The sequence below is a fragment of the Zootoca vivipara genome, chromosome 1 (assembly GCF_965207765.1).
Source record: "Zootoca vivipara chromosome 1, rZooViv2.hap1.1, whole genome shotgun sequence".
NCBI lineage: Eukaryota > Metazoa > Chordata > Lepidosauria > Squamata > Lacertidae > Zootoca > Zootoca vivipara.
In genome coordinates this window covers 96,924,582-97,068,760 of record NC_142582.1, presented here as the reverse complement: position 1 = coordinate 97,068,760, position 144,179 = coordinate 96,924,582, and positions in this window count along the sequence as shown.

Below are 144,179 nucleotides of genomic sequence, written 5' to 3'. Positions count from 1 at the left end.
ACAACCTGTATTATTCTCTCACAAGGGCATCACACTTATTGCTAATTCTTGTGACTATTGGGTCCTGTAGTGCCTAACTGGGGTGGGTGAGATGGAAGGCTCTGCTTTCTTCTAGGCATGTGGTGGAAGTGATATTAAATCTGATACATACACAGAAGATTCAACTCAGGCCAGAAGCTCCAAGATTCAGCTCCTGGTGTTTCCATTTAAAAAGATATCAGGTAGCAAGTGATGGGGAAAGCATCTGCAAAGCCACAGTAGCAATACTGGGCTAGACAAAGAACGAGGGTGGGCATCTGAACTTTCCCTCCCTCCCTCTTCCCTGTAGTCCTCTGTACCACCACCCCAGGAAGCCTCTTTAGAAGGTGGGGAGGACCTACTGAACATTGTGAGCAAAGTAGTGTGAAGTTACAGGGAATGAGTAGTCACCCAAATTAGGTGGAAGAATCGTGAGACAGTGGAGTGCAAAATGCCTCCATCTGATTTCAGGAGATTCCCCAACTCCTGCTGCAGCCTCCACAATGTTTGGTAGGTCTTCTCCACAACACTCCGAAATGTTTGGTAGGTCTTCTCAACGCTCTGGAGAAAAGGATTATGGGTGATACAGGAGGCTGTGGGGGAAAGGAAGGGAAGGGAAAGATCCATTGCATGGGATTGTTTCTACTTAAGCAATGTTGGATTTTACAGCCCTATATCATTTGACTGCATTAACTCATGTCTTCTACAATTTGTGTAATAGAACAATCTAATCCCATCACACCTATACTTTCAACAACAGTGGGCCCTATGTAGAGATTGGAAAGTTGTTTTTTTTAAAGGAACTAGTTCTAGTTCAATATGTCCAAAAAGGAACTAATTCCAGTTCATCTTTGTCTCTTACAAAATGAACTAGTTTGGGTTCACATCTAAAGAGTAAAAAAAAACACACGTAAGAAAATGAACTTAAAGATGAATTATAAATTCTTCTAAGTTCTACCCCAAAATAAACTTGTTTCAGGGTTCATTTCATGTGATGATTATGGGGACTCCTTTCAGGTAGAGTTCAGGTATTTTTGAACTAATTCAATGAATATTGTTAAACTGAACTACCGTAGTTCCTTCCAGCCATTGGCCCTCTCCAACTGAAACAAATGAAGCTCTGCCAGGAGAATACAATGGTCAGATCTAGTCCTGCATGTTTATCCTTTGATTTCTAAAGACTTATCACCCTTCTGTTTTCATAGTATATTTTTTTTCTTGACCTGAGCTTAACTGCTTTCTTTTTTAATGCTTAAACCCCAGTAATGCAACTCATGCTCTAAAGTAACAAGCATAATGGTCTAAATTCATTTTCCCTGTGATGGATTGATATACTTGAGAGTGAATATATGTGCAAATGCCTTTTTAGCCTTGCAAAATGTTTCAAATGTAGCCTACATCTGATTCTCATTGAATGGAGTCCCTCCGCATCTAACCCCTCTTGACATTGACCAAGAACAATAAAACCAGACCTCTTAACATTATACCGCCAAAACATAACTACTTAACCAGGTTGTGTGTGTCTATGTTATTACACTGGGTGGGTGGGTAGAAATATGTTTGCCCCCACTAGCAAAAGAAAACTTCATAATTGCTTTTGAGAATATAGAATATGAAGGTGAAATTATAGATGCAAAGGCGGGGTATTTCAACTTTGTTCATATAATAAAGCAGTCATTAATAATATGCTTGTAGACCATTAGTATACATGGTTTGCACAATATCTTTAAAATGATGCTTTGCAGGAAATGCATGAACTATGGTTAGATTTGCTAGGGACCTTGAAAGGTTGAAGGGCAGTGCTAAAGGTGCAGGAGCGTTTTATCTTTGTTTAATGGTGCACCTTGAAGAGCATCAGAATGAACTAGATATATTTGAAGATACAGGCTAGATTGGATGCAAAATGCAAAAGTGAGGTTTCTTTTTAAAAAGAGTCATCTTCAAACCTTTCAATATTTCAGACAGCAAAAGGCTTCTCCCTTGTTCCTTCCAACGTGCACACTACTGTCTCAGACTCGGGGGGGGGGGTCCTCCAGACAATCTGTATATTGGGCATTCATCCTGACTGCACAAAGCTTGTGCAGAGGTTCCAAATTGAGGGCTTTTATAGAACATTTTCACTCTGATTTGTTGTGGGGTCAGTATACAGCAACAGGGATTCATCCTGATTTGTTTGTGAGGTCTTCCTGTCAGTTGCTTATTATCTCACACTTTTAGTGCATTTTCCCATCACTTTCCTAACTGCAAAAATGTTTTTTTTCCCCAAGTGGATGTGATGCAACAAAACACTTTGACTCACTTTAATTGTACAAACTTCAGTTACCGGTAAGCAATTGAATTCGCCCTGGAAAAGAGTGACAGTCTAGTGGGACCCAGTATACAGTAATTCTGTTTCCACAGTGGCCAACTAGGTACCTATGGGAAGCCTAGAAGCAGAATCGCCCTCACCTATTAATATTCCTCTGCAGCTGGCATTCAGAGGCATCCTTCTCTGATGCTGGAGGTACTATATAGTAGCTACTGAATGCCTTATTGTACACGATTTTGTCTAATTCCAACAACAACAAATGTTTTTATATGCTCACAAGCCCAGTTTGGTCTAAATCCCTTTTGTAAGCCTGTCCAAGTTGTTAGCTATTACCACACCCTGTGGGAGCGGATTTCATGGTTTTAACCGTGTGCTGGATGAAGAAGTACCGGTACTTACTTTTGCATGTCTTATAGCTCCCAACATTCAGTTTCACTGGTGAGGGAGAAAACCTTTCTCCACACCATGAATAATTTTATATGCCTCTTTTCTTGCTAAAGCAAAAAAGCAGTACCACAAACCACTTTCACAGCAGAACTATAAGCCTATTAACCTCAAGAAAGTGCCTGGAAGCACCTGGAAGGGCACAGCGACCACACTCAGTCGCTTCCCCCTTCTCACCTCAGCCACTAGTTAGTACTGAGCCCAGGCATATTTGCTTGCATCACACCTAGCCTACTTCAAAAATTAGGCGGTTGGAGGATGGATGACGGCTAACAGATTGAGGTTGAATCCTGACAAGACAGAAGTACTGTTTGTGGGGGACAGGAGGCGGGCAGGTGTGGAGGACTCCTTGGTCCTGAATGGGGTAACTGTGCCCCTGAAGGACCAGGTGCGCAGCCTGGGAGTCATTCTGGACTCACAGCTGTCCATGGAGGCGCAGGTCAATTCTGTGTCCAGGGCAGCTGTCTACCAGCTCCATCTGGTACGCAGTCTGAGACCCTACCTGCCTGCAGACTGTCTCGCCAGAGTGGTGCATGCTCTGGTTATCTCCCGCTTGGACTACTGCAATGCGCTCTACATGGGGCTACCTTTGAAGGTGACCCGGAAACTACAACTAATCCAGAATGCGGCAGCTAGACTGGTGACTGAGAGCGGCCGCCGAGACCACATAACACCGGTCTTGAAAGATCTACATTGGCTCCCAGTACGTTTCTGAGCACAATTCAAAGTGTTGGTGCTGATCTTTAAAGCCCGAAATGGCCTCAGTCCAGTATACCTGAAGGAGCGTCTCCACCCCCATCATTCTGCCCAGACACTGAGGTCCAGCACCGAGGGCCTTCTGGCGGTTCCCTCGTTGCGAGAAGCCAAGTTTCAGGGAACCAGGCAGAGGGCCTTCTCGGTGGCGGCGCCCACCCTGTGGAACGCCCTCCCATCAGATGTCAAAGAGAAAAACAGCTACCAGATTTTTAGAAGACATCTGAAGGCAGCCCTGTTTAGGGAGGTTTTTAATGTTTAATAGATTATTTTATTTCATTTTTCTGTTGGAAGCCGCCCAAAGTGGCTGAGGCAACCTAGCCAGATGGGTGGGGTATGAATAATAAATGATTATTATTATTATTATTATTATTATTATTATTATTATTATTATTATTATTAAAAGGTCCACAGTTCCACCGTTCTCCAGTTTCTACCATTCCTTCGTACTTCACCACCTCAGCAGCGCTATCAGGGGGAAACAGCCTGCCATACTCTTGAGATAAATTTGTGGGGCAAATAATGCCTCCAAATGGTCTGATGTCATCTTCATCCAACTGACATTGTTGAAGCAAGAGACTACTCTGAGAAATCAGTTCTGGTACTTGCTAAGGAAAGAGTTTAGTTCCAGCTAGCCTCAAACAAATGGAGCCAAAGTTTTGTCCGCGAACGTTCTGCTTCTCATAACTGTCTTTCTGCTGTGTGAACTAACATTCACCTCAGCATTATGGAGTAGAACTCTTTTCCCCTCCAGCTGCAATGCCCAGTCTGTTTGTGGCCTCCCCGCCTGTGGAATTGTTTCAGCCTTTTCCCTTTAGAAGGCAAAACATAAACAAGAGGCACATTAAAATGGAAACAGGATCTTGGTCCTCTACTTCATAGTTTTATTTAGCAGTGACCTTTAACCCTCATTAAGGTGCTCTGGAAAAATTGGGGGCCCTTTTAAAAACATTCCTCTCTGGGAATATTTTGGTTTGGTTCTTGTTGTTTTCTTCCCAATATGTTTTAAATGGACCTTAAGCTTAATTTAGACTGAAATAGAGAAGGAAAAGAAATATATTTCAATCATACCACTGAGTTTGCTGTGTGACTGAGGTAACACATTTAAGATGTATCCTTGCTCAGAGACCCAACTATTGGAACCCAAAGTGCATTTCTGAATGTATGTGTCAGCTAACGTAAACAAGTTTTTAAACAGAATAAAATATTCTCTGAGATTGGGTACTCTCAGCCGAAGGCATAATATAGATAAATTAATGTTAATTTAAGACAATTAAGTTCTATTGATTTCAGCCAGCTTTTTATTAGCTCAAATCCAAGTTTTCTTGTTTAACTGGTTTGTATCTGAATTGCATTTAAACAGAAAATATTAATCAAAATATGTAGACTCCCAAGGGTAAGAAAATTATTTGCATGGTGTACTACTAATAAAGACTTGCATCACAGACCAATATCACTACAGGTTTAATTAATTCTGGAAACTATACTCTCACAATCACCAAAGTGAATTAATTCCCTACTTCAAATATTAGTATGCACTAAAAGGGTGGTAAAAGTCTATCCTCTTGCAACTCTGATTGTAACTACTACAACAGAGTGGTACAATGTTTTAAGGGGAAACTAATCTGTGTTAAGGGTCCTTGAGAGAGTATCTGATTAACAAGAAACATTGGCTTGGCTACAGAACCATGAAGTGCTCTTCACTTCTGCTTCTTGCCAAACAGGAACTGGTGCATTTCCTTCAGACATGGAAAACAGCTAGGTTTTGTGCGTTTGTGTGTTTTCGTTTTTTAAATGAGAGCAGCCATTGCTTCTTTATCCTCCAAGAATCAAAGCTTAAGCTATCCTGCCAGTGATCTCCATAATGGAATTGAGATGCAAGCTAATCCTATAGCTACAACATTAAGGTTGCCATATTTCAAAATGTAAAAACCAGGATGAAAGTTGTTGAGCTTATATATATATATATATATATATATATATATATATATATATATATATGGTGGCGCTGTGGGTTAAACCACAGAGTCTAGGGCTTGCTGATCAGAAGGTCAGTGGTTTGAATCCCTGCAACGGGGTGAGCTCCCGTTGCTCGGTCCCAGCTCCTGCCCACCTAGCAGTTCAAAAGCACATCAAAGTGCAAGTAGATAAATAGGGACCGCTCCAGCGAGAAGGTAAACGGAGTTTCCGTGTGCTGCTCTGGTTCGCCAGAAGCAGCTTTGTCATGCTGGCCACATGACCCGGAAGCTCTCTGCGGACAAACGTTGGCTCCCTCGGCCTATAGAGCGAGATGAGCGCCGCAACCCCAGAGTCGGACACGACTGGACCTGATGGTCAGGGGCCCCTTTACCTTATATATAACATGCAATTGACTTGCCTAACATCCAAGATGTCAATTCCACCTTTGAAATCCCAGTACCCAGTGGTTTCTGGGAAAATCAGGACGTATGGCAAACCTATACAACATCCAACCTAATTTTTGTAATTTTTATTTCCCCCACCCCCACCTTCCTCCCTGCTTGCTGAAGAGTTCTGGGGAACTCAAAAGCTTTCCATGATTTTGTGGCACTTGTGTTGTTGTTTTTGCATGCCTTTTTAAGAAACATGACTGGAATTCTCTTACTCAGCTCCCCAAAAGGCAACCAGCCTATGTCTGTACTGAAGTAAGAGTGGGAACATGGGTGTCGTGAAGCCAAAGAAGGCTGGGGAAAAGGCAGACCAAGCATAAATGACTCAGTGCCCAGCCCAGCTTCCTATTTTTGCTGGGTGTGTGTGTGTGTGTGTGTGTATGCATGAAGCCGGCTAAGATGGCTGTCCACCTCAGTTGCTTTGGGTGTGGCAAGAGCAAGAATGTGGCTTTCTTGAGTCTTCTTTCCTACTGCAGCTCTTTGCATATCTCCAAAAGCCATGCCTAGTGGTTTGAGGACTCTCTGGAATTCAATGAGGTATGAGGAGATATAACAATGAGGAGATATAACCATGTTTCTGTGGGACATGGGGATACATAGAAATTATAGACACTACCCTTCACCTTTGCACAAGTGGAAATGGTGCATGTGAGTGGAACAGCTTCACTGGAATGAGGATGTTGTGTGCAATTGTATCAAATTCATTTTTGAGAAGTAATGTTCCAACATAAACACATGAAAAAGGGGGAAGCTGAAAGTGATCGGGGTGCCTATAATTTACAAACTTTACCAGAGGCAGAGCTTTCCTATCAAACAGTTACAAAAATAGTAATGCCCTTTCTGGTTTAATGTGTAGAAGAAGGGATGCATGAAATGCTACTTACAAACGCCCACTCTCTCTTCCAGATATATAACTGATGAAGGAAAGGAAACAGGGGTTCATTTCAGGATAAACCTGTGCTCTTCAATCGATGTACTTGGTGTGTGGGTGCTGTAGACAATAATTTTGTGAAAAAGCAAAATATTCTATTGAAGATTTAGCATTCAGCACTACAAAATATACACTTCAGAAGACAATCATAATTCATGATCTTCTGCTGTATTTGGATAAACTGGCTGAGCCCTACACAATACTTTCCTATGTTGACATTGACTCTGTGTTGGGAAAAGCAAGTACGAAACACGTACTCTAATGGTAGTCTATAACCTGCCATTCCTTCAACCTCATTCACTATCCCTTTCAAAAAATTCCTTACCTTAAGACCAGCAGTAGTGCATCCCATTTCTTCTTTTTTATGATTTTTATTAAATTTGTGTTTTACATTTTAGAATATTCACTTAAACAGCCTTAAAATCAATGACTCCCCTTCCTCTCTTTCCATGGTTCATTTTATACCATTCAGTATACCATTCCATTATTACATCCATCAAAACTTATTTACACTGTTGAATTTATCTTAATACTGCCCACGTCTTCAAATAAACACAATTTTCCTCCATATATTCAATAAACATTTTCCAATCTTCTTTAAATGTATGTTCTTCTTGTTCTCTTATTCTATATATTAGGTCCACAAGCTGCACATATTCCATCAGTTTCAGCTGCCAATCTTCTTTAGTCGGGACTTCACTCGTTTTCCATTTTGGGGCTAACAAAAAAACGAGCCGCAGTATTGGCATACATAAATAACCTTTTCCCATTTCACAGCTTGAGGTGAAACAGGAAGGTGCCGCTTCCCTGCTACTGCCCAGCATTGTGTGGAAGTGCCTGCAAAGCACTGGCAGCAGTGCAAACTTCCAGTGAGATCTTGTGTGGTGTCACTGAAGTCTTGTGAGATCTCATGCGCTGTGTGAGATCTAGCAAGATTTCACCCTAAACCAGTGGTTCCTAAATGGTGGCCCATGGTCCCCAGGGGGTCCACGTAACCCTCCCACTATCCTAAACCACTGTCTCTTCTCCACTGGTAGCAGAGGTGACAGGTTGGGTGGCGGAAATGAGGCAGGCACTGTCTCTTGGGCTTCTCTATTAAACTGGGCAACTCTATGTCCATCCCAATAAACGTTACCAAAAAGAGCAAGAATATACACATATGTGTTTCTTACTGCTTTCTGCTAACATCTATCATCATGTGCACAGTTGCCTTGTTATGCGCACGCACACGCACACGCGCGCGCGCACACACACACACACACACACACACACACACACACGTAACATTTGGGAATGGGAAGATATTCTCTTACAACCTACATCTTATTCCAGGAGATGTTTCACTATGTGATTATAAATTCCAACACCATTGAGTGAGTTATCAATGTCCCTACACTTCAACATTTGTAATGGAAAATACTATTAAATAGCTGAGTAGATATACATACAATGGGATTTCTCCAGATTAGAATTCCTATCCTAACATACTTACTAGATGGTACTGTAGGTCTTCCTAAAAACAACACGATGCTTCTAAATAAACCTACTCAATTGCCCTGAATCAGTGGTTTTCAGCCAGTGTGCCGTGGCACCCTGGGGTGCCTTGAATGATGGGTCAGGAGTGCCATGGGCAACCCTGGCCTCTGTCCCTCTTTCCTTCCCTCCTTCCTCTGATGCCCTCTTGCATCTCTGCCTCCCAAGGTTTTATCACAGCTGTTTGTTGCAGCAGCCCTGGCTACAAGCTCCTCAGGCAAATGGTGCCTCTGGGGCTTGCCAGGGGGTGCTCCCCAGGCCCCTGTGGGGCAGTGTGAGGAGGCACCTCTCTTTGGGGTAGGGGGGAGCAGCTCAGAGACCAGGGGCAGCAGCTGCAGTTGCCCAGGGGACTCCCAGGGAGAAGGGAGAGGAGAGGAGGCTGATGGAACACTCCACAAGGGAGGTACTTTGAAAAAGCGTGAGAGGCTGCCGGCTCTGCAGGCAAGGGGTGACATAACTGAGTTCCTGAACCCCACAGGGGTGCTGCAGAAAGAATGTAGTTGGTCAAGGGAGCCGTGGCCTCAAAAAGGTTGAAAACCTCTGCCCTAAATGCTTAATGTTTAGGGAAGTTTTTAATTTGTGACATTTTAATGTATTTTTTATCTTTGTTAGAAGCCGCACAGAGTGGCTGGGGAGACCCAGCCAGATGGGTGGGGTACAAATAATAAATTATTATTATTGGTATTACCCAGGAAACTGAAGGAGCACCTCTCCCAATATGCCTTAAGATATGCGGGGCAGATCATTCTTGCTGTTCTGCAGCTAGGGGCAGCACATGGTTTGGGTTCATGGGACAGGCCTTTTCGTTGTATAATCCAATGGCATCTATTCACACACCTTGAGTAACATCATTATAATCAAGGATTTCAAGCACCAATGGTGAATTTGTGTTACATTTGAGCAAAGCTATTTTTCTAGAAAAAGAGCAGCTAGAACTCACCATTAATGTCTCCCTTGTTCTCTTATAATGGCAATGGTGCTCACCTGAGAGGTGCTGGAACTGAGTTTCAGTGAGTTCCAGCTGAAAAAAAGCCCTTGAAAAACTTTCATTTCCATTTGGCTGTATAATCTGTTCTATTAACATTCTTTCCAAAACACTGCTTTCTAGAATATATATTTTCTACCCATAATTTGATGTAGATTAAAGTCAGAATATTCCAGTTGCAATCATTATTTATATTTGATGACAGAGATATTATTCTTTATTGATAATTTTTATAGATCAGAGTTAATTCAGAAAGAATCAAAACTTCAGCACAAAGCTCCACTTGCAAAATTGACCTTGTCAAAGTGATGCACTTTGGCATCAATTAAATACAAAGGCTTTCAGTCCCATAGGTGATGTTAGCAATTACATGAATACTTTGCCAAAAAAGAAAAGGGAGTTTAAATGCTCACAGCCCTATTACGCTGTTCTAGGATAAAGAAAATATAATACCTTTACTTGGAAAGTTCCTCAGTTTGAGAGCTCTTTACTCAATCATTTCTAGAGTGCACTGTTATATTAAACATTAGGTCAATAACTTGGGCTAATTAAACTTTAGTAGGAGCAAGAGTCACCAAAAGGTTTTTCATTCAGCCTTCCCTGGCTACAACAGTGGTATAACATACTATTAATAGCCTCAGAATTGCTAATTATTTCAACATGAATAGTGGTATCAGTGCTGTCAGTTTAATATAATACACTTTTGAGAATTCTTGATGAATACATGATTTCTTTTTATTATATGCTGTCTTTAGAAACTAAAAATGGAAATTGAAACAGGAGGTAGAGAAGAAACACTATATTGCTTTATTACTGGTCTCCCAAAGTGAAGAAGTGCTTTGGGAGCAGGCTTCAGTTTTCTCTTTATCTTGTAGGATTCCCATGTGAAAAGGGCATGGCTGCGCTATCAAAACCTGAAAGGTGGAAGCACAAACTCACTTTTAACAACAGAACGCACACATGAAAGCTCACCTAAATGCATATGGCTCATCTCAAACTAACTGATGGGGTGGACCGGCCATTCTTCTCCCCTGTGCCTGGGACCTGTACCACATTTGGTCCCTGAAATGTCCCATCCAACCTGGCTATGGTGGAATTGACACAGACCAGCAACTGATGGCTCCCACACCACCACTTTGAGTAGCACTGTTGCAGGTCACTTGCACCTTCCTTTTTTTGGGGAAGAAGAACCATATGAAGTTTCTGCTTCATTTGATTTTTCTCAAGTTAAAATCTGCTGTTCCACTAACCACTAACCACTCATAACCCAAAAAGGTTTTCAAAATCAATTACATAGCGCTTTTACAGGTTGATGTGAAGCCATATACCGGTACCCCCCTTCCCCTGTCTCTTAACTCCTTTCCCCTGTCACTGCTCATATCCCTGCTCATGTTCCTTCCACCCAGTCTCAACCCTTCTTGCCCCATTTCATTTTCGTTGCTGCTACAGCTCATTTCTGGGTGTCCTTTTCTCCCTTTCTTAGGTGGATTGTTCATTGTGGATTTTTAAATCTTGAAAACCATGGCATTTACAATTCTTAGATTTTTCATCTTCTCCTGTATCTTGTGTTGCCCGAAATCAAGATGTTGTAGCATTGCAACACTGGGATATTGTACTAACATGCACCCATGCTTCATTGGTAGGTCGACCAAGTGACAGGGTGGTCCCAAGAACATGCCCATCTCCTTATGACCCTTTTATAGGGCAACCCTAGATGCATTCACCTGGAAGGAAGTCCCTTTGCTCTCCATATTCTATTACTTTTGAGCAGAAGTACCTGAGACAGAGCAATTAGTTGCATTAGTCAGTAAGGACTGCAGGCTGGATTTTCATTTATTCATTTGTGAGGTTACTAGTAGTTCAAGGTCACTAGGTTTAGTGTTTGCTTGTGGATCACCAAGGGGGGCTGCTGCTGTGAGGGACAGACAGAACCCCCCCTGCCACACCTTCAAACAATGCACACTCTAGTGCGCCAACCAACCCAAAGCCCTGTCATCTCTCCCTACAACTTGCAAAAGTTTTCCTTATTCTTTTACTCCTTTTCCTCCCCTCCAGTCAGTGTGGGGTAGTGAATGGGTGAGAGCTGACACTTAGGGGTGGGGGTGTCACCGTCATTTTTGCCGGCGGTTGAGGTGCCTATATGCAAGAGGCAAGGCAACAATGATGAGTGAGTGAGGGGTGCAGGCTGGGAGGATGGAGGCAAGCTAGCTGAGGTAGGGATCAGGCTGGAACCTGGCTCTCAAAACATTAAGGGGTCAATAACTCACTACATGTCCACAAGACTACACTCTTGTTTCCAGTTTCCAGAAATGGAGTGCTGGGATATATTTGTGGGAAGGATGGGGGTGGGGTGGGGAACAGCACATACACTGACTTCCATTTCCTTCCGCTAATACAAATGTACCTGAAAAGGTGAGGGTGGGTTCAGGGGTGGTCTATGGGAAGCCCATTGGCAGGCTAAGCAATATGAGGCAAATGAAACACAATGAATTATATAAAATAAAAAAATGTGTGGTCCTGTTAAAGTGATAAACACAGAGCTGTCAAAATCCAGCCCATAGCTGCCAAGTCGCCCATATTCCCTGGTAAACCCCCATTTTTCAAGCCGTTTCCTGCTGGCAACCCGGATTTTTAAAAAAATAAAACCATAAATCCCCCGGGTTCTTACTGGCCCGGGGAGGCTCCTTCTGCACATGTCTGGAGTCTCTGGACATGCGCAGAAGCAATTTCTGGCGCTGTGGCCATTTTGGAAATGGGCAGAGCATGCGTAAAAGCGACTTCAGGTGCTGCTCTGCCCATTTCCAAAATGGCTGCAGCGCGATGTCCGGTCCCAGATTTTTCAATCTGGGAGTTGGCACCTATGATCCAGCCTTATCTGCAACATGCACATTGTAAGCTGTTGGTATGGTACAGGCTGTTGTACTTCTATGTTTTATATAGCACAAAGAGTATCAATTCTACACCAACAAATGTTCAAGGGCCTTCTCGGTAGTGGCACCCACCCTGTGGAATGCCCTCCCACTAGAGGTCAAAAAGAACAACAATTACCAGACCTTTAGAAGGCATCTCAAGGCAGCCCTGTTTAGGGAAGCTTTTAATGTCTGATGGATTTCTGTATTTTAGTGTTTTGCTGGAAGCCGCCCAGAGTGGCTGAGGGAACCCGGCCAGATGGGCGGGGTATAAATAATAATAATAATAATAATAATAATAATAATAATAATAATAATTCCGAATATCACTTTTAATGTCATGTACACAATCTCTTACTACTAATTTGCAATCTCCTCTGCATCTAGCACCAAGCACCACACATTCAGCTTAAACCTCTCCCCTTCCTCAAGAGCAAATAGTATTCTTCACTGTGGAAGGAATGTGCACTCTGTAAGCTTTCAAGCCCCAATGTCGCTGTAATATTATTATTATTATTATTATTATTATTATTATTATTATTATTATTAAACAAATATTACTTACCTAGCCTGATTATCTGGCACCAAAGGACTCAGTAGCCTAGTTTAGACATAATGGCCTAACCACAATTTGGCCATTATGGAAAAGGCTTCAGGCTCTCGTTTATTTAGCTGCTCTCATTTCATTTGCTCTGCTTAAATCTGTTCTTTCTGTACTTCTGATAACATTGTTTGTGTTGCATTTTGATTTTATTGTAATATTATGTTTTATTGCTGTATGCTTAGCATGAAGAGGAGGGTTAAAAATGTAAACAACAAAACAAATAATAAAACTGTGGACTTTCTCTTGTTGAATGCAGACTGTCTTCACTTCTCTGACATTGCCTTCTACCACTTTCAGCTTTGGAAGAAGCCAGGTCGGACATTCGTTCATAATGTGCAGAGCACAGCAAGAAGACAGTTTACCACTTCCACAGCGATTTATCAACTGACCTAGGTTTGGCTATTGGAAATGTGTGTGTGGGGGGGGGGGTGAATCATCATGAATTGTTCAGTAGGAAAGAAGTTCAAAATCCTTCCACCCTTCTTCTGGAAGAAGCCATTTGACCATTCTCGAAAGACAGACACTTGCAAGTTAATTGTAGATCTCAACAACTCGCACAAAGGATTTGTGTTCAAAAGGTGCCGTTAACAGTGATGGATGGGACTTTAATTATAACCTGTGAGACAGCCTTCTTTTATTTACAGGACTGGGGCTATGGATGACTGCACACAAAGTTATCCACCACAGTCTTCCCACATGCCACCTTGTTACATTAGAGGCAGTGCTTCTGTCAGCGAAAGGTTTGATGGTTGCCATTCCGAGAAGACCAACAAGTATGTCATTGAGAGAGTCAACATACCTGTCAGCTAATATTGAAGTTGATTATTGTTTTCTGATAGAGATAACTGCTGTCTAGGTGGTAGGCACCATCCTGACTATTTTGTTCGCACTTGTCAGATTCTCAGGCCCAAGGGCAAGAGAGCCAGGCAGGGAGGCAACTGAAGGCTGATGACAGGCTGAATTCGGGCAGTGCAGCGGGAGGGTCTGGAGCCTGCAGGCAGCAATTCTTAAGAGTCTTTATACTGTATAAGTTGGTAGCACAGGATTTGCACTCTAGGCAAATCACCTGCATTTCTAGGCCAGGAGGGTTGTGGGCTGTGATGTCAATGCCCCAGCTGGAAATGTGTGCAGCTCCCTTCTCTCCTCTAGATCCCCAGTGGCACAAGATGCAGAGACTCAGGGCATGCACCCAAGCCTTCCTGGTTCAAACCCAGTATCAATTTGTTGATCTAATCTGGCCTTGCATGTTACCAAGCCAATGAGTCATGGGAGTACAACATAGCCAGTGATAAAAGACCACACACTCAAGGTTGCAACTGAAATTATTGTAACCGAAATAAATAATGCATACGTTGTTGACAGATTTCACTACAGTCAAATAATATTATCTTAGGAACAAAGCCGTACACTGAGTCAGACCATTGGCCCATCCAATCAGCAGTGTCTGCACTGACTGTCAGCTGCTCTCCAGGCAGATGCTCTGCTGCTGAGGTACAGCCTTTCCCTTCCTATAGAAGATAATATTTTGAGCTTTTAAGAAAGACTTGGCAACATAAAGGAAAGTGGAAAATAATTTGTATGAAGAATGATCCCCCCTGCCTGTCCTTCTGTCACTTCTGTACACTTTTTGAGATATTGTTGTCCAGTTTGGCATGACAAGTCCCGAGATGGAAAAGCCAGTTTTTGTCTATGCTTGCATACCATCCGACGCCATTTTGAATCAAGATGGTGTACCAATCCATTCTGAACTGCACTGATTTGTACACCTATGAAGGTGGTGCATCGACAAAGCTATCAGAGAAAATTGAATGAGAATCTTAAGATACTATTTCCTACTCCAACTAAAGATTTGGTCTCTTTCCAACTTCCTTTAGCCCACCTTGCTTAAAAAAAATTAAATAAAGCTAAGTTTCCTAACATGCCCCATCATTTTCCTAGCATAGCCTAACATCTTGAAATAAAGTTTATGTAACTACCCAGCCATAGGCCCAAATCATGTTGTTTTCAGCTGGGTTGGCGCTAATTGTGTACTTAAACCGAGGTACCATTGTATATTATATAACACTGAAATGTTTAAATGTTTCTTTGATTGTCCTTGAATCTTCCCACCACACTTGCCACCCTCTCCTGCCACGCCAGTGTGTTGAGCCACACCCTTTGAGAGAAACAACTCCAAGCTATTTGGAGTAAACTAGCTCATCTGGCAGGTTTTCATGTCAGTCAAGTCAAAAAAAACGGGAGGTGCAGTTTCCTTATCTCTAGCTATAAACCAACTGTTTGGGGTGAGTTCTATGGTTACTTCACTGTGTGGGTGAGCAATTAGTCTGGGCCCACATGTTCGCAAGCATATAACAAGTATCTACCTACGCTGTGATTATGAACGGACAAGCAATTTGTTAACTGATGCAGCTTCTGGCAAAGTGAAGTGGTGCCAAGATTGCAACAGCCTCAGAGGAAACATTTTCAATTTCAGTGCACATGCTGAGATGCAGCTGTGCCAAGGCGTGCATATTTATTGGAGCTGGCTAAGACGCAAATGTGGAACTAATTAAACTCTAGCAGTGTCAGCCAGAGTGGCTAGGATTTTGTTGCATTGGCTGGTGGCCTCAAAGGAGATGCGATTGTTTTCAGATACAGTTTTCTGACAATGAAGTGGACAAATGCATTGTGTCGGTATGCTTTGCATTTATAGAGTGCAAACTGCATATTATGTAGCACCACAGCATAGAGCAGCCAAGTCACCTACACCTCCCTGTTTGGATGCACTGGCTTCCTTGTACACATGATGCCATTCAACATTCCCTTTTACATTGTGCTTCTAAGGACTATATGTATCCTGAAGCCAATCTGGGTGATGGGGTGGGGAATGGAATACAATTAAAGCTCTTTGAGAATCTGAGTTTTGTGGCCTCAGGAGGTGGGGAGTGGGGAGGCCTCAGACAATTTTACTTGCTTTGTAAGAGGTTCCTGATTGGAAAAGTTTGGTTGTTGTTTTTTTTACTGAAATCAGAAGTGTTTTGTAAGGAGAAAGGGGAAATGGAAGTAGGGGCAAGAGAGCTAATTAGGGGCATCAAAATAGGACCTGGGAAAGCCTCTCCTCTTCCCCAAGGGGAGGTATTGTGAGCGGGAATAGCTTCTTGTGCTCATAGGGGGGCGTGGCCGGGCCCCTGCGTCACTGGAGTCCTGTGCCCGCATCACGCACCCTAGCCAGACAATGGCTGCCTTGTTGTTCCAGCTTCCTTGGATCACCCACTCGCCCTCCCACCCTCCCTCTAGGTTTTGCTTCTGCACCTGACCTTGCTATGGACCTTGGTTGGTCGCCTTGGTTGTCCAAGGGGCCAGGTAGGATTTTCCCCACTTGGCAGATTGGCACCAGCCGCTTGCTTTTTCACCTACCTCGTAGCAAATCATCACAACTTTGTAGAGTTTGGCGGTTAGGCATTGGAAAATACCTTGTGTGTTGGAGGGGAGATTGTGGCCACCACCTACCCCTCCCCTTGAAGGGTATTCCCTTAAAGGAATCCAGCGGTCCGATGCCCAGGTGGTGGCTAGGGCTATGACACAACCCTCCGGTGACTCTAGGGGACAGCTTCCAGTTGATTTGCATCAACAAGTTCCCCCTACAGGTTGTTAACCCTTGCGTGACTCCCTATAGAGTGGGCAGGAGTCAAGTATAGTCTGTTCGATCCAATGCCTAAGCCAATACCACTCACATTCTGTAACCAATAAAGTTGTGGCCTTTTTAGCCCATTAACCTAAAATGCTTGTGTCCATGTGTCTTATTTCATCACAAAGCGGGGAGCTGGGCCTCAACTCACAACTAAGAGAACTTACAGAGCTTTGCAGGTAATAGAAACTCTAGTGATCATGCTTGGGATGGTGGAATTGTTTAATTTGGATTGGTAAAAAAATTATAAACAAACTCTCAAGAAGCACAAAACTCTTTTACCTATAAGACTGAGTACTCTTTTCTTTCCTTCTGACTTGCCTGTTTTGAGATTCTTAGACACTTGCATCTTATACTCAGCATAATACACAGACTCAAACACAGAAAGGTCTTTTAAATAATAAGAAAAGTTGATTAATGAAGGAAATTCAAAGAGTGAGTACCAGTATCATTCCTTCCTGGCTGGTCCCAGTCTCCAAGCTTGTTTATTTAGTGTCACCCATAGTCTGTCATGGCTGACCTAAAACTATCAGAAACAGCCACAATTGCAGCCAAGCATAAACAAAAATCTGAACTGAAGGTGCAGAGGGACTGCCATTCTACAGATAAGATCTATTGCCGTAATAGCCCTTGATTATCAGGACCAAAGGAAAAAAACACCAAATATACAGACACATTTCTGTTTATTTACACAGGAAGGGAGGGAAGCAAATCATTTACAAAGAGGAAGACATACAGGGAATAAGGTTGCAGTATATGTCACTGTTTCTCAAGAGTTTATAAAACAAGATTTTGTTAAGGCTTGCTTTTGATTGCCGTTGGTCATCTTTTAACATTTTACAATGTGCTAAAATCACATATTATAAATAGAGATGGTGGGGTAGGGGAGAAAGTGGATATTAAAAGGGTCGTGTGTAGGTACCGGTAGATTTTGGAGCTGTGTATGTGTATATATAAAACCTACAATCACTTACAGAAGAGAAGTTTTTCATAATGTATATGGAGTTATGTTAAACCTCACATTATGCAGATATGTTGTTTCCCAGGTGTTTTTGAAGATGTGAATATAGCAATTTTGAAAATCTTAATAACAATAGTAGGTTGTTTGCATGGAAGGAGCAGTTTGCCTCAGAGCTGGTTTTGCCCCTAGTTTTCATAAAAAGCCGATCAAGACTGGTTTCATTTAGATCATACAATTTCACATGTATGGTGAAAATACTGTGGAAGCTTTGATAAAGAGATGAAAGCAAAGAAATAAAGCTGTACTAAAAACTAAGGGGGGGGAATAAAGTTTGCATGAAAAATATGAATTATAACTCCTCATAATTTGTACGCATTTCAATGGCCATAATACTTACCTACATTAAACTTGTAAAATGTTGCTCTTACTTTGAATGTTCAGGTATTGTGTGGAGTATGTTTGAATTGCATTGTAAGCTTCATAAGCTTCACAGGTTGAGAGCAAGTTAGCATAAAAACAAGTGGATTTGAAGTGGATTTTCATCATTTGGGGGTCAACATACCATGGTAAGGAATGGATTAGAAATTTTCACATAGGAATCAATAGAAATCGTCAGTTCATTATGCAGATGCTTGCCTAACACACAATTTCCTGAGAATGCATTGTGTTTGGATAGCAAGACCTGTGTGTATCAGCCTCAACCACCCATCAGCTTTGCCCATTGGCCACGCTGGCTGGGGCTGATGGTAGTTGACATCCAACTACTTCTGGAGGGCATTCTGTAGCCAATCAACAGTGGCAGGCAAACTCTTCTGGCTTGCCGCATCATTGAATTGGTCCCCCCTTGAATTTTCTTAGAGAATTCATGGGGAATTTCTTGCCTTATTGAGGCTTTCCCTTTTCCTGGAAAAGAAGCCTCAGATAGCTTGTCTCCAGCATTCACCTACTCCTGTTTCTCCATGCAACTTTATTGTACTTTATTGTACTCAGTGAGGGGAAAGACTTTAGCTTGGCGACGGACCACATTCTTTGCATGCAGAAAATCCTAGGTCAAAAAATCCAGATGTCAAAGAGAAAAAACAACTACCAGACTTTTAGAAGACATCTGAAGGCAGCCCCGTTTAGGGAAGCTTTTAATGTTTAATAAATTATTGTATTTTAATACTTCTGTTGGAAGCTGCCCAGAGTGGCTGGGGAAACCCAGCCAGATAGGCGGGGTATAAATAAATAAATAAATTAGTATTAGTATTAGTATTAGTATTAGGTTCAATCCATGGTATCTCCAGGTAGATTCCCTAAAACCCTGGAGAGCTGCTGCCAATCAGTTTAGACAATAATGAGGTAGATGGACCAATACATCATAGCAGGAAATTATATTCCTGAATAATATGCTCAGGAACATCTAAGCCTTAAGGATGAGACTTACAAGACTACTTACATCTGCAGCAACCCTCCACCCCCACTTGTATCTCCCCTTATATACAAGGGTATCTAATGTGGTGGTTGTGCTGGAGGAACAGACAAGTAAGATGGACTGGTGGCAAACTCAAAATGAGCTAGGCCCCAAGGTTGGAGCATTGGCGTGTGTGTGTAAGTCCCCGCATGTGAAATTTTTGAACATTATTACCTATCACAGCTTTAAGAAGGTGCCCACAAAGATAGTTATCTATGCACAGGGATGTTTCAGAATTGCATTGAACTGACAGCTTCAAACACAATATAGCTTACGCAGTTTTCAAAGTATAGGATTGTTTCTATCTGTTGTAAAAATTGCGAACAGAGTTTATAATTTAAATGCAGCATGGGGAAAATGCCTCAGGAACCAAGAAGAACATGTTATTTGAAACTGACACCATTATTTAGGGTAGATACCATCACCAAGACAAATTGTTGCTTGCAGTTCTCAGCAGGCATTTTAACATCACATTTCCCGGTGGATTCTTATGGCTAGTCAGAAAGCAGAGTTGAGAAGGAAAGGAACTGCCTACTCAGGAATAGCAGTGATGCAGATATTGGATGCGCTACTGCTCAGGTACATTATAAGGCTGGGGGCTTGGTAACCCCAGTTCCTAATCCTCAGGCCTGGGTCTCTATCTTGCCCTCAGGACTCTTCTCACATCATAGCCTCTCCTCAGCTGCACTCCCTATTCCCAGCCATGTCCTCACCAACCCAGCTTTGCACCCTCCTTGGGTGCTTTTGTCTAACTGGAATGTGTCCTTGAACTCCAGTAATGCCTCTTGCTTGCCTGGACTGAGGCTAGTAAGATGTGTATAGAAAGTAGCCAACAGTACAAATGGAAAACTTGCATTTGTTGCTCCATCCACTTTCACCTGCAGCCCCTGCCCTCTCAGAAGGTTACCCAGAACGGAATGCTGCTCTTGGGCCAAAAAAAAAAAAAAAAAAAAAGGTTCCCCACCCCTGTTTTAAAGGAACTGTCCACTTTCCTTCTCATATATACTTGGCACGATTTAGTCCCACTAGGTGTGATGGTTCTCATCAGCTTCATCTGTATATGTGTGGTGTGCTTGTGCCAGTGAAGGGAAGGTTGTATGTGGCTGTTGTGCCTCACTGCAGTAGTCATGTTTATAGAACTGTAGAGTTGAAAGGGACCCCAAGGACCAACTAGTCCAACCCACTGGATTGCAGGAATCACAACTAAAACAGCCCTTACAGATGGCCATCCAACTTCTGCTTGAAAACATCCACCACCTTCTGAGGGAGCATTATTCCACTACCCAATAGCTCTTATCCTTGGAAAGTTCTTCCTAATGTTTAGTTGGAATCTCCTTTCTGGTAATTTGTTTTCTTACTTTCCTCTGTTCCATGCTAAATATACCCAGCTCCCTCAACTGTTCCTAATAAGGCTTGGTTTCCAGACCCTTGATCATCTTGGTCGCCCTCCTCTGTACATGTTCCAGGTTGTCAATATCCTTCTTAAACTGTGGTGCCCAAAACTGGACCTATATCTGTGCGTCTGATTTTTCCCACCTAACTGTAGAACCATATATTTGCCCCCAGCTACAAATCCACCTAAGCGTAACATTGTCTAACCCACCTATTACCAGATCCGCTGCAATAATATTATAGGGGACTTTGACCAAAGTTTTACTGAAATCAAGACAGGATATGACCACAGCATTCTGCTGATCCACTAAGCTTGTACCTCTATCAAAAAAGAAATAAGATTAATATGGCATGACTTGTTTTTGAGAAACCCATGCTGGCTCTAAGTAACCACAACATCCTTTTTAAGGCATTGTTCAAAGTCAATAGAAAGCTGAACTTACTTGTCTCCACTGAATGCTGAGGTGAAGCAGAACCCATGAGGGAATGGAAGTTTGAGTATTCCACCCTTAGAACCCACAATAATTGAAAATATACTGCACAGAGGAGGTACTGCCTTTGCTCCTCCCCAATCAGGCAATTTAGTCTGTCTTGTGCAGGCACCCCCAAACTTCGGCCCTCCAGATGTTTTGGCCTGCAATTCCCATCATCCCTGACCACTGGTCCTCTTAGCTAGGGATCATGGGAGCTGTAGGCCAAAACATCTGGAGGCCCGCAGTTTGGGGATGCCTGGTCTTGTGGAACTAAATTGAGCCATAACTAATTTGCTCTCATCTGCATACCCCTTTCCATCTGTTGCAGTTCGATTTCTTATCTAAGTTAGTATGTGATAAAGAGACAGCTTTTTCGGAACTGGATGTCAAAGACATAAAAAATGTAGTCTGCTATTATATAATATGCTTCCTTATTTTGTTTACCTCACTCCAACCTTGTGAGGCAGGCAGACCATTGTTTGCCTTTTTTTCAGAGACTGACAATGAAAACTGATAGGTGAATTACACAAGTATCTTTGGGGATGAACAATTATTCGATAGACAACAGATATCTGAGGTCGAAATCCAGATCCATAGTTGAGATTCCTGCATAGGGCGTGGGGTAGAGTAGATGACCCTCAGAGTCCCTTCTAACTCTACAATTCTATGATTCTATGTTTGGGATTGAACCTGGGATATTTAACAACTCAAGTATGTGCTCAGTAGCCCAATGATTGCAGGTTGTTTATTAGAGTGATCAAGGCCACCTTTTCCAAATCCCAACTGGAAGCCCAATTGAAAGATATCCAGACAATTAAAATGGATAATTCACACAATGGTTTCATAGAATTGTAGAGTTGGAAGGGACCATGAGGGTCATCTAGTCCAACCCCTTGCAATGCAGGATATGTTGCCCAACATGGGGCTTGAACCCACAACCCTAAGATTAAGAGTCTCATGCTCTACCGACTGAGCTATTCAGGGATTGATGCATTAATAATAATTAAAAATCCTTACCTGATTAGCTTTCACTAGCCAATAATGACAAGGATGGAGCAGTAGACAGTAGAGTTGTGTGTCTATGCGTTTGTGTGCCAAGTACTTTGTTCATATCATTGGCTGAAACTCATCCAATAAGGCTGTGGATGCTCCTCTTATACCTTCTGTCCCCAAAGTGTAGCCAGGTCAGTGTGCTGAGGATCGAGGGGAAGAGCTGTGGCTCAGTGGAAGAGCATCTGCTTTGCACACAGAAGGTCCCAGGTTCAATTCCTGGCATTTCCAGGGAGGACTGAGAGACCCTCTTGTCTGATACCTTGGAGTCAGTGTAGATGATTCTGAGCAAGACAGAAGAATGGTCTGACTCAGTTATAAGGCAGATTCCTATGTTTCCTAGCTTTGTGTACAAATAAAAAACCATGCACTTTTTGGACACTTATTCTGTGCATTGGGCATTCTCCTGATGTCCTTTATATATTTTGGGGAAATGCTTGAGGGAAGGGAAGGGGGAAATGTATAACAGAATAATATTGCAGACAATTTAGGCAGACAGCCCTGCTGTCACTAGTCCATTGTAAGCTGTAGGAAGGGCTCTTCCAAGAAAGCCACCTCCAAGAGGGGGGTGGCCTGCCATTCAGAGTGGATTCTTGCTGCTTTGCTATTTAGCATGCTTAAAACAGTTGGCAACTTGTACTAGCTAATGGCACACACTGCTCCTTTTCATAGCAGCGCTGAAATGAAACCAGCAGCGATTCCTTCCAGTTCATCCCATGGAATCTTGCCCTGACCAGCACAGTTCCTGGAGCAAAACATACATCTTCCAGCTTCCCTGCTGCCCTTGGCAATTCTGACTCCAGCAGTATTTGGCTTTAGTGTTCCAGCATATTCAAAAGCTCAAGAGGAATTTAGCAGGCGAGGTATTTAACATCAATGCTTCCATTTTTTTTTTTGTGCACTGAGAATGCCGACGAGTACATAGAGATTTCAACAAATCACAGCCACACTATTAAGAATTTTCATTTGCTCCTCGAGTGTTAGAAACAGCAGGTTTAATTCAGTTAAGGCAAAATGCAATTAGAGGAAAGGATTGCCAGACCCTTCGGAGAAATGAATGGATGAACCCTTAAGTTGCTTTAGCTTCCAACTATGGCAAACATTTCCCCTTTGGACATGTGTGGAATGAACAGGGTCCAAGAAAACAAAACACACACACAAGTAAAAATGATAAATGGTGCCAAGACAAAAAAATATATATTTCTGCAAAGTGGTTTAGTGCGAGGCCCAGCTATTATTGTGCAGCCCTGGCAGTTTCAGCAAGGTCAGCTCACATCACCTCGGGGACATGTAGGTGATAGGCTTGCCTCCAGTCCCTGTTTTGAAACGGCCGTCTTTCAACTCAAGGGGCCGAGGTTGAATTAGTCAGAATGCATTAGGATCATAAGAAAATAGCCTTTCTAACAATCCAATTATTATGGAAGATCCTTTGAAGTCACTGTGATCTGGAATATTAGGGCCAAACTTGACATGAAGATAAATGAGTCACTTGCAACCACACCAGTGAAAAAATAATAAAAACAGCAGGTGAGGGAAGTTTTTTATTGAGAAAACAGTAGGAAGGGAAAGGGTTAAACTTCCCCTACACACACACACACACACTGTTAACTTCATCAAAATCAGTTGTTCCCCATGACTGCTGCATGTGTGTGTGTGTGTGTTTATTTGTGTGTTTTTATTTGTGTGTTTAGGGTTGTTTTTGCTAGTATAGTTAGGCTCTAAATCAACAAGTTACATGTCGGTGTTGCACCTTTGCATCATCTGTAAAGCTTATACTGTACAGAGGAAAGAGGAACCATGTTGCTTAGATGAAGTGTTTTATTCCCGTATCAGCATGGCCTGTGGCAATATTGGCTTGGACCATATGGAAGTAACCTCCATGGTTTCCCATATCTGCTTAACTTTGAACACACAGGTTGAAACAACTTAGGCAAATAAGAAAAGAAACGTATTTAGAGATCCAACTCAGCCCATCTCCTTCTCCCAGAGGCAGAGGAAGAAGGGGGGGACAATTGTCATAGGACTGAGAAAAGGAAGTAGGTTAGACTGGAAGAGGGAATGGTGGCTTATTCTTCCACTTAGGCTCTTACTGAATGCAAGTGAAGTCAAAGATACAAGCCCACAAACTTTGGGAAGGGAAAGTGGAAGCTCAAGGAAAGAAGGACTGGAGGGGAGAAGGGTGCAACTCAGGAGTGCCAAGAGGCCAAAGAGAGAATTGCTGGTATGTCCAAGCCATAGCTGTCAGGTTTTCCCTTTTCTCGCGAGGAAGCCTATTCAGCATAAAGGAATTTCCCTTTAAAAAAGGGAGAACTTGACAGCTATGGTCCAAGCAGTTGTAGACTTGAGGGGCTTACAAAAGAAGAAGGAGAGCCTGTGGATGGCACTTCCCAGGCTAAACTAAAAGAAACACCTTTGTCTTGGAGAGATGTTTAGGTGAGTCTATAAAGAAGTTCTCTTCTACTGTATTTAGGATGTTGGGTTCAGAAATGTATGCAATGCAAAGGGGTTGTGTGTACACCTTTTTGAGTGTGGGTCTTTGACCTTAATACATTCATGGTCCTGTTCTAGCTTCACTATGATTCCTGTATGGTTTCTTCAACCTCTGGGACAATACAACAGAGGTGCTGTGTGGCAATTTTTGCTGATAGGGATGGTTCAGCAATTCCCTCCAGTGCGTGTGTGTGGGGGGATTCAACACATTCCAGAGCCTGCTGGATGAAAGGTGGAAAGGTCTAAAAGAGAGAAGCCCGTGTATAGTTGCAATGCCTTCTGCCCCTGTTGATCAATCCTGGATTCAATCACATTCCCAAGTAGACTTCTTGCCACAAGTTGCCGAAGTAACACACAAAGTAGCAAGGAAACTTCATTGGCAACACCTGGCAGACTACACCGCGACTTATACAGCAAAGAAATACCTGTAGTTACACTTAAAGAGAAACCCCAGATCCAGACCTTGCGATTCTGTTTCAGCTCTCTCCTTCTCTCCCCCATTCCTGTTGGTCTCTTGATAGAAACTGAGGACATTCGTATATATTTAAAGAAGATGAATTAAATGAGCAAATTAAGTTAATTAGGATATGCAGGAGATGTTAAAAATAAATGTAAGGAACCGTGGAAAGAGGGAGAAGGAAGTCAAGTTTTGAAATGTCAAAATGATTGTGAAATCAGTGAAACGTATCAACCTGAAAAGTATAAATATTTTTTTAAAAAAACATAAAAGAAACTTAGGACATTCTTTCCCTGCTCGGGAGCACCTCCTTCCTCCTATAACTAGCGCTTCAGTATCTTTCAAAAATATAGCAAGCAGGAAGGGGACATAGCTTGTGGGGGGGGTTGCAATACAATCTCCATTTGTGGACTCAGCAGTATCCTTTTGATTCTGTTGCCTGGACTATTGCAGATCAGTGTGCGTGCATGCATGTGTGCGTGCATGCGCGTGCGTGCACACACACGCACTGGAGGGAATTGCTGAACCATCCCTATCAGCAAAAATCCTGCACAAGGATTTTCACCGGAGCAATGGGAATTTCCTCCCTACTCCCCCTGCATCTCCCTGGAATCGTCTCAGGGTGTGGGATTCAGGAAAACCCCCAGAACAGCGTATGGGGAGAGGAGAGTGGGGACCATTCCATCTGGCAAGCTGCAATGCTTGGACATATCTGAAGAGCTCAGCATAGAATTCTACCCCCTGTGTCATGCATTGGGTGTGTGGAATGGTCACGTTCAAGCCCTGGCAAAACCTCTATATACAGTACATATTTTCTGTTAAAGGTTGATCCAAATATGCCTCTGCCAGCTCAACTGAAGTGAAACAGAAGTGGAGGATCAAAGCTGTGGCTTTCTAATGCACTGAGTTAAGCAAGATGAGGAAGCACGTAAAGCAAGAAACATATATATGACTTATCCATCCTGGCCTATGTCTACATTATATTTCGATAATCTGAGAGCCAGCTTTAGCCTGAGGAAAACTAGCTCCCCTTCTAGTTCTCATTTTTGCACTGTTTGGCACATTTATAGTTGTAAACAAGATAAACATATGGTTACATTTCTCATATGTGGTTTGTGGTTCATCAGATCAAGCCGGGAGAAAATCATTTTTAAAAAAACACCAACAACAACCGAACAAAACTTGTGCTTTCCATTATAACCCTCTATTTGCAGGGGTTTATTACTCATCTGCAGGAGATGGGGGAAGATGGGAGAAGGCTTGAGGCTGAAACTCTGTAGACAAAGTCTCAGGCTAGGGGCAAACATTCTGTATGATATTTCAAACACATGGATAGCGTTGTCATAATCAAATGGTATCGTAAATCGTAATAGAACCCACTTAGATTGAAATTCCTTGTCACACTGACATATTACTGCAAGAGTGTAATATAGTGGGAAAGTAATAGCTTGATCCTCTGTCATGAATGGGGAATTGGTAGGTTTAAACTTCCTCCCTATGTTTTAAAGCTGGGCACAAGCATGCCCAGGAAGCAAGGATTAATCTGACACTCGACTTATCAGAGCTTAGCCTTGGAACCTTTTCCTAGTGAAAGAGTTCAGACTGGAGCTTCCAAAACCAACGCAGCTCTGGGACACAGTTTGTCCACACTTCTGCTTGTCCCATGCCTAGAAAACTTGGGTCCGAGAGGTTTTCCACTCATCACATGCTTTCTAGGCATGTTCTGAGAGGTTTCGCCTTTGCCCCCTGCTGCTCCCCCCCCCCCCGAGAATCACATTCTTTAGGGCTAACTCGGAGCAAACAAGAAAATCCAATTGACATTTGCTCTGATTCAGTGGCAAACAGCAGGTTTCCTTGAGGGAAAGCTGTGGGGGAAAGTGAAGTTTGGATGGCCCTAGAGTGTGCGCAGATGGCTCTCAGTTATTCTGAAACATTAGACAATAGAAAAATTGATTGTGATACATCAAACACACTAGTACTGCCACAATCTACTCTGGAAATAGGTAAGGAAAATGGTTTATTTTACTTAAGTTCTGGATGTTTGGAACATGATCCAATCTCCAAATTGTTTCCAGAGCAGCTCAGACCCTGAAATCTGCAGCAGCTGTTTCAGGGAGACATTCCTGCCACTTTGCCCCCACCCCAAATTTTCTCAAAATAAGCAAGGTAGAGGAAAGAGTGGCTTTTGGGAACTGCCGCTGTAGGGCTGAAATCCCCAAACAACTGCATGCAGCTGATGGACTTGCGTCATTTTTATCTGTTTCTGTGTCATAGAAGTAAATTTGGAATATGGGTAGAGAATTGATCCCTTTTGCACACATTCAAGTGTGTTTATGAGTGGAATGGGGGAGCTGCTGCAAATACATGCATTCAAGTGAGCATGGATGCTTGCAAAGAGGCACAATGGGTCAGTGTGTCTTGCTGTTAACCAGAAGGTTGGTGGTTTGAGCCAACCCAGAGATGGCTGTGAGCAGGATTCCTGCGCTGCAGGGAGTTGGACTAAATGACCCTTGGGGTCCCTTCCAACTCTACAATCCTATGTGTTGCCTCAAAGTGGGTAGGGGTGTGGGTGTGTGCAGAAGCCCTGCGCTCAGTGTCCGTACACATGCTGGCTCCACAACTGGGGACCCTGGAAGCATAGGAGGGTCACTGATAAAGCCAGCATTCACTGGGATGTTGGGGGCAGGGTTTGTGTGCTTGCCCCTACCCCACTTCAAGCTTACATCCATTTTCCAGAATGCCTCCATAAGGCTTCTGGCTTTTTACTAACTTGGGGGTGGGGGAGAAGAAATCACCAGAATTTGGGATTGTTGAGTGAACTAGCAGAGCTACTGTTGTCACATGCTGATCATGTGCTTTGTTGGTGCATATCGAAAAGAGACTGAATTGCCTTCTCAATACCCATTTCATGTCTGTTAACTATTGGTTGTTGGTATATCATCCAAAACCGATTTGAAGTCCATATCATGATATCAGTTGCATAATTTTTGACCTGGCGATATATCGTGAATCATGATGTGTGTGCAAAAAACAATGATGCAAGGGAAAACATGAAGAAAGCCAATGCCTCTGCCCAGCTGCACCCTTATTTCAGACATTGTGATATATCAGTATATTGTGATGTTTAGCTGGTGATATATCATGGTGTTGAAAACCAGGTATTGCCCAGCCCTAGTTCGTTACCATTTCTCAACTGTCTTCTTGAGAGCCAGTGTGGTGTAGTGGTTAAGAGCGGTTGACTCGTAATCTGGGGAACCGGGTTCGTGTCTCCGCTCCTCCACATGCAGCTGCTGGGTGACCTTGGGCTAGTCACACTTCTCTGAAGTCTCTCAGCCTCACTCATCTCACAGGGTGTCTGTTGTGGGGGAGGAGGGGAAAGGAGAATGTTAGCTGCTTTGAGACTCCTTCGGGTAGTGATTTGTTGTGTCCAAATTTGATACGAAATATATATAGAATTGTTAATACAATTTTATGAAATGGTAAAACGGCATTGGTTTGTGCGTAACCTTCTTTAATATTTCAATGGAATATACCTCATTTTAGTCATTAATAGGCAAAAGTTCATCCATCTCCCTAGCACCCACACATCTCTTACTGAGCATGTCTACACACAAAGACACAGACACTCTATTCTACCGGGGGGGGGGAGAAATCCCTCTCACCCCTTCATAACAAGCTTAGAAATAATCATTCACCACCATTTAATAATCTTTTCATATCTATCCCCCACCCCCTCCAAATTTTATGCTGCAGGCTGCTGTTTTGTTATAAATGCGTGTTTCCACAGCTTTCTATGATACTTGTATCATTGTGAGGTAAAATGTCAATATGGGTAATGACACAGCACAGTGAAAACACAATTTAATATTCAAAGGATTTGTGTAATTGTAAATTAGGCAGTGCCACCCGATATCATAACGTATTTCATGAGAAAAAGATGCTAAATTTACTTGACCTACTTACATCTACATGTTTAGGAAACAGGGTATGCTAAGTAAACAAAGTAGTTGAGCCTCATATACGAAATGATTATTGTTTGAATTTATGATTCATGCCTTGAGCAAAATTTTGTTTGTGGCCTCATTTGCAACCCTAATTTACAACTTTTCTAGGGATAGGCTGTGTATTTGGGAGGCTATATATTAGACATGCTTTGTACTGGAACTGTTTCTAGCTTTGGGTGTAGTATATTCTGTGTTTCTGTTAGCTATAAAAATTCTTGGCATAACATTTATTGTAGTAAATATGGAAATTCTTTTTAAAAATTGCATTCCCCTTAGGAATGTCCTATTGTATTTACATCAGCGTGCTTATTATGGCTAAATCTAACTTGTATTTAAAGGGATTGTTAATCCTATAAAAATCTGTGCACAAATGCAAGAAAAATAACCATTTCATTATCTCCAGAAGTACCTGACACGTGGACGCTTAGTAAAAAAACATTTTTTACATCATGAACTGTCTGTATTTTAGGCTGTAGATGGCAATAGTAAACTATTATATATACATTAAAATCAAAGGATATACTAGATACCTTTGGCTGATCCCTGCTTTAGAAAACTAGACAAAATAATAAATCTGGAAAGACAAACACTTTCAGAACATAGCACTTACACTTTTTAATACACTATATAGACTTATCCCTTGCATTTAAAACACTTCTCTTTAAACCACAAATTCATGTTGTCTCCCAGTCACTCGTACTTCATTACGTGCTGATCATGTGCATCACTAAATTGTGTTAGTGTCTTCTGTTACACAACTGGAAATGGTTCTATGCATGGTTCAATGGTTGAGGACTAAAAGATAGATCTAGCACATGTTTGGTGCATGCTGAAGGGGACTCAACATGGGATGGAACTTTTCCACTATCAATAGGCACTAAACCACTGAGCCTAGGGCTTGCTGATTGGAAGGTCGGTGGTTCGAATTGCCACGACGGGGTGAGCTCCCATTGCTCGGTCCCAGCTCCTGCCAACCTAGCAGTTCAAAAGCACATCAAAATGCAAGTAGATAAATAGGTACCACTATGGCGGGAAGGTAAATGGCATTTCCGTGCGTTGCTCTGGTTTCGCCAGAAGTGGCTTAGTCATGCTGGCCACATGACCTGGAAGCTGTCTGTGGACAAAAGCTGGTTCCCTCGGCCAGTAAAGCGAGATGAGCGCTGCAACCCCAGAGTTGTTCGCGACTCCACTTAACTGTCAGGGGTCCTTTACCTTTACCTTTTTAACCCCCCCTTTAATTAATTAGCATGGGATATAAGGTCATGGTTTGGTGAATAGTGCGCATACAGCCGACAGAAAGAACTGAAAGAACTTGAGATATAAAAAGGGCTAGCAAGTAGATAAACAATGCATGTTGTCTATGATCCAAATGAGAGGCCCTTCTTTGTATTCCATTGGCCTCAAAATGGCCAAGAGATGACTGTCCACATACCCATTGGCACCAGGCACAACCAACAAGTGCATCTGGTCTATGAAATAACCACTGCAGATATGCAAAAGATGATACGGTGGTACTGTTACAAGGATGTTTGCTCATTCCTCTCCAACTCCCTGCTAGGTAACAGATATATAGAATGGCCTCTATGGGAAGAAGTGGGTCATTTTACAGCAAGACCAAGGATGTGTTACTGTATATTTGGAACTCAACCTGTCCCAAGAGCCCAGAGTAAACTATAATGCAAGTCAGAGTAAATTACAATACAATGCTGCCTATCTTGGTATTCTTTTTTTAAAATACAGTAAATAAATAAATAAAATGGCTATAAATTCAGTTAGCATTGTGTTTGCACTGAAAGTGAAATGCCACAATTATTTACAAAGAAAGGCATTTGCATTTTTTAACAAATACATTTTTCGAAAGGGCGAATAGGAGGAAACAGCAACATAACAATCAAAAGCATTAGATATAATCACTGCCATTTTCCTTGTAACAAAAGGAAATTGTGGCATTACCTTCAAAATGACAAGTATAACAGCTCAAGGTCAAAATATAAAATCCTGACTTTAGCAGAGAGCATAGTTGGCATCATACATAAAAGGCAGTTGCTGGTTCTGTGCCTTGGTCATGCAAGGAACTGGAAACTGGCAGAGAGACTGGGCTCTGGTAGTTAATTTGCATCTCCAATATGGAAGTTGCTGCAAACAGCATCTGTAGGTGTCAGGGTGAGTCTTAATGTTGTGTCAGCCACATGGGAACTGGCTGAAATAGATTCAGTGTGGTGGCGACCAGCCACGCTCAGTACATGTCAGCCTAGCCATGTAGTTAGGTGTAGTGAGGTGAATAAAACTTTGCATAGTGTAGATAAAGTGATCAGGCAGACGTTTTTCTCTGGGTCTCATAATAATAAAACTTTCAGTGAAGCTGAAGATTCAGGCCAGGCAAAAGGAAGCTATAATCTTGATGGCTACAGACCCTCCAAGTGCCCCTATTTTCCAAGGACGTCCCTGATTTAGAGAAGATGTCCCAGTTTCTGATTTGATCTTGGAATCTCCCACCTTTCCTTAGGATGTCCCTATTTTCATTAGAGAAAAGTTGGAGGGTATGGAGTTATCTGGCCCCCGAGCTGTCTGAAGTCAATCCTGTATAGGGAAGTTTTTTAAATGTTTAATGTTTTATTATGTTTTTATATATGTCGGAAGCTGCCCAGGGTGGCTGGGGCAACCTAGTCAGATGTGTGGGGTATAAATAGTAAAATTATCATTATGGACTGGGACGTCCCTACTTTCATCGGACAAATGTTGGAGGGTTTGTGGCCATATTGCCTCCAGCATCACGAGGCATTGTTCCTCCAAGAATCAGTTGCTGGGCATTGTGTTGTTGCACTGAAGCTCCGGTTGTGGACTTTCCAGAGGCATCTGGTTGGCTACTGAGATAGGATGCTGGATGAAAGTAAGAGGCTTGTTATCTGGCCTGCATCTATTGCATATTTATTGATTTATAATGCCTGGAGAGGGCTATTGCTGAGAGAGATGCTGAGCAGGAGGAAGAGCATTTCATTCCTAGTTCATTAGATGCTGCAAAATCTCAAAGACATGACATGCCCAATCCTGATGTATGAACAATTTTGAAACCTGGTCCAGTGAAGAGGACAGAGTGCCTCAGTATGGTTCTGTCAGGGACTGGGCAGAGGAGGAATGGTGGAGACTGCCTCCCCAGCCAGACCCTTCCAGAGAAGAAGAAGACAGTTCAGAATTACAACAGGGATTTGGGGAAGATCACAGCTCAGAGGAAGATGAGGGGGAAAGTTGGGAAAAGTAGGAGGAAGCAAAGCCGGAGCAGCTGGCTGACACATTATCACTATAAAGCATTTCAGACCCAACATCTCCCAGAACCCGGGAAGCCTTAAAAATAGGAGAGTAAAGGGCTCAGAAGCAAAGGGCCCTCAGCGCCAACTATATAAAGGGTGACACATGAGAAGGGGAGGGGAGATTTACTCGGAGCAATGCCATTACTCCAAGTGGCTGCATTCTAAGCATCTCTCTGTGAATATTGAATAAAAAGCATTGGTAAGAACTTAAGGAAAGTTCTTACCAATGCTTTTTATTCAATATTCACAGAGAGATGTTTAGCCTTCCTGGCAACCTACTGTGGGCGTTGGATCCTCTGACACCTGACAGGTTCAGTCCCTAGATTTTGGCCAGGTAGATGATATACCCTTCCCAAGTATTTTACCTTCCTTGGGGCTTTGTGCTGGTTTCAGAACATGTTTCTTGCACCCTTATGCGGAAATGCAAGCAAATGGACTCAGTGACTGTTCCATTGGATAACGTTGCAAATAGTCGCCCAGATATTATCTTGTGTTATTTCATCCATGCAGGGTGGACAATAGAGTGACTAATAACCTTGCCTGGTGCTCTGCTTTTCAGATATATGAAACACTCACACGTGGAGTTAATAGTCTAGTCTGGGGGCAGCCTAGAGATAAGAGTACATTAAAATAATGCAGTTATGGAAGAGATTGCTTAAGTGTGAGAATTCCTGTGCTTGGATCCTCTTCTCTTCTAACTAGGCAGTTCCTTCTGCCCCCACCCAGCTACAATTGTGACATTTTTCTTCTGAGAGGTTTTCCCTGCTGGACAAATGGGTCTGTGCCTTGGGTATCCAATTTGTATTTTTTTTAAAAAAACACACACACCAGTTGTTTTTATTGTATCGCTCCTTGAGATGTATGTATGGAAGGCAAGAAATAAACACATACAAACCTATGCGGCTTCCTCTACTCTTTCATTAAGGCAGAAATGGCTTCAAAGCTGGGACTAGGCAGGACCATTCTCCTTGCTGTCTCTCTTTTGAAATACCTACTAAAAACACAATGGGACACAGGTGGCGCTGTGGGTTAAATCACAGAGCCTAGGGCTTGCCGATCAGAAGGTCGGCGGTTCGAATCCCTGCGACGGAGTGAGCTCCCGTTGCTTGGTCCCAGCTCCTGCCAACCTAGCAGTTCAAAAGCATGAAGTGCAAGTAGATAAATAGGTACCGCTCTGGTGGGAAGGTAAACGGCGTTTCCGTGCACTGCTCTGGTTTGCCAGAAGCGGCATAGTCATGCTGGCCACATGATCCGAAAGCTGTACGCCGGCTCCCATGGCCTGTAAAGCGAGATGTACGCCGCAACCCCAGAGTGGTCCGCGACTGGACCTAACGGTCAGGGGTCTCTTTACCTTTACCTTTTACTACAAACACATAGCAGGAGGCTGTGTGTGAAGTTGCCCTGGGGGAGTGGCCCATTGAATGCCCTATGATCCATGACTTCCCTTGAGAATGCACTCAAAGGTGAGCCCTAGTTGAAGACAGGGCAGGTGAAATGTGGCAATTCCAGATTTATTGAGCTTTAGTTGTAGGTAGAGGCTCAGGCTGCCAATCTTGCACTCCCTTCCTTAGGCAGTACAGTCCCAATGTCCCACGAGCTATTAGAGCAAAAGCAATGTTCAGAAAGTTTACCTTGTCCTTCAGTGCCTGGTTTATCTCTGGTGACATTCACTATAGGATCCAAGAGAGGGGGGTTCCCTGAAGCCTCTGCCCCCCTCTTTCCTTCTCCAGTAGCTCACTTTCCTTCCTTCCCCTGCTTTCTACCTCTTGGCTATTTAAACACTTGATGCCTTTGTGGTAGAATCTGCTCCCTGCTTTTCCTTCCTCTTTGCTGACCTGACTGGGTTGCAGCAGATTGGGGCCTTCTGAAAGGAGGATCTCTGCATGGGAAGAAAGCTTTGCTCCCTCCATGCAGTAGCACCCACTTTCCCAGCCACAATCATCTGAAACAAAAAAGTTTGTGTATCTTAAATCATCTGCATGAGACTAGGCATCTTATGCTCCAATGCCAATTATGTTCTCTGGGGAGAGAGAGGAAGGGAAAGAGAGGGAGAGATTGCCTCAGTGATGGGGGCAATTTTCTATAGAAAGAATCTGCTTAATTGGACAAAGAGATCGATGTGCGATCTGAAATCATACAGCTCATAATTTCTATGGACTGCTATTTCCTGATCCTAATTAAATTATAGATGAGAGTCAAAGTCACAAGACCAAAACAGGCACTTCTCTAAGTTCACCTGATGAATTAACTGTTTACAAGCAAGCACCTGCATTTGTGAAGTCAATGCCATTCTGTGCTTTTGTGTGTCAATGAAGAATGCACGACCTAAATATACATCGCTGTCCTTGCAACATTTCCCCTACAGGTGGCAGCATTGTAAGGTTTTGCAGTTTGAAAACTAATGATTTTCCTCTGCTTTCCAAGCCTCTCCTTTCGCCCCCCCCCCCCCAATGGCTACATCATCAGGTCTTAGTTAACATCATTACATGTCTGTCAGGTAACATAAAATGTATTAAAATATCATAACACTCGTGCTCACTTCAAATTAGTTTCTGTTCTCTTTAGCTTGCTTCTGATTATATTTTTGATAATCTGATATGTTTGCTATTCTGACCTGTGTGAGTCTGGCATTAAGGAGTTCTTTCTGGCCTCGGTGTTAATCCGGTAGAAACCAGGGCTCTTCACAAAGACGACAAGGCGTGGTATCAAATTTACACTTTGGGGGTCATGCAGTTCCTTTCAGAACAGTGCAGCCAGAAGCTTGCTTTCAGAAAGCAAGCATGAGTACATGCCGCAGAATTAATCTCATTTACTAAGCATGTACTATATGCACAATCTGAATTAATTATAATTTTTGCTTAAAGCAGGTCAGGGCACTTTGCTTCCACGTGCTGCATAGTCCATATTTTGCTGTGGACAGAAGCGGCTTAGTCATGCTGGCCACATGACCCGGAAAACCTGTCTGCAGACAAACGTCGGCTCCCTCGGCCAGTAAAGCGAGACGAGCGCCACAACCCCAGAGTCGTTCGCGACTGGACTTAACTGTCAGGGGTCCTTTACCTTTACCTTTATTTTACTGTTATGGTGGAGATTTTGTGCCTTAGGTTTCAGAAAAACTTGACTGGCCATTTTATGCTTGCCTTGCCCCACCCCTGATCTGAAGTTATATTTCATACCCTCCAACATTTATCTGATGAAAATAGGGATGTTCAAAGGAAAAGCGAGACATTCTGGAATCAAATCAGAAAGCAGATCTGCCTTCTGTAAATTTGGGACTATCCCTGGAAAATGGGGAACCTTGGAGGGTCTGATATTGGTGACCATAAGCAGGTGGCCGGGTATAGGACATTTTCAGGCATGGGTCCCCCCATGTAAAACTCCCTTCTCAGTACAGCTTGCCTGTTCTGTTTATTTTTAATTTTCAGGAAAACAATAACTTTGAGGACTTCGTTTTTTAAATGTAATTTTAACTGAGAAGCCATTCTTTTTTGCAGTTTCTTTTATTATTTGTTTTTTAATTTGCACTTTCATATTACTGTTTTATGCTGTGTTTCTGTTATGCTGACATACCAGAGTTATGCATCAAACCTATCCACACGTACGTGAGAGTAAGTCCTCTTGAACCAATGGAGCTTAATTCTGAGTAGACATGAATAGGGCCTTTAGAACGAATTGTGGGTTTTCTCCAGTCCTGTCAATCAACCACTTCAATCAGGTTTTATACCACATATAATACTCAGGTGCTGTTGCAGGATTGGCAGGGCGCTACTAGATGGGTGTTTATTATGAGACGGTTGCCCCTCATGCATGCAAGGTTTGGGGTTTCTCTTTCTCTCCCCTTCCTTCCTTCCTTCCTTCCTTCCTTCCTTCCTTTTTGCAGTGCCCATGCAACATCATTAGCATCAAAATACTAGTCCATATTCCCCCATCCTCAATTTTATTTGGATTTGTCCTCATCAGGAAAGATCTGATGAATGAATGAATAAATAACTGTTGCCAACTATATCTGAATGACCCCTTGCAATATTAATAAGCCCAAATAATGTGCACAACATCTGGAAACACACTCAGGACCCCCCCCCCAGCATCCCTGATTTAGAGAATCTATCCCAGTTTCTGATCTGATCCTGGAATGTCCCTTATTTCCTTAGGATGTCCCTATTTTCACTGGAGAAACATTGGAGGGTATGGCGTTATCCAACCCTAGAGCTGTCTGAAGGCGATGCTGTATAGGGAAGGTTTCTTTTTCATGTTTAATGTTTTATTATGTTTTTATATGTGTTGGAAGCTGCCCAGAGTGGCTGGGGCAACCTAGTCAGATGTGTGGGGTATAAATAGTAAAATTATCATTATGGAATGGGATGTCCCTATTTTCATCGGATAAATGTTGGTGGGTATGCACACTTAATATGTGCTTTTGCACAGGTTCAATGCTCTGGGTCAGTTTCTGATGCCCCAACTTGTAACACATGCTGGTGCAGCAATCTTTGTGTTTAATCCAGGTGTTCCCAAGTTGTGGTCCACGGACTACCAGAGCTCCACGAACTTCATTCAGCATTTCTGTCAAAATACAGTTTAAAAATCATACAGCACCTAGCACAGGGCATTATAATTGCTGCAACAGGCGGGCGGGGGGGGGGTGAAGTGATCTACCAGGACCCTCAGCATCTTCAAGTGGTCTGAGGAGGGGGAAGTGGTCTGAGGAGGGGGAGGGAGTTAGGGAACCACTGGTTTAAACCTACATGCTGGTTTATTGTGCAGCAACTCGTAAAATTTAGCCAATTTACTGAACTAGAGTAAACGAGAGTTCAGTAAATTTATAGAGTCTGCATTCTCAAGCCGAAATCTGATTGAAGAAATAGATTACAAATGTCTCCAATTCTCGAAAAGGAAACCTTTTGTGTTTCCTACTTATTGGTTTTAGGATGAGAAACCCTGTGTACTTAATACAAGTGGCAGTAACATTTGATAAACATTATAAATAAAGTGATTCTGAGAGCGAGGCTGTAACCTTATCCAGTCTTCCCCGCAAGTAAGCCCCATTGAACTCGAAATTACACACATGGAGTATAAGATTGCTCTGTAAGTAAATGTTGCTGTCTATAGTGATGCATCGTTGCTGATTCTGCTAAGTTTATGATGTCATAGATTTCATTGCCTCTTTTGTGATGTCATAAATAAAGACATCATGAGGTCACGTGCCTTCTGATACCCAGGGAGAAGCCAATCCTGAGGTAAGCAATTGACAAAATTGTTTAAGGATTATTGAAAATATAAACCAAAATTCTTTCCTCGATAAATATAATTACCTGCATATATTGCATTTTCGAGTGGAAGCAGCGATGTTGGGACCAGCTCTTTAAATAAAATAGGACCTCAGTGGTCTCCAGAGAGAACATGCATAAAGCAAAGTAAATGATTTTCTGTCAACACTAAGTAGACAGGTGCTTACATTGAACAGCATTCTAATATGTCTCTGAATATTTATGTCTTCTTTTTCAAATGCATTGCCCATGAATGTCATAGCTGTCAAACGTCTGTATACAAGAAGATAAAAAATGAAATTAATAAAAGGCAGATCAACATTTTGTTTGTTTAGAACACTTTTTCTCCCTGCTGCCTCTTCCTTTTTCTTTTTCTTTTAGGTTAGCAATATTTGGGTTTCTTAGTTTTTTTTTCTCTGAAGGGGGAACATTTCCGACTATTCAATAACAACGAGGAAAGCACAATCAGTGCAGTAAGCAAAGGATGCCTGTAGAGCTAAATTGGTTTAATCCAAATTTTCTGGTTTAACAGGTTTGTGACTTACTTAGCAGATGGCAAAAATCAGAGGCATCTCACATCAATCTAGGACAGGGAGGGATCATTCCTCATGTTATTTCTGTGATTTTACTTTGGGTTTGTTATAATTCAGCCTTGTATTTAAGCACATCCACAGTAGCCACTGGTGAAAAGAAATTGCATGCAAGTGAGTGTCTCCCCCCTCACCTAAATGTAGAAACCAGGTGAGCTGCCAGAGGAAGGAAGTTCCTGCCTTTCACCAGCACAAGAATGCAATCCATCCCTTACCTGCCAACCCCAGCAAGCTAGTAGATATATTTTTTTACAGGTTATTAACTTCTATGAGTTTGTTTTAAGGCCATTAGAATTGGATTACATATTTTATGTAAACAGATTTGCGTGTTTTGGAAAGGTAGCCTAGAAATGTTTTAAACCAGCAAACAATATAATGCCCTAGGAGGCAATACCACTCTTGGACATCTATCTTCCTTGACAATAGTTATGGATATATCACTACCTGCTCCTTGCTTCTGTTGAGAAAGGTGAGAATAACCCCTCTGCTGGGGTTCACTCACCAAAGAGCACTTGCCCCAGACTTGGGTCTTGGCTGCCAGCATTCCAACACAAAACCTCAAATGTTGTAACTTCCTCATGCAAGAGTTGCTCCATGCCCTTGATCATTTTCCTTGCCCTGTTCTGAACCTTTTCTAGCTCTGCAGTGTCCTTCTGGAGGTGAGGCAACCAGAATTGTACACAGTATTCCAGGTGTTAAAGAACCTTTTAATGAGGGTGAAAGAGGAGAGCGCAAAATATGGTCTGAAGCTCAACATCAAAAAAACCAAGATCATGGCCACTGGTCCCATCACCTCCTGGCAAATAGAAGGGGAAGAAATGGAGGCAGTGAGAGATTTTACTTTCTTGGGCTCCTTGATCACTGCAGATGGTGACAGCAGCCACGAAATTAAAAGATGCCTGCTTCTTGGGAGAAAAGCAATGACAAACCTAGACAGCATCTTAAAAAGCAGAGACATCACCTTGCCGACAAAGATCCGTATAGTTAAAGCTATGGTTTTCCCAGTAGTGATGTATGGAAGTGAGAGCTGGACCATAAAGAAGGCTGATCGCCGAAGAATTGATGCTTTTGAATTATGGTGCTGGAGGAGACTCTTGAGAGTCCCATGGACTGCAAGAAGATCAAACCTATCCATTCTGAAGGAAATCAGCCCTGAGTGCTCACTGGAAGGACAGATCCTGAAGCTGAGGCTCCAATACTTTGGCCACCTCATGAGAAGAGAAGAATCCTTGGAAAAGACCCTGATGTTGGGAAAGATTGAGGGCACTAGGAGAAGGGGACGACAGAGGACGAGATGGTTGGACAGTGTTCTCGAAGCTACGAACATGAGTTTGACCAAACTACGGGAGGCAGTGCAAGACAGGAGTGCCTGGCGTGCTATGGTCCATGGGGTCACGAAGAGTCGGACACGACTAAACGACTAAACAACAACATTCCAGGTGTTGGTTGCAAGCACTGGAATGGCATCACAGCCAACGCCTGCCTTATTTGAGAGCCAACTTGCTTGGCTCGGATGTAACTGAGAAATAGAGTTGGGATGTCATCCATGTACTAATGACACTATTCTCCAAGTCCTGGAGGGGCTTCTCCCAATGAAACTTCACATAGATTATCATGATCATTTATTAAATTTGCAGATCCCAGGACGGTTCACAACACAAAGATACAAGATTTTTTTTAAAAAACCCCCACACAAAATACATAATAAAAACAATAATTAAAAACAATCCAAACCCTCCCTCTCCCCACAACATATTTAAAAGGGTACCTGATGTAATTAGCCAAAGAACTGAAGAGGGATGTTTTTCGCCTGATGTTAAACAGCAGATATGGAGTTAAGAATTTTTAAGTGAGAGAGATTGGGGTGGTAGGGCAGGGTTGGTTACCTTCAGTTGACTGCAGTGAGTTTTGTGTGTGTGTGTGTGTGTGTGTGTGTGTGTGATGGGGAGGGGTTGTTGGGTCAAGTTAGCCATATTGATTTGTATGCTGTCGGGGGGGGGGAGTTCTTTTCTTGTTGCGCTGTAATAAAAACAAATGAAATGAAATGAAAGTACACAGTATGCTTCATGCATAGTGGCTTTGGTAAGGTAACTACAGCCACGAACTGCCGCCACTCAAAAGTGTGCCCCCAGCCCCACCGACATAACTACAAAGTTTAGAAAAATGTTCCCATTGGTGTCAATGGGAACTTTTTTGAATAAGCTTCATAGCCCTGCAGGGGGCGATAATCAGGGGGAGGGGTGTTTGGCTGGGCTAAGGAAGGGAAACAACCTCCCCCTGTGCCCTGCAATCCTAGTAATGACCGCTCCACACATCAATGGGGGGGCGACTTTTGCGTGGACGCCCGCAGCCCCCTGGTCCCCAGAGGCGACTCAATGGTAGTTTGGAGCTGGCATCGCCTTCACAGGTAGGATGCCAGGGGTCTCCGCCTACCCCAGCCCAGCGTCCAATCCTGCCTGGGGAGGTGTTGCCAGGGGATGGCCAGGTAAGGGGAGGGACTGTCCGGCTCACACAAAGAGAATTTGAATCTTACCTTGAAGCACCAGTCGGTTCCAGAGCTTCTCCCACCCTCCACACCCTTCATTCATGTTCTTTTGCAGGTTAACCTTTTCTCTACAGGTTCACAGGCGCTGCTACGTCAAGGCCGCTGTTGAAGGGTCGGAAAGGAATTTTCCTGCATTGGCAGGTTTCGCCTTTCCCGTAGCAATGCGTCACAACTTTGGCGGTGTCAGGCCTTGGGGGGAATTCTTTGGCGCTTTTCCTAGAGGGAGGGGCGTGAGGCGGAGACCTCACCCCCTTTGCAGCAACAAGAGCGGGGTATTGGGGGAAGCCTTGACCATGCCAATAGGCGTCATCGCTTCCCGTTTCCAGCGGCGGTGAACAAGGGGCAGGCTCTCTCTGCTTGAACATATGTTCTCCAGAGCCAGCCCCAACCCCCATACATGTAGATAACCCCGAAGCCTCCCAGAACCCCGGCTGGGGACTGGGAAGGATAAGGCCCAATGCCTGAGCCAAGGTCTCCCTACATCTGAATCTTAATAAAGTTGTGGCCAATTTGAATCCCCATAGCACGTTGTTATGCGTCTTTATTTTGCTCAGGGGTCGCCGGGGGGGGGGTTAGGGGACTCCGCCTGTCCACGCAATAACTGGACACACATACACACAGAGCTGTAATTTAACAAAAAAAACCTGAGACATATTTGTACCTAATACATGATTAAAGCAGAATTCCCTGTCTGGACACAGTAGAGCACCTGGGGATTCTAGCTCATGGGCCTGAAGCACAACCTAGAAACAAAACAAAATTTGACTTCCAGTGGTTTGTTTTTTTAAAAAAACTTTGGTCTTTGGCTAAATTTGCTGTCACATTGGGACCGCTGAGTTTGCATTACCTACAGCCAAATACCAAACAAAGAGCAGTTTGTGTCCCGAAAGTGCTCCAAAGTTATACATGTTTATTTTTCATCCTTTTTCTTCACAACTACATGCCAAAACTGGCTTCTGCATTAATAGGCACAGTATAGTTTTTGAGGAAATTAGTCATAAGAACCCAATGGACCTTCTGCTATTCAACACCGAGGAAACTAAGGAAATGGAAATTACATCAAAGAGCAGAAAGAAGGGAGAAGAGTCAGCTCAGTGTTATTTGTCCACTTTTAAAAACATGTCTCTTTTGCATGTCCATCTTGGGCAAAAATAAAATAAAATAAACCCTTTGAATCCTGTATCACAGAGATTCCATGCAAAATGTCCCCAAATCCCCAAGTTCCTCTTTATTTGTAGCTGTTGTGGTCATTCATAAATGTAACACTTCCCTGGCAGCAACAAGGACTAGATCTCTCCATCACAAGGCAATTGTTTCCACACTTATAAGCCTGAACAGCAGTTTCCAACCACGTTTTTATTTAAATAGAAGCAGGAAATAACGGCATAGAGTTTCAGCTGATTTTGTAGAATGATCTGCATCTACAAACGTGAAAAGGCCAGCATAGTGTTTTGCTTCGTTTTTAATGAACGACAACAGATCTTGTGGCACCTTAAAATGCTAACAAATTTGTTGTGGCATAAGCTTAAGGAGCCCCAAGAGTCTTTGTTGTTTTTGCTGCAACAGAGTCGCAGTGCTACCCCTTTGGTACTTTCCGTACTGAACTTAAGCTTAGACTTCGTAAGGAGAAATTGCTCCTGGGCACCCAGTTGATATGCAGCGTCTGATTATTTGGATTGCTGTTTGTACAGCCAAAGGGAAAAGGCATAGACTGGGGCCAAGGGACTCTGTTTTCACTACCAAAATACCTGGGGGTGGAGAAAGGCCTTGTGAGTCAGTTTGAGATCTTTTATTTTGTTTGTGGCAGAGCCAAATACTGCTGTCTAAAACACACACACACACACACACACACACACACACACACACACACAGAGAGAGAGAGAGAGAGAGAGAGAGAGAGATTAGTCCTTCAACTGGTAGGTTCCCAGGGCATTAAACAAGGACTTAACTCTAAGGAAAAGTAAAAGTGTCCTCAGAACTTCTTGGATCTCAGCTCACGGATGACAGCTTGGGGGGGGACAAAATTCTAAGTCAACTTGAGAAAAATTTTGTAGTAGGAGACAAGCAAAAACAATGCAATGCAATGCAATGCAATGCAATACAATACAGCACAATAAACAAACAAGTAGACTTAGTAACATGGATTGCAGGAACAGAGAGGATCATGCAGTTGTAATAGAGTGTTGCCAATGAGCAGGACTACCTGCAAGGGAGGAAGGACGAAAGGGTGTCGGCTGGTGGCTGCAGAAGAGCAGCCACTGGGTGGGGGGGGGCACTAAGTGGTGGTGAGTGCTGGGTCTGAGGCCAACACTGGGTGACCTTGTACTTGTATTTCATTGGAATGATTCCTTAGAACACCCACATGTGAGAGAATGGCAACGCTGCTGCTAACTCGCACCACAACTGTTTCCCCCCCCCAAACTTCTGAGAGGTTAAGGAAGATAAGATAATAATTTGCAGACAGCTTTGCATATCCAGTTCCCGTTCTGCCATTTTCTCTCTTCCTGAAGCTGGGATGATGAGATTCTAGGATTTTCAGTATAAATTGGCCAAGATGAAAAAGCAGATGTTGGCGATGTTTGGCTATGATTAGGACTGGCTTGTGAATTCTAAGGTTCATAAGTTCATTTCAATTCAGACAAACATCCACATGTTTTGTTGCTTATTCAAATGTAACTATTCCTCTTTAAGTTGGATATATGGATGGAAACATCATACTTCTTGATACGAGCCATGTCAGTAACACTCTTGTGAAGAGAAGTTCATCTGCTTCTGATTAACAAAACCAGAAAATACAGAAATGCATAAAAATGAGAGACTTCTCTGGATGGGCCTTATTATTTAATCCCTTTTTTCAATGCGGCGGCATATATGATTTTCCTTTTGATCCAAAAAATATGGCTATAGTTTGCAAAATGTGTTTGCCATATTAAGAGAACTGAAATGTAGAGGTAATGGGAAGGGTTTCTTTCCTTCTTTCTTTTTTTAAAAAAAGATCCCTATAGACTCTTTGCCACAAACAATCCCTTGCTGTTAAGAGTACTGTAAATAGAAAGCTTTTGTGTGGTTTCTAACAGAACACAGCATAAAAATTCGGATTCCATTCTGTTCTTTGTTTCTACAGTATGTAAAATAATTCAACAGAAATACTGATAGCTTGTTCCAACCGTAGGTAAATCCCATTTGGCCTGAGCAGGTGAGTTCAAAGCTAAATATAGGTTATGTGAAAATACTCTTAGATGACTATTTAAGAAGATCTGCTCACTGGAAGGACAGATCATGAAGCTGAGGCTCCAATACTTTGGCCACCTCATGAGAAGAGAAAAATCCTTGGGAAAGACCCTGATGTTGGGAAAGATTGAGGGCACTAGGAGAAGACGACAGAGGACGAGATGGTTGGACAGTGTTCTTGAAGCTACGAACATGAGTTTGACCAAACTGCGGGAGGCAGTGCAAGACAGGAGTGCCTGGCGTGCTATGGTCCATGGGGTCACGAAGAGTCGGACACGACTAAACGACTAAACAACAACAACAACAACAACAACAACAACAAGAGATGGGTCTGCTGCCAAAAATGGCAGCACAGCTCTGGGTCTCATTCTCTTTTGAAAAGATCTTAGAACTTAGTTTTATCCCTAAGATATTAGTGCGGAGCCTGTGTTGTCCAGACGTTGTCACACTGCCCAACTCCCATCATGCCTAACTGTTGGTCATGCTGGCTGGAGTTGAAGGGAGTTGGAGTCCCACAACATCTGGAGGACCACGGGTTCTCCATCCCTGCCCTAAGATCTACTGCAACATATTGTTTGACGTGACACTGTCATAGTGTGGACATTGTCAAACTGGAGGGAACCTCACACAGTGATAGTTTCATGCAAAGAGGTGGACTGTGGAAGATGTTACAATGGACAAACAAGACGAGGACAGCCTTGTGTAGTGGCAACCATACTTTGTTCTTCACACTTGAAAAGGGAGGTGAGAAATGCAGCCGTTCTTCTCTGTGTTGCCATCGCTGGATAAGCTTGTTTCACTGACTTCTAATATATGTGTGTAGAAGAATATGAGGAGTCTTGTATCTCGTTCGGAGGCCCTTTGCTCTCTGACATGTGTGAGTCTCTCGCCCGTGGCAACACTGCCTTGGAGGGGGGGGGGCAGAAAGATGATGCCAGGGCAATATAAAGGAAAAGCTAAAATGATTGAGTCTAAGTGGCAGAACCTATATGTGACCTTAAAAGACATCTGACAGCCAAACTGCACATCCCAAGTTATACTCAGGAACATAATTAGAGATGACATTGAAGTTCTTTGGAGCTAGTCTAAGAGATCAACTCTGAGGGATAGTAAAGCCCCTATCAAACAAGAGAGAAACTTTTAAAGCCCTCAAATTATTTGCCTTCTCAGATCAAAATCTGAGCCGAAGAACTCTGAGTGTCATACCTATTGGATATTCTGTGTGTGAGAGAATCATTTGTTCCCGAAACAGGCAAGAACAAAGAAGAAGTTTCAAGAAACAGCAAAAGGCTGAGATTGTTTTGTCTATGCAAGGACATTTTCTGCGGGAACCATTCTTTGGACATGCGCAGTGTAACAGAAAGTACTGATATCAGTGGTTCTGTGTAACTTTTTGCAACTTGTTGTGAGTCTCTTGCTTTTGTCTTGCGGTGAGAGAAGCAGAGAGTCTTGGACTCAAGTTGGACTCTAAGCATGCCTTGACCACGGCAGTGGTGAATGTCTGTATATATCTGCTACCAATATGCTTTTATGCCTGTCAAGTAAACCTCTACACTTGACTGAATCTTCATGGTGTCCATGAGTGTTTATTGCCTACTGTGTGTACCTTCAACCCCAAAGACCCTTCCAAGGAAGGAGCTGCATTGAGATGTAACTCTGCACAGCAAAAGTGATGCCAGACCCAATCCTTCTAAATCATCCATCAGAGGTTGATGGATTGATCCAACAATACCACTCCCTGTTTGCTAGTCCTCACTATTCCCAAAAAACCACCTTGCTCACCCATGACCTCCAAAACACACTCTCCCCCCATACTTACATGAAAAGTAGTAATTGTGGAAATTGCTGTTGGTAGTGTATGGTGAGAAGAAGTAGATTTATTTCCTTCCCACCCTTTTTATTTGTTGCCCTTATGCTTCTGAAAGTACAGCATACAGGAAAACCTTCCGAGGACCATGGAATAACTCCATAGTTCCTAGACTTTGGGTTCTAGGGTACTGTTACCAGTGCATAAGAGGTGCAGAATGTGTGTGTGTGTGTGGGGAGAACAAACCTACTGCAGCCACTACTTTCAGGGAAGGGAGGATGCATTTTCCAAGCTCTAGCTAATTATCTTAATTTTCCTGATCTCCCCCCCTGTGCCCCCCCGAGTTAATCTAGTGAGAGATTTGGGGAGCTCACTCTGCTTTACATACATTGTACCTCCTTCCAATGACTTCTATTGTTGGTAGGGATCATTATGGCTGTACATCCATTGGGAAACCACATATTGCGAAACTATGCATGATGGCTGAGAGACTTCTGATCTACTTTATTTTTATTTATTTTTTATTAACTTTCTATACTGCTTTTCGTTCGAGGACCATAGAGCTCCATACCAAAGGTCATATTCAAATGTAAAACTAAGCCATGGTTTGGTCTTTTATTAATTTTTATTTATTTCACAAAATTTATATACCGCTTGATAAAGCAGTTTGCAAACTGTGTTATCATTAAACTGCTAGTACCTTCAAAACCAATACTTGCCTTTAAAAATTAATTTCAGTCTCTATATTGTAGGCGTCAGAGGAGAGAGAGAGAAAGAGAGAAAGAGAGAAAGAGAGAGAGAGAGTACTCCCTCCCCGACTAGTGCAAAATACAAATGTGCTGAAAGGAAGCAAAGTTTGCAAAAATTTAGGAAATACTATAATTAATGTTGTCCCACCAGGGATCATGATGCAGTCTGTGTTTCGTCTTTTGTAAGACACCTTCTCTCTTCTGTGCACAGGAAGGACAAACAGGGAAGCAGGAATTAAGGTTGCATGGGCAACTATAAATCTGACATTTCCTGACTCAATCTGCAACCTAAACAACATCCTTTTAAAATAGGTGTGGAGCGTTTTATTTAACAGTAATAATAAGTACAGCCCCCTCCCCGGCCACCCATTTTAATGGAACTCTGCCAGTTAATACCAGCTGATATGCTGGTCTTTTGATTTTTATTCCCAGAGGCCCCAACTATATACCAAAATTACTTCACCTGCCCCTGAACTGTGGACATTTCTGGTGTTGAATGAACATGGCACCTCTTTAACAGAGCATTTTGATGAATGTGGTCTATATGCTGTTCAAAAGTCAGGGGAGGAAAAGGAAGAGACGAGGTAGCCAAAACTACAGGGAAAATGTTATTACGTAGAATAGATCAACTCAGATTGGAATTCGTCCAGCATGCTGGGGACGGAGGCTGTTAAAACTATTAGCGGAATTGGTAAACTTCAGAAGTTGCAACATTATGTTGTTTATGTGCAGCCAGTTTTAAAACGGTCGTGTCCTTTCTTGTGCCCTTTCTTCTATTGATGCTAAGTATTGTCCTTCAGTTTTGAAAGGTTTTCTTTAAGCTGTTTCTTTTTCCTGAAGGCTCAGCTTCCTCTCCTTATGGAAGAATTTAGCTCTCCTCCTTCATTGGTATAGTTGTCTTTGCCTTTTACAATTTGTTTATCCAATGCATATAATAGACACGGACTTCTTGGCTTTGTCCTATGAGCCAATGCACTGCAGCAGCAGTTCGTGGGATCTAGCATTCGACATGCTAAGCTAAAACTGGCTAAAAGTTTGAAACTTGGCATTCATCCATACTTTAATATGGTGTCCATAAGCAATGCCCCTTCAAGGGCCAGCAAGGGCAGTGAAGCCTAAAATTGTGCACTCAGGGCCGGCCCTACGGCCAGGCTGGGTGGCGCAGTGCGCCAGGGCGCTGGGCTGCCAGGGGGCGTCACGCAGTTGAGTTCGCCCGCCGCACAGCTGCGCCCGCGGTAGCCGCGCTGTGCGCTGCGCCAACCCGCCCGCCGCACTGGGAAACGGGGTGGGGGGCGCCGGAGGGACCCGTCGCACCACGGCGCCAGGGCACCAGATATACTTAAGACGGCCCTGTGTGCACTTAAACAATTTTGATATGGATCCCAATAAGCAATGCTGCCTGGGCCATAGGAGAGTGACATGTGTGCAATTCTGTCCTTTGCTCATTTTATGCTTCAAGCCTGCGATGAACTTCTTGGTCTGCAGCAGCAGCTGCTATCTTTACACCACAGCCTTCAGCCTGCTATACACCACATCCTCCTATCTGAATCCTGTTTCTACCCTCAGCTGAGATACAGGGCTGTGGTGAGTCCACCTTTAGGAATGGTTTTGTGTTGCCTTCAGGGGCGTTTTCTACTGAAGAAGGTGCAGAAAGAGAAGGTGTTGGCCACACACCAAGAATTCTGCTTTGGGTGGTTTGTGGCGCACAAAACAAAGTACCCATTCTCTACGATACAAAATCAGGCCCATGAACAAGGAAACACCTTGTCCACCTTGTTCTTCTCAGGGAAAGACAAAAAGTGAGCTTGGGATGCATGGAACATCACAGGTGCATTTCTGACATTGACAGAAGCTCCAACATGCATGCTTGACAATACCATGATGCCTCTTGAAAGGTCTGTAGTCCTTCTGCATGATAGAACCAATGGATTGTGCAAAGTCAATGAGGCAAGGCACCATCTGTTTTCAAGAAGGTCACAATCCCCAGACGCTATTCTACCAACACCCAATCTTAAACAACTCCTCACCCACAATAATACAACCACCAGACTTAACATGGGCACTGGTACCAGAGCCTGCAATAAACCCACATACAGCAGAATTTCAGAATACAGAATTTCAGAAATAGACTGGAAAGAGAAGTTGCTGAACTGCAATTTATCACCAAACTTAAAACCACGGAGAAACCTGGTCTGAATAAAGACATTGGATTCTTATCTCATTATACATGATAAAGCCTATCTTTAGCCATCTCACCCTCGCTTTTCCTGTGGTACAAATTGCAGCCATGAACAGTTGTAAATTCTTCCTGTAAGACCAAATGCAGTCATAAACAGTCCGGTTTCCCACCACCCTTCTGAGTGGTGCCCCCCCCACCCTCTCACTATATGTGGGAATCTGGTGACTTCTGTTTCAGTGTATCTGCAGAAGTGTGCATGCACACGAAAGCTCATACCAATGACAAACTTAGTTGGTCTCTAAGGTGCTACTAGAAGGAATTTTTTATTTTGCATATAACCTGTTGAAGAGATCTATGTTACCAAGTCTTGCAGTCTGGCGTTGGAAAAGGAAAGATGGATCTCAGTGGCTGGCAACCAAAGCGGACAATTCTTGACCAAGCTCAGAAAAGGTGGTATGAACTAATATTTATTTATATATTGCTTGATTGTAATAAAACCTCTAAGCAGTTTATGATAAATATTAACATTATCAATAAAAGCAGCTAAACATAATTAAAAACAAAGGTAATTAAAATTAGCAGCAAAAAAGATTTAAACACCTCAACACCCGCATGTCTGGATAGACTTGCCTAAAACACTAATAATAATAATAATAATAATAATAATAATAATAATAATAATAACAACAACAATAATACCCTGCCCATCTGGGTGGGTTTCCTTAGCCACTATGGGCGGCCTCAAACAAAATATTAAAAATACAATAAAACATCAAACATTAAATCTTACCTAAACAGGGCTGCCTTCAGATGTCTTCTAAAAGCCAGATAGTTGTTTATTTCCTTGACAAGCCCTCTGCCTGGTTCCCTGTAACCTCACTTCTTGCAGTGAAGGCCCTCGGAGCTGGACCTCAGTATCTGGGCTGAACAATGGGGGTGGAGACACTCCTTCTGGTATACTTAAAATACTTTAAGGCAAGCAGACACCTGAATGATGAAAGTGAAGGCACCTGCCTGATGTAACTACCGTAGGCAGGGAGTTTCAAGGAGTAGGTGCAACTACACTCAAATATGTATGTTTTTAATGCACAAAACCAGTTTATACGGCCCCTGAAATGAGGCCAGTTCTACAGATCGAAGTGCTCAGGTGGGCATAGACTATCACAAGTAAACTGAACCAAGCTATTAAGGGCTTTATATACTACTGGTAACATCTTGAACTTGGCCCAGTGAAGCTCTCAGATCAGAGGTGTTATATGCTGACAGGGTTTCCTGTTGGCAACTGTGCTGCAGGATTCTATACTAACTGCAGCATCTGGACCAAGCACAAAAGGTAGATCCGCACAGAGAGCATTACAGTAATCCAATCTGGATGCTATAACAGCAGGAGCAAGTGCTACAAAGGCCAGTCTTTCTTGCACTGCTCTTTGTCACTGTGAATGAAACTGTTTTCAGAAATGATTCAAGTTGCATCCACAGCAGCTACACGTTCTTCACAAGAATGCGCATTTGGCATAAACAGAACACAGTTCTAGGTTTCCAGTCAATAAAATAGGTACATAACTATATTTATATTGTATTACACAGTATCGATTTATACAAACAAACAAGAAGTTTGTAAGTTTATTTTTGGATTACGAATTTTTGGGATTAATATTAGTTTGGTGTTTAATATAAACTGGTTTTTCAGAAACAGTATCCAACCCGGTTTAGCTGTTTATGTATACTTATTGTCTATGCACACCCATTTTATATTTGTCATCCAGTTATTTTCAGTCCTGACCCATCACTGTTGGAGACATGTTCTTGGCACAGGGGATATTTGTTTATAAGTGAATTAAAACTCATATATGTCATGGTGGAGCCTTATCAGGAAATGTTTAGGCATTATCACGGCATGTCCATGATGCCCTATTTGATCAGAAATCCTGGCTGATCGGCTGCACTATATGTACTAAATACAGACCAGCATTAGGATCTCAGCAGTCGTTGACCTTGATGCCTCTTTCACTTGCTGTGGCACAGGAGGGCTGTGCAAAAACTATTGCATCATACCATGAAAGCAAGTCATATTGATTCCTGACGTTTATAGATCTGGTTGTCACCAATTGCTTTGGCATTTGAGTACCTATGGACCTAACACTGTGATCTGAAAGAAACATCTGCGACCAACAAAAGCCCAGTTCTAACTGAAATGGAAAATCTGTGGCTGATCTACAGATAGCAGATAGGGACTAATAAAATGGAGAATTTTGAGAGATCATTTGCTCACAACTCTGGTTTAGGATTACCGTAAATGTGTGCTGTCTAGGAGAAGGGGGGAAATGTGGGTTGCTGTGCATTTTAATGTAAACATACTTAATTTGAACTTAATGAAACAATACAAAGCGAAACAAAATTCTCTGAATTTTTGAGTCCTGTTCTGCTGCCAAAAATGTGTACCAGAATGAGTATATTAGAAGAAAGCATGCATATCCGTGCATCTATAAGGGAAAATAACACACAAAACTGCATTATATTTGACAAAACTGAAGGCAAAAATGTGCATGGGAAGAGGAACAGACACTAAAATTTTGATGAATTTTCATGAGCAGTTAAAACATTGTAAACTGATGCAGAAATGTGGAAAATTGAACTTAAGGTTTGGAAACTGAGAAACTAGAACTGAAAGATTTGTCCATCTCCAGCTGACACTTATATTGGAAGCATTTTATGTTTTCAGCAGCTCTGGCTTAGAAAGAATAAACATATATTTATATAGTGAATTTCTACTTATACAAAATATGGGTTTTATGACATCTAATAGCACAATGAAAATATTGGAATCTTTGAGAAGGATTAAAGTTGCCTAAGAAATAGGACTGAAATTACACATTTTGTAGCTCAGTCATCTTTAAGGTCTTCTGGTTTTGCCCAACCTCCTTCTGCCCCTACTGCTGATAGTAAATATGAAGATTAACATGATGCATTAATACAAATCAAAGGAAAACTCCCCCCCCTCATTCTCATAAATATAGTATGATAGTTTTGTGACTGCCCTTTCTAGCATTTGTAGAACAACCAGACAAATCTAAATTATTTTAGCAAAGGTATTTCAGATGTAATATTGCTGTATGGGTGTAATATTTCTGCATGGATAATACCTGCTCATTTTGTAATTATCATAAGATAATATGAAAATTACAAAGTAAGAAACTTACCATGTTTTCAGTAAAAGGGCTGCATAGGGATGGAGTGTTCTGAAAATCTTGACGTCAAGCTAATCTGCATGGATTTTGTCTAAATCTCATCTTCAATCTCCCTCACCTGTTTCTGCTAAAAATATTCATCAAGCTCTCATCCAGCAACAATAGAATCATGGAATCGTAGAGTTGGAAGGGACCATGAGGGCAATCTAGTCCAACCCTCTGTAATGCACGGAACCTTTGCCCAATGTGGGGTTAAAACCCATGGCCCTGAGATTCATAGGTGCCAAGTTCTGAATTTAAAAGTTCCGGGATCAGCAGTGCCGCGGCACCAGAAGTTGCTTCTATGCACTTCCGGACATGCATAGAAGCGACTTCTGGTGCTGCGGACATTTTGGAAATGGGCACAGCGGCATCGGAAGTCACTTCTACGCATGTCCGGAAGTGCGTAGAAGCGACTTCCGGTGACGGCGCGGCACCAGAAGAACATGGCCGCCGGCAGGAGCTCCGTAATCCGGGGGAATCCGGGATATTTTGCTATTCGGGACACCTACGGGAAACGGTAAGAAAATACAGGGGTTTCCCAGGGGAAACGGGGTACTTAGCAGCTATGCTGAGATTAAGAACCTCATGCTCTACCGAGTGAGATAGGCTAGCCTACCGGTAGTCTAAATCGGTATTCCCTGACCTGGTGCCATCCAGATGTTTTTGGACTACACCTTTCATCATCCCCTAGTATTGACCATGCTACAGCATCTATAGGGCACCAGGTTGGTGAATGCTGCTTTGAATGATATCACAAGTCATTGCGTGGACAGGCGGATTCCCCCAAACCCCAGGCAACTGACCCCCGAGCGGAATAATGACTCAAGACAACTTGCTATGAGATTAAAATTGGCCACAACTTTATTAAGATTCAGATGTAGGGAGACCTTGGCTCAGGCATTGGGCGTTGCCGCTTCCCAGGTAAGCTAGACCTTCTGTTGTGTGGGCACAGCGGTCCCTCCGTTTACCTGGCCAATCCCCTGGCAACGCCTCCCCAGGCGGGATTGGGTGGTTGACTGAGGTAAGCGGAGACCCCAAGTATCCAGCCTGGGGAGGATGAAGCCAGTCTGAACTACCAGGAGCTGCACTGGGATCCAGGGGGCTGCGTGCAATGTGGGGAGTGGTCATTATGGGACTTGGATGCCATACACTGAAAGAAAAGAAGCTTGTGTGGTTATAATTTCACAGGAAGTTTCCCTAAAGAAGAGTATACCAGAGACACAAGAGACTCCTGTTCCATGTAAATAAAATGTAGGAGGATATCCTGGAACATGGTTGCTAGTTCCATTAATTCATTTATGTTGCTAGGCCTAGTTTACTTTTCAGTTTTCTTTTCCTTAGGACTATTCTTTTTTTAAAAAAAGCAGTACTTGTATCCTGGAAAGGTAGCAAATTGATATTGGACCAGTTGGTAGAGCTAAAACCATCCACCTTACACTCTTTCCTGCAATGTATAGGTGGGGCAAAATTATTGTCACCTGAACTAGTGGTGTTTGCAGTTCCATGTTCTGAAATATGATGGAAGAGGCATCTATTTAACACCCACTCCTAGGCTCATAAAAGAAATCCCACTGTATGGGGCTTGGCTCCTTCAGTCTTAAAAGAAATCCTAATCACAAGTATTAGCTCCATTTCTCAGGAAATGGGCCAGGTGGCTGGGATTTCTAGGAATCTTGTGGGATTGTAAATCATCTGTAGCAACCAGGGAAAAGCATTGAGTCAGTGATCCATTTGGGACAAAAGAGTTTGCCCAGCCTGATAAGATGTGTCCCTCTTATTTGGTATAGAGCGGCAAGCAGTGGCTAACGTGTAGTGCTGGTTAGTAATATGCTCATTTTAGAAATTACTACTATTTCTGAAGTGCTGTACAGGGAAAATAGCAGCAGATTGCTTGGCAATTTCTAAAAGAAAATTATGCAGTTAAAAATGAAACCTGAAAAGCAAAACGTATTATCTATTTAGTAAGTATTCCTGATTGTGCCCGTGGATGAAAAACCATTCAACTACAGTAACCAGCTGGCAAAACTCTGTATTTAATACTCTATAAAAAGTATCAAATGTCTCACAGACTGGATCTTCCACTAAGTAAGTAAATGAATTTATATTTTCTCCCCATCTGCTTTATTTAACCCAAATGGCCATAACGTTTCAGTTGACCAGTCAGTCCAGCGCTGCTCAGAAGAGCGCTTTGAATTTCTTTCTTATTGAAATCAATGCAGTCTTTAATAGTGAACACTATCTCTGAAAAAATTTGATATTGGATTGTATCCAAAGTTAGCCATTCTCAGAGTGGACCCATTCAAATTAATGGACATGGCTAATTTAGGTCTATTAATTTCAATAGGACTGCTTTAACTTAGTTGGATATAGCCATTGACACCCTTGTTTGACATTTTCACCCACAGTGTTGGTGAGAGGAGCATGCAACAAACACATATTTTTTTAAAAAAAATCTCCATTGAAAATATACATCTCAGTTTGAACAATGTAGCGTAGCAGTAATGTAGAAAGGCAGTGATTCTCCAAATACTGGAGAGAACAGGATGCTGGACTAATTGGGCCATTGGCCTGATCCAGCAGGCTCATCTTAAGTTCTTATGTTAAGAAACTTTCAACGGTCCATTAAGAAATGGTTGAGGTGTCAGGATTTCCATTCTCTCCCGTGCTGCAGAGTGTGTGTGTGACTACTAGATCACATGCTCTGTGTGTTGACATTCCATTCTTTGGAAGCGTGGGAACGGAAGGAACTGTGCGCCACTTCCGTCTTCTTTGTTCTGTTCTGTTGTTGTTCTCTCTCTCGGAGGAGAGACACACTATAATGGCTCTGTTATTTATTTTGATCCTGTAAATAAATCACTACACTCAGATGCTCCGTATCCTCAGTCTCAGCTTCTGCTAAGCTCTGCTGCTTGCTTGAACCTCTGAAGGAGTGAATGCTGTGTTATGCGTTCCGGGCCAGTGCTGGGAGAAGGCCATCTCCCACCGAGAAGCACCAACATGGGTGGGTGTGTGGGTGGGTGGGGATATTGGAATTTGCCTCAGTGGACAAGCTGATATGCTACCTCAGAATGCAAAGCAAAGACAAAATACTTTTGTAAGGTAGATAGTTCATTAATTATAGTTGCAGAAAAAGGCTTGTACCAAACACAGAATATGGATTTGCAATTCTTAAAAAAAAACCCAACTACTTAAGATGTAAATGTGGCTAATTGATAAGATACTTCTAGGAATACCATTATGTTATCACAAATGAAGTATAAACTCTCATTAGAGTATGTTGAATTGTTAGATTAAGACATTAATTGCTTTGTTTCATTGTATTATGATGATATTTTACAATCAGAAGTACAACCAACATTTCAGTTCAATGCTTGTAGGTCAAAACTGTGTGGCTGTTTCACCTGTTGTTTTTTTTAAAGTAATTGACCATACAGTTTTTACCTATGCATATTATATTGTACATATGCGTAGTCTATATCAAGATATTGCTTTCCCCTGATTGTGGGTGTGCTGGGATGGTGGAGGTGGAGCAGGTGCATCTAATGGTCAGGGAGGACACAAATATATCCACTTTCCTCTACAAGATGGACTGGTACAGGAAAATTAGTTAACTGCAGCCTAAGCTGAACAGGATCCAGTAGGTTCTCCCTGCAATCTTGGTGTTATTAGCACCAACTGTTCCCAGTGTTGTGTGACATGGTGATGCCTTTGAATCATGCTAGCTAAGGATAATAATAATAATATAATAATAATTTATTATATATACCCCGCCCATCTTGCCAGGTCCCCCCCCCCCGCCACTCTGGGCGGCTTCCAACACACATTAAAATACATTAAAATATCACAGATTAAAAACTTCCCTAAACAGGTATTTCCAAAATGTCAGGTAGTTGTTTATCTCTCTGACCTCTGATGGGAGGGCGTTCCACAGGGCGGGCACCACTACCGAGAAGGCCCTCTGCCTGGTTCCCTGTAACTTGGCTTCTCGCAGTGAGGGAACCACCAGAAGGCCCTCGGCGCTGGACCTCAGTGTCCGGGCAGAAGGACGTGGATGGAGACGCTCCTTCGGGTATACAGGACCAAGGCCGTTTAGGGCTTTAAAGGTCAGCACCAACACTTTGAATTGTGCTTGGAAACGTACTGGGAGCCAATGTAGATCTCTCAGGACCGGTGTTATGTGGTCCCGGTGGCCACTCCCAGTCACCAGTCTAGCTGCCGCCTTCTGGATTAATTGCAGTTTCCGGGTCACCTTCAAAGATAGCCCCACGTAGAGCTAAGTGGGAGATAACCAGAGCATGCACTACTTTGGTGAGACTGTCTGCGGGCAGGTAGGGTCTCAGCCTGCGTACCCGATGGAGCTGGTAGACAGCCACCCTGGACACAGAATTAACCTGCGCCTCCATGGACAGCTGTGAGTCCAAAATGACTCCCAGGCTACGTACCTGGTCCCTCAGGGGCACACTTATCCCATTCAGGACCAGGGAGTTCCCCACACCTGCCCGCCCCCTGTCCCCAGTCTTGTCAGGATTCAACCTCAATCTGTTAACCGCCATCCATCCTCCAACCTCCAATCCTCCAGGCACTCACACAGGACATTCATCGCCTTCACTGGTTCTGATTTAAAAGAGAGGTATGCCTGGGAAGCTTCAGAAGCTGCCTCAGACCAGTAATCTAGACTCTAGAACATGGCAGAAAGTTTAGAGCTCTTCTAGATGGAAAATATTGGAAAGCCCCCAAACTTTCCAGAGCAGCACTGCTGGTTTTGCCCAACAATAGTTAATGTCCTTGGCTGTGTATAACAGAGGCAACCTGAAGGCTATTGAACACATGCTATGGGGACCTGTGTGTTTTAAAATAAATTTGTGTACATCGCTTCTTTTTAAACAGCTGTGTATTTCCAGATGAAAGCCACACACACCCATCCAGTCAAGCCTGCATACTTTTCACTATCTGCCTAAAACGCTAACAAAATAATGTATCTTCTCCTCAGGACTTATATTGATTCATCCTGCTGTGAATACAAATTATGGGGCTTGACAATAAGATAATAAAACAGAGAGAGAGAGAGAGAGAGAGAGAGAGAGAGAGAGAGGAGGAGGAGGAGGAGGAGGAGGAGGAGGAGGAGGAGGAGGAGGAGGAGGAGGAGGAGGAGGAAAGTAGCATATATATATATATATATATATATATATATATATATATATATATTCTTTGTTTGCAAATGTGGAGCATTAATTGCATTCCTGTGCGGCAATCTGGACTGAGCTTCTGCTAGGCAAATTAGATATAAACTGAAGGTGAGGGCAAAAGGGTCACCACAGCAAGGGAGCATCGAGTGACAGGCACAGGGACCTCCGATGCATGGCTTGCAGAGCAGATGTTCACAAGGATGCAGTGATTATTGAACTGGTAATAAAAAAGCATCAGCTTACAGGCAGCCACGATGGATGCTGGTAATTATAAAGCATCCCCTGGGAGGAAAATGACACAAGTCAGCCGCATCTCTGCAATCACAGGGGCATAATTAAAGCTCCAGTAACAGTTGTTAATAGGGTGCAAATAAAACAGGGGGAAAATTTGAACGCAGTCTTTTTTTAGACAGACGGCAAAGGGCAATGTAATTACAGGGACTGCACATTTTATAATTTTACTATAGGTAGTAAAACAAAGAGTTTTAATATATATTATGGATACGGAGATAGCAACACGTACAAACACACACATGCACGGTGTATAAACAATGCCAAAAGCATTTTGCTCTATGTCGTTTGGATGTAGAGAACAGATTTTTAAACAGAATGTTTATGTTTTTAATTCTTAAAATGAACTAAACAAGAACATAAAGAAAATAGAACATTCATAAATATTTGGCCATTGTATCTTCCAAGGAAGATCCATAAAGGTGCAGTGTGCCAAGAGAAATGAGCACTGCCCATATAAATGAGCAGCCTTTGCTTGGGCCTTATTTAAACACGATGCAGGGAAAGGAGGAAGAATGTACCCATTGCACAAGCCCCATTTAATCAATTGCTTTGCCTGTGGGTGCACTGCTGCTCATAGGCCAGGGTGGACTGTGGCAACAGAAATTATTGATAGCATGGGATGGCGTGTATGATATCATTTTCAATGTAAATAAAAACTTTCATTTTCTAACTTACCTCAAGTTAGAAAAGGTGGTGGTTCCTCCTTCATTAGAAGTTTTTAGTGTAACTGGGTGGCCAACTTTCAGTGATGCTGTGGATTTCCTGCATCAACAGGGGTTGGATCAGATCATAGAATAATAGAATTGTAGAGTTGGAAGGCACCCTGAGGGTCATCTAATCCAACCCCTTGCAATGCAGGAATCTTAACTAAAGCATCCATAATAGATGGCCACCCAACCTCTACTTAAAAACCTCCAAGGAAGGAGAGTCCACCACCTTCCAGAGGAGTCTGTTCCACTGTCAAACAGCTCTTACCATCAGAAAGTTCTTCCTGATGTTTTGTCGGAATCCCCCTTTTTGTAACTTGAATCCATTGGTTAGGGTCCTGCCCTACAGATCAGGAGAAAACATGCTCGTTCCATCTTTCTTGTGACAGCCCTTTAGGTATTTGAAGACGGCTATCATATCTCCTCTCTCTCAGTCTCCTCTTTTCCAGGCAAAACATACCCAACACCCTCAGTCATTCCTCATAAAGCTTTCTTTCCAGACCCTTGATCATTTTAGTTGGCCTCCTCTGCACACATTCAGTGTCAATATACTTCTTAAATTGTGGCACCCCAATCTGGACACAATACTCCAGGTGTGGTCTGATCAAGGCAGAACAGAGTGGGGCTATTAATTCCCTTCATCTGGACACTATACTTCTGTTGATGCAATGTAGAATAACAATAGCTCATTTTTTTTTTGCTGCTGGATCACACTATTGACTCACGTTAAGCTTGTGGTCCACTAAGACCCCCTAGATCCTTTTTACATGTACTACTAGTAAGCCAGGTGTTCCCCATCTTATATTTTTGCAACTGGTTCTTCCTGCCTAAGTGTAGAACCTTACATTAGTCTCTATTGAAATTCATTTCGTTAGTTTTGGCCCAGATCTCCAATCTGTTAAAGCCATTTTGAATCCTGATTCTGTCCTCTGCAACATTAGCTACCCCTCCCAGTTTGGTGTCACCTGCAGATTCCCTCAATTCCTCCGTCCAAGTCATTTATAAAGATGTTGAACTACAATGCGCCTAGGACAGAACCCTGCAACACCCCACTTGTCACTTTTTCTTTTCCCATCTTGGGCTGCAGCTCCCTCCTTGCATTGTTTATTCTGTTAACATCAGGTTGGGCACTGCTTTCCTTTTGGGTGAAGAAAGGGGCAAAGTAGGTGTTGACCAGTTCTGTCTTCTCTCTGTCACCCTATAGCATTTCTCCGCCATCTCCACGCAGACGACCTAGTACTTGCTTGTTCTTACTCTTGCTTCAAACATAGTTGAAGAAAACTTTCACATTATTTTAAACCTCTCTTGCAAACCTGAGTTCCGTCGGAGCTTTAGCCTGTCTGTCCTTGCTGCAACTGTTAGATAATGACTGTGGTGTCTTTAGGATATATGGTTTATTAAGACATAGGTGGCGCTGTGGTTAAACCACTGAGCCTAAGGCTTGCTGATCAGAAGGTCAGCGGTTCGAATCCCTGTGATGGGGTGAGCTCCCGTTGCTTGGTCCCAGCTCCTCCCAACCTAGCAGTTCGAAAGCACGTCAAAATGCAAGTAGATAAATAGGAACCGCTACAGCGGGAAGGTAAACGACGTTTCCATGTGCTGCTCTGTTTTGCCAGAAGCGGCTTTGTCATGCTGGCCACATGACCTGGAAGCTATACACCGGCTCCCTCGGCCAATAATGCGAGATGAGTGCGCAACCCCAGAGTCGGTCACGACTGGACCTAATGGTCAGGGGTCCCTTTACCTTTACCCTTTTACAACCTGAGTATATGATGGATGGTCTCACAGAATTAACACCCTGAAGATCTTGCTTCCTCATTCAGTTCCTATGGGATCCCTAGTCCAGCTCAGAGCAGGACATGTCTGTCCCCAGCTTCTTCCAGCCTGCTCTCACACACCATCCCAGCCCCCCTTTAGTCTTTTGTTCTCCATCACTTAGTTGTAGCTATTACAACCTTGCTCATTATTTTAGGTGCTGATGAGGCACTGACTGGATATTGTTTCTGTATGGCCCTTGAAGGGGATGGGTCTACGACCTTTAGCTCCTGATGCAGGGAGTCAGAATTCTGAATATGCAGATTGAGCCTAAAACTTACTTTCCTTTGATTGACATTTTCTCCCGGATACCATCTGTTTTTGTGAAGGGGATAGTGATTAAGACCTTGGGAAGGTCCCACAGTATGGAATTCACTTCTCCTTGACACTCGGCTGATTAAAGCAATTGTCCCACATATGTTTTGAGTGTGTCCTGCTACTTTCAGAGCAGAGTGACTACTAAATTGGTCTGGACATTGCCAAAGCTATGGTGTCATTTTGCCCATTTCCCATTAGCATTGGTTGCTATTCAAGATCAACATACGAGTGAAGACAATGATAGTAGACAAAGACAGAAGCTCACCCGTGACAGTTTCAGAATCACTATTCAGCATTTCTTTCCATTTCTTACGTGCAAAGTCAAGCAGTCTTGAAAGCTGTGGTCGAAACAAAATAAAAAAAAAATCCTTCCAGTAGCACCTTAGAGACCAACCAAGTTTGTCATTGGTATGAGCTTTCGTTTGCATGCACACTACTTGAAAGCTGTGATATCTCCAGTAAGGAAAATGGAATTTATAGCAGTTAAGACTCTCATCACTGAACAACTCACATGAAAATATCCATTTGCAGGCAGAAGAAAAGACCCATAACCTCTTCACCCCACACCCAGAGTTGAAGGTGTTGCTCATGTTAGGATTCTCCTTCCTGAAGATGAATAAAGAGATAGCTGAATTTTCTCAGTGACATCTAATTTTATCATCCGGTTGATTTCAGCATCTCCTTGGTTCCCTAGTGCTAATGGGGCTTAAATGGCACATATATTTTTGGCAGCACATTTGGATCTATATTACATGATGTATTATATCCATAATGTATCCAAGCTCATTAAACACCTCATCAAATTCTTTAAGAATATCTTCTCCTTTCTATTCGGGAGACATGTTATATATTCATTTGACCATTTCCAGCCTGCCCTTCAACCTAAGCAAACATGAAACTTCCTTTCCCAATATTTCACATACCACTGAGTGATATCAGTTCTTATATAAATATGCTATTAGAATTTTGCTAGTGGTCTCATTCGGAACCTCCTGCATGAAATAAGTTTAGTTTTATAAGTGAGGCACATAGGAGTAACTAATCTTCATTACAGTCTGCTATCGTTCAGTTTTGAAATTCACATTTCCTCTGTATCTGGTTTCACATGCTAATTCCAAGTTCCTAGTTTCATTCTGCATATTTGTTGAAACCTAATAAAAATAATATCTCTGTCTCATCATCACCACAATCATCTTCGGTGGACTGTGCTTGATTTTTCTTTTATGTGCTTTTGCAGAAGTAAATTGTGAAATGGTTGCTTTATAAAGGAAATCACTTTATAACTTGTACTGGGTATCCTATTTGCAACATGCACAATTCTTTTGCATTCATCCACTTGCCTTCTCCTTAGTGAAGTCAGGTTAATTTTCAGAAGGACCACACTTGATCAGGTTATCAACTGCACAAGAATTCTGATATGTAACTTTCTAATTTCATGAGTAACAGTCTCAGCTGGCACTATTTATTTATTTATTTATTTATTGAGACAAATATAAAACTAGATGTATTCCGTTTTAACAACTGTTTTGGATGGCAAATCTACTAAATCGAGTGGTAAATCTGTATTGCTTCTGGGCTTGTAAAAAGTGATGCAGACGGGATATTTAATCATCACCAGTATGAGGGGGCAGGATGGTAGTGACCCTTGATATTTGTATAGCCCCGATCCAGCTAAAATTTGGTTTGACTAAACACAATGGAAAACCATGGGACTAGAGTTATTTGCAATGAATTTATTTCATTGGTCTCAATGGGACATAGTCAGCACTTTGTACATCCAAAGCATCATCATCACCAGCCTTCAGCTGGCCTGCCTCCAGGACAGAAGCTTCTAAAGTATTATTTTATTCATCACATCTCCAAAACTCTGCTTTTTTTGTGGCTTCACCAAAAAAATGGGAATCCCTTGAACAGATAAGAGTTACAAAATTATAACATGGATTTTGATTTAACTTTCTGTGATAGCCATACTCAAATCATAGATGCAGCATTCTCATAAAGATTTTGGTAGATGCCGGCTTTCAGAATGTAAGATTTGTAGCAGCATAAGAAGGGCTCTTAATTGCGTCTTTCTTTGTATTTATTACTTCTGTATTTTAATTTCAGCTTTAAATTAATAACTGATTTGCCTCATGGAAGTCCAGTGGACTGAGGGAATTGCATCTCCGGTCTCTTCACAGGTAGCCTATCTAATTAAAATATGACTCAAGGTATTACAAGTTAGCTTCCTTTGAATTAAAATATTCTGTTTCTTTCCTTTGTTTCAAAAAGTATTCCTCCCCGCCGCCCCCCCCCCCCGCTCCTACTGTAGGAGGATGCATGTGTTACTATAGACTCACATTTCATATGGGACTAATTGCCACTGGCTTAGGGCTGCTTGTCAAAATGCTCCCTCTGTATTCTCTCTCGTCTAAAGGCCAAATCATTGTGGGGGGACATGAGGTTAAGGCCTTCGCTGTATCATTGTTTAACCAAATGCTTGTTCTCAGTGGAAGTCCTTCATAATCCCTGCTTCTTACCAGCATTTTATGTGGCGCGTCTGATCTTAACAGCATCATATTACCTCCAATTTGCTTTGTTTGATATCCTCGTTGCGAACAGCAATCTCTTCTTAGAGCCTAATTTCGATATACTAACCCACAGCAGGGAAGGCTAATGGCACTAGGTGACTTTAGTAGCTGTACTTTATCCCCCCCCCCTCCCCTCTACGCTACAACCAGTTCTCCTGCCAGGTTGGAACAGCTTCCCCCCCAAATGCATAATGGCCACCACCCACTGAGATCTAAGTCAGCCCTTGCTTCCTTGGATCCTGGCCAGATTCACACTGCTGAGAGTGGCACTTTGCTTCTTCCTCTGATGTGGAAATAGGACTTTTAACAGTCAGCAAATCTTCCTAAATTGACTCTCTTACAGTGGGATGCGAGTAGGAAACGTCCCTTAGAAGAAGAAATTGTTCATATCTCTGTGTAAATGAAATGTCAAAGCTGAGATCTAAAGGGAAATTTTCATAACCAGATTAATAATTCTTTGTAGTTTAATGGGCAGCTAAATTCCCAGTGTTCCACTGAGGCAGTTCTGTAAATAGCGGCTCCCCTGCCCCATCCTGTTCAAATAATATTTCAAAACTTATAATCTGGTGATGTACTGCACCTTGTCAGGAACGGTGCATAAGCCCCCCGAAAGAGAAATGAATAGGCTGAAAAGGCAGTGCTGCAAGGAGGGAGAAAGGTTGTTTTCTGCTGCTCCAGAGAAGCGGACACGGAGCAATGGATTCAAACTACAAGAAAGAAGATTCCACCTAAACATTAGGAAGAACTTCCTGACAGTAAGAGCTGTTCGGCAGTGGAATTTGCTACCAAGGAGTGTGGTGGAGGTCTTTAAGCAGAGGCTTGACAGCCATATGTCAAGAATGTTTTGATTGTGTTTCCTGCTTGGCAGGGGGTTTACTGGATGGCCCTCGTGGTCTCTTCCAACTCTATGATTCTATGATTCTAAGTCTCACTAAGGCAACTATTGTGCCAGAGGGAACAACATCCTGTTTTCTCCCCCTGATGGTGTCCTGGGTTTTTTCCCAACCCACCCAAGAGCTCATCGGGATGGCTCAGGGGCACATAGGGGGAGAGGGGGATCCCTATTGCCCTAGTTGGACTCATTGCACTGGCTCCTGCATTTGTTTATTAGTTGAACTTGACACACTATTGTTTTTATACTGCTTTTTCCATATACATTTTATATCACTTCGTACCACCTACATCAGTGGGATGGAGTTGGAAGGGTGAGAACAAGGAATGAAAAGTGGGACTCGCAGCAAAACATTGCACTATGGATCACTGGGGGGGGGGGCAGTCAGCCATGCCCTCTTCCAGGGTGCACCATTTAATTCCATTTCCCCCCAGTTTCCCATATTACCCTCCTCACTCCCATCAGTGAGCCAGTATTGCATGACCACTGAGCATGCTTACTCCTTGTCACTGGACACTTTTGGGGAAGAGGTTCCCCTTTTAGGTTTTTCATGTGCTTTCCTCCAAGTTGCTGATACCTCCTCCTTCTTAGGCTTGAGTGGTGCCCTTGGGTACACTTGGAAAATGACTTTGCTTATACTATATAGGATTTACTGTAACCAAATGGGGCTCTTCTGCCCCCTGCCTACCAGTGAGCCCCACATTCAGATTACTCTTTCGGTGCAGCAGAAGCCAGCCTATAGTGGTTATATGCAAGCACTCTAGACAGGTTTTATGTGGCATAGAAAGTGTGCATGTATTAGAATAGGAATGTGGTGTCATTCTCTGACTTCATCTCTGCTAATACATTGCAAACAATAATAAAACCTGACAGCCTCATTATTACCTCATTCACTGGCCAAAAACAAATGGTCCATCTATTATAACATACTGGAGATCCCGAGTCACAAGGTGGTTAGACTGGCCTCGACCAGGACCAGGGCCTTCTCAGTACTAGCCCCAAACTGGTGGAATGCTCTATCTCAGGAGACATGGGCCCAACGGGAGTTGTCATCTTTTCGTAGGGCCTGCAAGACGGAGCTGTTCTGCTTGGCCTTTGGACTGACTCAGTCTGACCCTGGTGTTACCCTCCCCTAAGGCTTTATCCTACAGATATTTAAATGAGGTTGCACTTGTAGATTGCAATTTTAAACATTGGAATTTTAACATTGTATTTAATCTGCATTTTAATTGAAGTCTTTTATGCTTGCTTTGATATTCTTGTTGTTAGCCGCCCTGAGCCCGGCCTTGACTGGGAAGGGCGGGGTATTATTATTATTATTATTATTATTATTATTATTATTATTATTACCTAGGTGCTCCAGCAGATGGAGGGGGGAAAGGCTGTACTGAGTTGGGAATGCTCCTTTTACCGCCATTTTGACAATGCTGCTCTTTGAGGATGGTTGGTCTACAGAAGTTATCAGGGAAAATGGAAGCACCTAAGTCAGGCTTCCTCAACCTCGGACCTCCAGATGTTTTGAGACTACAGTTCCCAGCATCCCTGACCACTGGTTCCTGCTAGCTAGGGATCATGGGAGTTGTAGGCCAAAAACATCTGGAGGGCCGAGGTTGAGGAAGCCTGACCTAAGTAAAGCCTAAGGAATTTGGGGGACTAGGGAGACTGAAAGGAGCAATAATTGTCAGTGCTAATGTGGGGTGCAAATCTGCATGGTGATCACATTTTCGGTCCCCCCTCCCCATCAATTTAAAGAAACACAATAAATGCTTCCTCAGATTCGTGAGAATTATGGCACAAATGGCAAAGCAATTATGAGGCAAATAAGCATTGTCCACCATTAATGACTTCAGAACACAAACCTTTTTATTTGCGTTCCCAGTTACGGAAGGGAGGCTTATGAAGCAAAATCACATTTTAACGAAGGAGAATAATGCATGTCCTCGTTTTTTAAATTTATTTTTTATTTTTAGGGATTTAATCCCCTGGACATTGGTCCCTTGTGGCTCACAAAAATATGACAAGAAAGCTAAAAAATTCCATTTGTGAAAGGAAGTACCTCAGGCAGACCTTGGAATTATACCTTTTAGAGCCTTCTGGAAACAAGTATCTTTTGTGGGGTCTTGAGTATTCTGTGGCAGTACTTTACCAGGCATTCTCTAAATGATTTTAATGTTGTTTTTACTCAGCTTTTACTGTCAGAAAGCAGCTTTCATCACTAGGCCGGGGCCCTCCGTTCAGCATTTTTAGAGCAGTCAGGGGTGAGGGTATGGAATTCCCTTGCTGTTCTTAATAAATTGCAAGTTGGCTGTTCAGGACTGTCCGTTGTTCCCTTTGCAGCAACAGATCATGGACTGATAGTAAATCAGAACCAGTATGTTTTCTTAATTTTACATTTGGGCTAAGTTAATCTATTTAATAGGAAAAACATCTGGCCTAGCTGTGCTTTTATTCTGTTCTTTACAGCAGGAACCTCACCACCATACCACCATGGGACCAGTGGAGTCAGACAAGGTCAACATTTCGTAGTATACCTGCATGCAGTTAATAGTGAATATATGTGAGCAGTGCAGAGCTTACACACACACACACACACACACACACACACACACACACACACACACACATTTATGGGCATCACATTAGTGAAAAAGGTTGCTCTCATGATCAGAGAGCTGCAGTAAATTCAGGCTTGGTAGAGAATCGGAAATCTGGGGGCATAAATTTGCAGATAGTTGAAATAATATAAATAAGGTCATTGATAAAAGAATCAAGGTGTTAAAGTACTGTAAATCATCTGAAATTTAAAATATTCAAATATATGTGTCCAAGCTTGGACTCATACACCATACATAGCAAAACATGTATTGTGTGGAATTTTTCTCTTCCATCAGACTTAATATCCCCAAAACACCGCAGGAGATGTTTAAAATGTGTAAAGTGCTTTGTTCAATTTAGGATCCTTAAAACAGAGAAATATATCATTTATTGGACCGGTTATAGTGGTTTAAAGTGTTCTGAAAGCCTTTGAACTACACAAATCTCCAAAGGTATATAAGCAAGTTTATACAGTATAAAGAAAACTCAGTAATAAAGATGATTTCTGTTGGAGTTTTTGTTTTTTAGCTATTCGGCAATTCTCATCACTTGTGGGCCAAACAAACTAATTATAACCTCATACAGTAATATCACTGGAACAGAGCCATTGACAAAACTAGGTCTGTCTTACATTACTGCATTTTGCCACCTATTTTTTTAAAAACACAGAAAGCTTCAGAGAAAACACTTTTTTCTTGGCCATCTTTCTGATATCGTGGTGACGTCCATATTCACAAGTTAGGGTTGCCAGGCAAATGCATGCAAGAAGCTGCTTGGGTCAGATTGCATGAAGTTATTAGAAGCACACCTGACTTTGTACAAACCTGTGAATAAAAGACAATGTCTTTTGAGCATGTGCAGAGTAAAATCATTCATCCTGTGTTGAATGAATGCCCGGAACGTAAACCCTGTGTAAGCGGAGGGATGCCTGTATATCCCAACCAGATAAGCAAAGCAGTCCAGTGGTCCCCATGCTGCGGTTGAAGGGGTGGGCATTGGGACGAGCAATAGTGGGCGTCCTATTGCTCAGCATTCCCAGCTAAGCCAGATTCTCACCAGCTGCCACTGATTTCCCATTTTTGCCTGCTCAGTGTGGACCCCGATCCCATCTCACTGCCATGTGCACAACAGTCAACCTGGATGCAGCACTCATCTCCGCTTTCAGGCCAAGGGAGCTGGTGTTTTCTGCAGACAGGTTTTCTGGGTCATGTGGCCAGCATGACTAAACTGCTTCTGGCACACAGGACACCATGGCGGAAGCCAAAGCACACGGAAACACTGTTTACCTTCCTGCCGCCGCAGTACTTATTAATCTACTTGCACTGGTATGCTTCTGAACTGCTAGATTTGCCGGAGCTGGGACAGAGCAACGGGGGCTCACCCCATCACACAGATTCAAACTGCCAACCTTCTGAGCCATACCTGCCAAGTTCCTGTCGGGGAAATAAGGGATCGGACCGGAAGTAGCAGTGCCGCCATTTTGGAACTGGGCAGAGCATGCTCAGAAGCGACTTTTGATGCTGCTCTGCCCAGTTCCAAAATGGCCACCGTGCCAGAAGTCGCACTGCAGCCATTTTGGAACTGGGCAGAGCAGCATCAAAAGTCGCTTCTGAGCATGTTCCGCCCAGTTCCAAATGGCTGCCGCGCCAGAATAAACGGGGGGGGGGGGGACAAAAAATCCATTTTTTCAGCTGGGAACAGCTGGAAAAACGGGGGTTTCCCGGGGAATACGGGAGACTTGGCAGCTATGTTCTGATCAGCAAGCCCAAGAGGTTTAGACCACAGCTCCACCCACATCCCACTACAAATAATAACAACAGCAACAAAGATACTTTTAAAACAAACCTGAAAAGCAAGAAAAATGGAAATGAAATATGAACTCCTTGTCTCTGCCTTGATCAAACTTAGAGGAGTGTTATGGCATGAGACCTTCTCTGCTGTCAAAGCTGTTCCTACTTCCTCTGCTTAGCTTTTCAGATTCTGTGAACTTCATTCAGGGTTATCATGAGGCAATATGGGAAAGCAGAAACAAACTTTCATATAGCCTGGGGGCTTAAAAAGCCCTTCCCAAATCTGCAGTATGTTAGGGGACTTCTGCTCCCCAAAGTAATGTTACTGTTTATGCATTCCTGACTCAAAGTTCCTTTTAACTGGGTCTCAGGGAGGTGTGCATAAACAGCAGCATTATTTTAGTCAGCAGGAATTAATTATTGAAATCAATTATTGCTTCTTTCAGACTGCTGAAGTAAGTCCACAGTAAGCTGACTAAAAAAAAAAATACTTGCCTTGTTTGCTGCCTTCGTGTGCAAAGACAAAAATAAATGAAATTACAATGGACGGAAGCTTCCGATGTTCTCTCTCTTCCATCACATACGGTAGGTTCTTTAAAAAAAAGGAAAAAAAAGGTTTTACCTGATTCCTTGTTTGTATTGTCAGGAAATCAGGCCATAGACCTTTGATTAAGTTATTTTGCTCCAGGGTACATTTTTAGAATAAAAAACACACACTTCTGCTTTGCTGAGTAGGGGGTGATGAGACTGTGATCTCTGTAATGGGATATTATGTGCTTTTGACCCACACACTTGGCCCAGGTCAGTCGTCTTCCTAACAGCTGAAAAATGAGCTCTGTTTACATGTTACTTGTGTGTAAGGAATACGTATGTAGCGAGAGAAGTGGGGCCAGACCTTTAGCCCCACCCCCAAGAGGCAGAGAAACATTAAACAAGGATGCTGGGGTAGTTTTGAGATAGACTCATAGAATTGCAGAGTTGGAAGTGACTCAAAGGGCTGTCTAGTCCAGCCCCCTGCAATGTAGGAATCACAAAGCTAATGAAGGCAACAAAACTGAATTTTTTTTAAAAAAACTTTTTTTATTAGTTTTCCAATAAAACCATCCAATTAACAAATCCATCAAATCATAATCCAATTAAAAATAATAAAATAAAATAAAAAACTGCCAAATTACAATCCAAATTATTAATTATTAATTTTTTTCTGGGCTTCCCATAGTCTGGATCTCTGAAGTATATCTCTAATATTTTCATTTCTGCCTTCTTCTTGTTGTTCTCATATTTTCCACATTCCGATCTTGACGCTTTAAAGTTCCCCGTCCCTGGCTGTGCGATTCTCAATCATGTCAAAAATTATAAATCCCTTCATCCATTGGGTACTTTATTTATGTGTGTGTGTGTGTGTGTGTGTGTGTGTGTGTGTGTGTGTGTGTAATATAAATTGTCTACTTGCCAGCGCAGCTTTTCCTGACTTCATTTCAAACTTCCAATCCGGCCTGTTGTCTAAGCCTGTTTTTTGAAGTTTAATGATGCAGTAACTCCCAAGTTGTTAAATTGTAACTGTTCATGATAATTTTCCAATGTTAAGTTGTTAAGCATACTGTTTGCAATACTGCAATGTAAATGAACTGTATTCCACAGATATAAGTCATTTGGCAATCAATCAGCTTTCCTGGAGACCACACAACACCCCCCTCTGGGCCCTAGAAGGGGGGCTGCTAGATACGGTATCCACTTCTCTCTCGCTCATAATGAAGAAATTCTACAAACAGATGCACTGTATGTTGTCCCAAAGTGTTATCTCAAGTCATTATAAAGTCAGCTAGCAAGTATTTCCCACTTCCCTTGAAAAAGAGAGGAATTCTCATTTTTCCGTGCTGCGTCATACTAACAAGTGCCATCTTGTTTCTTCTTCAATCTTTATCAAGTCTAAGTAAAGCTGTGCAGTTGGATACTTAATTATAAATAGAAGTCCATCTGTACTCCGTTTTTTTTAAATAAAGGTTTGTTAATGAGGCTTGACATGGAAAAACAATTGTAGGTATAGAAAAGAAGGAAAAGGAACGTACCAATTACCTCCGTAAATCCAAACACCATGATGAGAATCTCTTTGAAGTCTGAGCTTAAACACCAGGGACTGTGCAATTCTGCAGATTTTTTCTCAGTCTTCTTCGGTCCAGACTATGTCTGTTTATTGTCCAAATCTAATTATTTTATCAAACAGATATTTCTGGCTTGTGAGAGTGACTTCGGAGAGTGCCAGCCGTGCCATGCCGTGCCGTGCCGTGCTCTGGGACCCAGCGTCCTGCCACTTGCACCTTGATGCCAGCTGACAATCTCGGACGATCTGTGGGTCTACAAGACAGTCCCCCCCCCACCCTGGGGAGTCTGCCAGGGCTAATTACCCCCACATGAACTCTGAATTACTGGCACGGCTGAGGTCCGATTGTGTGGGAGTCAGCCATTTCTCACCGCCGGAAACAGGAACGCAACAAAACTGAAACTTAATTCATATAAGAGGAGTGGTCTTGCCCTTGCCCTGGTAGCGATGTGTGACATTGGGAACATGGATGATCAATGCCATGTCAGTGGTACTGCCTGAGTAGTCCTGAGCCCCAAGATCCACTTGAGAGGCTGCTCAGGTTGATAAATTTAGCAGTAACAGGGACTGGGCCTTCTTTATGATGGCCCCAGACTTGCAGAATTCCCTACTTCAAGTTCTCTACTGAGTCCCCACTCCTGCCAGCTTTGAACAGTCCCTAAATACTTTATTATCCTGCCAGGCATTTACTGCTGGTCCTCTATATATGATTGCAGTAGCAGTTGTTAGGGCAGCATGGGCAGAGGGGTGTGTCCTGCCTGGGTTCCCAATGCCACACGTCACTGCTGATTACTGGGAGGGGCAAGGCATTGCGGGTACAAAGGCAGAGCCAATCCGGATACTCCAGCTGCTGTGCTCACATTGAGCTCCCTGCTGCCTTGCCCCTTCCCCTCTTGCTAACAGGAAGTGAAGGGCAGCATTGGGAAGCCAGGTGAGCCCTGCCAGCTTCTACTATGTAATTGCATCTGTTGTTTTATGTGCATGTTCACCTGTTCGAACATTTTTTTTTAATTATGGGAATGTGTGTCCTCTATGCACAGATTTATATTGTACATCTTCCCCCTGGGCTTTGTATATGTGTTAGGGATGGAGGCCAGATTTTGCTGTCCACGCAGTAGTAACATTAGGTACAGATTTTGCTTTTCCCCATAGGAGTTCCCAGAGGTGGAAAAAATAAAGGCGTACACTTGCAGATACAGTTGTTGATGCGAGTAAGCACACTGCTGTCCTGATAACCTCAGCACTGAATAAAACCCTTTCCCCTAAAATAGGTCCCTGTTTCAACAATGGCTGTTTCAAATCCATTGCAGCCAGAATTTCCTTCAGCCACCAAAATATTCCTGTGAGTATTACTTGTTTAGGGTTTTTAGGTTACCTTAGGGCTTGAACTTGACATGAAGTGCAAGGAGTAACAACGCAGATGCTACCATCATGGGAAATTTAAGAGATCAGGCCTCCCTTAACACCTGGTCTCTTAACCCCTGCATTCTATGAGAGGATTTTGTTGCAATGAATTTATTAGGCCTTGTTGCTGCACAGGGTTTGCTGAACAGATACAGTATATGTGCTGGTACGGCAGCTATGCTATTTGTATGCAATCAGGTGCTGTTTGCCCTGTGATAAAGATGCCATAGTGGTCTGTTGTGTGTTAACTAGTTACTAACACACTAAATAGACATTCATTCATTCATTCATTGAAATATTCATTTAGTGATTCAGGTTTTTCTAATGTCTTGTCAATTTGTTCAGTGAGCAGCTTAATAGTATTTTAACATCATGAAGTAATGGATGCAGAATACTGAAATTAAAGGATAAATAAGGATCAATTCCTCCTACTAATCCTATCAATTCCTTTATAAATGTTCCGTCCCTTAAGATTTACATACAGATAATAACTTCATAAAAAAATAAATATTTCTAAGTAAGCCTGACAAAGTAACTCTGAGATTGTTCAGAGTTAATCTTATTTATTATAAGAACCTTTTGATTCTGATTTATTTTATGAATAGAAGTACACTTTTCTGGAACAAGCAAGGTAGTGATAAGGAAGATAGAAAATCGAAAAGTGAACAGAGTGAAATTTCTCTTGCCCCCAAAAGATCTCCCTTTACACATGAAGGACATCACCTGATTTCTTATTATTTGATATTTCACATTATTTGATATTTCACATTATTTGATATTTCACATTATTATTTGATATTTCACATTAGCCCACACTAATGTGGGCATTCTGCAGTTTGATAATACTTAGCTGAGAGTAAGTCTAATTGAGTTAAATGTTTCTGGGTAAGCATATGTATGACCATAGCCATGCAGTGTAATCCTATATCTACATATAACTTCTGTTAAACTCAGTGGGAGTTACTTCCAAGTAAGTGGGTTTAGAATTATAGCCTTGGTGACTTGTATATGATGTATATGATGAACTGACCTCATTAAAGTATTACATGCTAGCAATCACTTTCTAGTGACCAAGTGCATTTGTGAACCAGCCTTGAATAGTCCCAGCCTTGAATAGTCCCAGTCCCAGTCCCAGTCCCAGTCCCAGTCCCAGTCCCAGTCCCAGTCCCAGTCCCAGTCCCAGTCCCAGTCCCAGATATATAGGATTAAGCAGCTGCATTTCTAGGTCAGATAGTATGTCTTCCAAGATATATTTATCCCCACTCTTTCAGAAATCAGCAAATTGGTAAGGAAAGTAAGCTCACATTCCTTCCTCTTTGTTCCCGCTTCAGCCATCCTCAGATTCAGTGTCTACTTCATATTTTGGAGGGTCTTTGGGCAAGGCATTCTCTATGGGCCCCCTTCCTCAATGAATCGGTCTCATCAGCTGGACTGGTGGGGTAGGGCAGTGGTGAGGACAGGGTTGTGGGTCCTTGGTAAATGCTCAACCAAGCCAAGACTTGGTGACAGAATTAGCAATTGATAACGTAAATGTGCCTTGCCACTGAGTGAGAGAGAAGCAGGTAGAAGTAGTTTATCTTGAAAGAGCATCCATTTTCTATCTTCTGTCTGTCTAAACTGCCATGCAACTATTGTTTAACCCTTGTCTATGTAGTGTGTGTGTGTGTGTGTGTGTGTGTGTGTGTGTGTGCCTTTTTTCCTTTGGCTCTCAGTTTAATATTGTGCGTTCACTGCCTTGCAGTTCACATTTGACAGTGCTGTAAGTAATCCATCTTCTGTTTTCTTGATAGATTACTTTACACCTGGTTTGTGCTTGCCCTGCCTTTGCTTCCTGTAGTTCTGCTAAAAGTACTGGATTAAACAAACATAATACATCATCTCCATACCATCTAACATTTGACAAGGGAACATAGGTATGCTTGTTTTACATGAAGTGAACAAAGGATTCATAGTATAGCAGTTAGCAAATCAAAGGAGAAGGCCACTTCCATGGGGTTTAATGGCAAACGTTTCATGTGTTAACTTTAAATTATATGTTTCCTTACACCTGAGAATCCACATCTGTACAATCAAATTTGCACATGTAATGTCACAGTGCATAATGTTCAGAAGGGTTATGATCTTTGGTTTCTGAGAATATTACCCAGTTTTGTGCCAGGTAAAACAGGTAGCTGACATATGAGATACTGCATTAGTTAAATGTTCAGTAGATGCAGGTAACATGTACATAGAATGAGAAAATAGAGAATAGACACAGCTGGAAGGTATCTATCTTCAACCTTTTCTGACCTATTACAGCTTCAAAACTCATTCCCAAAGGACACACAAACTATTCTTCATACACTTACAGTTTTGCTGCACATAGAGAATATCAATCGTGCAAAATTTTACAAAATTTATAGACAAAAAACCTCGGAACTGTTCCCCCCCACAATACAATATAAAATATTAACAATAAAATGAAACTTTGAATCATGGCATTGTAGACATGGGTGTAGTCAGGATTTATTTTGGGGGGGGGCAAGCTTTATGTTGGGGGGGGGGCAGAACCAAGTGATCTGTGATGCATTTGGCTAGTTAGTTAAGTTTTCTTTTTACTCATTTACTTGATGGGGTGGCAGCTGCCCCCCTGCCTATGCCCATGATTGGAAGGGATCCAAAGTAGGAAGGGATCCAAAAGATCACCTTGTTCAACACTCTGCAATGCAGGAATCACAGCTTAAGCCTCTTCGACGGATGACTATCCAGCCTCTATTTAAAAACATCTTCCAAGGTAGTCCATTCCACTGTTGAACAGCTCTTACCTTCAGAAAGTTCTTCCCAATGTATAGTTGGCATCTCCTTTACTGTAATTTGAATCCATTGGTTTGGGTCCTACCGTCCGGAGCAACAGAAAACAAGCTTGTTCCATCTTCCTTGTGATATCCTTGAGATATCATATCATAACTCCTCTTACTCTCCTCTTTTCCAGGCTAAACACACCCAACTCCCTCAACCATTCCTCCTAAGGCTTGGTTTCCAGACCCTTTATGATCTTGGTTGCCCTCCTCTGCACACATTCCAGCTTGTCCGTATCAGAGACCCCTTCTCAGTCACACTGAAAGCCCTGTTTTGTTTTGTACATTTTAAAATCTCTGATTAGAAAGTTCAAAGAGGGAGAAGCTCCAAGTTACTGCAGAGCATGGAATGCAGGGAAGAAATTCTCCCAGAGACCACAGTGGTCTACTGGGTATATAAAGGGGAAGTAATCTGCCCCTGAGCACCCCCAAATTATCCATCTGTTCCTTCAGGGAGGGTATAACCTCATCCAGGACAGCAGTGTACTGACTTCCTGGGCTCAGGAACCACTCACACACAGAGTGTCCGTTTTGCCAGGATTCAGATGTAATTTATCAGCCCACATTTAGCCCACCACTGCATCCACACACTGGTCCAAGGCCTTATCACCCTGTTCCAATTCAGATGTTACAGAGAAATAGTTATTATCAGTGTACTGATCTCACATGCCTCCCAAACTCCTAATGACTGCTCCCTGTCTTGCTGTAGATGTTAAATAGCATTGGCGACAGTATAATGCCCTCTGGCACCCAAGAAATGCCTGCAGCACATTTAGCGTATATGCAGAAATGGCAAAGGACTGTTGATTTTCAAAAGTCCCCTTGGTTGTCACAAAATTTCAAAGGAGGGAGCCAAGATGCCATTTCAAAAGTGCAGAAAAATAAGCATTTAATGGCATGGTATGTTTTTAGGACTTTTCCCCCTCAGAGGCACTGATGTACAACCCTGTTTTGAAATAACGGTGTAGGGTATAGTGTTTTACATCTAAGTGCCCCTGAGGAAGAATATCTTCAGGACGTGCTGGGCTGTTAAAATGTTTGCTTCTGTACACCTTTCAAATTCCATCTCTCTGTTTTCTCTGTCACATAATTGCATCTGTCTTAGAGGAGGAATCTGCTGTTTATACCGAAGCACCCTACCTGGCCCTGAGATCCCTGTGGGCAAATTCACATGACCACTTCTGTGCTATCATTAAGTACACATAGAGACTGGGATGCGCAAGAAGCAAAAGTTCAGCTCATGTTTTGAAAGCAATGGCGTAAGGTTTTTGTGAAGTCTGTTCACAAGTTGAAAGGTTCGTGTTCATTTCTTTAATTCTTTTTTACTTAATTATGATCATCAGAGTTTAATTTCTGAGGTGTATTTTGGTTCAGACCATTTGAAAAAGAAGTGGATGTTGTTTTCTCCCCTTGCTTCTAAAGGAAAGAGGCCAGACATTTCTGTCCTCTGAGGAAAAGCCAGAAGATGCCATTGGTGAAATGTCAGAAATAATTAAGAAGAATTCTACTGTTCAGTCTTACAGAAGAAATCTATCTTTTGGGAGAAAAAAACACAGATAAGGGAAATGAGGTGACAGCTTATTTGATGATATTTACAGTTGAATGTGACGTCAATTTGGAAGGGTAGTAGAGATCAATTTTAATGACAGGCAACTAAGCATGCTTATTGATTTGGAGGCCAGCTAGAGCACAAATGGCAATGACCATTAATATACCAGCATCACAGCCACTCATGCCACAGAAAAATAATTTATACCATTATATTTTTAAAAAGCAAATGGTTTATGACAGGGGCAACCAATGTGGTACTCCCCAGACATTGTTGCACTGCAGCTCCCATCAGCCCCAGACACAGTGATCATGGATGATGAGAGTTGTAGTCCAGTAACAACTGAAAAGGAAACCCTGATTAATGGACAGAATTTAGAAGGGAAATTTAGATATCTGCTGATTTTTTAAAAAAAGGATATTATTAAGTATAGTTTAAGGTGTAGTTCCTAGCAACATCAACAATACCCCATGTACAGTGGTAGCTCGGTTTAAGTACACAATTAGTTCTGGAAGTCTGTACTTAACCTGAAGTGTACTTAACCTGAAGCGAACTTTCCCATTGAAAGTTACAGGTGGGTAGCCGTGTTGGTCTGAGTCGAAGCAAAATAAAAAAATTCCTTCAGTAGCACCTTAAAGACCAACTAAGTTTATATTTTGGTATGAGCTCATACCAAAATATAAACTTAGTTGGTCTTTAAGGTGCTACTGAAGGAATTTTTTTATTTCCCATTGAAAGTAATGGAAAGTGGATTAATCCGCTCCAGACGGGTCCACGGAATACTTAAACTGAAAGTACTCAAACCGAAGCGTACTTAAACCGAGGTATGACTGTACAATTGTTTAATTATAAATTATGTGACCCATATATTGGAGCAGTGTGGGATAGTGGTTAAAGTGTTTGGACTGCAGAGAGCCGAGTTCATCCATGAAGTGCACTGGGTGATGTTGAGGCCATTCACTTCCACTTAGACTAAACTACCACATTGGGTTGTTATGGAGATTGCTGAGGAAGGGAGTCGTGTACACAGATTTCCTTTCTTGGAGAAAAGGTGAACTATGAAAGTAATAATAAATATAGGGCTTCAGATCTCTATTTTATAGATGAAGGATCTTATTTGGAATGAAACACGAAGGTATATATAACCAGCCTTTATGGAAATGTCTATATTTTTATAACCAGATATTCGCTAAAACAACTTGAACTGCTACAGCTCATAATATCTCCAGCAAGCCACCAATGAAAATCCCTTCCCCCCTTTGCTCTAACCAGAGGCTGGGGAGAGGTTGTGCTTCCTTCAAGTTTTATGGGGCACCAGTAAAAAGAGAGCAGGCTAGTAGTCCTATCTAGGAAAAGTCCAACTAATCGGTTTAGCGTAAATAATATAAAATGTTGCTCAATGTGTAAACAATGTTTACAGAAGCACAAGAAGCCACCTTAGCTAGCGGCCGGCATGGAAGCTCCAGGCTGTGGGAATAATTGCGCCTGCAAGATCTCCCCATTTGGCCCATAATGCCATTTTTGGCCAACATTTGCCCTTCACCTGAAAGACCTGGCTCAGCTGAAAGGCACCGGCCTCTGCACAGTGCTGTGTGCTGAGCTTTGCAAAGCCCAATGATCAGTGGGTGGGTACAGTAAAACTTGCAAAGTGCTCTGCACAGGATTTCACAAGACTTGACCTTCAGCTGAACATTGGATCTTGTAAAGTCCCACACATAGTGGTCTGTAAGACCATATCAGTTGACTGAAGGCTATGCCTTTGCCTCCAGAGTTTGGTGTCATTGTACAAGCAGAAGTTCTTCGACTCATGCAATTATTTAGCTGAATGCCACCCTGTATTGCCTGCTGTGAAGACAGATGCAAATAATAAATTCAGGTTCTCTGCAATTTGTTTATCCCCCCTTAGCACACCTTAGACTCCCTTGTCATCCAAAGGTCCAGCCACTTCCCTAGCCAGTCTTTTGATGTATTTAAATAATTTTTGTTGTTGGCACTTTGCCAAAGTTTGTTTTTCCCCTTTTTGTTCTCATTTGGACAAGACTTCTGTTATCCAAAAGAAGCCTTCTTCCATCTAATAGTTTATCTGATTCTGCTCATTAACAGCACTTGTATCCTCTGGGTCCTGGTGGTACCGTTCTTAATCTGCAACTCATCTGAATGGTCTGCTTGCCTTTGTGGTGTACACTGTAGAGAATGAGAGGGGGAGTCATAGGCTATTGCAGTGGCTACTTCTGGGAAAAGGGATTTTACATTTTGGGGCACATCTTCTGCATAGATCGCCTTGCATAAGTTGTCTCATAGATTATGTTTTTCGGTCCAGTAGACCACTTATATGAGCTTATAAATTAATGTGTTGATCAGCTCAGACTATTCTATTGGGCCTTACAGAGAAGGTTCTGGTTCACAGAAACACTGGGAGATGTTCTTGACCTACTACAGGCTCTGGATTCCCTGCCAGGGATGTAGGTATTATACCTAATGCATCTACTCTGGAAACTAGGCATAGATATTTAGGAATGTGCTGGCTGATTCATTGTATTTCATCAGTTTAGTTCTAAGAACTCCAGTTTAATTTGCTGGCCTCTTTTCTAGATAGCCTTGCCCACGCAGGTGCATTATGTGACCCACGAGAGCAGCAAAATAACCCAAATGCACAATGGTGATAGGATAAAATCTGGCCATATTTTGACAACAGCAGCAGGAAGGGCAAGGGTTGGTATGGCACTGGGTCCCAGGATCAGTTCATCATTCCACAATGATGGTACCTTATACAGTGGTACCTCGACATCCAAACAACTCAACTTCCAAAGGTTTCGACTTCCAAAGTCGACAAACCCGGAAGTCTTCTCATCTTCGCATGTGTATTCTGCGCATGCTCAGAAATGCAAAATTGCGCTTCGCGCATGTGGGTAATGGGTGCTTCGACAACCGAAGGCTTCGACTTACGAAGAGCGCCGTGGAATGGATCACCTTCGTAAGTCAAGGTACCACTGTATAGGCTTTCCCCTCCCTACTGCAGCAAGGGCTCATAATGCAGCTTTTTCCCATGAGCCCATCACACAGAGAAGATACTGAACAAAACCTTGCCCAGGATTCTGCTCCAATCTATGGACCACAATGCTGCTGGGCAAAGGAGTCCTGTGCTTATTGGGCACAGAACAGGGCTTCTATATCAGTTTGTCATGCTTATCAATAGTCAACTATATCTATCTTTCTATCTAGCTATCTAGGTATCTGAAGAAGTGTGCACGGACACGAAAGCTCATACCAATGACAAACTTAGTTGGTCTCTAAGGTGCTCCTGGAAGGATTTTTTTTATTTTGTTTCGACTACGGCAGACCAACACGGCTACCTACCTGTAACTAGTTATCTACACACACACATTCTCCTATTTCCTATTTCCCACATCTTCTGTGGAGGAGAAAATAGCTTCATCTTATTAAATTTAGTGCCTTAATTATAATTGCTTTGCTTTTTTCCCAATCAGAACAGGTATCCTGTTTAAATATGGTGTTCAATACTCTCTGGTCTTGATAAACAGGCTAAAGCTTCCTCTTCTGGTTTATGTTGATCCAATCCCCCTTTTATTTTTCTCTCACTCTGAATTAATTTGCCTTGACTGCTTTTATCCACTCTCAATTAATATATTAATTTACAATAAATTAATTAATCCCCCCCTGACAACTGTTTTAGGGGCACCACAACTCATATTAATGGTGGACTGCCCATTCTAATTAAAATCAATACATAGCCCTTAATGCATTTACTCCTATCTTTACCATGAAAACTAGCTCACCAGGAAGAAGTCATTTAATCACTGGACTGGGTTGATACGTGTGATCTTGACGAAAGATTAGATGTTTGCATTTTGCAATGCAAGTACCAGCATGGCATTCACCATGGAAATATTAAATGAGTAAAGGTATGTGTTTTATTTTTGCTGCAGCAACCTTATGCAGACATTCTAATTCTTACATCCAGGTGCATTCCTACTCATACTTGGATTTATTATGTACAGTGAGGACCACATTAATTGGAACATATTGCCCTGCATAATACTTTCAAGAAGTGTTGTCTTCTCTACTGCTTCCAGAGATTCCCAGTTTCCCCCCCGATTATGCTCTGTAAGCATTGTTTTTTTGGATTTTGGTAATGTTTTGAAAGACTCTTTTGACATTATTGTATTATTTCATGGTCTTGTACTTTATTATATGTTTGATGTATGGCTTACAAAACACCTTGAGTTTAAAAAGTAGTAATCAACTTTACATCTGAAGGCAGCCTTGTATAGGGAAACTTTTTAAGGTTTAATGTTTTGATGTGTTTTTATATATACTGGAAGCTGCCCAGAGTGGCTGGGGCAACCCAGCCAGATGGGCGGGGTTCAAATAATAAATTATATTATTATTATTGTTATTGTTATTATTAGTTTATTAAATAAATAAGCAAGACAGTTTCTTTTGACCACTGGATGACTTTTTCAAATAGATGTGTAGATCCATAGGCCATTTTGCACACTTACCAAGCTGGCTAGAGTCTCGGAGGAGTCGGGGAACAAGTGTGCTCTCCGTTCCACCATGCAAATAAAATCTTCCCTTGGGATGAAGGCCAGTTTTAAAATGTAATAGTAGGTAGTCGTAATCATCATCATATGTGAGACGAGAGCTCTGTGGTGACACCCGATTGTGCACACGCCCAAGGAACGTTTCTCGAAGGCTCCCATGTTTTAGTCACAGATACAGTATATATGGTGGAGAAGTAGAAGGTGTCTTTTGACCTGGTAAATGCTTGAACCTTGCCGCAGAATATATGAAGAGTTCATTATGGCTTACTCTCCTCTAGTTCCTAAGGATGCTGTAATGCTCAGAGTCTTCTGGTTTATGAGGACATTCTACTGCTTATTTTGTCTGAAGGTTATTATCCACCATCATTTATGCCATTTCCAGGGTTTTAGGTGCTGATAATTTTGAAAGGCTCCCAATAACTTTGAACGGCAATCATCTACAGAAAGAATTTCAACTCCAAACATCCCATTTCTCCATGTGGTAGTTGAGGGGGTGCTCTCTGGAGAGTTACACCAGGGGACACACACCCCCTAGGTGCTAATTGCTTCTCATTCATACTGATACCGCCCTTCATTTAAAAGCACGCAAGGAGTAATGGCCCAGTAAATCTGAAGGGCAGGCCAGTTGGTACTTTGAGTGAGATATACTGAGGTAAGAAATCAACTTCTTAGGTTTAGGAGCCTCCTGAGCTTTTTCTTTTTAATCAGACTATTGATTTCCCTCCCAACATTCATTGTCTAAAACTTGATCACTGATATACTTTTCACCTTCCTACAATGAAACACTTGGGAAAGCTCCATAAAATACCTGGAAAATGCCCATTGAAAACACAAATCTACCATTTTTCAGCTGGAAAAAATAGCTCTCGTCTCATAGGTAAACTATGAGAACTGAGAAGTACATTGCTTTGACATTTATGGGTCCTTTTATGTTGCTGTTTACTACTACAAGCTGCGCAAAGCATAGGGGTCTAGCCATTTAAAATGTGCAGCTCGCTTGGTTTCTTATATAAGAATGTTAAAAGTTACACTAGTAAAGACCTGTGCTGAACAAAAAGTATTACGGAATTCTGTATACATAAATGACTTTTGCTCTCTCTAACAGTGGCTTTTAACTTTTAACAGAATTGTTCCTGCTTCTTGGTGGCTCCACTGGGGCACAAATGAACAACATAAATCATATGTGTGACATCAGCAAAGTTCTGGGCACTGAAAAGGAGTGAAACAATAATTTATTTATTCATCACCATTGTATGCCATGCCCAAGCAGCTTGGAGGAGCCACATACAGGGCTACTCATTCTGTCCTCACCACAACCCTGGGAGGAGGTAGGTTTGACCCACAGAGAGTATGAGTTGGCCAAAGCCATGAAGTCAGCCTTATGGTGGAGTGATAATTTGAGAAGTTTCCTCTAGTTCAAGTATACTGCTGTATCTACTACATCACCCTTTGTTTATTGAATTGTGGACCAATGTGTGTCTAGAAATATACAGGCATTTTGCACTTGTTCAAAGAATGCGCAATCAAGCATGTGAGCATCACTGCGAACCTGGAAGTTGCAGGAAAAGATTGCGGAACAGGCACAGGGATGTAATAGAGAATGTTTATGTGCACTCTGACAACGTGCATGATAACCTGGAACATAACCTGTACATGTGGCCATAGTGTAAGTGAAGCAGGTAACCCTGCTTAACTAGCATTTATGTCTTCTGTGTTTTTATGTTGTAAACCACCCTATGATCAAACAGTACTGTATGTAAATATAATTTAGTAGTAGTAGTATTTGTAGGAGTAGGAACACTTAAAGCATGTTTACCCTTCCCTACACTTGAAAAAAAATCTGCTAAACACAAAAGAAAAATGATATTTAGAGAGGAAGGGGGGTATTAGTTCTTCTTAATATATATTTGGTTAGCCCCCAGCAATCAAAACACCTCAGAAGAGACTGCCAAATGTTGACCTTACAGAGTGGATGTTCTCAGGCCTAGCAGAAATTTGCAGTCCCCTCATGGCAAGCAAGGCTGGATTTGGGTGGGGACATGACAGCAACACACACACTGTGGGGTGTGCATAGTTCAAAAACAAGGCTGCAATGGGTTCTGTGAGCCAGTTGACCAAGTGCAACCTCCTGCCTGTGACTGGAATGTGCTGAGATTGTACCATATATGGGGCTGTCTCTGGTTTACCACAATGCTGTGCTCTTTGCTCAAAATAAAGCCAAATAACATACAGTTATGGGACATGTGCAGAGTAACAGTTGAACCATACTATATGGCAACACCTGGCTTCTCAGTTTACCTGGAAGTAGCCTTCTGGAGCTTGTAGGTGACTTGTCCAGGTGTATTTCAGGGTAGCATCACACAGCCACTCCCAGAAAAGACAATCCTGGTTCTCTTTTGCACAGGTTCTGGTGGCCTTGGGAAGGAAAGAAAGGGGTGTTAGCCACAGATAGTTGTAATGGTGGTTTGTCTTGCTTCCTGTTGATTCTCTTTCGCACAGGACTGTTGGTAACAGTGACTTTTGGGAGGATGGAGTTCTTAAGCCTTTTTTTAAAAAAGTATGAATATCACGCTTTTATAAACAAATACACACATATACACATGTGATTTGGACTAGCAATGGGGAAGAAGTGAAATTGTTTTGCATTTCAATGCAAACCTCTGATATCTTCATTTTTCCAAATTTTGTGATGCGGTTTTCCAACCAAGTAGGCTTGTACAAAAATATGTTTATTAGGGGAAAGCGTGCATAAAAAATCCATACATTAGAAAAAAAGAAGAAGATTAAGTCATTGTATAAGGAGGAATTGCTTTCCAAACTGTGTAAATTATGAAAAAAGCGCACTGAAATGCTGATGAATTTTTACAAGGGTATTCCCACCCCACCACCCCAAATTGCAAACTGATATAGAAATGTGGAGACTTGAACTTTGGATTGGAAAGATATGAGAAACTGAGACAAGCAGAAATTGACAAATCTGTTCAACCACAGTTGGACCTTGCTTTTCTTTTCTAAAATGCTGGGATAAACCCTCATTTGGCTTGGTCCTCTTTTTGGGAGACCCTCTCCACCCTGGCAAATAATAATATCCATATGAGGAAATGTAATCCCTCCAAAAGTATGTAATGTAGTTCCCGAGAATGTAGACTCATGTATGAGTATTCTGTTGAGTATTCAGTACTGAAAGCAGAGTGCTGCCTAGGCAGAAACTTTTACAAGAGGAATAGACTGTTCTCTTATTGGGTGTTTAGAATGATTTCAGAACACTAATGGCATGTGTCACCAGTTCACAAAAGGCATGGGGAATAAAGCTTTGGTAAAGAAAAATACATATTTACATTTCTTTTGGGCACATAAGTTGGGCACCTTTATTATGAAGAAATGGAGAATCACTAGATGGTAATGAGATTCCTAGAAGACAGAAAATGCCAATTTACCGAAGGAAAGGAGGCAGATGAAAGGAAGATGTAGTCTATTGGAAAAAAATACACATACATTAAAAATAAGGAATACAGAGGGACTGTCAGCCTGCACTGATCAGGTTAGACAGATAGAAATTAATTATATTTTGTCTAAGAGGCTGCCTCTGTAGCCTTGGTCCATTTTAAAAAGCACATTAGAAGATTTTTCAAACTTGCTTTCCAATTACCTTGGATGGCAGGCAAAGTGCTTTGAAACAAAACTCATTTTAAATTGGTAAATGCAACCAATCCCAACTGACAGCATTTTCAAAATTCATAACATTCTGCTACTGGTCAAACTAATTCTTAAGGGGATACACATTATAACAGTCCTTTATTAAGGAGAGCGCAAAGGGGCCAATAGTACAGAGACACGGCAGAATTTTTTAAGGCAGATAAGTGTGGAAAGGAGAAATCGGTGGAACGTCTGCTGAGGAGGAAACTATGTTTGAGTCAGAAATAGGCACTGGGAAATTAAACATCTATGCACAGTCTAGGCTTATTTTGTTGGCAGTTATTTGGACTGCTTCTACTCCTTTTGCCCCTTCTGAACAAATATATGAAAAAATTGCAATATATGTATCTTTGGAAAAAATATACATGGCATTTTTGTCATGGAAGTCTTAGAAAACGCACCAGTCAGTAGACAATAACTTTACTGTCTCTTCACAAAAAATAGAGCAGACACAATAAGCCCCTATTCTAGTAAGCCACCAATTCTAGTACCGAGTAGTGATTAAACTATGCAGTGAAAATGATCCACACTTTCTAGTAAGACTATGTGGTAGCTACAAATGGGCCTTGAACCAATTTAGGCCAATTTGGTTTGACCCAGGCTTTAGCTAGAATAGGTTCAGGAAGCCCCAGGTTACCCTGGGTCAGATCAGGTCCACCCTGAGTGATCTGGGGGTGTCAAGGGGGGCTTTTGGGCGGTGAGCAGTGGGGGAAGTGATGCATATGGGCAACCTACATGTGTCTTCTCCTCCCATGTTTATTTGGGGTTTTAAAACCTAATTCAACACTGTGTGAGATGCGGGTGGTGCTGTGGTCTAAATCACCGGCCTCTTGGGCATGCCAATTGGAAGGTTGGCAGTTTGAATCCACATGACGGGGTGAGCTCCTGTTGCTTTGTCCCAGCTTCTGCCAACCTAATGGTTTGAAAGCATACCAGTGCAAGTAGATAAATAGGTACCGCTGTGGCAGGAAGGTAAACGGCATTTTTGTGCGCTCTGGCACTCGTCACGGTGTCCCGTTGCACTAGAAGCGGTTTAGTCATGCTGGCCACATAATAATAATAATAATAATAATAATAATAATATTATTATTTATAACCCATCCATCTGGCTGGGTTTCCCCAGCCACTTTGGGCAGCTTCCAACAGAAATATTGAAATACAATAATTTATTATGGCCTCGGACCAGTATACCTGAAGGAGCGTCTCCACCTCCATCATTCTGCCCAGACACTGAGGTCCAGCACCGAGGGCCTTCTGGCGGTTCCCTCGTTGCGAGAAGCCAAGTTGCAGGGAACTAGGCAGAGGGTCTTCTCGGTAGTGGCGCCCGCCCTGTGAACACCCTCCCATCAGATGTCAAAGAGAAAAACAACTACCAGACTTTTAGAAGACATCTGAAGGCAGCCCTGTTTAGGGAGGCTTTTAATGTTTTGTTGGTGCTGACCTTTAAAGCCCTAAACGGCCTTGGTCCAGTATACCTGAAGGAGCGTCTCCACCCCTGAGGACAAACACTGGCTCCGTTGGCCTGAATAGCAAGATGAGCGCTGCATCCCATAATCGCCTTTGACTGGACTTAACCATCCAGGGGGTCCTTTATCTTTACCTTACTTAAACACTGTGTGGTGCCCTCCGTTTGTTTTGGGGCCCAGATCCAAAGTGCTGCAAGGTGTTGTGTTGTCTGTAAGTACAGCACTAAGAATATGCTACCCCGCAAACTTAATTTTGTATAATAGTAATTCCTTTTCCCAACACATCCCTGGGAAACATAGTTCTCTTAGAATTTCCAACAACCTCAGAAAACTACTATTTCCAAGACTCTTTTGAGGTTGCGATGACTGTTGATTTTGCACAGTTGATGGGTACTCAGTCTAGAGCAGCCATAATGACTAAAACACTGAAGGCAGATCTCTTTCACATTGTACCACCTCAGTAACAGCATATTTTTTCAGCGGAGGCATTATGTATATTCAGCCGAGTGTCAGCATCATTGATTGGTGTTATAACATGATCAGGTATTGAACGTTGTGTGAATAACCCCTTGGTGTAAACCCAAGTTATGTGTCCTGTATCCTTTTCTAGCTGGTATAGAATGCTCCTGCTTCTCCCTCTTCCCCACAAGTGTTGCCAATCAGAAACTTCCAGCATTCATGCATTTTGATCCCAGGCAAGTCCCTCTATATATGTTTTACTCCCACATTAGGGTTTAGGAGCACAACTTTATAGCTCAGTCCTCTATATATAGTAGCTGTCCTCTTGACATGACATGGGCATTTCTGCAGCTTACCTGGGTAGGGCTGAAGAAGGGCAAGATGGCAATGAGGTTGGGGCTGTGTACACCAGATTGGCTCCACCAGGGCACTCTTGTAGTCTTTACCTCACTGCTCCCCCTGCCCTAACCCTGTCCAGGTAAGCTGCAGAGACATTGATGTTGGAAAGACAGACCTACCCCACAACATGGACCACTACTTCCTATATGTTTATTCAGAAGTTTCCAGTTGGGTTCAAGAGCTTTGCTCCTTGGTTGTTGAACGCCTTGTGACTCGAATGTCTTGGCTCCCGAACACCGCAAACCCGGAAGTGAGTGTTCCGGTTTGTGAACGTTCTTTGGAACCCAAACGTCCGACACTACTTTCACGGCTTCCAATTGAGTCCAGGAAGCTCCTGCAGCCAATCAGAAGCCGCGCCTTGGTTTTCGAATGTTTTAGGAATCGAACAGACTTCTGGAATGGATTCCGTTCAAGAACCAAGGTACGACTGTAGGTGTGTTTGGGATTGCAACTTTAGAGTGGGAAGATGTACAGTAATCAGTAAGGATGGTTTTGTTATTTCCACTTGGGTGCTGTCATGCTTAAACTAAGATTATTTTAATACTATTTGGATTTCCTTGCTTTTCTTTCTAAATTACCTCCTGGCTCAAAACACAACCTTTGCAGTCCAGGGTTCCCTTTTATAGAATTGCCAGTAGGGAAAAAAATCAGAGAATTTGAAAGAATCATTAGCACAATGTACTTTAATAAGGTTGTAATTAAAGCTTACAGGCATTGGAATAATAGGCTGTGTACTGGTTTTACATAGCTGCCTTGAGAAATACACGCATTTATTAACTACTAATGGTGTGATTTACCATTGAGTTGTGTTGCTATTACTACTGCCTCTTTCTGAGCTCCCAGGGCATGCTGTAGGAAGAAGACATCAATCACATTTATGTCATACGGACTTAGATTGTATTGTCGTCTAGCCGCTTGGATTAAAGCTCATTGTCGAAAAGGTTCTGTTGCATTGTGATACTGCTTTATTTACATACTCAAGTGCCCCCTCCCTTCTGTTCCTCCTATTTTAGACACCGATCACAGTATTAAATTTATATTTTCTGTGATACATGTGTTGGTATTTAATATCCTATGTCATTTCACACTCTCTGGGGAATAAGGCTGGCCACAAAATAAATTTTCTGGGAAAGCAGCTATCAGGACAAAAAGATAGTGATTTGTTTTTATTAAACAGTTTTATTATATGCAGCAGAGATTGGTCAACATTTAATTGCAAATCTTTTAAAATAAATAAAAAATAAATCCCAGTGCTTCTTTAGCACGACAGGGAGCTTATCTTGAAGCTTTGAAGACCACATTTGTATGGTTGCAAAAGACAACATGGTTCCTTTACTTTTAACAGCCGTGTAGAAAAGAGAAAAGAGAAATTCAGCAGGTGTAGCTTGCATAACAAGTTTTCAAAGGTGCAGGAGAGCTGTCCTGTTTTGCACTTGATCACCCAAACTACTTCTGCGAAGGTGCCACTGTGACATTGTCAATTTGGCTATCAGGATGCAGGTGGGGAGGAAACCGATACCCACAACAGGGCTCACAGACTGGGGCCAAGGAGAGAAAGAGTTTAGGTTTTTTTTTAAGCTTTCCCTATTCAGCATGCCCTGCATGCCCCCACACCCCTGAAATTGACCAGGGTTTTCTGGGGGTGGGTGGGAGCAGAACAGTAGAGGGAGAGAGGAGGGGTACTATTCCATCTGGCAAGCTGAAGTCTTTATGAAACGGGGCCTCATTTGTTTGCAGGGCTTTAAACACTAACGTGACCACCTTGAATTGAGGCTGGAAACAAACTCGCAACCAATGCAGCTCTTTTAAAATAGAGGTTATGTGAGTTCTGAACTGGAACCCCAGCCAGTAGTCTGGATGCTGCATTTTGGACCAGTTGAAGTTTCCGAGTCTTCTTCGAGGGCAGACCCATGTAGAGCATGTCACAATAAGCCAGTCTGGAAGTTACTAAAGCATGGAGTACAATGGCTGAATCATCTCTTCGAAAGGGTCATAGCTGGTGTATCAGTGGCAGTTATTTCTAGCCAGACATTCCTAGCCACTGAGGTCTCATGAGCCTCCAGAGGCAATGTTGGATCCATTAGTATCCCCAGTCTATGGTCCCATATCTTCTGGAACCTGGTCTTGAGCAAGCCATCTCCTCACCTCTTGAACCCAAGAAATTCAGCCCCAGAAGGATTCAGCCAACTTTTTGACCTCCTCATCTAGCCTCCTCATGCTCCAATGAAGCATTAACCACTCCCTTGACCTACCCAGGCAATCCTTTGACTAGCTCTAAGAAGTCAAGTTGAGCAAGCGTGAAGAAGACAGGTGCTTGACTGCATTGCTGCGAGCACCTTGTCCGCATCCTCAAAAATGATCCAGCTCAGATGAAACAGACAGTGCTCTGAATGCTTCTAAAGGACTTGCTCTGTAGCATCAAATTCTATCAGAATATGAGTGGGGTTTTATTACTGAAGTGCTCAAAATCTGTCCCAGAAGACTTCCAAGGATGTCAGAGCAAGGTCTCCCAGCCAGAAGACAAAAGCAAATTCACCACTCAAAAATGGAACTGCATATGGGTTTTCTGGCCTAAAAACTGTGATGCAGCTTCGAGAACAGGACATATATAACATTGGTCAGATTGGGTTGTAGCCGATGTTGTTCCTTCAATCATGTTCCAGTGGAAATAAGCAAAAATCTCCTTCCATGCTTACATTCACAGAGGTTTTTGCAGGGTTGAAGAGATTTTTTTGATGGAAGATAGATACAACACACTGCCTTTAATGATTTTTGTTGGAGATGAAGAAATCTGAATCCTCTACTTCCCGTTCGCTTCCTTTAAATATGTTGTCTGCTCTATCTCTGGCTCATGGGTCGAACTTTTCAGCCTTGTATTGAAAAGCACACACCACACCCATTTACCCCTGTTGGATTGAGGCCATTGTGTTGGAACAGGGGTAAAGTATTAAATTTTCACTTATACAGTACAATAGGGTGTTTTTTTTAATTACCTATGTTTCAGTAGTTAATAGGACTCACTGAAAACAACCAGTTTTTCTTAATGTTAATTAAAGGAGAATTAAGGTCAACTCTATTTTATTTAACTGTCACTACCAAGAACCAACTCTTCTTCATTAATCCAAAACATCCAGGACAGCTTTCCCCCTATTAATATAGGTATATATATATATATGAAGTGCTTATCATTTGTAACCAATCACTGCCTCCTCTAATGGATATTTGAAACCCTTATTGATTTGGTAGATTTGTTTCAACTAAGGTCAATAATGATAAATGACTCGCGTTCTGCATGAAGTGACTTGGGACTTTTGAATTAAATGATTGTAATTATCTGTAGTTGCTCTGTAACTGCAACTGTTACCGGTAGTGACATGATGCCCATCTATTTCTAATGAGGACATTTTCTGACCTTTTACTGTTTCCAAGTTCCTTTAAGACTTTTGAAAGTTAGACAAGAGCTGACCAAACATTGGGTACCTGGAAGGGCATGCCTACCAGGTAGTTATTTGTTGAGTTATTTTATGCAGCCAAATCTCACTTTAATGTTGGTCTTGGCTATAAAATAGGTGTCTGGAGGACATGTCCTTCGGTCTTGGGTGATAAACTGGTTGATAAGCAATTAGGTAAGCAAGACTACTTATTATCTTGTCTCCTCAATTGTGATTCCCAGAAATTGTGATATGCAGAGGCACATTCCTTCCGACAGCGCAGGTAGAACATACCATATTTTTCCGTGTATAAGACTAGGTTTTTTCCCTTAAAAATAATGTCAAAAAATATGGGGCATCTTCCTCCTCCTCCTCCTCCTCCTCCTCCTCCTCCTCCTCCTCCTCCTCCTCCTCTTCTTCTTCTTCTTTCTTTGGGGATCACTCGTAGCTGAGTAAGATTGTCTTCCATAAACACGATTGGGTTGGGTTTTTGGAAGACGCCTGTGCGTGATTTTGTTTTATGTGTGTAGATCAGCGCACGCTGACCAACGCACAGTCTTCGCAGTAGGGCTCTGTTCAAAGAGAAGGTGCTAGACAAATGATCCAAGAAGTCCTCAACGGCAGAACAGGCAGATGATAACAAGTGGTATGTTACAACGGCTGTGAAGGCGGATGAAGGCTGCAGCAGATAGGAATCTACCGGGGCATCTTATACACGGATAGTGACTCACCCCATTTTCTTAAATCTGAGTCCTCAAAAATACATGGGGGCATCTTATAGACGGAAATATACAGTAACTATCATGGCTGGTAGCCATTGATAATCTTATCCTTTATGACTAAGGAAGGCGGTTGGAAGTAGAGAAGCATTAACTGAGCAATAAGAAGGAATAATAATAATAGTAATAATAATAATTTATTATTTATACCCCGCCCATCTGGCTGGGTTTCCCCACCTACTCTGGGCGGCTCCCAATGAAATATTAAAAACACAATACAGCATTAAACATTAAGACCTTCCTAAAAAGGGCTCCCTTCAGATGCCTTTTAAAAGTAGGATAGTTGCTTATTTCCTTGACATCTGATGGGAGGGCGTTCCACAGGGCAGGCGCCACTACTGAGAAGGCCCTCTGCCTGGTTCCCTATAACCTCACTTCTCGCAGTGAGGGAACTGCCAGAAGGCCCTCAGCGCTGGATTTCAGTATTTCGCTGAACGATGGGGGTGGGGACGCTCCTTCAGGTATACAGGGCCGAGGCCGTTTAGGGAAGAAGGTGAGAAAGAAGAGCCTAGGCTAGCAGTCTTCATATGGGTGTGAATTTGGTTGCTTCCATAACAGTTGAAGAAGTATCTCCATGGGCGTAGGCAGGGGGGCAGGAGGGGGCAGCTGCCCCCCCTAGAAGCAAAAAAATTAATGTATTTTACAGACCATAACCAGCACTTTTCCCCTCCAAAAACTGAAGTGGAAAGGGCTTTGCTTTAGCAAGAGCAGCTAAGTCTCCGCTTGCTGGGGGGGGGGGACACACAGCAGTAACAAAAACACATCAAATAAATAAAGCAAAGTGGCTACCAGTAGTTAAGCAGTTAAGACAATGGAGCATATATCCCCAGGCAAGATTCGATAGCTGACCATTTCACCCTATTGTTCTTAAGTGGGAGTTGTTAATGAGCATTCAGGAGCATTAAGAGTTCTATTGGCGATTTAATGAGGGTGCAGACTCAGAGGATTCAATTTGACTAAGGTGGCTCTGCAAGGCTAAAAAGAAGTGAATAAGAAAGGGGGGAGGCTGTAGCTTTGACAGACACAGTGATGTTTATAAAAAGCATTGGTGTTCCAGTCTGCCCCTCCTCCTGCATCTGTATACTGTAAATCAGGGGTGGCCACCTCCCAAGAGACTCTAATCTACTCAGAGTTTAAAACTGGGGGTGATCTACCCCCTTTTGGGGGGTTCAGGTCAAAGCTGTTGAGTTTTTTTTTAAAGGAAGGGAAGCCCTGTTTTTTGGGGTTTAGGTCAAACTTGTTGAGCTTCTTTTAGGAGGGAGGGAGGCCCATTTTTGTTTAGGGCTTCAGGTCATAGTTCAACTTTTTTGAGGGAGGAGGAAAATTTTGGGTGAGCTTTTTTTAGGGGTGTCAGTGACCTACCAGTGATCTACCACAGACATCCAGTGATCTACTGGTAGATCACAATCTACCTGTTGGACGTGCCTGCTGTAAATCAAGCAGAGAGAAAGCTGCTTACAAGGCTCCTGTACATGCAGAGTTCCAGCATCACAGCGTCACCCAGAGGCACCCACAAATGTGAGTTATCCCTCTCTCTATTTCTTCCTTCCTTCCCTCCCTCTTCCATCCTTAATAAAATACGGGGGGGGGCAGATAAGCCCCACATAGAAAGCCCATCAACATGGGGGGATGACTCTTTCAAATACGGTATTTACCAGTAATTGGGGGGGGGGGAGGCACCTAGGCCTCTAGGAGTTGGTTGCTATGCCTAGGAGTAGGACAATTCAAGAAAGCAGAACGATGCATATGGTATGGTAATATATCAATAGAATCGTAGAATTGTAGTCGGAAGGGACCACAAGGGTCATCTAGTCCAACCCGCTGCAATGCAGGATTTTTTTCCTAAGGTGGGGCTTGAACCATGGTTGAAATATTATGCTGATATGCAGCAATGCCTCGGAGCCATCGTGGCTGCGGCCATGCCTTGCCCCGCCCTCGCCTGCCCTTCCACCCCCTCTCGCCTGCCCGACCCTCCTGTCCTCTTGCTGCAGAGTTCCAGCATCACAGCGTCATCCAGAGACACCCACAAATATGAGTTATCTCTCTCTCTATTTCTTCCTTCCTTCCCTCCCTCTTCCATCCTTAATAAAATACGGGGGGGGGGGCAGATAAGCCCCACATAGAAAGCCCATCAACATGGGGGGATGACTCTTTCAAATACGGTATTTACCAGTAATTGGGGGGGGGCACCTAGGCCTCTAGGAGTTGGATGCTATGCCTAGGAGTAGGACAATTCAAGAAAGCAGAATGATACATATGCTATGGTAATATATCAATAGAATCATAGAATTGTAGTCAGAAGGGACCACAAGGGTCATCTAGTCCAACCCCCTGCAATGCAGGATTTTTTTCCTAAGGTGGGGCTTGAACCATGGTTGAAATATTATGCTGATATGCAGCAACACCTCGGAGCCGTCGTGGCTGCGGCCGTGTCTTGCCTCGCCCTCGCCCGCCCTGCCACCCCCTCTCGCCTGCCCGACCCTCCCGTCCTCTCCAGCCTAGCAGGGTAGCCGCCAACGCTACCAGCCCCAGAAGCACAAGGTGGCCGCTGCTGCCGCCGCCACGATGTCATCAGGCCCGCTGGCCCTTTAGCCCCGCCCACTTCATGGCCCCTCCCCTTCCGTGCCTTGGCCCCGCCCCTGAACGACCATGGCTTGCCCCCCCCCTAGTTTTGATCCTGGCTACGCCCCTGAGTATCTCTTTACCCAGGAATTTCCCCAACCATTAATACCAATTCCTGCCATTCCTGGTTACTGTGATTGATATTTTAACATTATTTTATTTTTGGCTGACATTTAATTTTGTGTTATTGAGTTGGTTTTATTCTCAAAAATAAAAGGTGGTATACACATTCCTTTGATTAATGAATGAATAAAATGTTTGCCCTTCTATGGTTTGGAAGCATATACTATTAAATCAGAAGATTTGCTGCAGGACTTCAGGCATATGTTGGTCATCAAACTGCAACTGTGTATAGTTGCTCACTTTGAAAGAATGTGTTCATTGATTGGCTGGTACAAGGACAGGCACCTCTCAAAACTATATATTTGGAAGCCACTATTTGTCTCAATCCATCGCTTTCAGTGAGGCAGGGACAAAGAAAATCCATAGCATTTAGATTATACATTTATGCTGCAATTATTTTGGTTCAACAAAAATAATATCCAGTGGGATTGCATGAGCAAAGAAAGTGCATGCATTTAAATATAGTACATTTTGAACACAATGACATATGTCTGTCAGTATCAACTCACACCAGTAAACTGCAAGTCACACTCCCTCCAATAGGCTGTAAACCTCTTACAAGGCACACTTAATTTAATTAATCCACTTGGCTGTCTCTACTCAGCAGGAACCTCGTAATGAAATAACAAGCAATAACATATACCTCAGTCCCAAGGGATAGAGTCCCTTCTGGTCAAGGTTGGAATCAGTGGAAAAGGAAGGTCAGGGAGCTTATGTTGAAACTGTTGCTGTACCATCAGATGAAACTTGGGCACTTCTTAAATTCACATGATAGCCTATTTTCTTTTACTTCTTCAAAAACTCATTCAGTCTGTAGTCTTGCAGAGCAATTGTGAGCATGAGACAAAGAGTGCTGTGAGATAAAGATACAAAGATGTATATGTTTTTAATTTTTGTGTACTTTTATTTTACAGTAATTCATGTGAATATGTGTTATGGCATCTTGTTGCTTAGGAAACATATTTTCTATTAATCAAGAGAATCACAAAGGATTGAATTGTTTGCCTCCAGCTAAGGTCTTCAGATTGTGCTTGAAAACTTCATTGCAGTGAGTTGAATTGGGGTAATGCATTCTTCCCCCTTCTTCTTTTTTGAAAAAAAAAAAGGTTTTTATTTAAAAGATTTTTTACACACAAAACAATAACCAACACACTTGTCTCCAAAGATCTAGAAACAGAAGAGTAATACATTCTGGAAACTGGATGCTGGTGTGAGAGGCTGGTGTGTAAGACTTTACTTTCCCCCCTATAGTGTTCCCCTTTCAATGATATCCCATCTTTCTTCCATTATGGAACCTAAAATGGTGCACAGAGATCTCCTAAGAGGTCCTCCATCCAGATACTGACCTGCTGACCTTCATCAAGGTGGTAGTCTCATGAGTCTTTAGACAATGGAACTGAGTAGAATGGTGGGAAAGTCGTGGAGAGCTGATAGCTCTGTCCCTCTTATAAATCTAGTTTGGCCCTATGTTGTTGGGGAAAATGGTGTTCCATCTCCATGGAGGACTGGGTTCCTTGAAGCATTGTGTTTTCTCAGACATGTATGAGATTGTATCGATAACTTCTTTGAAATGAAGTTCTGTTGTTCTTAGTAACCTGCTGCTTGAATGTTCTTTTTTCTTGTTTGGTTTATTGTGTTACACACGGTATTGAATATTTTATTGTAGAAATATTGCTGAGAAAAAATTCTATATTTGTCTGTTCAGAATTAAGTCCCACTGAATTCTACGGATGTTCTCCCAAGTAAGTATGTACAAGAAGGCAGCCATTTGGCTTCACCACAAGGATGGCTCTCTCTTTCCTTGGAAATCTGCCAGTGCTTGAACCAGTTTCTAAAACAGGTCTTTCACGGCCGGTGTTGAAGTTCTTAGCATTTGCTATATATTTTTTAATCTCCTTAATTAGATTTTATTTGAAGCTTAATGGAATCTTTTACATTTGCTTTTTAAATCGTGTCCTCCCTCAAAGAGGGCACATGTTGCGGCGAGACCTGTCAACCAAACCCTTGTGTTGTGGGTGGGTACAAATGGATAGCCGCAACACCTGATTGGTAGGTCCCTTGTTGCTGGGTTTAATCTGACCAATGGGACGCTGGCAAAATGGATCAAGGAATTGGTTACAGGTGTGAGTGGTTGGCGGAGAGCACGGGTGCTCTCGTGGTGGATAGGCTCTGGTTCAGTGATAGGGATGGGGGAACGCTCTCGCCATCCCTATGTGAAGGGGTATTCCGTTAAAGGAATCCAGGGACTCAATGGTTTGGTCAACCCTGTGAGGGGTTGTGCCCATGCCTGAGTCCAGGGGGACAGCTGGGTGGTGGACATAGCATGTCCCCGGCTTTCCGCCATTCCAGGTGTTCACCCTTGGCTGACCTATGTTGGTGCCCTGGGTCAGCAGTACCTGCAATGGTGCAGGGAACTAGTCGAACCAGAGCCTATGCAACCACTCACTTGCTGTAATCAATAAGGTTGTGGCCTAAATTCTGCCAAAAACCAAACCAAAAATTTGAGTCTTGTGTGAATTTATTTAAGGGGAAGGTTTAAAGGTCTAAACACGCAATTTTATTACTCCCTGTACCTAGCCCTCAAGGTATGGAGAGCTAACCGTTCAAATAAATAAATAAATAAATAAATGGAATGAGATCGGACAATTTCAAATTCAAGTTATAAAAGTTATATTCTTTGTTTAGCTTTGAAACTATCAGCAAGCATTATGCGGTCGAGTACCCACACTTTCTGCTATTTCACTCATTTTAGCGTCTCTCCCCCTCTTTCGAAAACTCTCCTCTAACTGCAGACTGGCTCCAATTTAGGGTAATTTTATACAACCCCAGTTTCGTTTCAATTTATAGAAATAATTAGAGCAAATTAGATCATGGGGAAAGTTTAATTAACTGGGCATAGTTTTGAATTAAAGTCCATTTCGGTGGAAATTGGAAAAGCCTCAGTAATTCAGTACTTCATTATAGCATGATTTAGCATCCTAGATTATTGGGGGGGGGACTATATGTCAGCACACATGAAGCAGCAGATTGAGTGGCTACACTTCTCTGTGACCCATAGCTTTAGGCGTTACACATACCTACTGTGATACCTTAGGGATAGATTCCACATGCACTCATTTCAAGTATTCTTGAACCAATTTCTTGACTTCCAAACACTCTTCTCAGCTTCATTAGCATACTTGGATAGTACTATAAAGTGTGTATAGCATACTCATTACTTTTTCCATATAATTAAATATGTACTGAATTTACTGTCAATGCTGGGGTCGGGGTGGGAAATCTATTGCCCAAGAGATTTAATTCAGCAACGCTTTACAAAAGTTACTAATTATAGTTAATTCTATTGGTATTTGAAATTTCATTAATCATGATGACTTAATTTGGATTAATGTGGATGTAATCTTCTAATTTGCTGAGAATTTAGAACTAATTTAAGATCAGATATTGGATAGAGTTATATATTAAAGGAAGTTCATTTTTGCTTTATAAGTCAGTCTTTTGCTTATAGATTTCCATGTAAATTGGTCAATACTGATCAGGAGCATTTCCAGTGGATCAGCAGCAGTGGAATCCTCCTTGGCAGAGAGAATTAATTGTATTTTAAGACAAGCATAAAGTACTTTGTTCAATACCCAGATCTGCCACTTTTCACCAATGCTTAGCTATAGGGCAGCTGGAGACATTTTACTGTCTGAGGTCAAGCAACAAATGCCTCTCTCTTTGCCTTTCAAGAAGTGCTCAAAGTTAGCCAAATAAAAAAATTCCTTCAGTAGCACCTTAAAGACCAACTAAGTTTTTATTTTGGTATGAGCTTTCGTGTGCATGCACACTTCTTCAGATACAGTGAAATGGATACAGCATTTCACTGTATCTGAAGAAGTGTGCATGCACACGAAAGCTCATACCAAAATAAAAACTTAGTTGGTCTTTAAGGTGCTACTGAAGGAATTTTTTTATTTTACTTCGATCCAGACCAACACGGCTACCTACCTGTAACCAAAGTTAGCCAAGTTATTTTCTCCCCTGAGGCAGAAAAATCCCACATATACTTCCCAACTCCCATACAGTAAAAATGCAACAACAAACAACAACGAAAAACAACCATTTGCTCTTCTTTCACGGCACCCAAGTTAGCTGTCTAATGGTAGAGCTGCGCCTAATGGGCCAGGTGTTTTGACGTGATCCAAAACCCCTGTATCCTGCCACGCACTCACAGCACTCTTATGGAAGTTTCCCATTCAGTTAAATAAAGCTGATACTTTAGATATTGTTCCCATGAAGTGAAACAACTGTGGGCAATAAGACACTCTGGCATGAAGTGCCCAGAAAAACAGGCTAGATCAGAAGAATACATTTGATTCTGAATGCCAGCGTCAACTGGAGACATTATTGTACAGCTTCCATTAATGAAAGTTTGCCTCTTAAGGCATTCCGCATGCCATTTTTAAACACACATACTCCCTGGTGATTGATTTGAATTTGCTTGCTTTGTATTTTTTTACACCATTCTGTCTCTCAAAAATTGACGAAGTTAGTACTTTCCCTGAAAGAACTGAAGACGAGTCAAAGTGATATAATTGTCTCATGGAGCGAAGAACCAGCAAGTTGAGCCAAGGGAAGCAGATCTGGCCTTTCTTTTCTCTTCCCTCCCTCTTTGTTCTTTTTTCTTAAATTGAACAAGTACAAACATAACAAAAAGAAAGAAAGAAAAATCAAAAATTTAAACCATAAAGCGCTACAGCCCAGCAATACAAAAATATAAAGATACAGTGTAGATCCAAAGGGATAACGAAGTATTAACTAATACAAATATTCCCTTTACAGATAATAAATATTTATAAACATCTTCTCCTTTCTTTTCTTACTTTACTAACTTGTAGGGCTGGCAAGAAGGAGGCTGCTACTCCAATTCATTTTGCTGATTTTTCACAGCACATTAACTTGGGAGGAAGTCTCATTTGGACTCATGGGGCTAACATCTGCGTAGATATGCATAGACCTGCACTGTTTTTTAATTTTTATTTTTATTGAGTTTTACAAACAAGAATAATGTTATACAAATAAGTATACCATTGGTTCCCCTTTATCACATACACAGCCCAACAAAACAACAACAAGAATCCCTCGACAGCATACGAATCAATCTGGCTAACCTGATTCAAAAATACACACTCATAGGCTTGTTGTTAATGTTTGATAATGTTTGATAATTATATTTTAAAGATTCTGAAAATATGGTCTGTTTTCCCCCACTAGTTCATAATTAAAAATAGACATGCATGCAGCATCGCACTGTAACTTTTTTCAGTCACTACCTTTTAGTTTGAAGGGTTTTTAACATTGCACCTCTCAAATAAAATGAGGTGCTGGGTGAATGATTTGTCCGTTCAGTAAAAGTGTGTGTTTCTCTGTAGCTATTCAATTGCTATCCATTATAATTGCAGTCGTCATGGTGTGGCAAGAGATTTTTTTTTTAAAAAAAATGGTAATAAGCCATTTTGTATTCTCCAAGATTAAGAAACACACCTCTGAACAGGGCTCCCTGAGGAAAAGAAAATGGCAGCTGCTCCAGTTTTTTTCCCCCAGCCAAAAAATGTTTGCCTCACTCCAAGAAATTGGCAAAAACAAAGGAGCTGATTTCAAGGTAGATGAAATGGCTGAGAAACAGCACTGTTGACTTGTATAAAATAGTACCAATGTTTTCAGAAGTTGACGGTTTCCTTTGCTAGTTTAGCTCCTCACCATGCTGAATGTATATCTCAAAGAAAACCCAATCATTTCTTTTAGTCTGGCCACACAGGTGACAAATATGACAAGTTTGGGCTTTAAAGCTGAAGAGTGTTTGGAACTGGGTGTGCAAAGTATCTGAACTCATTTGGGATAGCAGGTTCTCCCCATAGAGGAGAACATGGGTTGCGGAAGGGTTAGCAAGACACCCCAGGGTTGGAGAGGCGGGTCAGTTTGGATGCCCACATGTGTGATTGGTGGGTGTGCTGTTGCTGGGGAAATTTGCATGTAGCAAATGATTGACTGACAGCCTTACCCTATATATGCTTAGCGAGCAGCTTTCAGTTCCACTTTTGCTGCTCACAACGAATCTCCCGCCCGCCCTCCTCTAATTTTAGGCGTTCTTGCATTGACCTTGCTGCGCCTCTCATGGGGTCGCCTGTTTTGGATCAGGGGCCTGGTAGGAATTTTGCCACTTGGCTGATTGGCTGGTGCCAGGTGGTTTTTGCCTACTACGCTGCAATAAGTCACAACTTGTAAGGTTGGCGGTTAGGCATTGGTTCAAATTGGATGGTGGAGGGGTACGGATTTTGGTTGGGTCTGCCGCTCATGGTTGCTGCTGCCTTTAGGGGTATTCCTTTAAAGCAGGCATGTCAAACATGCGGCCCTCCAGATGTTTTGGCCTACAACTCCCATGATCCCTAGCTAGCAGGACCAGTGGTTGGGGAAGATGGGAATTGTAGTCCAAAACATGTGGAGGGCTGCAAGTTTGACATGCCTGCTTTAAAGGAATCCTGGGGCTCTACATGTTTGTCCATTTATCCCCGTTAGGGGTCTGGGCCGCGCATGAGCCTTGGGGAGCATTTGAGGGAGGAGGTCAAGGGTGTGGGCCCCTGCCCCGACCTCTCCCAGAGGGTGCTTACCTACTGGCTCCCCTACTAGGCTAGTGGGAGTCAGATCTGTCCCAGGCGGGGGACAGATGGCAAGAACCAATGCCTAAGCAACCACTCACATTCAGTTGTATTTAAATAAAGTTGTGGCCAAATTAATGCCAAAAACCTTAAACTTCATATAGTGTGTGAAGTGTGAGTTATTGGGGGGATTTCTTGGAACCTCGGCACGCAAACAGCCACACACCACTACTGCAACAGCAACACTGAAAACAATTTTCCTTAAGTCCTTTGTGGAGCTTACTCTACATCTAAAGCATGTAGTCACTTAAAAAACAACAACACACATAGGCAAAAAAACCCTCTACTGATTAACTGGAAATATCAGGTACCCATGTTGAAGTCCAAGAGATACCTAATTGTGTCATAATACAGTGTGGCTGTGCCATAGCGGATGGCAAGCCCAGCTGCCAACTGGAGCTATTCTGAATAAGTGACAAATCATTAACTGCAAGTCTCTGGGTCTCTGTGCACTAGGTGGTTACTTGCTGGAGGGGGGGAAAGACCAGACAAGGAACTGTACAGATCTGAGTAGGCAGACGCCGCTAGATTAATGACTGGCATTGTCAGTGCTCAGCTATGGGGATGACTAAAACAGCTTCAGAGTCTCATCCCTACTAGTGGGTGTTGCTATGGGTACCATCTCAGAAATGTCATATAAAACAGGGATGGGGAGAGAATGATGAACAACAAAAGGAAATAAAGGATATGCACGGCATAACAATATGAAGACACAGCCTTCCTACACAACAAAAATGTCTTACATTCTGTTACAGAAAATATGAAAAAAAAGGAGCAAGATAGAATTGTTGCATTCTCAACAAATTATATAAGGGAGATGGCACCACGGGATGTTTTAAAATGCATGGGTTTCAACATTGTTGCTCACAGATGAAAAGTATGTGGAGGCTGAGAACTGCCTGTCGCCTTCAGAACAACAACAAGAAGAAGTTAAGACTTTCCAAGTATCAGTACAACGTACGGGAGAAAGCATTTTTATAAATATGTTATAAATGGAAAGTGCAAAAGATCAATTAAATACCTGAACAGTTAAGCCTGTATATATTTTTCCTCACTTTGGTGTATGCCATTTAAGCACAGTTTTTTTATTTTATTATAGCTGAAGCAGCAAAATATGCATGAAGTAATAATTTAAATGCAGTTTATAGCTGCCCATGAAAATGAATGGCACTTTGGGGCCGATGTTCAAGGATAACTTTAGAGAGGTCACTCTGCGGGATTAATTCTCCTGTAAATACTCCCTCACATATTCCATTCAGCAGCTAAGGTCCTGATCTGTATGTCTACTAGGAAACACATGTCTTCTCAGTGGTGGTGCCAAGTTTGTGGAAAGCCTTCACTAGGAAGCCTGCCAAACCCCATCACTGTATGCTTTCAGTTTCTAGGCCAAAACCTGGTTTATGAAGAAGGCCATTGGGCTTAACTGAGTTTGCTTGTGTAAGTGCTGGTTCCAAATTGCTGGGTGTCATTCTGTTATTCTAATTGTTAAACATTTTCTGGTAAAGTTTCTGAATAATAACGAAAATGCTAGCTGAATATGGAAAAATTAATACCACTTCCTGTGGTATATAATACAACCATTTATAACTGAGCCTTCATGAGCAGTTACCTTGTCTAGTACCGGTAGTTTCAGTTGTCTAGTAGTTATCCAGCCTAGTTTCAGCTAGATTGTTTTATGAATATAAATGTAATTTATTTGGTCCACCAACCAGAAATAAAAAACATTCCAGAATGTCCAGAATATAAAATACATAAATTTGTTAAAAGAAAGGAAATTTAGAAAGTCATCACAAATTGTCCAAGGATAATTGTCATGCTTAGTAATGTTCAATTGCTTAGTAAATAAAAAGTTAAAGTCCTCTAATAAAACAATCAAGAGAGCCTCTTTAAGATCATCCTGGGCGGGCCTGTGTACTTCAGAGCTTATTTAGACCCCTGATAAAAAGTACATTTTAAAATAACATGTGGTACTGACTCCACCTCTTTGCTATTAAAGGACATCATTTGCTATTAAAGGATGCTTTAGCTGAGACTCCTGCACTGAAGGGGGTTGGACTAGATGACCCTCGGGTCCCTTCCAACTCTAAGAGTCTATGATTCTCTGACAGTATGTGTTAGGGGCATGCATCACCTCTGGGTGTGGGTCAAATGGCAAGACAAATCAAGGTAATTAGGGAATCCTTTATTTTGTTTTTTTTTAAATTAGTTTTTATTGGGGGGGGAGTTGTGTTACAAAGCAAACAGACAAACACCATCCTTTGTTGAAGCCACAGTATTAATTCCTATCTCAAGCTAGATCAGAGCCCAGACAAAGCTTCACGTTGCTCTGTTGTTTCCAATTCCAATTCTCTTTCTAATTCTGTCTATATAGCTCTCTGTTTTCCTAAATATCTCCATGTTTATTGAGGTCCATGAGCTTTGCAAGAAGAGAAAGTGCCCAAAATGTTGCCTAAAACATAGCACTAGAAAAGTCCGTATGAAGCTGCAAAGTTTACATGTACCGTACCGTACACCCAACTTGGTTGCCTCTTGATTTCAGTAAAGCGGATGGCTGGTCCCTCTGAACTTTTAAGTGGAAGTGGGAACTGGACTTTTTCCAGCTGGTTTAGAGCATGGCTCCCCCAATAAAATAGGCAGCGTGTTATGGAATTCACCAGTCAGGGAGTCTTTGTCCAATGCCTAGCATCTCATTAAACCTACTTTCCTTTTACTTTCCCCATAAAAAGTCCCTGTAATTTGGCTGGTTTAATTTGTTCTTGAGGAGCTTCAGACAGTCCCTGAAAATTCCATCCATTTTGGTCCAAAGAGAAACAAAGAGCTTTGTTTCTTTAAAATTCCCCCTTTATAGTGTGCGGAAGACTGTGCTTTGTTTTACAGTGTCTCACAACCCATGCACAGATCAAAGCAGACATGGCTCAGAGCAACTCGGAAACAGATTTATTTATTTATTTATGCAGAGATAAGCAAATCTCGGATCCCATGCACAGCCCTATAAGTGGTTGTTTAGAGGGAATTTTATTGCATCTCCCAATAATAATAATAATAATAATAATAATAATAATAATAATAATAATAATAATAATATATTTATACCACACCCATCTGGGCAGCTTCCAACAGAAAAATAAAACACAGTAATCTATTAAACATTAAAAGCCTCCCTGAACAGGGCTGCCTTCAGATGTCTTCTAAAAGTCTGGTAGTTGTTTTCCTTTTTGACATCTGTTGGGAGGGCGTTCCACAGGGCAGGCGCCACCACCGGGAAGGCCCTCTGCCTAGTTCCCTGCAACTTGGCTTCTCGCAACGAGGGAACTGCCAGAAGGCCCTCGGTGCTGGACCTCAGTGTCCGGGCAGAATGATGGAGGTGGAGACGCTCCTTCAGGTATACTGGACCGAGGCCATTTAGGGCTTTAAAGGTCAGCACCAACACTTTGAATTGTGCTCGGAAACGTACTGGGAGCCAATGTAGATCTTTCAAGACCGGTGTTATGTGGTCTCTGCGGCTGCTCCCAGTCACCAGTCTAGCTGCCGCATTCTGGATTAGTTGTAGTTTCCAAGTCACCTTCAAAGGTAGCCCCACGTAGAGCGCATTGCAGTAGTCCAAGCGGGAGATAACTAGAGCATGCACCACTCTGGCTAGACAGTCTGCAGGCAGGTAGGGTCTCAGCCTGCGTGCCAGATGGAGCTCATAGACAGCTGCCCTGGCATTAAAATGTGCCAAAGAAGTTTTTCTTGAAATGGATAGCCAGGTCAAATAAGGCATGTCATACTTAGGACTGGAGCCTGGCAAACCAATAGATGGGTGGAAAAGGTCCCCGAGACACACTATAATGCTCTTATAAATCAAACATCCATTAATCTCTGTCTGACAGTAGGTTTGGCTTGCTCACGTTTATACATGAGAAGGGAAAAGTCCAACTGAAACAACTTTTTGCAGCAATTCCTCCATTCAGGGAGATGTATAAAAGTCTATAATCACCTGGAATCATAGATACCTGTTCCTAGGGGCGAAGCAGTCTTTGTCCCCTCCCCCATAAAATATCTGAGGGGGCTGGGCCCCTCCAGAGTTGGTGGGCATTGCCATTCAAATGGTGTGCATGCCCCGCATCATATGATCAATTATGTAGTGTGGGGCTTACCTTCCCCGTCCCCAAATATTTTATTCAAGTTGGCACCCTTGCCCAGAATCCAAATGAATTGGAAGTGAGCAGAAGGTAGCAATGAAGCCCAAAGCGAATGGGCTAATATCCAAGCCAGGCAGCTCAAAGAATTTAGACCACCTTCCATATTAAGAGCAGCACCAGCAACCCATGCACACATGCCATATAAATCTAAAAGGTACGCCTGAACTGATTCTACAGGCGTATTTAAACATGGAAACCAAAGCAACAGAAATGGTTGCTGCAAGATTGTTTTGAGAAGTTAAAGGTAAGTGTAAAAAATCTAGTTACCTTCCCTGAATTCCTGCCTTTTGCTTATCAAGATGATCATGACTACTATAGATTGACTAAGACTTAGCTGTCCCGGTATTGCTAAAGATCTAATCCAGGCATGTCAAACCTGCGGCCCTCCAGATGTTTTGGACTACAATTCCCATCTTCCCCAACCACTGGTCCTGCTAGCTAGGGATCATGGGAGTTGTAGGCCAAAACATCTGGAGGGCCGCAGGTTTGACATGCCTGATCTAATCTAAGAGTCAGTTGACTACATCAGCTGGTTTACTTGCACAATAACAGCTTGTGTGAATGATCAAATTAATCAGTGTAATGCAAAATAAGGATGCACATGGAACTCCTAGCAGTAGCTACTGTGAGTGAAGCATGCTGGGAATGAGGATGGGGCAGGCTGGACCTGATGAGAGATGTAGTACAAAATATCTGGATGGCAGCAGGTTGGGTACAGGCTGCAAGAGCTTAATCTACAAGGCCAAATCCTAAATGGTGAGTGGTGAAGAAGAGAGCTCCAATAGTAGCACTCTGTTATACAATATGGCCTTGACTGGCCTACATCCATTCCAGCAGTGTTGTTGGTATTCAGCTTGATAAACTTCCATTGGAGATTGAACTTTGTAAAACTGGATATGTCTTTTGCATTTTTTCTTCAACTTCATATTTATATTCACCAGTTTAGATTGCAGGTCATTGATGTATCCCATTATTACTGCAGTATCTAATGTAGCTGCTACTCTGATTTTTATTTGCATCTTAAGATAACCATCAACATTTTGGTTAGGAGGAATCGACAGGAGTATGCCCTCAGAACTATATTCCTTTTTTGGCCTGGAATTTGTACCCGTAGTGTTGCTGTGAATAAGTTTATTTTTTCTCCGTTTGAGATTTCTAATTTATTAGACTCTATCCCTTCTTTGACAACTAGGGCAACACCACCCCTGTATGACCTACCCTGTCTTCTGTAGATTTTATATCCAGAAAAGATTTTATCCAGGAAAAGGTTTTATACCCAGGAAGAGATTTATATTCAGGAAAAGCTGAACTTTATGTGAAAATTCAGCCTACCTTCATTTCAACAGTTTCTTTGTTTCAGCAGAAATGTTGATTTTTTTTTCCATTTCAAGCATGCCAAAGGCACTGAAAATTCCATCCCTATACAAAAATGCTTGCTATAAAACAGTTCAGATTGCAATTTATACTAGAAAATAAAATAAAGGTTTATTTAGTGTATGTCAAAGGACATTTAAAACCAACTCAATGCAATGGGCACAATCCAACACAAATCTAAGCACACTGTGTTGAATTGTGGCCATTATGTTTCAGGTGAACAACATCAGCAACAAAAGTCTTTTTAGGAGTGGACAACAGAATAATTCGCTGTAGCACCTAGAGGAAAAGAGAACCTCAAGGTCAGACATGCTTTTCAGATGTTAGGACCCTTAGAGGGTGTCCCAACAGTCATAGCATTCATTGGATTGCCATCTCCAAGGGTGGAGAGAGAGGTAGGCCTTTGAACAGGGCAGTTTGACCTCCTTTGTCGCCTTTGCAAGGCTGTGGAACTTGACGCTTCTCCAGAGTTGGAGCTCTGACGTTGGAGAGGCAAAAATATTTTCAGCTTTTATTTTAGCAGGATTGGGTTATGTTGGATCTGCTCTTTTATACATATATTGGCAAGCATTTTATGTTCTGTTTACTCTTGTTTTTGTACTTTGTTTTTAATGTTAGTTTTTATAAGTCGCTTTGAGTTCACCTGGGGGAGGAGGAACGACCTCTAAATTATGATGATGGCGATGATGCGATGCTCTGAGGGCATGTTGGGATTGTGTTGGGAGAGCCCCCCTGTTCCCTTGCCCTGCCCCCAGAAAGGGTTGTGGAGATTTTTCATCATATATTTAAAAGACCCATAACAGGAAACAGAACAGTGGAAAACCACAAACCTCCATCTTCCACTATGCTGATGTGAGCCTAGCAGGGCATAGGAAAAGGTGGCTTTTCAGCCTTCTGTTCTGCTACTCCCCTTCTGCTTTTGGATTGTTCTGTAAATCCCATTTTCATTTGATAAAGCCCATTGGGTCAAGCTGACAACCTGATCCCTCACATGGAACCACTGCCCAATGGAAACTCTTTTGAGCAGTAGTAATGCTTCTCATAGGGACGCGGGTAGCGCTGTGGTCTAAACCACAGAGCCTAGGGTAGCGCTGTGGTCTAAACCACAGAGCCTAGGGCTTGCCAATCAGAAGGTTGGCGGTTCAAATCCCCGCGACAGGGTCTGCTCCTGTTGCTCAGTCCCTGCTCCTGCCAACCTACAGTTCGAAAGCACGTCAAAGTACAAGTAGATAAATAGGTACCGCTCCGGTGGGAAGGTAAATGGTGTTTCCGTGTGCTGCTCTGGTTTGCCAGAAGCAGCTTAGTCATGCTGGCCACATAACCAGGAAGCTGTACGCCGGCTCCCTCGGCCAGTAAAGCGAGATGAGCGCCGCAACCCCAGAGTCGTCTGCAACTGGACCTAACGGTCAGGGGTCCCTTTTAATGCTGCTCATAACCGTAACTGTGATAAGCACTTGCAGCCCCAAAACAGAACACTCTGGTACAGAACAGCATTTAGGATGACATTTTCCGGACTTTGTTGCAAATGTTTTCCCTGGCAGAATAAGGGCAATCTCTCTGAGGACATTGGCTCACCAGGAAGTTGATAGAAGCATAATGTTGGGTAACATGACCCTAACCCAGGGGTTATCAACTTTTGTATTTGAGGCATACTGAGGTCTCCACTGGTGCCCACGAAGCCCTGCTCACCCCTCACAGTTCACCTTGCAAGAAGTATTCTGTTGTAGCCAGAGTAGGTTGTGGAATGTGCTTGGCTGCAGAGTGTGTGGTGTTTGAAGTAGCTTATCCAGTTTACAAATGTGCCCATAGAACCAAAAAAGGTTGGCAAACCCTTGCCCTAAACCAAGGAGAACTTAGTGAATGGGTCTGATTCACCCTCAATATCTAATTGATTGCTGTGTTTGCATTTCAAAAGAAATTATATCCAATTAGATGCATGCATCCCGCCCCCACCCAGTAGCACTTGGCTCAGCTTTCCTGCTTAAGTAACTATCCTTATTTATTCCACATTTAGTATCGATTGCGTCCACTGATCTATTGGGGAAGGGTGTTGATGTGGAGGGTTGTTGCCCTACGAGTGGACACTTTGCCTCTTCCAGCGTTTGTGATTTCCTACACCTATCTTTATAATCATTTTCCAAAGGAACCTGGCCCTGCATATTGAATATTCCCCTCTCATTTCAAAGATGTTTTCATTTCCCCTTACATACAAATCTACCATCATGCTATATACCACACCGGTAAAATAGCATAATAGATGGGGCTTTCCCACAAGCTATATAAAGGATGGACTGCACAAAATAGATTGCGAGGAACATATCACTGATAGCTTTTTGCAGCTGAACATTGGGTTATAAAACACCCAAGTAGAGGTTGAAGGATTTTTTTTAACCGCCTCAATCCATTCCTAAGCTTTTTTAAAAAAAACTCTGGAATGATGATCTGGCAAATAGGGTCATCTACATTACCACTGAGCTCTTTAAAAAAAACCGAACAAACTATTTTCTTTATTGTGTCAAAGAGGGGGGTGGAATCCGTGCATCTGTGTACATTGCTCAGACTATGCAGTCCAAATTAAACCTGTGCACACGCAAACACGAAAAAGAGCAAGCTGTACCTTGTATATCATGTGGTACTTTCAGCCATCACAGCAAGATGAGGGTGATAACAGACAAATCCCTCCGGCTACTGCATCTTCTCCTCCGCCTCCCTCCTCCAAACGAGAGACCATACAAGGGAACACAGCAGAACTGCAAATTACAGTACTGTGCAGTTCCTACTTAATAATGACATTCCATAAGTTAGCAAAAAATCTGCCAACATCTGCAAGCTCCTCCACACCGCTGTGAGCCAAAGTTAAAAATCATGTGTGACAGTGCTGTGGAAAATGCAATTGATTCCATTCTGATTGTGTCAGTTCCAAACACAGACAATATTGATGATGCTGTACAGTAATCTTATTGGGCTTGGACCCAACTGAACATTGGTCTTTGTCAACTCATTATTCCTCTATCAGAGGGATCTTGGTAGATTGATCTTGCCAGAAGCTCTTGATGTGTCTCACAAATCACTGTTCTGCTGTTGGCAGGCAGATTCGAGTGCTGCACGGTAATTGCTGTTTTTTTTCCTTCCCCCAGAAGACTGTGACTACATATTGCGAGTCATTGTCATATGAGAGAATATAACTGTCCTAACAGATAATGTAGTTAGTTGTGTAGCCTTCAATCAGGCCAAGAGATGTGGCCATGCTGTGGATGCTCCTGAACAAGGTGAACATTGTCTCCTCGGCTACTTAATTAACACAGCTTGATTTGAGTGGGGAAATACATTTGTATTAAAGGTGAAGCCCAAATGAATGGCAGCATGCAAATAAGCTTTTTACACACATGTTACTTTTAGGACCAGCATTCTAACATATGCAAACACCAAGCATAATATTGGCCCTACGGATCATTAAGTGACAGTCAACATTACACAAATGTCCTGATGGGGACCACTGCTGTGCTAGCAGGGCTATCATTACATAGTATTAGGTTCCACCAGAGGCAATAAGCTTTGCCAACTTGTTAGGCAACTCCAATGCTATCCAGAATGTGGCAATAGAAACAGCAAGTTGTAGTTTGCACAGGCAAAGATTGCCACACATGCGGTTCACCACAGCATAAGAAGAATTACACTGTGGTGGTCCTGAGTATCTAGGAAGACGTAGCCTCCCAACAAACACTTTGTATGATATGCTATTACCCACTTGGAGCCATTAAACTTATTACAATGCTCTACATCTTATACCTGACATGAATTGGGGGGGGGGATTGGCTAGGAGCATCAGATGGCTCAAAAGCCCTGTCATTATTTAAACCTCAGTGGTGCATTTGTGCAGCACCTTTCTGGTGTTTCCTGATCCTGTCAAGGTGTCAGGAACAACAAGCTTCTGCACTGCTTGTTGGCTCCACTGCAGACCTCTTTACATGCATTGTTTCACAAAGAAACTCATGAGCCAAGAAAAGGGCAATGGTTTTCAGAAGCTGCTCTAAACCATTCCCTGTACTGCAAAGATCAAATGTCAGAACGCAGAAAAATGATAGGAATGTGTGGGGTGAGAAAGATATTATGAGAATGCATCGTAAAATGTTCTTAATATTTGCTGCAGAAATTCCAGACAGCAGACGTCTGCTCTGGTTTTCTTTAGAACAGATTTACAGCATCTTTGAGATACATCCTCCCCAAACTTCAACTTATCAAAAGAAACACAATCATATCTTGTAGGCAACACAAGACCTAGAGTTTGTCTTCAGCTGGTAGATGTTAGACCACTATACCCACACCATGACTACATGCATGTGAAATTGCTTTGAAAATCTTTACTTTTAATTTAACCCAGAGAAAATGTTTTCTTTCTACCAAGTGTTCCATCCCTCTTTCATGGCAAAAGAAGTGAGTTCTGCTTTGATCTACATAATGGATCTGTTGAAGTGTTTTCTGTTCCCCAGATGTGTGTCAGAGCCCTTTCGATAATGTCAAGGTCATTTGTCTAGCAGGCTGGGCTTGAGGCATTCATGAGAAACCAAAGAAAAATATGTATCTTTAGAGAAAAGTTACATCACAAAAAAAACCCTATTCCACTGATTTGCTGCTGCAAATATGCGAACTCACTCATTCTGAAAATGCTACGCTGCTCCTTGATATATAGCTATTTGGGGCATAACTGGGGGTGACCTATAACTTTCAGTTCTCCTGGGAAGCAGACAGATTATTGTATTTTAATCTGTTGGAAGCCACCCAGAGTGGCTGGGGAGGCCCAGCCAGATGGGCGGGGTATAAATAATAAATTATTATTATTATTATTATTATTATTATTAGTGTCAACAGAGCCTCTGAAAGCCACAGTAGCTTCCTAAGATACTCAGTTATGATCCTTGATTGATAAATTTGATTAATTTAATCTTTTTAATATCTTCACATAAGCTTTCCTCACACATGATCACTGTTGCAAATCTATTGTATACCTGTTCTAATGTGCCTGTTTTGAAATGGATGACCCAGCCTTTATGATAGGCATGGAGAACCCATGGCCCTCAAGATGTCTTTGTTCTCCAGCTCCTATCAGCTCCTGCCAGTAGAGCCAGTGGTCAGGGATGATGGGAGTTGTAGTCCAACAGTATCTGAGAGACCACAGTTTCTCCACTCCTGCTGTACAGAATGCTCAATGCATGGTTAAACAATTGAGATATCACTATGGTGAGATTGGACAATAGACTGTTATTAGATGATCAATCTATGGAGTAATGACGTAATGAAGTTTGCTATTTTTGTGTGGAACAGGGTTGGTGCAATGACGTGGAAGTGATGAAATATGGTGTTTGGGAATATTTAAAGGAAGCTTATTGTGAAATTACAGGTGGTATAAGAAGGTCCTAGTGTGTAGAAGTTCTCGTGTGGATCCCTATAATTTTAAAAGACCAAGGGTACAACCACCTATGTGATATGTGGACAATCTAAAACTAACTGCAGGGCTTATGTGGAAGCAGGAAGTAACAGAAAGTGATGGAGAGAACCTGAAGAGACATATATCCAAATATGGATTTGTAGAAGGAGGAAGATGTCTTAGTTTCTGGTATGGGAGGGGGGGAATCTCAAACTTGTCTCAGCCATGGGAAGAACTATTTCTAGTGTTTCAAATGAAAGGAGGCACTGATTAGTAATGCTTGGTGTTTCATAGATGAGCATTTCCTAGTTTCTCTACAACCAGTAACATTTGCATTCAAAGAACTCTAAGAATGTGCACCATATCGTTTTTGTTTTTACATTGATAGGTCAGATGTTTGTATTCCTTGCATTTCTTTCTCCTCTGATCTTACTGCTCCCATCTGCCCCCCCTGCCCCCCCACCTGTGTTTATATATCTGCCAATTTAGGGTGGCATCTTACGCATCTGGTGAAGTAGATTATGGCCCATGAAAGCTTCTGCCATAATTAATTTGTTAGTCTTTAAGGTGTCACAAGACTCTTCACTGTTTACGCTAGCTACAACTAGTCTTCCAGGGGTAATTGAAGACACTGGATTTTAGATTCGACTCATAAAGATTCAAGCAGCCCAGACTCAATGCACCTCAGCAATAGTATCCTTTTCTATGTTTCATCATGTTACATACGATCATTGGTGGGTGCCCTCCCAATAGTTGTGGCTGTGAGCTAGAGAGAGAAGTATATTTGGAAACTTCCCAACAGCTTGAAACTCTATCCTCTTGGGAACATAACTGAGTAGAGCCTGAGAGTCTGGGAAACTGGTATAAGGTGAGGACATTCTGTTTCAATAGCCCATGAGATACCCCAAGGCACTTGGGCTCTCAAAATTACTGCAGAAGCAACATTATAATTCTCAATATAACTGACTAGAACAAGCTTCTAATACACATTCTGTAGGCTTTTGTACATTCAAAAGCCAATGGCTCAGACTTCTGAATCTTTGCTCTGCATCAGAGATGGAGAGGATCCCCCATCCTGGTGTTGTTGTACTCCAACTCCCCTCAGTTCCAACCAGCATGGCTAATTGCCAGGGGTGATGGTAGTTGCAGTCTAATAATAATAATAATAATAATAATAATAATAATAATAATAATAATAATTTATTTATTTATTTATTTATACCCCGCCCATCCGGCCGGGTCTCCCTAGCCACTCTGGGCAACCTCCAACAGAACATTAAAATACAACAATCTATTAAACATTAAAAGCTTCCCTAAACAGGGCTGCCTTCAGATGTCTTCTAAAAGTCTGGTTGTTGTTTTTCTCTTTGACATCTGATGGGAGGGCGTTCCACAGGGCAAGTGCCACTACCGAGAAGGCCCTCTGCCTGGTTCCCTGTAATCTGGCTTCTCGCAGTAAGGGAACCGCCAGAAGGCCCTCGGCACTGGACCTCAGTGTCTGGGCAGAACGATGGGAGTGGAGACGCTCCTTCAGGTATACTGGACCGAGGCCATTTCGGGCTTTAAAGGTCAGCACCAACACTTTGAATTGTGCTCGGAAACGTACTGGGAGCCAATGTAGGTCTTTCAAGACCGGTGTTACGTGGTCTTGGCAGCCGCCCGTTCCCAGTCACCAGTCTAGCTGCCACATTCTGGATTAGTTGTAGTTTCTGGGTCACCTTCAAAGATAGCCCCACATAGAGCACATTGCAGTAGTCCAAGCGAGAGATAACTAGAGCATGCACCACTCTGGTGAGACAGTCTGCTGGTAGGTAGGCGCTCAGCCTGCGTACCGGATGGAGCTGATAAACAGCTGCCCTGGACACAGAATTGACCTGCGCCTCCATGGACAGTCCAAAATGACTCCCAGGCTGCACACCTGGTCCTCCAGGGGCACAGTTACCCCATTCAGGACCAGGGAGTCCTCCACACCTGCCTGCCTCCTGATCTCCAAAAACAGTACTTCTGTCTTGTCAGGATTCAACCTCAATTTGTTAGCCGCCATCCATCCTCTAACTGCCTCCAGACACACAGGAGTGTGAGCCAAAGGTTCCATATGCTGCAGGTTCCCATCTCCTTTAATTCCCCAGACCCAGTTTGCTACTTGGTTCTTTGTGTATACCTCTCCTTACTGCTGACAACTGGTGTCACACACTAGGAATACTTACTTCATTTTGACCCTTGACTTACATCCTGAATCCTGCCTCCAATTAGCTCTAGTTGTTAAGTGTCATCCTACTTCTGATCCCTCAGAGCCTACTTTGTCCTTTAAGCAAGATTTGGGTGGCTTAGCTTTCTAGTAGGGTTCGAGGCTGAATATTTGTTACATTCGGAAGCTGTTTAATTGTTGAATTTATATGGGAAAGAGTATTTGCCTGCTTGAGTTTTTGGAGACGCGAACAGCTGGAAATTCTAATATATAAATAAAACAATGCCTTTATTTAAATTACAATAAGGCTAAGATACACGAGCTAAAGGAAATAAGAAGACCAACAGTACGAAAAGAGTGTGAAGCTTCTTTAATGCAAAATATCCTGAACTTGAAGTACAATCACTCTCTGAAAGGTCTTACAATATTACTTTATCCAGCTGGGTCCCTGTTTGCAAGCACATAGCATTAAAGGTGAGGCTGGGAACTGACGGTGTCAGGTTTCATAGAGAAAACTGGTTTATCTTTTACTAACAATCTTTAGCAATGTGCTGTGACCTGCCCTTGGAGTAGTGGTTTAACAACCTTTGCCCGAGCACACTGTGCCTCTTCTTATATCTTTAATAGTTTACTTGATGGACTATGAAGAACTGCTAGATGACAGTTCTATTTCATTTTTGTCACCACATGGCTCTCCGTTTTTCTCTGAGTCTTTTTCTCAAGGGCACAGTTCTATAAGTCAATGTGGCAATATTCAAGATGGGTATTGCTCTTTCTGCTACTGTATTTTTGAGGCAGTATGTGGAAGTCAGGGACCTGCCAAGATTACAGGCCTTCTGGAGAAAAAATGAAACAGTTTTTGAATTCCAACACATTTCCACTGAAGAAAAATATTTTAAAAAGATTCTACATTTTTTTTTGTGGAAAAATTCTTAAAAGCATTTTTAAGAATTTTTAAGAATGATGGTGATGGATAGCATAATCTAACTGTGATTGTATGGCACTAAGGTGCAACTGACATATATCGTAAAGCTGTTTATACATTATTAATCTCTAATGGTCATGGGGTCACGAAGAGTCGGACACGACTAAACGACTAAACAACAACAACAACAACAACAACAACAACAATCTCTAATGGTAATATTTATTTGCAATAAAAAACTAGTCTTCCAACAAACCATAGCTTTGATCCTGTTGCAGACCCTACCTCTGACACTTCTATTTTGGTAGGACAGGGCAGCTCAATGGTAGAATACAAACTTTGCATGCAAAAGGTCTCAGAATCAGTCCCTGACATCTTAAAGTACAGCTGGGAAAGAAACCCAGGAGAGCTGCTGCCAGTCAGTGTAGACACTACAGAGCTAGATGGGTGAGTTGCCTGATCTGCACATGATACAAATATGAGCATTTGCCAGAGATAGTAGCCAAATTCTTCTCACCGGTCCTAAAAATAATACTTTGAGAACTAAGCACTTGATCTATTGCCGGCAGAAACAAAATTTGATTCTCCCATCATATGAGCTTCAAAGCTTTAAAGGCAAATAGCAAATGCTCAAATGTTTCAAGAAGAGGGGGGGGGACAAAGAAAGGAAATAATTTGCAACAGTACTTGGACCATATTACAAAAAAGGCACCTAAATATATATATGTGAATATGGAAGAAACTTGGCAGTTTAATAACTAGTTAAATTTCAAAAAAAATTGTACATCCAATGATTACTCAAATTGGTCAGGTTTCATATGACAGTGCCCTTGAAATTTTAAGAATAACAAAAGCCACCAGATTAAGGGCCCTTCTCACATTACTGGGGTGAAGTGGATTCCGCCTTCGCTTTATTCTTCACTCCTCCAAAAACAGTTTAGGAGGGGGGAGAAAGATTTACACTCACCACTGTTGACACTATCAAGGGAAGAAAGCATGTCTCCCCCCCCTTTTAAATTTACAGATGGACCACATACAGATGGTCTTTTCAGGGAGGTGGGGCAGAACCACAGCTCAGTGGCAAAGCATCTACTTTGCAGGCAGAAGGTCTCAGGTCTGATCCTCAGCATCTCCAAGTAGGGCTGCATTTTGAAGGAACATGAGCTCTATCTCACAGTTAAGGCCCCCAGTTCTAAAGGCCTTCTAGTGGTTCCCTCACTGAGAGAAGTTACAGGAAACCAGGCAGAGGGCCTTCTTGGTACACCTTCCCTTCAGATAAACAACTGCACAACTTTCTGAAGACATCTGAAGGCAGCCCTGTATGGGAAAGTTTTTAATGGTCAGTGTCTCACAGTGTTTTTATATTATGCTGTAAGGTGCTCAGAGTGGCTGGAGCAACTCAGTTGAGTGGGTGGGGTTCTTCTTCTTCTTCTTCTTCTTCTTCTTCTTCTTCTTCTTCTTCTTCTTCTTCTTCTTCTTCTTCTTCTTCTCTATATGTTGTGGGAGAGTGCAGGAGCCCACAGCTTGCTTCTGTATACCATGCGTGTGGAGGGATTCCCTATGCTTCTATACTGCCTTTCATCTAACAAGATATCAAGACTGTTTATGTTATGGGGAGAGGAGCTCCTTCAGATAACTGGATCCTAAATTGTTTAGCTCTCTATATGCCAAAACCTGGCAGACCAGTGACAGATAGGCAGCCAGCACAGGCCTTTGAGAACGGGTGTTATCCTGCAGAATTGCCCATCAGCATTCAGACTGTTGCATTCTGTACCATCCTCTGGGCCGTTTTCAAGGGCAGCCCCATGGAGAGCAAGTAGCAGTAATCCAGCACAGCACTTTCTAATCCAAATTATTAAACATCACAACAATTATTGGCACTTGGGTCTCAAAGACTGCGACCCTTTGCACTTATCCTGAGGTGCACAGTAAGACTTAGTTTTCAGTAAACTTGTGCAGGATTATACTTGCACATCTATTTGCAGATGCAATTCTTGTCAGATCCCCTGTTTTAAAGGCATTTCTTCTTTAGCCTGCCTTAGACACTAAGCTTTTTAATGTTCATTCCCTGATGAGAACTATCAGTTTGAATCTGCTCTGCATCTGAAATACAAGCAGGCAGGAATCTGCTCTTATTTGTATGCTCCCATTATAATACAGCTCCTGCTTTTGTAAAATGGGAATTATCGGCAGGTTGAGACTACTCTGTCTCAGTTATGCCCAACGTCAAGATAAAATGCAGAAATTGTTAGGAGTTTATGTGTCAGGGACGGGGTTTTTGTTTTGTTTTGTTTTGGGGTTTTTTTTAGCAGTGAAAAATAAAAATGGCTCAAAACCATATGAATCCTGAAATACCAGCTCAGTTTTGGCTTCTAATCCTGAGGCTTCAGAACTGATCTGGGATTTCAGGTTGTATGTTTGTGAGGGGGAAAATGAATAAGAAGCACTTGAACGTGTAGTTCAAAAGGAGCACTGCAGGCAATGAAAGGAAGCACAGACACGCTTCTGGCTTATTCCCAATTACCCCAATTGATGCGTGGAGCAGAGAGTCATGGCTTGACGAGAAGCCCTAGCAAGACGCTTGTAGAGAAATTTGGAGGGAGGGAGAGCACAAAAGACCATCACATTTGTGGAGGACAATTTGTCAATATTAACTTATCTCCATATACTTTTGATTCCCCCCCCCCGAAAGTTTTTCTCTGTTATTTATTTATTCACAAGCAGTGAACGGCCAGTGGGGCAGGGTGGAGTCAATGGGATGGTAGATAGGGCACCCGATCTCCCCTCTGTGGCTTTATTCCACTTCCACAGAATACCAGTTGCTGGTATTTGCAGGTGAGGAGAGCACTGTTGAGCTCAGGTCCTGCTTCTGCGCTTCCCTCGGGCAGTGTGGTGTAGTGTAGTGGTGTAGTGGTTAAGAGCGGTAGACTCGTAATCTGGGGAACTGGGTTCGTGTCTCTGCTTCTCCACATGCAGCTGCTGGGTGACCTTGGGCTAGTCACACTTCTCTGAAGTCTCTCAGCCCCACTCACCTCACAGAGTGTTTGTTGTAGGGGAGGAAGGGAAAGGAGAATGTTAGCCGCTTTGAGACTCCTTCGGGTAGTGATAAAGCGGGATATCAAATCCAAACTCCTCTTCTTCTTCTTCTTCTTCTTCTTCTTCTTCTTCTTCCTCTTCCTCTTCCTCTTCCTCTTCCTCTTCCTCTTCTTCTTCATCTAGTTGGCCGCTGTAAGAAAAGGTCGCTGGACTAGATGGGCCTTTGGTTTGATATAACAGTGCTGTTTTTTACATTCTTATGCACACAGCATGCCATCCCTCACCATTCTTCTTCCAACCCATTCAGTATCACCCTTTGCAACTTCCTGTTGGGAAACATCATAGCCCTCATGGGCATGCCAGTAGTGGGCAAAAATGGGCAGAGCAATGAATGTGACTCTTCTCTTTATACACACATATATTCTGCACACAGGTGTCATGGGCTAGATGTCAGCTTCACACTGAAGGGGGACTTCACCTGCAGCTGATCAGCCTTCAAGGACACAGAGGAGAAGGCGCTGGTGAGAACTAGCTGGCTGCAGCCTTCTTCAGCAGAGCTTTCGGCAGCAGTCAGATGCTGGATACAGCGCTTGGATTTCCTGGCCCTACCTTGCTGCTTCCTGCTTGTCTTGACCCCTGACCCCATGATCATTAGATTCCCTGACCCCTGGACTATTTGAACACATGGATTACTCTTTGCCCAGCCCTAGGACTTTGGATGCTGACTCTGCCTCCTGGCAAGTACACCTCAGAGACACTTCCGGTTGGCTGGCCTCCCACTCTATTGAGCTCTGCACATCGTTGCTCAGCAACGAGGCTACTACAACAGATGCACACAAACACACCTCAGCATCCTCCATCCAGGAAAGCAAGAGACATCAGCACGATCCAAGGGCACATTCCAGCCATACAAAATCCAGCAACGAGGAGTGGACACAGAGCAGGTCTGAGAGGCGATATGGCCTGAAGACAGTCCTGAAGGGTGGCTAGAGAGCCTGGAGGACCACATTTGGCCCCAGGTCCTGTGATTACCCACCCTTCATTTAGGGCAGTGATGAGGCACCTTTGGTTTTACAGTTGTTACTGCACTAGAACTCCCATCATCCCTGCCCATTGACCATGCTTGCTGGTTAGAGTTGTATTTCAGCAACATCTGGAGGGCCATATGTTCCCCCCTCCCCCAATCAAGGCCATAAAGGAATTCCAGTCCTGTGAGCAACTGCACTGAAGGTTACGGTATAATGGACTGAAGGATACGGTATAATGGACCCGACTCCTAAACTCTGCTCTTGCCATATTGGCAGAACCATATCTGGTATGTAGCTGTGCCATACATGCTGCCAGTGGCTTTGGAAGAGGTAAGAGTTCAGGGGAACTACCCTACTCATTGCTTTTTATACAAAACTAATTTGCAATTCAACTCCACTATCCAAAAGTCCATCTAAAGACACCTTTTGCAGCAAAATGGATCAGAACAATACTCACAGAATCATATATTTGGAAGGGACCCTGGAAGTCATACAGTACAACCCTTTTAGACTTTATATTTTAGACTTTCCTGATTGTGACCTTGACCTAGAATTGTATTTACAGCCATCATTTGATTCTTTAGGTTCACCGTCACAACTATGTTTTTAATTTAGAAACCATTTCTTAAGGATTCTCACTGATTGCCATGTAAGTTTGCCAAACTCTCTAGTAATCCACTTTGTACTGTAGCTGTATACCGGTAGATGAAAAATATTCATCATGCCGCTATGGTAAACTAATTGTGGATTGAGAGCCGTAGTATGGTTTGGATGTAGTTGAACATTCTCAGACTTCTGAAAACTTTTGCTTGTAGATTATTTGCTTTTCCAGCTTTATATATCATGTTGTATGGGATACAGACTTAATTTTATATCTCAGGTCACTCTGTACCACCAGATGAGCTATGCAACTCCGTATTTTATTCCTCAGAACTTAACGTAACAATATTAAAATGGAGCCCTGGGGTGTATGATTGAAGATTAATAGCTTAAAGTGTTGTATGGAAGGTAGTGCGCCAAACTGAGTTATATTGGATGGGAGGGGTCTCCTACATAGAAAGTGAAGCAAAGAGAGAGATAAATGCCCATGAGAGTAGTTTTAAAGTGTGGAACAATATATACGAATGAAACTGTCAATTCTCTTCTCAAAAGTCTACAATTTCTTCTATGGTTTTCTATTATTTAGTACCCAAAATATGTCAGAATCTGAATCCAAATAAGAACATTAAGAAAGCCAGTTGGATCAGGCCAAAGACTTATCTTGTTCAGTATCCTGTTCTCACAGTGCCCACCCAGATGTCTGTGGAAAGCTTGAACATAGACATCTGGATGGGCACTGTGAGAACAGGATACTGAGCAAGATAAGTCTTTGTCCTGATCCAACTGGCTCTCTTAATGTATGTTCTTAATCAGTTCTTAATCTCTTAATCATTTCCAGGAAATTACAAGTTCCAACAGTTGAGGTAGACATTTCAAGAGCTACTGACTATATTATATATATATATATATATATATATATATATATATATATATATATGCTCATCTTCATATTTTCTGAAGCCAGGCAGATCTGAGCAAAAATAGGCACTTTCCAAGTCGAATTGAGTCATTTTCTGAGATACTGAATCATGCCCTGGACTACATCCTGTCGTTGAAACACACCACTTCAGGGCCACAGGTTCCCCATGACAGCCACGAGGGATGCAAAAATAGAATCTGAGGACTATGTTTCTAAAACCATTAGGAGCAACAACAACAATGAAACCTTTCTTTAAATATGTCAGAAGCAGGAAACTGGCAAGGGAGATTGTTGGACTGTTGGATGAATAGGGAGTAAAAGATGTGCTAAATAAAGGTAGGGAGATTGCAAGAAAGCTGAATCAACTATTTGTCCCTGTCTTCCCTGCAGAAGATGTGGGGCAAATAGTCATAACTTTCTCAGGAAGCGAGCATGAAAGGTTTAGTGCTATAATGAGTATACAGTAGTACCTTAGTTCTCGAACTTAATCTGTTCAACTCCCGAAACCATTTGAAAACCAAGGATTGGCTTCTGATTGGCTGCAGGAGTGTCAGACGTTTGGCTTCCAAAAAACTTCCACAAACCGGAACACTTACTTCCGGGTTTGCAGCATTCGGGAGCTGATTTGTTCAGCAACTAAGCCGTTTGAGAATCAAGGTACCACTGTATTCTTGTGTACTACTTTACATGCATACATGGGAAGAGACTGTAATTTAGTCTCTTTGCAGGCAGAAAGTCCTGGGTTCAACCCTTGCCATCCCAGAGCCAGTGGATCAGAGCCAAATCTGATCAGTTGTAAGCTGTCCTGAGTCCCTGTTGAAATCAAAGGCAGGCTATATATAGAAACGATAATACAGTGGTACCTCGGGTTAAGAACTTCAATTCGTTCCAGATGCCCGTTCTTAACCTAAAACGGTTCTTAACCTGAGGCGTGCTTTCATTAATGGGGCCTCTTGCTGCCGCTGCGCCGCTAGCACACGATTTCCTGGTTAGCAGAGCTTGTAACCCGAAGTTTCTGTAACCCAAAGCATCTGTAACCCGAGGTACCACTGTAATGATGAGAAGACTTTGCTATGTGTGTGTGTGTGTGTGTATAGTTTAGTCGTTTAGTCGTGTCCGACTCTTCGTGACCCCATGGACCAGAGCACACCAGGCACTCCTGTCTTGCACTGCCTCCCACAGTTTGGTCAAACTCATGTTTGTAGCTTCAAGAACACAAGAACACTGTCCAGCCATCTTGTCCTCTGTCGTCCCCTCCTCCTTGTGCCCTCCATCTTTCCCAACATCAGGGTCTTTTCCAGGGAGTCTTCTCTTTTCATGAGGTGGCCAAAGTATTGGAGCCTCAGCTTCAGGATCTGTCCATATATATATGTATGTAAAATAAAATTGATACAAAAATTCACATTAACCAATATGAGCAAGAATTCATTTATACTATTCTCAAGACCTAGCTTGGAGCTATTTTCAGCAGAGGTACATTGCCATGAAAAGCTATAGAAGTTTATTAGTTTGTGGTTGCAAAACGCCCAATCCCTTGGCCTTAAAACATTGCAACACAGTTCATTTGATGCATTATTTTAGATGGGTTGATAGAACGGAATATTCAAATTTGCATATTGGCTTGTTTTATATATAACAAAACTATCAGAGAAAGCATGGCATGTCATAGGTACAGTGCATCTCTGCATAGGGAGTTTCTTGAGGGAGGGCAAGAGACTATTAGCATAATATGTATTTCCAGTGTACCTAGCTGACGGGGTAAATTTACAGCTAAAGTGTGTGGACTATAGCTCACAATCACTTGGTTCCACAGTGTTTTACATAACCCCTCAGGTGTCTGAGAACTCCACTCCCTCAGTCAATCACTCTTCATAATATATCGGGCACTACCCGACCTGATGGGGAGGAAGCAAAATTGAGCATGTAAAGTACAAAAATACATATTCATAACAGAAAATCCAACATGTTATTTCAGTTTGTTGATGTCTGTAAGGACGTGGTGGGTGAAAGATGGATAGGCCAAGTTAAGTGATGTTCTTGTAGATTCACCATGATGTGTATGATAAAAGAGACCCATTAAATAGTATATCTTATTTATGGAGCAGCAGAAGCAGCCCCTATGGATTGTCAAATACCCTATGAAATATCACCAGGCATGATAATGCCTTCTTGCTAATAGTCCCATTGTTTATCAGACCTCAGCAGCAAGACAGTTACTGAGAAGGTATTTTGAGGGGTTTTTTCTTCTTCTTCATTATTTCTATATAACCCACCAAAACAGTTGCAGAGAGTGTTGGAAGGGGCTGGTTGGAAGAAGAGGGAACAGAAACCCACAGACTGAGTTAAAGTCCCCATAGTACCCCAAGATGATCCATATATGTATCCGGTACTTGAATGTGAGACATGTTCCTAAAGGAACTTCCATCTTTTTTCAGAGCTCTCTAAGCAGGATGGATGGACTTACAGTGCTTTAAGTGAGTTGGTATGTAGTAGTGCTTAGAATGTTGGACGGAGACCAGGAGACTCAGGTTTAAGATCCCCACTGAGCCATGGCACTCATCACTAGGTGACACTGGGACAGTCTATCATCCTAACCTGCCTCACAGGGCTGCTGTGACCATACAATTGGCATGCTGCTTTGAGCTCCACATTTCAACTAGAACATGTTCCGGGTCAGCCTTCAGCATCACTTGGAGTCCTTTGGGCTGTGTTACTCCCTGAAGACAGACCATCCTAAAGGTCCACTAAGACTCCCCTCAGTCTGGCTGCTGCAATCTGGTCCATGCTGTGTTAATGACATAACTAAGGTGGCATCTCATGCAGCTCTGTGACTCTACAAATGAGATGCGATGGATTTTTGAATCAGAAGATAATTCTGTTCCGGCATAGAGACTATATATCCATCTGTGAAATTTTAAAAGATGATGCCGTTAAGGTGCTACACCCAATATGCCAGCAAGTTTGGAAAACTCAGCAATGGCCAGAGGATTGGAGAAGATCAGTCTATATCCCAATTCCAAAGAAGGGCAGTGCCAAAGAATGCTCCAACTACCGCACAATTGCGCTCATTTCACACACTAGCAAGGTTATGTTTAAAATTCTACAAGGCAGGCTTAGGCAGTATGTGGACAGAGAACTCCCAGAAGTGCAAGCTGGATTTCGAAGGGGCAGAGGAACTAGAGACCAAATAGCAAACATGCGCTGGATTATGGAGAAAGCTAGAGAGTTCCAGAAAAACGTCTACTTCTGCTTCATTGACTATGCAAAAGCCTTTGACTGTGTCGACCACAGCAAACTATGGCAAGTTCTTAAAGAAATGGGAGTGCCTGATCACCTCATCTGTCTCCTGAGAAATCTCTATGTGGGACAAGAAGCTACAGATAGAACTGGATATGGAACAACTGATTGGTTCAAAATTGGGAAAGGAGTATGACAAGGTTGTATATTGTCTCTCTGCTTATTTAACTTATATGCAGAATTCATCACGCAAAAGGCTGGACTAGATGAATCCCAAGCCGGAATTAAGATTGCCGGAAGAAATATCAACAACCTCAGATATGCAGATGACACAACCTTGATGGCAGAAAGTGAGGAGGAATTAAAGAACCTTTTAATGAGGGTGAAAGAGGAGAGCGCAAAATATGGTCTGAAGCTCAACATCAAAAAAACCAAGATCATGGCCACTGGTCCCATCACCTCCTGGCAAATAGAAGGGGAAGAAATGGAGGAAGTGAGAGATTTTACTTTCTTGGGCTCCTTGATCACTGCAGATGGTGACAGCAGTCACGAAATTAAAAGACGCCTGCTTCTTGGGAGAAAAGCAATGACAAACCTAGACAGCATCTTAAAAAGCAGAGACATCACCTTGCCGACAAAGGTCCGTATAGTTAAAGCTATGGTTTTCCCAGTAGTGATGTATGGAAGTGAGAGCTGGACCATAAAGAAGGCTGATCGCCGAAGAATTGATGCTTTTGAATTATGGTGCTGGAGGAGACTCTTGAGAGTCCCATGGACTGCACGAAGATCAAACCTATCAATTCTTAAGGAAATCAGCCCTGAGTGCTCCCTGGAAGGACAGATTGTGAAGCTGAGGCTCCAATACTTTGGCCACCTCATGAGAAGAGAAGAATCCTTGGAAAAGACCCTGATGTTGGGAAAGATTGAGGGCACTAGGAGAAGGGGACGACAGAGGACGAGATGGTTGGACAGTGTTCTCGAAGCTACGAACATGAGTTTGACCAAACTGCGGGAGGCAGTGCAAGACAGGAGTGCCTGGCGTGCTATGGTCCATGGGGTCACGAAGAGTCGGACACGACTAAACAACTAAACGACAACATCCATCTGTGATAATGGAGTGTTTTCAGTATTGATATGGAGCCCTGCAGTATACACATTGGCAGAGAAGCAATCACACATTATGTTTTTGTGGAAGTTTAGGCACAGATATCACTCTCAATAGTGGTGTGCTGACTGACAAAAAGCAACACATGAATTGTCCCTCACAGAGCACTTGAAGTAAAAACTACAGTTTTTTTTGTTTGTTTTTTTTGCTATTGACTAAAATGGAGGACTTCTGGGATTGAGTTCATGCCCCAGAATAGAAGAAAATTCACTGTTCAAAGATATGACCATTACATTCATTGAGTTCTTTGTATACTGAAGTATCAGCATTGCTATTATTTATAACACTGAGCTTTTATGGGCATGGGCCATTGCCTTTGCCCATTGGTTCTGATTAATAGACTAGGCCCAAATCTCTGTGCCATGTCATGCTAGAAGTTACACTCTCTGACCTCTTCCTTATGCTGAAAACATATTGCACTGGAATAAATTCTTTTTGCATATTGCGTTCTGTGAGCATAATGGTTCACTTTCCAAATCTAGCTGCTCTTTTGGCAAATTGCTTTGTTCACTGGCGCTACTGTTTAATTTATTGTCCCCAAATGTGACATTTATCCACCTAGATTTTGCTTTCCATGATTTTGTTAGAGATGGGCTGAAACCGTGCGACATAGTTCATTAACCTATTGGACCCTCTCCCCAGGTTTTCCTCGACACCAATTTTACGTGCCATGTGTGTCAGAGACAGACTGGGATCTACACTGTCCCCAGTTGAGATGCCTGCCTATATCTGGAATCATGGCATGCAAGCATAGCAGACGTGTGGCCAGATTTAAAATAGTAGTGTTATTTCCACCTTATTAGAAGTGGGCAAGCATTAGAAGACCCCTGCTTTCCCATCTAGTCCATCACCCTCTTTTACAGATGCCTCTAGGAAGCCTACAAATAGGCTATGAAAGCAATAGCCCCATGACTCCTGGGCCTCGGTGGTGATGGCATGTAGCTAACATCCACTGATAGCCCAGCACTCTGTGGATTTGTCTAATCCACTTTGGATTTGTCTGTCCGGATTTGTCCAGCCACCATCACGTCTTACGAGAATGAATTCTGGGGGTTCATTTTGTTTTGTGTGGAAGAAAGCCCTGCCTTTCTTTGCCCAGAATCTACTGCCAATCAATTGCACTGTTGGCCAAACCATACGCTACATTAAATATGTAGCATGCAGCTATATCAGTTTGTTTGTCTAAAAGAAATACAGTATACCAAAAATGTGGGATTATATTCAAGAATGCAACGTGAAGCGAATGGAAGCTGCACCTTTCCCTACTGTTCTGTGACCCTGACAAAAACTCTTCCCATGTGGTTTAGCCTTTTCTTGTCAACAAGTTGCTTCAGCCCCTTAATCATCTTTGCCTTGCCAAGTCCTTTCCAATTCTTTAATGTGCCTTCAGAGCTGGAGATTCCAGTGGCATAGATACAAACTGAATCTGAGCATAGCTGCCAAGTTATCCCTTTTTTAAAGGGATTTTCCCTTATGCTGAATAGGCTTCCTCGCGAGAAAAGGGAAAACTTGGCAGCTATGAATCTGAGAGACAGTGATTTGTTCACCTTCACTAAATAGAAATTGGACCCATTTTATTACTTATTTTTATCAATTAGATTTTTTGCCTGCCCCTCAGCCGAAGTTCTCAGGGTGATATACAGTACAAAGAAAACAATAAAATCATGAAATTTTCAGTTGCCAAGTAGCATCAATGAAGGCAGTAAACTTGAATCAGTTACTAGCTGACTGACTCAAAAGTAGGAGTATGGAGTCAACCTTGCGATCTTTTATTTTTGTATGCCAAAATGCAAAACTTCAAATCTACGAGTTGCCATCTTTTAGAATTAGACAGAGAATTCCCTGTGTGACTTTATGGTATCCCAATAGCAGTCATCTCATATTTTTCTCCATTCAGAATCTTCTAATGTATCTGCACTTCCACTATTTCAGATTTTATTGAATGCTGCTTTGAATGAAGCTTTTGAGAACTTGAAGGGGAGCAGGCTGTCTTTTGTGTCTGAAATGGAGCTGAAAAAAAATCCACGAGAAAACATCCTATTGTACACACAAAGTCTCTCAGGAGAAACACAACACTAAAAAAGAGACATTCATGCTGCAAATTTTTCTGTTGAAATTTACGTGCCTGTCAGTCTCTCCGTTGAAAGGGTTTCCGTTTTTGGCCTAATGCCGGGAGTTTGATATCCAAGGCATTGGTGGCAAAGTGATTTGTTTCCTTTTGCTCAGGCCTTTTTGGTGGGTGAATTATATTTCAGTTAGCCGCTGTATCCATAGTTACAGTATTTTCCCCTTTGACGCAGCAACCCTGCCAGGTGAAGTTTCTTCACTTCTCAGCCAACAAGCTTGCCTTAACTCTTTGGTTAAAGCTAATTGCTTTTAATACAGCAGCTCTTTTCCTCTCCCCATAGCATCCCTGGCCTTCCCAAAATCTGCATGATGCCAAGAAAGCTGTTCTGTAACCCCAGGGGGGAAATAAATAAGTGCATCTATAAACTGGGACCAATCAACAAAGCAAACTTTAATTTGAATGGAAGAACCAGACCCAGGAAAGGTGTTGCAGAAGTTTAGCACTATGCTCCTTATTAAGAAAAACCATAGAGTGGGCAATGCAGTTTGCAACCTCAAGCATTCTGGGAAGACACTGTATTTAAACAAGGGATCTCTTTCTGCTCGGATTTGCTTATTAAGGGCATGGCCTTTAATTCTTCCTCTTCTTCTTCTTCCCCCACCCCCAGTGCTAATTGATTCTCATAGCATTTGAAAGAATCCATGATTAGCAGTCCTCAGGCTAACCAGTAGCATATTGAGTAGCATGCTAGCAAGCCTAGGTTGGGAATTGAGTCAGAATGGTCGGAGCAATGCCAGCTCCAAAGGCTAAATTGGTTACAGAGCTTGGGGAATGAGGAAATGGGAGGGAGAGGGATTTGCCAACTCACTGCCTGGGCTCTTAGCACCATCTGTTGTTGGCAACAAATCTGAGAGAACTCCTCATTTATCCCCCTCCATCAGCCTATAGGCCACAAGAGTGAGAGAGAATGGAGGTGCATTAGAAAAGTGGGAGCTAATTGGCATACATTGCCATCATATGTACATTGAAGCCTATCAGATTTTGTTAAGTACTAATGGATCCTCAATTAGGAATCTTTCATATTAACCCAAAAGGAAATGGTGTGCCTGCTTTTCTGCTTCCTGCTCCCCTGCCCATTTGAATGTTAAGGGGATATCTTAGGTACCCAGGGCCCTTTGATTTTACTAATATTATCATGATTCAGTACAGATGTGAAAAAGCATTTGTCATCCCATTTCAAAGCATACACTGGGTTTTGTCCAGAATCAGGGGAGGTCGGGGATGTGGGAAGACTCAGGGATAGTTCTTCAACAGTTTGTTTATTTTATTTTATTTTTTCATTTTTATATCCTGCTTTTTCATGAAAGTTATTGAATGTCGTTAGGTCTAAAATCCCCAAAGAGAAATACTAAAAATATCATCTTAAGACACTCTGATTGATTTTAAGAGCAGGCTTCATTGATAGATCATGGGGTTCCAGTAAAAAATAAGGTAGGTCTAACAAGTCTGTAGCCTGAATAGGGATGGATGAAGGCAGCGCTTTCCTTTATTCATTGCATGCATCACTGTTTCTGTCCCGCTGCAGTTCGCCTTCCACCAAAAATCACATTATTTAGCTGTACTCTGTGGCAAAATTACACGAGTCATTAATTCCATAAATCATGTAAACTGTGTTTTTCATCATGTCCTTCCACCCCAATTCATTTCAATGCAAGGGAAACGCAATGCCGATGGAGGCGGGTGGGGGCAACGTAATGAACTACCGTACGTATCATTTGCAGAATGAAAGCAACAGCAACAGCAAATACCAATTGTGTTTGCTGGATTGCTTTCCATTTTGGGCACGGGACAAATGAGCGAACACCAGCAATTTCTGATCCCGTTTCAGTTTTTGTCGCAATTCTCCAACATCCCTCGGCATGACCACCTATTTCTTACAGCATATATTATGCAGTCATACCTCAGTTTAAGTACACTTCGGTTTGAGTATTTTCAGTTTAAGTACTCCGTGGACCCGTCTGGAACAGATTAATCCACTTTCCATTACTTTCAATGGGAAAGTTCGCTTCAAGTTAAGTACGCTTCAGGTTAAGTACAGACTTCCGGAACCAATTGTGTACTTAAACCGAGGTACCACTGTATACTGTGGCTGTGCTATAGGTATTCTGGTATAAACTGGCATCTTGCTGTGTGTTCTCAATTGATGAACAATTTCCTCCTCAGCGTTTTGTTCAGTATGTTTCTTCTGTGTATGTAGCTGAAGCAGGTCACTGATCCAATTGGCATCTTCAGCCTCCTTGGAGAATTAACAATGTTTTTCCCCACCATACAATGGGCCTTGTATGAGACACTCAGAAATGGGTTGTATGGATCAGAGGAGAAGTGTGGGGGAAAGGAGGGGGAGCGGTAGGAATGCAACCTCTTTAATATTAAATGATGTGAATTAATATTTAATGGAGTAAAAGACACATCTTGGTTTGTGTTACTGCTTACAGGAAAATGGGCTGTGTTAATCTGCGCCGAATTGTCCAGAGGATAGTCGAAGTGGTGGAAAGAACAAAGCTGAGAAATGTTGCAGCTCAAGCCTGACATGCACTGTAGAGGCCCTTGCCACATCCGGTAGGACAAAATACAGAGTTTCTTAAGAGCTAAAGACACTCTGAGGTTCTGGGCGGGCAGGTGGTGGAATCGGAATCAGGGCTTCTGGATTTTGCAGAAGGGCATGATAATATATGCTCGCCTTTATGAAAAAAAAGGCAGCTGGGTTATTTGACAGAAAAAAGCCTACAGTCAAATGTTTATGTAAGCTCAGGATGTTTTGCGGTGAGTGATTTATTTCGGCAAAAGGCCCTGTGCCGTTGCACTTGGAGTAGCCGTACCAAATCCAACAGTACAGGGTTAAGGGAAGACCAGAGTTAAGAAGCAGGAAATATTACGGTAGCATGAAGGTGTTAATGTAATCCAATTGGACATGAAGACATTCTGAACATAGACAATCTCAAATACCCCCTACACTTAGATCTCCTCTGCCTCCTCGTTACAAGACATATGGTCCTCTGACAGAGCGTCTCAGAGCAGCAGGTTAGTTTACACACCATATGTAGGCAATTGGTCGGCTCGGCAGAGTTGCGTCAAGGTTACTGCATCTGCCCTAACTCAGAATTTCCTTGTACTTGTAGGTTTTGCATCAGGCAGTTGTGTTATTTTAGCAGTGATTCTGCGGGATTTCAGTTTTGAAAATCAACACTGGGGTTTCCTTTATTTTCTTTTGATTAATTTTGACTTTGTAACGGTGCCTCCAGAGAGGTAAGAGTCCAGACACATGGTACAGAAACTATTGTCAGAAACTCTATATTCATAGTAATATTTATCTGAGGGGCACAGGGGGGGGGGACCAGCCTGACTGAACCCAATGTACAAGATTACCTTTGATGCATCAGTGTTGCAGAGAGCTGATTAGTGTTTTCTGAAATGCAGAATTGCTGATACAAGTTACTTTAAAAAAAAACCAAACAGCCAGCATTTATCATTTAGGATTTATATTTACATTTTTCTGAAGTAGTAAGTGTTCTTCCAGCTCTTATGACTAAAGCAGCCTTCCTCAACCAGGTGTCCTTGAGATGTTTTGGACTACAACTCCCATAAGACCAACCAAGCATTGCTAATGGTCGGGGATTACCATTGGGGAAGGTTGCACTAGACCAGACATCCCCAGACTTCGGCCCTCCAGATGTTTTGGACTACAATTCCCATCATCCCTGAACCACTGGTCCTCTTGGGAGTTGTAGGCCAAAACATCTGGAGGGCCGCAGTTTGGGGATACCTGCACTAGACCATGTAGCTATTTTTGGGTGGCATACTCTTGTTTTTATACACAGTTGCACATCTAAACTTAAATTGGTAACTATTGTCGAATTAACATTGTTGCTGAATGACTCATTAGCTAGGACCTTAGGAAAAAGAAGCACACAAAATGACTGGAAATCCTCAAAATAGGTCTGGCCCAAATTCAGAAAAGTACTTCTGTTCTCCAGTTCCCTTTTAAGTATTATGTACGTCCATACCTCTTGTTAGATGACTGGCATCGTGGCTCACATGGTGAGTAGTTTATTAATCGCCTATCAAATACTACTTGACTGGTCGTTTGAATCTACCCCTTATGTGATTTAAATGGATGCAGATGTGATCAGATAATGGCTGCAAATATATTTGCATTTCCAGATGACTATAGGTACAGTCTATATGCATTCTAATCTTTGCCCAGATGCTGGCTGTTATTATATGACATCATGAACAACATTAAGGATGCATCCAAATACCACTTTTTAGGCATTTACAGGAGAGTTCATCAAGTCATTTGCTGTTCATGCTCCCCCCCTTTTTTAAGGCTCAGAAAAGGTCTGCTGCAGTGAAGTGTGTAGCTCCACAAAATATTGATCTATCTAGTGGGAGAATCAGTTTAAATTTAAAAAGGGAAGAGCTAGCAGCCTTTAAGAAACTAGCTCGGTTTCCCTAGGCTAAAAGGGTTAGGCTTTTTTTTGTAGGTGAAAAAATAGACTCAGCTGAAAGTTTCAGCTTTCAGTTCAGCTTGAAACCAGCTGAGAACTAGTCTAGTTAATCAAAGCTAGAAATAAAGCAATAAAGCTGGGCTCCGAGAACCACTGTTTGAAACCCTGGGCAGCTACTACTAATCGGTGTGGACAAGCCTGAGCTAGTAGACCCAAAGGTCTGATTTGGTGCAAGGCAGATTCCTGTGATTTCACGGGGCCCACCAACCACCTGAACTAGTCTTCTGTTTTCATTTTCATTGTTGTTACCCATGAAGAAGCAATCCTAGTGAGATTTAACTTCTCAACCAAACTGTCAGATCAACTCACCACCATTCATCTGATTTCCTACAGCATAGTAGTAAATGTAGGTTCACTATGTGAACCCCCATCCAACCCACATTTTCTCATATCCATTTAGTTATGTGAATAAGCTCCGCAACACACATTGTGGATGAAGGATGTGTGCCTGTCTGTTATAGGCCAGGGACCTTCCAACTCTGGGGGTCAAAAGTATGCTTCTGTAATGCTGTGTGTTTTGTATCCTGTACAACTCATACAACCAGGATGCTGTTTGTATGGAAAATAGGGATACTTGGAGACCTTGGAGCATGAAGGAATATATCTGCAGGAAGGAGTAAGGAAGTGGGATAGTGGAAGGCGTAAGGAAGTGGGATAGTGGAAGGCTGCTTGAGACAGATTTGCATTCAGGCAAATGAAATCTGTTTCCCCTTAGATAGATCATTTGTTTAAATGTCTGCACGTCATAAGCAGATGACCACCTTGCACATTGTTTGAGAGAGATGGATAGGGACAGAGTCTGACTATAGATAGTCCCTACAGAGGGGCAACAGGAGTGAAAACAATATTACTATTGTTTAAAAGTTTTTTCTCTCTCTTCTAAGGATCATACATCAGCTTAGGGCCACTTCACACAACCATTCTGCACAGGGCTAGCCATTTGTTCTTCCAGTTTTGATTTCACCATGATTCAAAACATGGGTTGTCAGTACCATATATTAGGAGAGCATGCTACTCTTTTGCACAGTGAGATTGTGGGCGGGCCACGAGCCCGAGCACATGCTGGGAGAATGGCTGCCATTCTCCCAGCCCATTGGCTGGCTCCCAGACGCAGCGCTCCCTTGGCGTGTCCAATCAGGGTGCTCAAAGGGGGCGTGGCATTGCCACACAAATTACTATCACCTGTGTGGAGCCTGAATTCAATAGGGGAAGTTCAACAGACAACTCAAGGATGACTGTATAAGAAAACTCCCTGACACAACATCTCTGCAAACACCAAAGACACTTAGGTGTGCAAACGCAATCAAGTCAAACATAACTGTGAAGAGAAGCAAAAAAATTAATATTTCAGTTCTTCCTGCTCAAAGACTGTAGTTTCCTTAAGTATTATCTGAATGTTTGCTGGTGGAATAGATATACTGACAGACACTCATTCATGCACACTTCAAAGAATGGGCAATCTACTGGAGGGAATCAGCCCCTTACACTGTGAAAGTTCATTGTCAGCCTGTCAGGCTGGTGCTTCATTACAATGCATTGCTAAATCTAAAAGTGTCTGCTATGGTCAGTTTCAAGCCTTGCAATAATATTGCCCCTCTGCTCCATTTGGAAATTCAAAAATGCTCTACAAGGAAGGAGCCAGTGGAGCTTGTAATGTTTAAGGTAATGCTCAGATGAGGGTCAATGCTTTACCGAGCTGTTCTGAGAGATTCTGAATCCAAGCGTAAGAATTTCTTCCTTTCTTTCCTTCTTCTTTACTTCCTTCCTTCCTTTATTCTAAAGACTGTAAACAAGAGGTATTCAAATATCTTGGTTTTATTTTAGAGGAAGTATTCTTTTCATCTTCTTTCTGAACTTCACATGAAGACCAAAAGAGGCGCTTCAAAATTATATTTTATATTACTGTATTTTCTTTTTAAGTCATAGAAGTAACACCAGAAGTAACATACCACTTGCACAACCATTCTTGAGGGGCAAAGTCTTAGTGTTGTTGCTGTTTTTCATGTTAAAAAATAAAATAAAATATTGAGCATACATAACCAAAACAAAGCCATGTCACATATAATTCCATTTTCACAAATACTGAGTGAATACTGTTTTCTGCATAGACTTTTTACCCCCTGCACCTAATGTCTGGTAAAATTCTCCTTACCTCTTGGCAGAATCTCACAGATGAGCAAACCATCCCAAGGTGAGATGCTGCAGGCTTTCAGGAGGCAGTAGTGCCCCATGTGATGGCATAAAGGTAAAGGACCCCTGGACAGTTAAGTCCAGTCGAAGGCAACTATGGAGTTGCAGTGCTCATCTTGCTTTCAGGCTGAGAGAGCTGGCATTTGTCCACAGGGAGCTTTCCAGGTCATGTGACCAGCATGACTAAACCGCTTCTGGCGCAATGGAACGCCGTGACGGAAACCAGAGTGCACGGAAACACTGTTTACCTTCCCGCCGGAGCAGTACCTATTTATCTACTAGCACTGGCGTGCTTTCGAATCAATAGGTTGGCAGGAGCTGGGACGGAGCAACAGGAGCTCACTCCGTCACAGGGATTTGAACCTCCAACCTTCCAATTGGCAAGCCGAAGAGGCTCAGTGGCTTAGACCGCAGCGCCACCCATGTCCCTCATGTGATGGCATAGGTGGGATACCACTAATTTCTTGACTTCCTAAGGTATCACTGGTGTTAACCAGAAAAGGAGGTGTGAGCACCTCTGGGCTCTGCAGGCATGTACCAACAAGTGTGTCAGACACACCAGGCAGCCACAAGCTCCCTTTGCCTCACCCCTGCCCACCTTGTAAGCACCCTGCTGTATTCAGAAGCTGTGAGAGTGTCAGCGCCTTGCTTACACTGTCACATGGGTCACTACTGATGGTACGTCACTGTCTGAGTAACAACAGAGAGGTAAATGAATTTCATTGGGTACCTATTTTCCTGGATCCAGCACTGCCTATTCTCAGCTAAATATGCAATCTCAGTAGTCAGTGACATGATTAATAGTATCCAGTATCTAAAGAGCTGTCACATGGAAGATAGAGGAAGCTTGTTTTCTCCTGCTCCAAAGGGTAAGGCCCAAGCCACTGGCATCAAGTTACAAAAAAAGGAGATTCCAACTAAACATCAGGAAGAACTTTCTGACAGTAAGAGTTATACGACAGTGAAATGGACTCTCTCAAAAGGTGGTGCACTCACCTGCATTGGAGGTTTTTAAGCAGGTTGTATGGCCACCTGGCATGTATGAATCAGTTGAGTTTCCTTCATTGCAAGAGGCTGGGGTAGGTGACCCTCGGGGTCCCTTCCAACTCTGCAGTTGTATGATTCTAATAGTTCCTGAATTTTAGACAGCTATCTTTCCTTTATTAATTATAAGCTTGTATCAACCTTTCCTGCCTAAGGGAAAACCTTTCCCTTCTTCATGCCATAATATGGCATGCCCGTGTATCTTCCACTAGAAAACTAATACCAGTGATTAGCTAATGCCCTCTCCTGTAATGGGAAAATAGCATCTGAAGACATAGTATGTCCTGTCTAGGTTTAGAGTAAAACATTAGCGCCTGCTCATTCTAACTGGTTCCAAACTCCATGTTTCTGAATGACTACAGGATACCAGCAGGAAGCCAGGACCTTGCTCAGCTACATGGCAAATGAATAGAAAATTTGAGGGGGTGCATACAGTTTTCATTTCAATTTCTGAGACTGATAACATGGGTAAAAAAATATACTATTAAATATATATCAGTATGTTGATAAGACAGCAATAGCTAATATTTCAGGATGGAGGCAAAGGTCTTTTATATTTCACCATGCCTTGAATCTCTTTCAGCCCTCGCCTATGGCAATGTGTTTTTAAACTGATCAAGTTAATTTTTTAATCTACAGTACTATATATTTTGGGAAGTTGTTTGTACGCATTTGGCACTTCTTCAGATATTTTAACCAAATTTTGTATGATGGTTCCTGAGATTAAGGAGCAGGTTACCACCTGTGTTTCAATACAGTTGGATGCCATTTTGAATCAAGATGGCAGACTGAACTTTTCAAAACTGTGCTGTTTCTAACCACTGTTTTCAAAGCCGATATATTGGTTTCTTAGAATTCCCAAGCATTGGGGTATTTGGTTTTTATATTGTTGTTTTTACTGTATTTTTGTGGTTTTATTCTGGAAACTGCATCAGCGTTCTTTTGTGGAGCAAAAATGTAGGGTTGAATCTAAAAATCATAAACACATATTAGGGTACTCAAGTTACGGTTCAGGATTTTTAATATACACTGCTTCATACATCTCCAGAATTATCTCATTAGAATTAAAGCAATGGAACAAATCAACATGTTTCTGTGAGGTGTTTCACTATGTCCTTGTGTTGCAGAAATAAGTATCCTAGATAAACATCAGAACTTTGATATTTTATCCTCCTTCCATTATGCATTGATCCATTAACGTGAGCCTTCTACAGTTGCCTGAATCATCACTTGTCACTCGAGATTTTGAATAAAACCACTAATGTCTCAGAGATTGCCCTGGATTATAATGCCTAAGGTTCCTCTGACTTATAAATCATTAAATTGCACAAAATATTTGTTGATCCACCATCTTTCCACATATTTGCCTCTGCATAGGTTTTTTGGGGTTTGTTTCTGTGACTGTCCAAACAAAATATGAAAATACAGCCTTCCTTGTATCCTTATTAATTTCTTTTCTTCCTCTGTCCCATATTTCACAAGCATTCTTCCAGGATTGCCATCATAGGATGGCTGTGATGTCAGGCTGATATATATTTACTGGTTCGCACCAAAGACATTTCGGGGGGGGGGGAATAGATAATTGTAGAAAACATATTGCACGTCTGCTTTTAAATTCCTTGTTTTTATTTCTCAAATATCTATTTGAATTAAGATGGAATTCTTCCATAGTTTTGTTTTCTCTACTACGTATTTTTCAGAAGAGAGTTCAGAGATGCCTGGTATATGTACCAAAGAGATAAATGTGTTAGTTTGGCATATATAGAAACATTGTGTGTCCTGTAAGATAACATCACCACTGATTTTCTGAATCAAAGCTAGAATTTGTAAACTGACTATGATTAAACTGATCTTGCTGTAAAGGGAAGTTATTTCAGAACACTTCCTTTCTCTCCCACCCCCTGCCCTACCCCACCAAAAAGAAGGGGGCTTAAGGGATCTTTTACAGAGATCATGTTCTTATTCTGTTTTTGTTTAGCCATCGTCTGCTGTCAAAGGTGTTCATGCAGGGCTGAGCTATGAGTTGTGGCACTCTAGTAAACCATCTCCTTTGGAACATTTTTAGCAGCACTGCTTTGAAGATTTGGCCTTTAGCCTAGGAAGGTCAAAACACATTTGGGAGCTTATATTATTTGTCACCAGGGACAGTCAAGGGTAAACCTAGAAGCACATTTCTCTTCCGAATCCACATGCTTAAAATTAAAGTAGCCTGGCTCAGTATTTGTGCAGGGGGGAAATATCGTCTGGGTTTTCTTATGCCTCTTCATGCCAATCTAGTATGCAGCAGTGTGATTATACTGAAAATATACAACTCAGGAATAATATATTATGCATGCACATTCAATAGATATATAAGAGTTTTGGGCCAATATAAAAGCACCCTAGTGCATTGCAGAACACAGCTGTCCATAGGCATGAAACACAGCTGTCTGTAGGTTAAATTCACCTTGCATCTGAGCATACAAATTGTATAGTTACTTTCTAGGAAACTGGGGCGGGTGCATCGGAATATGACATATTCCTATGTTCCCTAAATGATGATCATAAGAAGATAACAAGAGCCCTTTTGAATAAGTCCCATCTACTTTGGCATTTTGTTCTCACAGTGGCCAACCAGAAAGTCTGCAAGCAGGACCTGAGAGTACCAGCATTCTTCCTACTTGGGATTCTCAGCAACTGGTATTCAGACACATACTGCCTCTGACAGTGGGCATAAGAACTCAATACCCTACTGGATCAGTCCAATGGTCCATCTAGTCCAGCATCCTTGTCTCACAGTGGTCAACCAGATGCCTCTGGGAAGCCCACAAGCAGGATATGAGTGAAACACCTGTCCACCTACCATTCCCAGCAACTGGTATTCAGAGGCATACTGTCATTGTGGCAGGCATAGGTTGATCTCTCCCATTTATTTGTTTAATCCTCATTTAAAGCCATCCAAGGTGGTGACCATTATCACCTCTTGTGGTTGATGGTTCACAACCATGATATAAAACCGTGAAGATATAAAACCATCTGGTGGGATTGATTTGAAAATAAAATCCAGCACAAATGGAGGATTCAGATGTAAAGCCAAGGCTGCAGCCAAACATTCCAAAGACTTTATTATATTACATATTTTGCCAAGACTGCAATACCTTGAAGGGATGTCTTTGTAAGAAATGCTGCAAAAATGGGAAGTTGCCAAATTGTGGTCTGAGGGTTGGCAGGAATGGAGAAGCACCACATCTCCTTAATCTGCTGGAAGTTTGATCACATTGACCATGATAACAAAAGCACAAATAGTTTTGACCAGAAGTACTTTGGGAAGAAACGCTAAGGACAGAATGTGCTTAATGATAAGGGAAATAATTGAGTAAATAGAAAAGATAGGTCACTGAAATAGCATGAGAAAAGAGTATAGTGATTCATTGAACTGTTATGACTTATTCCTGAAGATTGCTGAATGACTTCACAAAATTCCAGTTCATGGGGCTTATAAATGGAACTGAAGAAAGTAAAACCATTTGATTAACCATTATATAGTTGTAGGGTAGATGGATCAGTTAGAGCTTTATTGACTGATGGGCCATGGAGAAGGGAGGCCAAGACACAACAGAGGGCTTGTTCGCACGTCTGCTTGTGCCGTGCCTAGAAGGTATGGGTTTGAGCAGTTTCCTCCTTGCCCCACTCCTTTCCCAGGGAAAACCCACTCTTTAGGTCTAAATCAGAACAAACAGCAATCTGCAGAAAACCGGAATTGCCATTTACTCCAATGGAGTGAAGTGATAACAATGTCCAACAGGTGCCTTGTTTTAGGTGACAAGACTGTACTCTCCTGTTCAGGCTCATGTTCAGTTGCTTATACCTCCTGTTCAGCCTCCCGCACTGACCGATCAAAGGCCTAATCAACTTCCACTGAGGCTCCTCTCTCCACAGGAGAGTCAGCAGGGAGAGCCAGCACCCCTCCTTTCTCTTTCAAAGTGGCAAAGTGGCGAGAAAGTGAAGATCAACCTTTCTCCAATCTAGGTTCTGCAGTTCAGGCCGTCCCTTTCTTCCCCCACCATCTGGTCCCGCTATTCCAATCCCAACAGCATTCGTGACCATGTCAAGGAGCATTGAGAGGGAATGATTCCCCTTTTCCCTAACACAGGTATCAGACAGAGCAACCAAGGCAGTCTCAGTGCTGAAACTCGGCCTAAAGCCCAATCAAAATGGATCTAGAGTAGCCGTTTTTGGATTCACTGAATATCACAAATTGCTTTTGAGAGTTTCAAATGCAAGTTTCCATCTGATAGAAAGCAAAGGGGGCTGCTTTTGGTAACCACAAAAGCCCCTTGTGCATTCAGAAATTTAAAACCCTGGCCAGTAAAGAGAATCCAAAACATCAACAATTAAACAAAGCTTGTTGATGGGGGTAGGGACTAAAGCCCAAACTAGGTTTGTTTTTGAAAAATCTGCAAAAGAGCAATGATTAATACCCAACTGGACACAGATAACTGGTGCCTGAAGTTTGCAAAATCAATGGCATTTTCAACAAAGAAGGTTATGCAGCATTGATAACTTTGGTGTGAAATGAAAATTCAAGGCTTGCTAACAGATTGCTCATTGGATTCATGGTTTCTCTTCAATGAAGTAACAAACCTAAAATATCATTTCCCTCATCCTCTTCACCCTGCTTCTCCCCTTACTAACTTATTTTTTTTTTAAAGTGCAAATCTCAATTACACCTCTGGGAGAAAGGTCTAGTGTTCACACTTCATCAAAGGGGAATCAAATACTTTAAACTGTTCTTTTCTAAAGTTAATAGTTTCCAGATCATCATTAGCCATATTTTATTTCTGAAGTGAGGAAAGTCAAGGTTCTGAAAATAAAAGCCACATTCAAAAATTGTTGCTAAAATTGCACACTCTACTTTGATCTAGTTATCTGATAAACTTAAAATGAGACTGGTAATGAGTCTGAATACTGGCACATTGACATGCTTTTATATACAGCTGCAGAGTTTCGTGGGAGTTCAGCATAGTTTTTCCTATTACAGCCTATGGAATGATGTAAGACTCTGTGTGATGTTGTTCCGTGACCAGCAGCTTCAGTCAAACCATGCTGACTTGGACATCCCACTCATTTGAACTGAATGGCAATCCTAAACTGACCATATCGAGGAGGAAGTGGAGTAGTCATAGAACGTCTTTACCAATATTATAGTTTCAGGATTTTGATGCTAGGTCTGCTTCACAAAAGATTAACATCTGTTTTATGAATAATGGGTAACCTGCACATCGATAAATGCGTTCAACAGTTGCACACAATTACTGTGCAATACATACACCTGGCTTTCCATCAAGTTATGAGATATGACCATTTACATTTAGGAAACCTGCAATTCCCTACAAAGAAGTGTTGTCTGTGTAGAAAGTTTGTTCTATGTAAAGAAGTCCTTAGCATATCATTTTGCGCAATGTAATGCCTGGATTTCACAGAGAAATAAACAGATTAAGTGTATAGATAATTTTAAAGGTTTTTTTTCTTATTCTAGAAGAAACGCTTCCCCTGTCCCTGTAAAATCCAAACTTCCATGGGTTTGAAATACAGCCTGAGTTTTTATCTATTTATTTACGTGTTTCTAACCTACTCTTTCATAAAAAATATAGTAAATACACAATAAATAAAAATAAAATTAGAGAAGAGCATCCATAAAATTTAAAGAAACACTTATCGGTTAAAAAGAGGAAAATCATATTGCAAAAGCCTGGCTAAACAATGTAGTTTTCAAAAGACGTCTGAAAGGAGGGAGAGATGGTCCCTGCTGAATCTATGGTATTTTAATTGGGAGTTCCACAAGAAAGGGTCCACCACACGAAAGCTGTAGTCCCTAGTGCAGGCATCCCCAAACTGCGGCCCTCCAGATGTTTTGACCTACAACTCCCATGATCCCTAGCTAACAGGACCAGTGGTCGGGGAAGGTGGGAACTGTAGTCCAAAACATCTGGAGGGCCGAAGTTTGGGGATGCCTGCCCTAGTGAGTACCAACTGAACCTCAGGAACATGGAGAACCACAAAAGGTTCTTAGAACATAAGGAATCAGAGGGTCCTACAGTAAATGTACTTAGGGCCCAAGTTGTTTATGGCTTTGTGAATTAACACAGGCACTCGAAACCTGGCCTGGTAGTAAATTGGCAACCAATGCATTTTTCTCAGCAGCAGAGTGGCATGCTGCCAGTACATTGGGACCTCGGTTTAAGAACAGTCCTGTTTACGAACAATTCGGTTTACGAACTCCGCAAAACTGGAAGTAGTGTCCCGGTTTGCGAACTTTACCTCAGTCTAAGAACAGAATCTGAACGGTGGAAGGGCACCGGAGGCGGGAGGCCTCATTAGGGAAAGTGTGCCTCTGTTTAAGAACGGTTTCTATAATCTGAGAGAAAATATTATGAAAATGCAATACAGATGGCACGACACTCCAGCAAAACTCGCAAAGATGTACAAAAATAGATCACCAACCTGGCGGAGGTGTAAAGATGGTATAGGGTCATATATGCGCATGTGGTGGGAATGCACAGCCATTAAGGAATTTTGGAATAACATCTATAATGAGCTAAAAAAATTATTTAAATTATCATTTAAGGAAAAACCTGAAACCTTCCTCCGAGGTATAATGATATCAGAAATTAAAAAAGAAATTAGACCACTTTTTACCTACACAACAGTAGCAGCCAGGATCTTAATCACAAGAAACTGGAAAAGTGACCAAACACCTACAATAAATGAGTGGCAGGTCCAAATGTTAGAATACTTGCAAATGGCCATGATGACAGGGAGACTTAGAGGATATCCAAAACAGAAAGTTCAAAAAGAATGGAAAATTTTCAAAGAATATTTGGAAAATTATTATAAAAATAAATACTTCCTGGCAGAAATAGAATTGATCCTTGAAAATACATACATATATATATATATATATATATATATATATATATATATATATTTGTGTGTGTGGGGGGGGTATCTGAAGAAAACAAAGAAAGAAAGTAAATACAACAATCTGGAACCGTGTGTTAAAAAATAATAAAAAAAACACAATGAGTCTAATCGGAAGCTAAAAGACGGTCAATTGTAATGAATCGATGTAGTAATTATTGTGGGTTTTTTTTTTGTTATTGTCGAATTCTAAATAAAGCCTTTTTTAAAGCAAGAAGAAAAGAAAAGAAAAAAGAAAAGAATGGTTTTGGTTTAAGAACAGACTTCCAGAACGGATTAAGTTCATTAACTGAGGTACCACTGTAATCTGTTCCAGCGAGCAGGCTGGCCACTGCATTGTGCTCTAGTTGAAATTTCCAGACACATATACAAGGGCAACCCCATATAAAGCATGTCACAGTAATCAAGCTTTGAGAAACTCAATGTATGGCCCACTGTGGTTAAGCTGTTGTGATCCAGGAACAGCAACAGATTACATGCTGGCCACAGAGGTCACTTGGCCCTCCAGTGACAGAGTGGATTAAGGAGAACATGAGGAACTGCCCACAAGGCTTCTGTCTTGCCAGGATTCAAGCTCAGTTTATTGGCCCTCGTGCATTCCACACTTAATCCAGCGTCGTTCCATGGCTTGCACAACCTCTCCTGAATGAGATGTAATGGAGAAATAGAATTGGGTATCAAATCTGCTGGCTAGCTTTGGTTTTCGCCCAAAAAGGGAGTAATATAGTCTTACTCCAGAGGTTGTTAGAAGAACTAAAATAAAATGAAGATTTTAAATAATCATTAGGAACACCAGATAAATGACGGTAGTAGTTATTTAGCAGTATAGGTGGACTATAGGACTGTGATGTCTTAGCTATCTAGCTCAGTTGGTAGAGCATGAAACTCTTAATCTCAAGGCCGTGGGTCTGAGTGCAATGTTGGCCAAAAGATTCCCACATTGCAAGGACTTGACCTAGATGACCCCTTTCAACTCTACAATTCTGTATAGTTATGTATCCTATATAATAATGTCCAAGTTGTCCCTGCGTCCAAGCTGTCCCGTGTGTCCCTGGGGTACTGCGCATGTGCCCCAGGGATACAGGGATTGGACAGCAGAGACTGCGCGCGCGCACTCTCCCCCCCCTCTGCCTCCTCCAACCGCCGCTCCCGCCGGACACCGCCTCACTGCAGGGCACGTCAGGGAAGCGAGGGTGGAGGCCGGCGAAGGCCTCCTCGCAACCCTCCCTGGCCCGTGAGAGGAGCGGCGGTTGGAGGAGGCAGGGGGGGGGAGAGTGCACGCGTCCTTCCTGTCGGGGGCTGGGGGAGTGGAAGGAAGGAGGAGAAAGCGCTCCTCCGTTCCTGTCCCCCTGCCGCCGACAGCAAGGACGGGTCCCAGGGTTCGGAGAAGTGCTGCACAAGCGCTTCTCCGAACCGTGGGATGTCTGCTTCCTGTCGGCGGCTGTGGGAGAGGAACGGAGGAGGAGAAAGCAGCGCTTTCTCCTCCTCCGTTCCTGTCCCCCTGCCGCCGACAGCAATGACAGGTCCCAGGGTTCAGAGAAGCGCTGTGCAAGCGCTTCTCCGAACCCTGGGAGGTCTCCTTGCGGTCGGCGGCTGCGGGAGAGGAACGGAGGAGGAGAAAGCAGCACTTTCTCCTCCTCCGTTCCTGTCCCCCTGCCGCCGACAGCAATGACAGGTCCCAGGGTTCGGAGAAGCGCTGCGCAAGCGCTTCTCCGAACCCTGGGAGGTCTCCTTGCGGTCGGCGGCTGCGGGAGAGGAACGGAGGAGGAGAAAGCAGTGCTTTCTCCTCCTCCGTTCCTGTCCCCTTGCCGACAGCAATGACAGGTCCCAGGGTTCGGAGAAGCGCTGCACAAGCGCTTCTCCGAACCCCAGGATGTTCTAGAGCCCGTTATTGAACGGGCTGAAATACACTAGTACAGTATAAAATACACAGTAGCTGGAAATTGGGTTTTGGGCTCTGAAAGCCATTGCCCACATGTTCTTCTGGCACTAGTATATTCTGTTTTCAACTAGCATATAGGGAATAGGGTCCAATTCCAATTCAGTGGCAGCAAGTGCAGCTTCACTGAAGACAATAGAGGTACACCTACTGGGCCTGAATTTAGTTCACAGTAGGACTCGTTGTAAAGAGTATTGCGCTCCTGATAGCTAGGGCAACACACTGTTTTTCCTGCATGACCTAAATGCAATCTCCAGTCACACAAATGAATGTCTGACTACTGAAACAATGTTCTTATTTCTTCTTGGGGAAACTGTTCTGAAAGCTACCTAATGAAGCTATGCATTCCCCTCCACACACACACACACACACACACTTTTAGGTTGACTGGAATAATTATGTAGTGCTCTGTATTGTAATGCTATTTGCTTCTCCAACTGGGCATGCACTAGATTTGCAAAAGGTCATCCCTATAGCTTTCAAACTAACACTGCCATTGGAGACAATCTATGGTTGTTGTGTGTGGGTTTTTTTTTTAAAAAAAGGTGTTTATTGATATGAAAGCAGAGTATGTTAAAACCTTTAAAAAAATAATAATAATAGAATAACAGAGCACATGTTTTGCCTCCAAAATAACCCAGGTTGAATTCCTGGTAGTTCCAGGGAAGGCTGGGAGAGATCTCTATCTCAAACCCTGGAAAGGCACTGCCATTCATTAAAGACAATACGAAGGCTATGTGCCTGGGAAATCCATTGTGAGTTGTTTTGTTGATTTCAGTTAGCATTTGGAGTTTCATTAGAACAGATTCAATAATGTTAATCTCTTCTTTCTGGTACCTCTAGAACTAAGCACATCATGAAGAGCAGCTAGAAGAAATGCAGAAAGACAAATACTGGACATGGATCATGTGGTTGAGATAATGTAAAACCTCAGAAATTAAGATTCCTAAAGCTATCACAGCTCAGTCAATAAACCATTGAAGTTGATGGACTTTGATTGGCTAGTCTGATCCTATGAGCCACGGGGCTAACACAATGGGTATTTCAGGGGCCAGACTATCTGTTCTGCAAATGAAATAAGTCTTTCTCAGAGAATGGTGGGAGTACTTTGCTGATGAACCACATGGACAGGAAAAGAACTCCGCAACCTGGAGAGAGTGATTCTTACATCTTGCATTAATATGTGTGGTGGACTTCCAAGAAGAAAAGCTTCCAGCCACAGATGGCCAATGATATGAACCCTACATCAGGAGTTGAGAAGCTTTGGTTCTCCAGATGTTGCCAAACTGC